Source organism: Phaethon aethereus (assembly GCF_964289735.1).
Source record: "Phaethon aethereus genome assembly, chromosome: 19".
Taxonomy (NCBI): Eukaryota; Metazoa; Chordata; class Aves; order Phaethontiformes; family Phaethontidae; genus Phaethon; species Phaethon aethereus.
Genome location: NC_138595.1, coordinates 12,277,693 through 12,399,627, shown reverse-complemented (window position 1 = coordinate 12,399,627; position 121,935 = coordinate 12,277,693). Strand labels below are relative to the sequence as shown.

At 56.8% G+C, this 121,935-nt stretch overlaps 5 protein-coding genes across 5 annotated transcripts; 2 read left to right on the top strand and 3 right to left on the bottom strand.

The window, feature by feature from the left end:
* Window positions 1–21,801: 21,801 nt before the first annotated feature.
* Window positions 21,802–30,848, bottom strand: FKBP6 (FKBP prolyl isomerase family member 6 (inactive); the record flags this gene model as incomplete). Its single annotated transcript, XM_082008764.1, has 7 exons — window positions 21,802–21,880; window positions 25,513–25,622; window positions 25,922–26,116; window positions 27,163–27,282; window positions 28,566–28,768; window positions 29,255–29,344; window positions 30,644–30,848. The coding sequence occupies 7 exons, from the start codon at window positions 30,846–30,848 to the stop codon at window positions 21,802–21,804; spliced, it is 1,002 nt and encodes a 333-aa protein (XP_081864890.1).
* Window positions 30,849–33,252: 2,404 nt separating this feature from the next.
* TRIM50 (tripartite motif containing 50) lies at window positions 33,253–37,365 on the top strand (the record flags this gene model as incomplete). Its single annotated transcript, XM_082008763.1, has 6 exons — window positions 33,253–33,657; window positions 34,574–34,669; window positions 35,557–35,787; window positions 36,130–36,152; window positions 36,373–36,497; window positions 36,761–37,365. 6 exons carry the CDS (start codon window positions 33,253–33,255, stop codon window positions 37,363–37,365), a joined length of 1,485 nt encoding a protein of 494 aa, XP_081864889.1.
* A 2,813-nt stretch (window positions 37,366–40,178) lies between these two features.
* On the top strand, window positions 40,179–43,441 carry NSUN5 (NOP2/Sun RNA methyltransferase 5; the record flags this gene model as incomplete). Its single annotated transcript, XM_082008788.1, has 10 exons — window positions 40,179–40,365; window positions 40,489–40,611; window positions 40,687–40,861; window positions 40,943–41,051; window positions 41,332–41,470; window positions 41,889–42,004; window positions 42,421–42,599; window positions 42,687–42,891; window positions 42,973–43,125; window positions 43,336–43,441. Exons 1-10 carry the CDS (start codon window positions 40,273–40,275, stop codon window positions 43,439–43,441), a joined length of 1,398 nt encoding a protein of 465 aa, XP_081864914.1. The 5' UTR covers window positions 40,179–40,272.
* Window positions 43,442–46,777: 3,336 nt separating this feature from the next.
* Window positions 46,778–57,455, bottom strand: LOC309411881 (nuclear envelope pore membrane protein POM 121-like; the record flags this gene model as incomplete). The annotated part of the gene is made up of 13 exons (XM_082008637.1): window positions 46,778–46,872; window positions 47,099–47,227; window positions 47,943–49,664; window positions 49,979–50,152; window positions 50,475–50,577; window positions 50,978–51,102; window positions 51,847–51,917; window positions 52,765–52,856; window positions 53,924–54,095; window positions 54,408–54,488; window positions 56,382–56,549; window positions 56,871–57,065; window positions 57,145–57,455. The coding sequence occupies 13 exons, from the start codon at window positions 57,453–57,455 to the stop codon at window positions 46,778–46,780; spliced, it is 3,438 nt and encodes a 1,145-aa protein (XP_081864763.1).
* A 3,874-nt stretch (window positions 57,456–61,329) lies between these two features.
* HIP1 (huntingtin interacting protein 1) lies at window positions 61,330–112,120 on the bottom strand (the record flags this gene model as incomplete). Its single annotated transcript, XM_082008497.1, has 30 exons — window positions 111,569–112,120; window positions 78,660–78,744; window positions 77,927–78,072; window positions 77,392–77,448; window positions 76,854–76,934; window positions 74,560–74,636; window positions 74,216–74,277; window positions 72,659–72,799; window positions 72,055–72,112; window positions 68,947–69,022; window positions 68,398–68,529; window positions 67,671–67,768; window positions 67,398–67,470; window positions 66,796–66,979; window positions 66,618–66,706; window positions 66,412–66,528; window positions 66,221–66,322; window positions 65,208–65,402; window positions 64,909–65,056; window positions 64,664–64,750; window positions 64,442–64,549; window positions 63,995–64,131; window positions 63,778–63,888; window positions 63,605–63,663; window positions 63,378–63,471; window positions 62,896–62,996; window positions 62,683–62,788; window positions 62,316–62,439; window positions 62,036–62,097; window positions 61,330–61,449 (listed from the first exon to the last, which is right to left on the bottom strand). Exons 1-30 carry the CDS (start codon window positions 111,683–111,685, stop codon window positions 61,330–61,332), a joined length of 3,147 nt encoding a protein of 1,048 aa, XP_081864623.1. The 5' UTR covers window positions 111,686–112,120.
* Window positions 112,121–121,935: the final 9,815 nt, after the last annotated feature.

Here is a 121,935-nt window from a genome sequence, read left to right as displayed (position 1 = left end):
GAGCCAGGCAGGACGTGGACTGAGGCTGAGCCCCGAGGCACTGGGGCTGGGAGCTCCCTCAGAGGAGGTGGGGGGGTGCCGGGATGCCCCATGGCGGCTGTGCCCCCGGGAGGTTTGTGCTCCCGGGGTCTGTGCCAGGTCCCTTGTGCCTCTCCAAGGAGACACCCTGGCCACCAAGCACCACTACCGCTACTTGGTTGGAAGAGAAACCTTCTCCCGGGCAATTCGGAAAGTGTGGGAGCGCCCTCAAGCCCCACCACCCTCAAGGCCAGCGCTGCCCATGCTCATGGCCTGGCAGAAAGCTCCTGCATCCTCAGCCTGCTCTTGTGCACGGCTCACGCGTCGCTCTGTCACCTCTGAGCGGTGCCATGGGCCAAGAACACCTGCAGCGGCTCCAGCTGGTGTGGGCTCGCAGGCTGAACCGCAGCAGGGACAGAGCCAAAGCGGGACCAGCCCAGCAGAGCCGAGCCCCAGCCCACGCCGTGCTGCCCCAGGAGCGGAGGCGGCTGCAAGGACTGGAACTTGCTGGAAATGGTTTTAACATACTATTGAATGGGCCAAGATGCCCATTTGGTTGCTAAGTCACAGCAAAGGTCTCCAGTGCAACCTCAAGGCGCTGTCACCCTGCCTTCCCCCGGTCCCCACTTGCTGGCAACACAACGGTGCTGTGGTCAAAGCCGCTGCTTTGTGCTCACTGCAAGCTTCAGCCATGGTAGCTGGATGCAGACACCTTCCTCCAAGCTGCATGGACTCATCAGGGCGGTCCAGGGAGTATTTCGGCACTCCCAGTGATTTTAGGTTGGGTTGATTTCAACTTCTTCAGCAAGGTTCGGACCAAGGGTAGTGAGAAGGCTGAAGTAGCCCAGACCGAAGCTCTCCTGTCTTTGCAACTTCTGGTTGAGTATTTGCACATACGTGAGATCTCACTGTCCTCTTCCCTGTTACTAGACAGAGTTCAGCAGTGCTGGAAAACACCATGTTCCATTTCTACTTTTCTTCCCAGGCCCCAAATCAGTCCATGTTCAGGTCACAGTCCTCTTTCTGATGGTTCCTACCCAAGATTGGGTCACTTCTTGCTCTTGACAAACGATCTGGTACCATCATCCTCCTCCCTGACCTGGTTCCTCCTTCAGTACCTCCCTCATCATCTCCTCTCCATGTCAAGCATGCTGTGAGACCATCATATCTAACCTGGCCAGAGGAGCAGCTCCAGGGGGAAGTTCTTCAACCATGTCTCAGTCTGCTTACAAGGGTGCTGCCGTTGTGCAGAAATTTCCATCGCAATCTCCACTTGGCCCTCTCTGGAGAAGAACTACTGTGGATGAGCTGCTGCAATAAGGACCCAAATTATCCCAGTGCCTTAGTTCTACAAGGGACAGATGCTGATGTCCCAGCAGAGCCAGCTCGAGGGACACTGAATTTTGATGACTTTGGGGCAACAGATTTTCTGCTCTGATCGAGATGAACCCGGAGCCCTTCTGCCCCGCTGCCTCCAGGCTTTGGACTTCACGTCCAAATGGGAGTTTCCTGATCGCGCCCAGCCGTTCAGACGGGCTCTTACACCCCTGAGTGAACAGCAGACACCCCTTGCCTGCCTGGCTCTGGGAAGTCTGCACCTGATCCCAGGGGGGACATGGGGTTCAGGCATGGGGGATCCAAAACAGTGAAGAATTAAACCCAAAATGACCCAAGTGTGTTCCAGACAAGTGAGGTGACCTCCTCACCATCCCTGCAGCCCTGCTTGGACCAGCCAAGGACCACTCCGCCCGCCATGGCCGCCTGGGCACCCTGTCCCTCTGGGGCAGCACTGGTGGGTGCAGGCAGGCAGGCCAGGGTGTGCATCCCACCAGGGAAGGACTTTGCTACTGGAGCGGCACCAGTGTGACCTCCTTCTAGCTTAAAAACATCCTAATACGCAAGCATTTATGAAAACACTCAAGAATGCAAAGTTTAACCAAAAAAAAAAGCAGCGCCATGGCGGGTAAGCTGGCTGCCTCTTTTTCTTTTCCAAAAAATATTTTCACAAGATGGGGCAGTGCCACTACAGGTCCATCATCGGCATCACAGCATCAAGAGCTCAAGACGGCAACTTGGAATGGAAACCCTCAGGTATGTCAAACAAAAATACTATTTACCGTTCACTTACTAATCCTGTTCTCCTCTGGGGGAAAAAAACACAAAGCTCCCATATTTATTTAACAGAACTCAGCACTTCTGGGTTTTGCCAGCGGTGCCTAAATATAGTTTGTGAGAAACAAATAATCTTTCAGGGATTTCTGCTCCCTCCACCTCTCCAACCACCTTTCTTTAAAGGCCAGGTGACTGTGACGAAGGCTCTCGCCCCAGCTGGCAACCCCTGCCATTCGGGCATGAGTCCTGAGCTAAGAAAAGGTGCTTTTTTGATGTGTCACCAAGTCTGTGAGGTGGGTCATGCACCCCCCGGACTGTCCCTCTCTCCCTGTCCCCAGCCCCAGCTGGTCCATCTCCTGCTCCCCCCAAATGGCACCAACCCTCCAGGCATGTGCCGGGTTGCTGGAGGACATGGGGAAGGGTGAAGGCTCGCTCGCTGTTACCGGGGAGGTCAACATCTGGAGATGACATCTCGTCCCAGACCGTGGGTCTCAGCTCCCTGGGTGCTGGTGGATGTCCCCAAGCCAGCGTGAACTGCTCGCTTCTGCCGGACACAGTGAAGGCAGGAGAGCCGCTGCCCGGCCGGGACCACAGCTCCGCGGGAGGAAGCGATGGAGATGGCTGTGGGGTCGGGACGGGAAGAAGAGGAAAGAACAGGAGGGTTAAAGACAGGGCGATCCCTTGCGCTGCTGAAAGAGTGTGGCGAGAGGCGTCCATCTACGTATTTGCAGAGGATGAAAACTGAGCTGATTCTCTTCCCCTGATGTTCAGCCTGCGTGTTCCTGCCCTCTGCTTTGTCCCAGGGTACCCCCCAGTTATCTTTGCCCCCTCTCCGCCCTTTTGCCCAGTCCAACGGGCAAAGAACCAAGGGCAGGGAGCTGGTGATGGCAGGCAGAGCCGTCAGCCCTCCACGCTTCCAAAAACCCCGACTGGAAAACAAACGTGCCTCCAGGTACACAGCGGAGACTGGCCTGAGGGAACGCCCCATCCCGTCGTGCTGCCGCGGCTGCCCGCGAGTCGCGCGGGCAGCGCCGCGGGCGGAAGCCAGCTGCCCTCTCGGGGGGGTTCGAGCCACTCTGCACCCGGGTCACGGCTCCCAGTAAAGCCGCGTTTGCTGCAAACTCCCCGGCAGCAGAAATGAGGCACCCAGGTGGGATTTTGGATGTCTGCGTGACAAGATGGAGGGCCTCGGGTGGCAAAAGGGCTGCGGCCCTGGCTTGTCCTCGCTGAGGATGCGGGGCAGGGAGCCGCAGCACGGCAGCAAACCTGGGCCCAGCCCTGTGCTCCCGGGCCTGGCGGGTCCCCCAGCACCCTCCGAGCATCCCCAGCCCGCGTGAGTCCCCCGTGGGGCTGCCAGCCCATCCCGTGGGACCCGGGAAGGCAAGGCAGTGCTCTGCCTGTGGTGCTGCCTTGCCTCCCACCAAACCCCCATCCCCAATCCACCCTGAGAGGGGACACTCCCCAAAGGCTTGGGGGTTTGGTGTGGACCGTGTCCATGTCCCCCCCACCGTCTGGCGGAGCAGGGACTCTGCCCTGGCAGGCACGTAACGTCCCAAACGCCCTGGCAAAGCAAACCCTTCCCCGCCGGCCCCCTCGCCTTCCCTCCCGCCCTCTCGCCTCTCCTGGCCGCGGCATTTTCCGCCCTCACTGCAAACTCTCCAGCGCAGGAAAATGTGAGGCCATGGAAAACAAAGCTGTCCCCCGCAGCCAGGCCACCTTCCTCTTCTTCAGCCCCTTCATCGCACAGACCACAGGTCACCCAGCTCCCAGCATTTCTGGCATCCCACCCCAGCTGGGCTGCCCGCTCCCCCCGCGCCGCAGCTCACCACCCCCCGGCAGGACCCCAAGCTCCCCGAGCGGCAGAGAGACAGTTTTGGGACTCGATGAGGTTTTCGTGAAGTGCGAGAGCACTCGGGAACAAAGGCTCGGCGCTGCCAGTGACACCCCCATGGTTTCCCGTCCACCCTTCCCTGTGTTGCTCCGAGCCTGAGTCCTACATAGGTACATCAGCTCCAGCCTTCGCCACCTCCGTGGCGAGGACCGGCCCCGCCGGCGCGCAGCATCCCTGGCACACACGAGGCCAGGGAAGCGCCAGCATCTCCCCCTCCAGCCTCGCTGCGGGGGGACTCTCCCTTTCCCCACCACGCTGGGCAACACACCCAGCACTTCGCATCCCCCAGCTGGGTCAGGGTCCCACCCTCAGCTTTCAGTCATATTTTAAAGCAAATTTGGAGTCTTCTTTTGCTCATGTGCCTCCACAACCTTCTCTATTACCTTTTTCTGATCACCCCCAGGGCTGCCAGGTGTGGTTCCTGTCTGGCTTTATGCAAGAGGATGCTCCTTACTGGGAGAGAGGCAGGAGAGTCACTGGGGTACACTGGACACAAGGTGTGTGTAGGAAGCGGGGGGAGGACAGACTAGCAAGACTCTAGAACAACAGCGCAAGTCTGATTTACCTTTTCCCAAAAGCTGGAAAAAAGAAGTCCAGAAACACCAGAGAGCCCCCACTTCCCTGCCAGTGCTGGAGAGAACGAGGGCAGTCCCGCACCGTGGTAGAGGAACAGACCCCCAGCCATTCAAGGGGGGCTGCCCACAGACTGGCGCAGGTTGATGACCAGGGTACGAGCTCCCCACCACCCAAAGTGCCCTCTCCCACCGTTGTCCCCCCGCAGCTAAGGGACCGGTGCTCGGCATCTGCTTGACTCAGAGCAGCATCTCCTGTGGCTTAAGCTCCCGCACAGCAGAGCCGTAACGGGAACTCGCCGGGGAGGAGAGGTGCCAAGGGTCTGGCGTGGCATCAGCCGGGTCCAGCTCCAGCAGCGTTCCCGTGGCCGCTCTCCAAGGCCTGACCTGAGCAAGCCACGGAGCGGGGACCTGCATCTGCGGCGAGGACAGCCACCACGCGGGAGAGGGACAAACAGGGCGGGCTGAGGGGTTGGGGATGCGCAGTCTTGCACAAGTAGGACTCGTCCCAAGAGCATCTTTATCTGAGAGCTGCATCATCCAGAGGGAGCTCCCTTGGCCGCGGTCCCTGCTCCGGATGGGGATGCTTGTGTCAGCCGTCAGACAGCGCTCAGCCCTGGGAGCCACAGCAAACAGAGGTACGACGGCTGAAACAACTGCTAATTGTTCCCAATTAGGGCCAGGCCTTGAATACTCATCAGCGCACGGCACCAGCCGTAATGCGTTTCGCAGGATGGCGAGGAACAGTGGCAGTGGAGCTGCGGAAGGCATCCCGCCGCCGGCGCCCGCCCTGCCGAGGCGGGGATTTGTATTTACGCTGCTTTCAGAGGAAAGGAAGATGTGCCCTGGGCTGCTCTGGGCTTTCATGGCAGCTCCTCGAGGAATGGAGCTGGGATCCTGCTCCTGCACCTCACAGGGCTTTTGCCAAAGCTGGAGACAAAACCTTACGGATTTTGCAAAGCCCAGAAGAGCAGCAGCACAGCGAGATGGTGACATGGGGGTCCAGCTGCACCCAATGCCCCAAAACCCACACACCAGAGCACAAGCTCCCGAAACCTTGCAGATGCTGGAAACACCCTCACCATCGAAAGCGGCGCAAGCCGAGCAGCCGGTGCAGCGCACGTGGGGCTCCCGACTCCACCGGCCGGGTTTGCATCTGGAGACACCAGCCCGGGGTGCCCGGAGCCCCCGGGGAGCCTCTGCTCTGCTGCGGGGGGAAACCCCCTTAGAGACCACGCTGCAAGGGGGGCAGGCAGCGTACCACCCCCCAACTGCCCCATAACCGACGGGCGCCGCCTCTGTCACCCACAGCCGCTCGCCCTGCGTGCTGCCGGGCTGCCGCAGCCGGCGCTGCCGGCGCGCTGGGGAAGAAAGGAATTTCTGTGTAAATCCCATTTACCATCGGGTTTCTCACTTCCCCTCCGGCAGACAATCCCGGCCCTCAGCGCAGCGCTGCATGAAGGGGCTGTTTAATATATTTTTGGAAGAAGGGGGGGAAAAAACCCCTCTCTGAAAAGCGCCTCTTTCAGCTAATAATGAAGTGAATATTATATTAAGAGTGAAAACATATTCAGGGTAACTTACAGAGGGAGACAGAAAACCTTTTCATAACACCCTGGCCACAAACACAACTGCCAATTAAACCGGCTTCGTTCACCGGCCCGTGCCAACACAAACGAGGGGGCAGGGGAGCGGGGCACGCCAGAGACGGCGCATTCGGTGCCCGGTTGGGCTCGGCCGTGGCTGGCAGCACCAAGGGGTTTCCACTCCACTGGCTTTCAGAGCCAGACGTTGAAATAAGGGCGCGAGTCCCCTGTCCCCGTCCCAGGCTGTCCCTGTGCCAGGGCACAAGGTGTCGGGCAGAGGCGAGAGGCTCCAGGGCCACAGGGGTCCTCGGTCCCTGCCCACGGTGACCGGTTCTGCCTCTCCTCTGGTCTGCCCCAGGGCACTGCCACCTGCGGAGGGGACATGGTGGGTGGCAGCAGCCCCAAGCACCCAGCCCAAGGGACCAGCAGGATTGCTCCTGGCCACGGTGGAGGGTGCTGAGCCACCCACCCAGGCTGCGCTGCTGGGACCAGCCCAGGCTCAGGTGCCCCACGCACCGCATGAAGATTTAGAGGGGTGGAAGCTGCAACTCCCACCCCAGCACCCTGTGCCAGGGGGAGGGGACCTGTGACCAGCCCCCGCAGGGCTGAGCGCAGACATAACAGGAGGTGCCAAAACCTGGAGCACCTTCCAGCATCCACATCCCCACCAAGGGGTCCCCCCATGCCCTGGACATCTCACCCCATCTTTAGCTCTCCCACACGTTTCCGTTACCTGCGGGCGATCGCAGCTAACCCTCGCCCCCGGCAGAGCGCAGCCCACAACATGGTGGCCACACCAACACCCATCAACGCTCTCCAGGGTTTCTGCATCAGCTACAGGCACCGAGCTGGGGTGCGTTGCCCTCGCCGTGTCCCTCGGGGGCTCACCAGCATAGAGCAGGACTGCAAAGGGGGTAACAAGCTGGGAGACCCGACCCACAGGTGACACACAGAGGTTGTGATTCACACTTCATATATGCTTTGTCTTCAAGCCCAGGGAGTTTAATTGATGAGTTGAGGGTATACAACACCTCAGGTTTTGGTTAAACATGAGCAAATGCTCAGAAAAGAAAAGCTCCAGAGCTGCAAGTTGACATCTGATAAACCCAAACTGGAAATACAAGATGACTTTTGGTGACCAACCTTTGAAACAGTTTCTCCAGAGAACACGCTGAAGATGTTTGTTCAAACTATTTAATGGGGGGGGGGGGGGGGGGAAGATGCATTTTGGCCAAAAGTAAAAATTCCAGTGGCAAACTTCTCAAAGGCCTGCACTTTTTGACTAACAATCAGAAAGCATGGTTCTCTGTTGAGATTTTTGTCTGTTTTACTCAAGGACTTGTATTTCTGTTTTAATGCCAAGTCAAGATCCAAACACATCTTTGATTTTGCCCAGAGGCTGAAAGTTTGTATTTCTTCCTTTAATAATAAATAAATTTAAAAAAAAAATCAGAAAAGTATTTTTTGGCCATTATTTTGTAAAGAAAAATGAAAAAATGCACTTCAGCAAAGTCTAGTTAACCATGGGACGTCTCTCATACAGCAGTAAATTGGCCATCAACCTGGAGACAGACTCTGGGTCAAACACAAGTTATTGGCCTGGGCTGGTTGACAGCTCAGGGAAGGGGGGTAGCCATTCCTGCAGTGTGCACCGCTGACGACAGTAGCAAACCTTCCAGGGACTTACAAAGCTCCTACTGTGCCACAGCGAGCCACCCCACTGACACATATTTCTACATTTCAGATTTAGCAGGCGCAACACCTTTCACAATGAGTTTTGCCCCTACAGTTCTGAGAGCAGAAGGTCCTGCCTTGGCAAGGTCATCAATGGACATGGATGCACCAAGTTTCCATTTGCAGATCCAGTCACCCGTGCTCGCTCAACCCAATCACCCAAAGGCTGTCATAGAAATGCCAGCACGTCCCACGTCAGAGCAGAGGCTGAGGAAGCTCCGTGAAAGGCTCCTGCTGGAAAACTTGGCCACGTTTATGTCTTCAGACCTATCTTATCCCAACAGTCAGGAAGCACAAAGTTCTCCACTTCTTGTAGGGAAGAGGCATCAGCTATCGATCAAAGCAAGTTATTGTAACAATTTGTACAGAAAAACACCAATATCCAGATTTAAAGCCCACCAGAAACGAACCCCTGCCACTTGCCTTTGGCAAAGCATTACGAGGGAGGCATTGCCATCTAGTGTCGACCCAGGAAAAAGGACTCGGCCAGACATCCACCCCTCCTTGCTGCCAACCCAAGGGGGACTGATGGGGGGACAGCTTTAATATCCTCCTGGAAAAGAGGAACGCCAAGCAGAGGGGACAGGGCTGCCTGTGACAGGAGGACAGCTGGGAAGCCCTGGCCGCAATGGCTGCGGGAATCCAAACCCAAGAAGCCAGCTGTCAGACAAGCAAGAGCCCAGGCTTGTGATCTTTCAATCACAGCGAGAGATTTGAGTTGCCAGCCCAGCTCAGTTAAAAGTCTCGCCGACAACCTTCCACGCAATGCTTGCTTTTCAGGTGCGTATTATCACTGCATGCTATTCATCAGAACAAAGCATCACAGTGTATGATTAAGAGAATTAGTATGATAGAACTCCATTTCTTCCATTCTGATCACCAGGAAGGCTCTTGGAGTCTTCTGGAAAAAAGCAGATCTGGGGAGAAAAAAAAAAAAAAAAAAAAAAAAATCACTGGATTCATCTTAGGCCACAGATGACAAAACCCAAACCCCAAACTGCCTTTAGGTCTCTTTTCTTCAAACTAAGCAGCACAGCAGGATTTGCCCTCCTCTCGGAGACCAAGCCATCCTTCCTCCAAAAGCACAGAGGACCAGAACAAGTAGACAAGCAGCAGAGTCCAGGAGTGTGCTTACAAGGTGCTGCCAACTCAAAGCTTTCCTAAACCTTCCACCCCTCCTTCCTCTTTGGGACATCCTACCAAGAGGGCATTTTATTTTAAGCCACCGTCAAAGTGTGGTGGTAAGGAATCCAAAAGCCATAGAGGCGCTGGCAGAACAAGACTGCTTCAGATATTTCTCTCCTGGCAAGGGGCCACCTTGGATCACACAGTGACCACAGGCAACCCTCCCTGCCTGGCGAGTCAACAAGGCACTGAATCATGTTTAGAAGACATGATCCATCCTAGTCAAACACAGGCAAGACAAATACCGTGGAAACATCGTTTCATGTTACCAGGTTCCTCCTCCATGGCTTCTTGTTAGTTTTGCATTTACCTACAAAACTTTCTCACTAAGAAGCATTTCATTTTGCATTTATTAAATCTCAGCCACACCACTACGGCTTATGTTCAGAAAGACATGGGGAGCACACAGCGGATTTTGCTCCAGAAGGAAACAGACTTGATCGAAGTTAGAGTCAGCAATATTTGTAGGGGATAAGGCTGGTGTTTCTAAGTAATTTGAAATTTAGTATCACTATTCACAGGAACATTCAGCCAAAACAAAGAGCATAACATGCTGTTGCCCAAGAAGGGAGCTAGCTATACAGCAACAAACCAGACCCTATTTCCAAATTCCAGCTCCTTACACTGAGACACATGAATCACTCTTGCACAATAAATTGGCACAAGTCCTGCCAGCATTAGTTCTCAGGTTGGTTTATTTTCTCAGAACAAAAATATCAAACATCATTTTTTAAAGAACAACCTGTATAAACAATATAAAACTTCATGGCATCCTACTCCCATTTACAGGTTCCCTAAAAGCAGCCCAAAACTTGCAACAGGAAGGATGTCAGGAAAGAGTTTTCTTCAAAGAGTGTGCAGGGAAGAAGAGGAGAAACGCCTTCCTCTCTCCTACAGCAGGACTTGATTTTTCTGGAAACAGCCTCAGAATATGGCAAACAAAACCAACTTCAGGAAAATCAGGTTGTGTATAAACACAGAAGCTCCACTTCACACTCTCAAAACAAGATAGCTCTCTTGCCCCTTTTCCCAAAACATAGACGCAACGCAGAGATCTCCGTGTGCGCAGATGTAGGTCTCGTTCCTATCCAAGAACTGCTCTTTTCATCAGCTGGCGAGGTCCTAGGGTAACAAAACACCACCGTCAGCATCCCACAGGGATCACCTGTACATTTTACTCTGTTTTAGCATTACATGGTCAATTGATCTTGATCTATACAGTGGCCCTTGAAAGAAACACCCAGAACTTTGTGGATTAGCACAAATGGAATGGGTGCAGTGAAATCCCCATAAAATACATTCAACTCCTCACACAGGACTTGGAGGAAGATGAGTATTAAGTGACAAGAACTCAATAGCAAGCCCACCCCAGAGAGACCCTGAGAACACCCTTCAGGCCACCTCCCTTCCTGTACAAGGTCATCCATGCTACCCATCACTTGTGCTTTTCCAACCCTGTTCTGGGAAACTCTGTGCCTGGATACTTACTCTTTGCCTTTGGGAGATAGCCCTGTGTCTCCTAGAAGATTCACCATTTTCCTCATCTGAGATTTCTATTGCTTCTCACCATATTTACCTGCTCCCACCCTTCCCCCTTGCCCACACCCCCTTCCTGTTCGCAGGGCACAACCACCAAGAGGCCTGTCCACACCACTGCGGCACCAGCAGCGGATCACAAAGTACTCCCAGCGTTTTGTTCTTTGCTAGCCTCCCCTGCCCCATCACTCTCACTTGCACTTGGATCCTCACCAGTCTTGGAGTCCTGGCACACACCAAAACAGTGACAGATTCCTTACCCAGCAAAGCCTTTCCCTCATCTGCAGCCCCCACCCCATCCCTCCCCCTCTTTAGGGTCACGAGAGCCTCACTAGAAGGAAACCAGTATCTAGGCATAGGGTCAGTTTTCCCTGCATATAAACCAGAACTGTTTCTAAGCAGTGACTCCCTTCCCCCTCCTCTCTATTTCAAAGGGGAACCTCTTGGGTCACTGATCAGGACTTGGATCACCTACCTCACTTGCTACATGGCTACCCTGACCTTGCTGCCAAAAGCTCGCCTGCTTTGGTGCCTCTCCCAACCATGCCTTCCCTCCGCCTCCCCACCTGCAGGCAGAACCAGTACCTTCTCCTCCCTGGAACTCATGAGTTGTTTGAGTTGGTTTTCAAGTGCTGGTCTAATGCTGCAAGATCTGCGCTGGAGTGGTGGTGCACACAAGCATAACATGAAGATCCCTCTTGTCCCCAAAGCCACTAAGCACCTGGGATAAAACACACCTCGCACGTGTATTCACGCTGCTTCCCGATGTGCCTGTTAACGTATTTCAACATCCTGCTGCTCACGATGTTGCTGCAGCTGGCACCTCCGAGATACTCATGGAGGAATACTGATACAGAGGGTATTTCTCTCGTTTGTCAGAGGGCAGATGGTACCGAAACACTGCTGAAAAGTCAGCCTCGTCCCTCCATCATCCACAGGATGAACAGCAGGGTGGGGGGGGGGGGGGGGGCACAGAGGGGGGATCAGAAAAAAAAAAAATCCTTGGAAATCTTTCCACAGGATAACCCATCATCTGTCTCCTACAGAAGTTCTGAGGATCAAAGGAGGTCCGTTCAAAAGATGCCCTGTCTTCCGTCAGCTCAAGAATACCAGGAGCCCAAACCAATTTTTGACACTCTTTTCAGCAGCTGTAGCCACTACTGCTTGCTCAGCTGGCTCAGCTGCAGTGGTGATCTCTGCAAACATAAATCAAATTACCAGTAGCAAAATGGGGAATCCTGCTCCTTAGAGGGTATCAACTTACAGCCTGCTAACCAGAAGGCAAAAAAAGCAGTAATTGCAAGGAAAACAGATGCTTTACAGACTAAAGGATGAGAAGATGAAGCATCACATGATGCTCAAAATCCACACCTCATTCATTTTATATCCTTGAAAGGCACCACAGGATCACAGGATAATTAGGGCTGCAAGGAACATCAGTAGGTCTCTAGTCCAACCTCCTGCTCAGAGCAGGGTTAGCTACGAGGTCGGCCAGATTACTCATCTTCCTCCAATGACCCTGAAGAAGCCGGGTTTTAGTTGGTCTGTATTCTCTGAGCCACACAAAACCCGTGACTCAAATGCCAACCTGCCAGACAACTGTGAGTCTGAATCAGGACAATGCAGCTCTCTCAAATGCTGCCCCCAATTTAAAGTTTGGGATAATAAAAGCACAAAACAGTAGGGCAACTTCCAAGATTGCCAGAAACACACAAGGAAAGACTTCTAGCCTAGCACAAACTAGGATTCACAGTAACAAAGTCAGTGCAGAGTCACTGTCCTGGTTTACCCAGACTCACAAAATCCCATATCACAGTCTCGTTTAACAGGCTGCCTTTTATTGCCAAACCTTCCAAAATTGGGGGTTAACAAGGATCATTGTAACACAAGATATTCACAGTCAGCTTCAGGCTGGCAGCGCTTTCTAGCATCAACCCTGACCAGGAGAAAGGGGAGAGGAAGTTCCTAAAGAAAGAAAACTATTGGACAACCCTTTGGCTGATTTCTTCGCTTTGAAAATTAATCAGAGGTAGAAACGCTTAAATCATTTCTCCAGTTCACAGCATGAATTTCTAGCAACTAGGACAAGGAAAGAAAGGTTGGGGAAAAAAATCATTATACTTGATATGCTGTAGTGTTCTGCACGTTATTAGAGAAAAGCATCTTTGCTCCTGTTAAAATGCAACTGACTTCTACTCTGCTACTTGTCAGTCTAATATTATCCCCACACAGCACTTCCTTTTATGTGTCCCTGATAGGCATACTTAAAAGATAATCACTTGATGTTTCCACTGGCTGTTAGTTGTGGTTTGGGATGTCTACCTAGGTATAAAACCCACAGCTACTGAGACTTCTTGTGTACCATAAAAACAAAGACTCAAACTGTGAGTCTTCTGGTTTCATGGCTGCTATTTGAAGTAATAAAGTCTTTTACATGAAGCTAATTAAAAAAATATTCAAACTGCAACCCTAAAGCCATTTAAGAAGTGTTTGATCAGCTCATCTCTTTCATTTCCACGTAATGGCTACACAATCCAAAGAGAAGCGGAGGGGAAACACACGGCCCTGAAGATGCAGAGAGTTGGATCGCGTTCAAAGCGTTTGCTGCTCCTGCACGTAGAAGAACAGCACGCTCCAACCAGGACTCTGCTCCAATATTTGTTTCCTTCCCTTAAGAGCAGGTTGGCAGCAACTCAGCCACGAAAACCAGCAAGGCATACGCTCGCTTTGAAGTTCAGAGAGAAGTCTGTTGGTACCAGCTATTTTAATTCATGCTTCAGAAAGACAATTGATTTGATCATCAATTTACAGTAAGCAACGTGCCAGGTCACAGGTCACTTATAATCACTGTCACCTTTACTCTGTGTTAAAGCCATAATTAACAGTTAATGTTTAACTAAGGTTTTAAAATTTGTTTAAGCTGCCTTCCTGCATAAAGAACTGTTGCTGCCTCTTCCCTGCTACCCCCCGCTGCTCCTTTCCTGCCTCCATCCCTAGCAGAGCTGCAGGGAAGCATCATGTAGGCACCAAACACAGCAGATAAAATTTTCATCAAAGCACAAGGAAACCGTGAAGTAAGAAGCACACACTTAAAACGTAGCTCCTGCCAGTTCAGCCCTCATTACACCATGCTCTGAAGCAGCAGCTCCCAACAGTGTTGCACTGAGATAGCCCTCAATGAGAAGAGCTCCTCAAGAGAAGTAACCAAGTCATCAGCTTCATGGAAGGGCAGCCTGGAAAGCTGGCCTGACTTTTACACCCCAAAGAAGTGCCTTTAAAGGACATTCAGAGAAATGTAGCCTCCACGTGTCTGTTACGGCAGACAGAATGCCTTCTTTTCAACGCTTCTGTTCAAACCTAGATAAGTTTCTCACTGACCATGGAGAACAAAGGAAGGAAAGTTTTGACTTGGTAGTCACAAGGATACGGTACATCTTACACCACAGCTCCGCATAAGCACACTGGAAAAGTAGATGTTACATGCACACATTTGGAGCATCGGTCAGCAAAGGAGCTAAAACCTTCTTGAACGGCAATTGCCTGAGAAGTGCTCTTCACTCAAACCCCAACAAGACCAAAAGGAACTGCCACTCTGGAATGACAGCCTGGAGAAAAACCACCGCTATCAGGAGGTGAAACAAGCTCCTCTGAAAAGCACCACGTGGACCCCATGAGAGGTTACTGACAGGCTGCAGCTCTCCGAAATGGCAAGAAGAAAGCCCAGCGACAGCTAGGGTGCTATCAGGAAGCCGATACCAAGATGTGTTGGGCAATTCACCCTGATATGAGGAGAAGAAACACCTATTTACAACGCCAGGCTATCATGGTTTTATCTGGACAATTATTAGAGGGAACACAACTTATCACCATTCCAGGGAGCCTGTCTCCGAGCATGCGACATGCCTTCACAAAACTACTTAATTAGGGTACCACTTATCTGCTATCTACAGAAGCGATTCTGTGGTCAGCCATACCCTCATTTAACATGTTGTTTGGGGACATCCAGCTGTTAGTGCTTCAAGTGGACTCACTTTTATAGCCAAGATGGCTGCGAAGCCTATCTTCAAAGTGCAGTAGCACACAAGCATGCAGATGCTCAGAGATTCCCCACGTCTGAAGGTTTGAGCAGGCTCTGACTATGCCATCATGGGTGCACCAGATGTCCACATTCACAGATGAAGGTGCAAGGAGCAGATAGGCTACTCCTCATTTATATAATGAAGCCATATGAACCTCCATTGCCATCAGAATATCTGCACTTACAAGCTTTTTTCTCAGGATTTTTTTTTTTTTTTTGCAAGTCAATTTGTCATGATCCTTAGCTCTGCAAAGGATCCACAGTGAGTTTCAAGCACTGCCTGTACGCTAGACAGACAGCTCAGTGGCAGGATGAATTCTCCAGAGATCTTTAACAAAGTCTCAACTCAAAAGACCCTGAATACTGATGACACGCACCACCATCCTGAACCTGAGGTGATGGAAGAAGGACCTGTCAAGTCTGTTCAGATCACTGATAGGACAAGGATACCTAAAGTAAAAAGGAAAAATCAGGAAGCAGAGCTCTTTCCCAAGCATTTCTAAAAAAAAAAGTCCCTTAAAACAGCACCCAGAAAAAGCAACAAAACAACTTGCTCAGAGAGCAGGTCTCACAAGAGGAACAGTTATGGGAAGGTGAAAGAAAGGATGAACTCTTCAACACACACTTTTGATTCAGAAAGGACTTGATCCAGCAAGTCTGGGATGAAACTGAACCTTACAACAGCTCCCAGTCCTTCAAGAGCTCAGATATCTTTCATGTCAGTAATACTCAGCATTCTGTCAAATCAACAGGTCCCCGATACAGCAGGGAGGATAGTGGGAGAGGCACGTGAAGGTCATGTCTACCCTTACTGGAGTGAACTGCAGTTCTGCAAACAGACTCACAGCAGTGCCAAGACACTCCCTGCATCTTAAGCAAAAAGCCCTTCCAAAAGCAGCATTCCCCAAATCTGAAGCCCTCATTAGTATCTCCTGCCTCTTGCTGCTGACAACCATAAACACTGTTTTTGCGAAGTGCTGTTGCCACAATGTTAGACACAGCAATCAATGCCCTGGTGCTGTTCAAGCAGTGACGTAGCCCCCCATCCCCTGTCAGCTGCTCTGTGTTGCTGCCGAAGGAAAGGACACCCTGTCAGGGACTGTTCTTGGTGAACAATGCTTGGTAGCTGACAGAAGCAGAGGAGTATTTCACAAAGCCACAACGAACACTTTTTAGGGCACTTAACACTCTTTTTGTTAACCCCAGCTGTCTCTGTATCATCACAGCTACTGCAATGCCCAGTTAGAGCACTTTAAATTCTTCCAAAGTTTGTCAGTGTTTCACAGCTCACTGCTGGAGTAGAAAGCTGGCAGGTCTCATGAGACCCTGAACAGCATCCTCTCATAATCAGGAGAGCATCTCACCTGAAGCCTAGGATATCAGGTCATCAAAAATTTGCAGTTTCATTTGAACAAAGTGGAAACTGTGGAATAAGCAAAAAAACCAACCCCGTGGAAGGCCCCCCAAAAAAATCAGCCACAAAGGCGTGGCTTGCACCACCATCATCTGAAGCTTTTTTTCTTCCCAATCGTGCGTTGAAGTTACCTTCTGCTACATGCCAGCTCCCCTCTGCTCCAAAGGCTCCCATCAGCTCTGACATGTGGTTCCAGTAGCAGAGCCCTCAGGGCAGTGCCATGCTGAAGCAGCAAGACACAGAGAGCGCCACATTTAGTGACACTGACCCCAGTGTGGGTAGGATACATGGGTACACCAGCCAGGCCACAGCTGGCCCACGTCCATGCACAGTGATTTAGATCATGAGCGTGTCTGGTCAGGATGAGATGTCTCTGAAATCAGGCAGTGAAAAGCATCCTTCACTTTTTGAAGGTGGCAGTGTCCTCCAAGCCCAAGAGGATACGTGATTCTTCATACAGGCACAGTTACAGTTCTCCACACTCAACACTCCTTTGAGAAACTGGACTAGAAGAACACGCACACAACAGTAAAGTATGGAAAAGGGTCCTTTGTTTTGCTGTGTAAAGCATAATCTTTTAAAATCCCCAGATTTAAGACTAAGAGAAATGGACAGGATAAAGACATTTCTTCCACTAGTTCAGAAAGTCTGGAGCACCCCAGATCAGCAGGACTGGTGGCCAGGCATGCCAGCTCTGCCTGGGTTGGCAAAACCCCGAGGAGAGCTGCCTACCACGATCTGCAATGTCACAAGGACTGAAGTGGCACTGGGGACTGCTATGCCTCAACTACCAGCACAACTAAGCTGTGACTGGATCCCAGGCAGAGGCACCTGCGGCAGGCTCCCATCCAAAATCCATTTGGTCACTAACTGCCTGGGTGTAGGTTTATCCAATTTGCCTTTTTACCTATCAAGGTAACAACACATTTTTACTTACACTTCATACAGCTTATCACAACTGAAACATGAAAGGTGGAGAAAGGAGACTTTAAAAGTGATACTTCAGAGAAAATCTTAAAATAACCATGTGTCTCCTTGCTGCTGGAAGTGAAGGCCAGTAACTCTGAATGTGCTGCTAAATGAAAACTTTCTTCTTAAAGAAATATACATCTTACATGTAGACCATTCTTTTTAAACTCCGCCTGCATGATAAACCAAGTATTATCATGGGAATGAAAAGAGCCCAGCATCTTTTTCACTCTCTGCTTATTTGTAACAGCAGCATATTTTATCTTCCTGCTGCTGGCAAAAGCTCTAAGAAATAAAAGCCTGCACAAGGGTATTCACTGGGGGCTCAGCCTGTCCTTTCCAGGGCAGATGTGCTGGGTGGCCTCAGGCAGGCAGACAGGAGCCCCAGGAGAAACGCAGCCAGGAACCAGCTCCTACCTGATCTGGGAGCTTCATGTTTGAGCACACAAAGGGGAACCCCAGACTTCAGGCACTTGCTAAGTCTTACAGAGGATGGCCCTGGGCTGGGGCCATCTCCTCACCTCCTCTGATGAGGCTGGAGAACCATCAGTGAAGTCACTGACGCCTTGGAGGATGGGTGCAGTAGGGCTCTGAGATATTGCATGGGTCTCTCTCCTTTCCATTTCACATCATCTTTTCACTTCTAAGCCCAGGCCAGACTCCTGGTCTGGCCAAAGCCAACCCTAGTGCATTCAAACCAGGGGCATGTGTCCCATACACCTGACCAGGAAGCATGTGTGGCAGGGTACCCCTAAGCAGAGGTGGTGCAGTCATTCCTCCACTGACAGTTTCTAGAAGAGTCTACCAATCTTACAGAGAGGTACTACCACAGGCATGAACTGTGGAACTCCTCTGAAAAAAGAAGAAAGATGCTTGAAGAAGAGAGAGCTGGAGGGAAAACAAAAAAAAAAACCCAACCCCACAACTTAAAGCTTTCTCCTTCCTCTGCTTAGCAAGGAGAATGCTTAATTAAGCCATCCTTCAAGCCTTCCCATTAGCTCCAGCAATGCTCAGCATAAAGCAGACATTTAACAATTTCCTTTGCAGCACAGGACATCTAGGTGGTACAATAATTTGCATATTCTAAAGAAGTGAAATTGCCGGTTCTCTGTTCAGCTTTAAGCAGTGGGTAGGGACAGTATCAGCAGGAGGCACATTTTAGATCTGCTCAATAATAAGGGAGAGCAGGAGGAGAAGGAGCAGGTTACTGTTTACTCGAAGTCTAGAGCCGTCCCAAAGCAGGAGTTTCGACTCTGTTATGCACATACTTCTCAGTTTATTTGCAAGTCTTTTGCAGCTTATTAGGTCAGTTTAACTGGCAACTGCTGCCGATTTTAAGCCCAATTATAGTAACTTTTACCTGGTGACACAGCCCCAGTTCTGCAGCCAATTCTCACCAATTAATGGCTTCAGAATTGCTAGTCCCTGCTATTTTGTAGCAATCTCAAGCTTCACCTCAGCCATAGTTTCCTGCCATAATTTCAGCATTGTTTGTTTGCACTGGAGCACTTCCCTGTGTGCTCTCAACTACTCAGACCACTTCTCCTGTGTATTGAGCCGAGATACACATCAGAGGAAAGCTTCCAACTTTGGCCCACCTTCAATTAAAAAAAGCTCAGAGACTCATCTTTCTGGGATGAAACTACCATCAGGGGCCCTCTACTAGAATCCAGACATTTCTAGGGAATTTGTCCCCACTCCTCACAGTTAAGTTCTCTTGGTCATGAAGGACCACAGCAACACAATGGTAAAAAACTCCCTTTTTTTTTTTTCCTGTTGGGTCTTTCAAACAAGAACGAATAAAAAAACTCTAATAAGCCAGAGGTCCTCAGCCCATCCATCCTGCATTTTAGGGGACACTGAGGAAGACTTTCAGCTATTCACACCCCAGGTAACCTGGCTCAACCCCTCTGCACCACACAAAGTGTACAGCGGCAGACAAATAACCCAAATGCAAGGAGGGGTAAGCATGAGACCCAAGCCACTGTGTTCGTAAGAAACTGCAGCAGGATGGATTTAAGAAAGTGTTCACACTTCTATCTCTCCCTTTAAGTATTTCTGAATTCCTCCAGGAAGCGTTACAAGTGGCCTTGCATTTCACCAAAGAGATTTATTCTGACCTGAACTCCATTAAAAAGGAAGAAAACTTGTTCTGAACAAGATGTTGTTTGTGGCCATTAGAGGAACTGAACTCTACAGTGAGAGGGATAGAGAAATACCAGGCACAGTAAGGTACTCAAGTGTGTCTGGGTTTGAATGTCAATATCCAAAATTTACAACAGAGCCCTGGATTATTCAGTACAGAGAAATTACGTATTTGTCCCTGTAACAGAGCAACCACTGCAGAACTCACCAAAAGGCACAGCAAACCCACCTAGGAAGGAGCTCTGAAGCAGCGGGATGGATGTAGCAGTGTGCCAGGAGTGAGAAAATGCCATGACTACAGCTCCGAGGCATTTAGTTGGTAAGTTGGACAACAGGTCTGGTCAACACTTACCAAGCACCTGCCAGCTGGTATATAGGAAAGTTTTCCATAACTGTTGTGATTCCACTGGATCATTTAAGCATGAGCTACAGGCAGTGTTCACAGGCCATCTACTCACTAAATGCCAAAGACAGAAAGGATGAAGCAGGCCTGCCAGACTGACAGAGTACAGCTTGTGCCCTAAACTGAACTTGTACAAAGTTGTCAGAAAACACCAAAGAATGTTCTGCCTCAAGTCTGACTAATTAGCAGTGCCTTTGATAGAGAGCAGGAGCTCCAGTTGGACTGCTTTGCTCCTCTCTGAATATGCAATGCAGTTTTTAAGCAAGACAGAGCAGCAAACCACCTCCAGCTAGCACAAGGCTCTGCCCTGCAAGAACCTCCTCCAGCGAGGGATTTTTCTTGCAACGAATTAACAGTAGATTCTTATGTAGGTCTTGGTGATTTGTCTGGAAGACTTAGGGGTTTTTTAATACTGTAACTAAAATAAACTTCAAGGAAGGTTTGAAATCTTTTTGGCTGACAGCTGTCCATCAGCTCTGTAAGGCAGGAAAACTCCAGGAAAGCACTGCATATTTGCACCAGTAGGAGTCAGTGAAGAAACTCTGGATGATCTTTAAATTTGCCTCAGGTGGACATTTCTCCTTTGTCCTTTCCCTTTGCAATTCTCACCCTCCACTAACTGAAGACACTATTTTACTTACAACAATAGCTACATCCCATTACACCAACTGTGGGAAACAAAAGGCCACAACAACCTCACCAGTGAAGGACCTGTCTGCTCCAGCAGGACTTTCTCTGACCCAGCAGACCACCCTGTTCATTCCATGTTCCCACCACAAAGCAGGGCCAGCTGACGTACAGACTGACACAAGAAGCTTCCCAGGTCAGGCACTGCTACGTACTACCGTCAGACATGAGACTGAAGTTCTACACGCTTCCAAACTCTAAGTCTCTGAAATTCAGCAAGTGGAGAATCACAGCCTCCTTGCCAAGTCTGGAGCCACAAACTTCCTGCACATGCTGGCAAGATCACACATCAGTCTTAAATCCCCTTTCACAGCTACTTGCCTGGGGTGAGGTACCTGCTAACAGATGTGATCAGTCTCATCTGGAACCCAGAGCAGAAGAATTTGTGCTCAGAGGCAGTTTAGCAACACACCCAGCTCAGACCTGGGCACAGGGGTGAAGACTACAGCAGGGAGGTACATCCAGACAGAAAAGGTTTGTGTTGCTTTAGGAAGCATCCATTCAATCAAACCTCTTCCTCAAATACTACCCTAGCTTCTTCACAAGCACAGACAAAAGAGCCAACCTTAAAATACCAGACCTGCATCCTGCACTGGCACTGCTGCTGATGGAAAGGCTGCCAATACTCATTTTCTACCAGTGGAAGAGGTACTGCCTATATTGCATGAGAACAGCAGCAAACTCTGACAGCCCTGAGCTGGTGATGCTTTCTGACAGAAGGCTGCTGTCATTTTCCACAACTCTTTCCCTAGGGTTTACCCTGAGGCAAGAGACCAGCAAAGATTTCCACTCCCCCCTAAAGCCCCCTGAAGGTTTTGACACAAAAAGAAAAAAAAAAAAAAAAACCCAGAATGATCAAAGAGCCTTTGTGCATTTATAAACCCGTCAATTTTGCTAGAAGATTTAAGGCTTTAAAGAGTCAAAAACATCTATTTGAAATTTTCTATACAAACAGGTTTTTTAATATTTAAAAAAACCCAGAAATAAAATATTTAGATTTTTCTGAAGTGAGACATTCCAACAGCTCCAGACAAGAGTGCTGGAGGGGAGGAGGAAATCCAATTCTTAAGTTTGACAGGAACAACTTTTTTAGTTTCTTTTAATTGGCAGAGAAACAAGACTACACAGCTATTTATCCCCCTGGCTCCGACAAGGAATATCTGGGATGAGCAGCACAGGAAACAACAAAACTAAATTTACTCAAGTGCTGCCAGTTTCAGGTTCCTGTCCCACGCCAGCTTGCCTGGCGGGAAAAATCCCCCAAGCCGACAGTGCAGCTGCGTTTCACTCACATCCTGACCCTTCCCCTCCACACGCTCCCATTACCTTACGTTTTTTGCTCCATTACCTTACGTTTTTTCCTCCTCATGAAGAAGAGGAGCAGGTTCCCCACCTGAAAACACAGTTCAGACATGACAGATGTTTTGGGAGACCTCAGCCTTTTTCATGACTCAAATACCTTTATTTCTGGTTAGCCAGATGAAGAGTTGAAAGGGGCAAACATTCGGCAGCACATTTCTTTCTCCTTTTCCATGTAGTCTTTGTAGCAGCTGCAAATTAAAGCACAGCACAGTGTCACGGGCTGTGGACTGCCTGCCCAACCATCAGTACCACAACCAGAAAATATATATTATTTTTTCTGTATAAATACATGTTGTGGTTTAACCCAAGCCGCAACTAAGCGCCATGCAGCCGCTTGCTCACTCCCCCCATGGCAGGACTGGGGAAGAGAATCAGAAGAGTAAAAGTGAGAAAACTCATGGGTTGAGATAAAGATAGTTTAATAGGCAAAGCAAAAACCACGCATGCAATCAAAACAAAACAAGGAATTCGTTTGCCACTTCCCATCGGCAGGCAGGTATTCAGCCATCTCCAGGAAAGCCCGGCTCCATCACATGTGATGGTTACTTGGGAAGACAAAGGCCATTCCCCCAAATGTCCCCCCTTCCCTCTTTCCCCAGCTTTTACTGCTGAGCACAGCGTCCTATGATGTTGTGTTGTGATGCTGATGTTGTGAACATCTTGTTGGTCAGTTGGGGTCAGCTATCCCAGCCGTGTCCCCTCCCAACTTCTTTGGGCACCCCCAGGCTCCTCGCTGGCCGGGCAGCATGAGAAGCAGCAAACGCCTTGATGCTGTGCAAGCACTGCACAGAGATAACTGAAACATTCCTGTTATCAACACTGTTTTCAGCACAAACCCAAAACATAGCCCTGTACCAGTTACTGTGAGCAAAATTAACTATCCCAGCCAAAACCAGCACGATACATTAGCCTAACGTAAGAGTATGCTGGTAGCAAAATGGCAGCTCCTCCAAGCCATGCCAGGGAAGGAAAGCTGGAAACATTGTGCCTTATCCTCAGACCTTGGGTCTCTGCTCTGCTGGTGACTATTAGCTAAGTAGATAATTTGACTTTTGGTAGCCACATGCTTTCTACACCAGTTTTGCAAGCATGTGATGATGCAGAGGGCTCCCCACCTGTACCCTGTGGTCTAGTTTGGTGTCTCCTCGTTTGTGCCAGTCCTTGCGTAAGCTTCTTCAGTGCCTAGCAGGAGACATTGTCTGAGTGCCCTACTCCAGGATATCTACCATTGACACCGAATCTGGGCAGTGGATGGGTAGGAGACAGCAGGGATGTGTGTCTGGACTAAGCGTATGACAGGGCAGATGCTTCCCCCATTCTCACTTCCCTGCCAGCATCACATTAACATGGCAAAAGCTACCCAGACTGCTCAATTTTAATCACTGCTTCTCTAAACACAGTGTCCCCTGCACCCTGTGCTCTCACCTCACCAGCAACAAGGTCTCACTGGTGAGGAATCCCCGAGCCAGAGGGTGACTCAGTCTGGGCACTGTCCCAGGGATCAATGGCTGCCCACATGGTCAGCTTTCCTGCATCTGCTACCATATAAGGTCAAAAGCAAAGGTTTTTGTTGCAACACATCAGAAACAGCACAAATGTGACATTGCTAATGCTCTCTCAGCCCCCTTCCATCAGCACCCCTGGATCCAGAACCTCACAGTGCTTCCTTCAGTGAAATCCCAGCACAGCAAGTTTCTTCTGTTAAGTTTCAGACAGATGTTGCCACAACTGTCCACACCAAGTAGATCAGGGATGTCCACCTAGACTGTGGATGGCACGCTCACACACCTACCATAGCAGGAAATCCAAAAGCCCCTCATGTGAAGGCGCAGATTCATGCCAGATGTCAGAACACCACAATTTTGTTGCAAATCCAGAGGATTTGATGCAATGCAAACCTTCCAATAGAATTGCCAAATCCAGCAGCAGAATTTACACCAAGATGACCAAAGAACAACAAGAACAACTGGGACCAGACACACGTTCCACAAAATCCTCACCCTAGATTCTGCCTGTTGTTCTCCAGTGAAGTGAATTTTGCCAAGAACCTCATTCAGCTGTTAAACAGATGCTTTGCAAAGTTTTTGTTTTAGACAGCAAAAGGTAGCTGCTGATTAACACACAACATTCCTTTTGCAAAGTATAAATGTACTTGGTAAGGAAGTGAAAAGCCTCCAAGAACAAGATTTTGATTCATATTCCATTTCTGAAGCATTTGCCTGAGCACATTAAGAGTTTTCTCAGGCAAGGCAGTTTTGCAACATTACAGGATCTAGACTGAGGTATGGCATAATTAACAGCACCCGATAATGTCTATTTTATACTAATGCCACTTTGTTAAAGCAAAAAAATCACCAATTTTAACTGGCACTTAAGAAGAAACTGAGACAACAGTGGTTTAATGTGTATTCAGCTTACTACCGCATGTATTAGCTGTATGTGCTGCTGTCTCCAGAGTCAGAGCTGACAAGCCTGTCCGCTGCTTCCCTGAAGGCCTTCTTCCTTCCTGGCAGCACCACCTCAACATTATTTGCAAGATTTCTCTTCTACCTGCCCACACATTTTGAATGAGTCTAAGGGAACATATGAGGCCTCTAGAATCAGGACTTCTAGCACTGTACCTAAGGTCTTTGACATTACCCACACACCAAGCTTTCAAGAGTAGTTAGCCAGCCATCCAGATCTATTTTATAACTGCTTACACTCACCTAACAATTTGGTAGCTACATACCCAGAGGCAGATCAGGGCGAATAGAAGTGGCTTATTTCAGAATTCCAGACCAGCAGCTAATACTGCCTTCAGGTTCTTTGTACTTTAGAAGTAACACAACAAGTTTGAAGACTTGGTGTTGTCAGAGACTATTAAAGACAACATGTATATATAGGACACTGATGTGCAAGGACAGCCCTCTACCAAAACGTTACCTGGTGAAGGCACTCAGCTCATAAGACTGGCTTTTCCAGCTGCACCCTCTACTCTAATAAGAGATGTTACTGGTCCCTACAAATCTATTTGCAAATGCCTAGCAGCGACACACAAAAGAGGGTTCGAATTCCAGGGCTGCTGTGTGATCTCTGAAGCTGGGGACTCTGAAGCCTTCTGTGCCTGTGAATAGTGCCAGAAGTACAGCACACACTTTTGGGAACCAGCTAGTGCTTTTGCCAGTTTCAAAGGGAAGAACAGAATGAGAGCAGAGACTAGTGTTAGTCATGTTTTGGTGGGGCTAGGGCATGACTAAAGCTGGCAGGATTGTGCTGTACTCAGCCTGCGGGCAAAGGGAAAGTTTGCTTTCAGGATTGCTCACTTACTACCTCCAAGACAGCAAGAAAATAACTCTTAATGAACATTAGTATTTGTAGCATTGTACACTGAAGCAGTTGCAGTGCAGAAGAGCTGCTGTAATTAACCAACACATCTTAAAGGGAATGAAAGTCATACTTATTAATTCAAAACATTATCAGCTTGATCACCAGCCTACTGCATTTCATTGGTTTTGAGATATTTCAGCATCCCTTATCTCCCTGTCATCAGCCTGACCCACCTACTCACAAGGAGCGTAACACATACATCCCCCCAGAGAAACTGTATGGGAAAAGTGGGTGCTCTAAGCTTCTTGCCTCTCACCTGTAACCACTGTGTCTGCAAAACGTTTGAATCTGCTTTCCCCACACTAAGAGAGACCTTCTGCATTTCCCCAAGTCACTAACCCAATAGTTTTGTGTCTTTCTTTTTTTTTAAAAAACATTTTAAATATTTTTGAGTGGGTGTTTCCAGCCTAAGCACTCTCTCTTCCATAGGGATGGAAAGGAGTTCTCTCACCTTGCCAACTTTTTCAGCTCATTGTTAATATCGTGGTTAAACGGCTGTATATGCTGAGCTCTGACCAGGAAATCCCGGGCTTTTTCGTATTCTGTCATGCAGAGACAAGCCTGCCATGGAAAGAAGACAGATGTGTTGCAAGATAAATATAGACTCACACATGTGCAGCCACAGACGTTTCTGAGACAGATCCAGGTAGCTCAGGAATCCCCCATGAAAAGATCTGTGTGACAGATTTACAGAGACAGATTTTCCAAAAGGTCAGATGCAGACAAACCACCTCAACTGCAGCTTAGGAGGCCTGACCCAGAATACAGTCATTCTCCTTGGTTCATCAAGGTTCTTTCCATAGCCAGTCAGACCAGGGTATTCCTTGATGTGGCTACCAGAGGAATTTATTTTTGCCCACCTGGCCACACCTGAACAGCGCTTTAACATTTCTTTGGTCAATCTCCAAGGCCTTCTCCCCATACGCCAAAGCTTGAGCAGGACGTTCCAGTTTCAGGTAAGTGAGTGAGAGATTCAGGACCACCAGCAACTTGGAAGCATCGATCTGACACTGCTCTGCTTCACTGGAAGGGCTACGACCGAGGATAGAGAGCGCCTGAGCAGACAAAGAAAAAGAGGTAACGCATAACAAATCTGTTATGGAAAGTGAGAAATTCATCTCATCAGCCAGCTACAGCCATGTTTCTGTTTACCTAAGCCAGTTAAAAACAACAACCAAAACTCTAAATATACTGCATGGCACTATCAGCATGACTAACCAGCTCAGCCATAAGATTACAGGTTGAGGAATGTATCAAGGAACTTGAAAGCAGCAGAATAAAAATATTACACCAAGATTTTAGGGCCAAAACAGAAGAGAAATCCTACAGGGAGAAAGGCAATTATTTTTGTTACAAAGAAATACCAAGAAAAAGCAACCCTAAATGGAGGGAAGAAAAATCTCACAAAACTTATTTCTGAAATAAAGGCAGATGCATTCCAGTTTGGGAACAACTCTTCCTGCCCAGAGAGGCTGTGGAGTCTCCATCCTTGGAAATGTTCAAAACCTGAATGTACACAGTCCTGGGAAGCCTCCTGCTGTGGCTAACCTTCCTTCAGCAGGGACTAGACAACATCCAGAGGTTCCTACCAACCTCAAGTGCCTGTGTGATTCCCAACTGGAAAGCTAAAAGTCAAGTGCCCATGATGCCAGCGATAGCTCTGTTTCCAGTCTGCGGGGATTCCAGGCTACTCCTCAAAGCATTAACCAGCATGCTGCTGCAGTACAAGGCCAGGCTGTATTATAACACCTCCCACCAGAAGCTGACCTGAAAGGCTCCAGTTCAGCAGTCAGCCACACAGACTACTCAGGGCTCACGCTGCCGCTGAGATGTACTCTTCCGTCTTGGCGAGAGCCCACAGGGAGCAAGCCTGAAGGAAAAGGGTTCTGCCTATTTCTGCCAACCCTTCTCCTTCATTTACCATTGCCGCTCAGACAAAAGCATGTGTTCTTAAGATATGTTCTTAAATAACAAACTATGCCTAGAAAACATAATGAAGTTATTTGATCTCTAAATTGTACTTGTTTTGGTGAGCTAGCACTTAATCACTGCTTTCACAGCTTTTCGCAAAGGCAAACACATTTTTTTTCTGGCGTCATACCCTTTTGTATCTGTCTTTGGCACCCTCGAAGTGCCGCTTACGGTAGAGGTAGTTGCCAAACTCTCTCTCCGTGTCTGCCACTTTCAACACCTTTTGTAGCGGAAATGTATTCTGCTGCTCCTGTATAAAGAAATACCTGAATTTCAGCTCAAACAGAAAACAAGCTGAGAGCTCAGACAGGAAAGTCCTGCATAGTCCCCTTCTAGTCACAGAGCCGGAACCAGGCTGCTGCCACGGCCCCTGTGGTGTCTAGCCAGGCCACCACCACGTGGCATTTCCCTTCGCCAGACAGAAACACGCCGCTGTTCTTGCGCTGAGAACTGCTGGTGAAGAGTGCTACCATCCAGGTGAAGAAGCTCACCAGGACCAAAGGGACTCCAGGGCAGTGGAAAAAAAGCAGGAATTTGCTCTTAAACCCTGCCCAACTCTCTCACCTGCCTAGCACAGAGCAGGCAGTTAACACTGCTATTGCTGGCACAAAAGGTGAAGCTGACAGAAAGGCTCCATTGCTCTAATGGCTCGGCATCACCCATGGTGGCTGCCTCAAGCCAGCTCCAGGGGACCAGCCTGACACCACACAAGACATCAACCCAGTAAAACAAAACAACCCAACAATAATAAAAAAAGATAAAAATCAAGAGACAGGTTTCCTCCTATATTTCCAAGTTTGAACCCGCTCACAGAGAGGTCTGTTAGCCAGAAAGGGTGGGCAACTGGCAAGACGGGGAGCAAGCTCTCTTGCAACAAGTGTGGTTTGCTCGCAGGGCTATATGCGGACGAAGTGGCCTGTGTAGCAGCAGGAGGGAATGAGAAGGTCCTCCCCCATCAGCGCTGCTGCCTGTGCCCCACTCACTGACCCACAACCACAGCCCAAAGCCCTTTGCATGAAAAGGGGGAATTAACAATAACACCGTAACTCACCAGGGAGGAGAGTGAACAGTGAAGGAGCACTTGGGAGAGCAGCCAAGAAGCAGAGACAAAGGGTGGAGGTTGAGGGGGCACTTGAACGCTGCAGACTGAACAGGATTTTTTACAGACAGCTCATTACTGTTCCTTCAGAGAAATTCCTGGAAGCTGGTGCCCTCTAGTGAAACCAGGAGGTTTCACTTTTAGCTTGTAAAGCTAAAAATAAATGGAATTCATTCCACTGACTCTGGCACATGGGAGCAAACAAAGGCAGCGCCCAGCTTCTGCCTCTGCACGGGGGTGTAAACAGAGCAAGGCATGCAGGGGCAGCGTTGGAGGGCACATGTTCATATCAGAGCAGAGCTAGCAGCCCAGGGTCTGGATAACTGTGCCTGCAATTAAGCTAAACACATGTAATACATGAGCAACAGCAACTGGAAAGACAACAAAGGTTTAGCCTCCAGATTTAGGTCTCAAACCTTTTTAAGGCAACTCACAGCAGTCAGCTCAAAGAATGTGTCCGATTCATCCGAGTCGAGGAAGTCCAGCACCTCCACTTCGAACATGACCATGGCATTCGGAGGAATAAGAGGAGGACAGCCCTGCCGCCCATAGGCATAATCCGGTGTGAAGACAAATCTTGCCACCTCTCCTTTCTTCATCGTCAGCAGGCCAATTTCCAGGCCCACCAGCGTAATGTCTGTTGTAACAAGAACTGGAAGGTCATGAGAATTGCAAACCTGGAAACCCTCCTCAGACACCAAACAACAATTTCTCCTGAAGCCTGGAGGGAAAAATCCTTGGTAGCTCACATCTCAGCAACTACAAAGGTCAATCACTCCCTGTTACGGATTATCCCAGCAGTCTGCTGTGGGACCAAGCACACACCAAACAGCAACATCTCCTCTCAGGTGACTTAAACACCATAACAAGCAGCTGTTTTCGGGCAGGTGGCAAGCATGCCTGCTGCCACAAACATCACAGGCACTGCTGCTCACTCCCACAGTCAAGAAGGGCATTTGATTGACCATCACCTGTGTGAAGCAGGAGGCTTTTGGACGCCATTAACAAGTTTTAAAGGTTTCAAATATCCTAAAGATGCTAAACAGCATTTAAATTGACATGTCTTAATGGGCTGGTCTTTACAACCACAAGCCCCAGGACAAACCTTTCAGCTCAAACCCACCTTTTCCAAGTTTCATCAGCCCAGGAGACTTGCTGTAGCAGTTTGTGCAGAAGGGCTCATCCCCATTTTCCAGGTACCCAGAGTACTTTACTGCACGGCTCAAAGTGAGGAGGGAGGAGAAGAGAAAAGCAAAGAGTTTGATTTCACGTCCAGTAACACTACCATTGGGAGTTGGTTTTGCAACACCACCCTTTTATCCTGCTTTTTTTTCCTTCTGCTGTAGAACAATAGAGACAGCACAAACCACTTTGTGTTTTATACCAAAAACTTGGTGACATCCAAGTAGTCAAGTGGTACTGACTGTGTTTTAAAATCATCACCAGATAAAGCAGCTGCTTTGCAGTCTTGATCCCGGTCTAATCAACAGATGTGATTCTGTGTTTTTAAGAAGTGGAAACTTCAGCTGTAGAAATTAAAATGCTCCAACTATCTGCAGATATATGTAAAGAAAGCCTTTCCTAACCAAAGCTGGAACCCTGGAAAGAGAAACAAAGGGGAAAATGCACCCTCCAAGCTCTGCCACTGTCTTGGATGCTGTACGGGTAACTCCAGTTCTCACTCAGTTAGAAAAGCTACTGTAATGGGCTTCCCTTGACACAGCACCAGGCCCTTTGCACTTTAGGAACCACTTTCAGCTTCAAACTTCTTTTCTGTACCGTGAAAACAGGTGGGACCTGGAAATCCTGCTTTTCTCAAGGTCAAGATGCCCTTTCATTTAATCCGTCAGCCACAGGAAGTTAAACAGAGTATCCCAAGTGCTAACATACTGATAAGGGAGAGCAGACAGACCCTGAAACAGAAAGACATACCACTGTATAATATAAGCACTTTTAAATTCTTGTTCTGATCTCATGCTGAAGTCCAAAGCACTCAGATTTGCCAGCTACGAGCACCTCAACATTAGAGGCTCAGGGACCTTTTAAAATGGGTTTTGTCCTCTCTATTTCCCCCAGTATACACTTCAGGCCCAGACACACAGACCAAAGCAAGGACCTTGCCATCACAGGGGAGCATGAGATCCCAACTTCAGTCTATGCTTCCAAGGATTTTAGGTTTTCTTAGCCCTGCTAACCAGAGATTAAATTTAACAATTGCCATTTATAGAAAGCTGTTTAGGAGACGGCCAGTGGAACCTGCAGGCTTGGACCCACACAGAAGGGCACAATGTTACCACAGAGTGCACCAAAACCCCCGGGGAGCTGAGCCCTGAGGTCGCAGAGCGCTCTCTGCAGGTCGCCCAGCCGGCGGCACAGAGCAGAGGACACACTGCCCAGGGAAGGTGTGAGAGCCAGGCCGGGCCCTCTGACAGGGGTTGTCCAGTTGCTGCCACACAGCCTCCTGCGGCCCACAGGCACCTCAGCCTGCCCAGCACCACAGGCCCCGCAGTACCTGCCACGGAGGCAGCCGGGGGCACGGCCTGCCCGATACCGGGGCGCAGCTCCTCCTTGCGCACCCCTCCATCGCCGCTCAGGTCCTGCAGGCCTCGGGCCTGCGCCAGCCACTGGAAAGGAGACATGGCCGGGGGCTGCCCCGCCGGGTGCGGGTTCTCGTCGGGCCCAGCCCAGGCCCCGCCAGCAGCCCCGCCACAGCCCATCGCCGCCCGCTGCGCCTGCCTCGCCCCGCCCCTCGCCCCTTCACCCATCGCCACGCGCGGCGCCCTCAGCCAATCACGCTCCGAGGAGCGGCCTCGTCCCAGCACGCTGCTTAAGAGCCACGCTCCGGCGCGCCTCGAGGAGGACACGCCTCTGCGCCGCTATCGGCCAATGGGCGAGGGAAACGTCACGGGGCTACGCAGTGCACCCTGGGGGATGTAGTCCGCGCCGCCCTCGCCTGTCGGGCACGGCGGACCCCGTGGCCTGCCCTGCCTCCTCCTCCTCCTCTTCCTCCTCGGGTGCTCCCGTGGTTGCCGGACAGGCCCCTCCAAGAGAGGGACGTCCCCGCGGCCTGTCCTCACCCACCAGCCCCCCCGAGGGGAACGGGTGCTGCACCGTCCTGGTTTACTGCAGCCCAAAGTCCCAACACCTTCAGCGTGAGGCTGAGGTGCGAGCCCTGGGCTAATCCTTTAACTTCTGTCTCCGCTTCCCCCACCACACGGCCTCCGGAGGGTTGCCCCGAGGCTGGACCCTCCTGTCTGAGAAGCTTTCCCCATCCCCAGCTTCCCCAGGTGGTGCTGAGAGGGAAGCTGCCAGGTTGGCTGTAAGCCAAACACATCTGTCAACCAAGGATAATTATATGAGAAACTGTTTTTGCACAGTCAGACAAAAACACATGCATGCCTTGCCCCGCACTGGAGGAGCGGGCAAACTTTGGGTTTCCTTCTGGTCTTTTCCAAAAGAAGGAAAAATTTTCACCAAAACCAAAAAGATACAGTTTCAACCGAAAAAGAGCTTTAGCTGATAAAGTGGTGAAAACATTTCTGCTGACCCAAGCAGTGCAGATGAGTGAAACCTCAGTGGGACTCGGGGAGACTGGCTGCTTGGGGAGGCAAACACGGCCGACTCTTATCAAGGCTCCTGCCCACAGTCATATGATGTGTGTGCCCGTGCCTGCACGGCGGGGCAGTGGGCAGCCCTTTGCGGGGGTGTGTCGCCGTCCTCAGGGCAGGAGAGGGGGACAAGAGGCTGCCTGGCCTCTCCTTGGAGAGCAGGGACATCCCCGGCACGGCTGAGGCTGCAGAAGGGGAGCGGCTCGACTCCCCATCCCACCAAGGAGCTGCTGGTCCTGCCACCTGCCTCGTCTGCCCCTCCAACGGGGTCAAAATCTTCAGCTTGATCAGGAGAAACCAAGTGACATCCGTTGGGCTCAGCGTCCTGGGACGAGTGGAGCCCGAGCGGAGCCTGAGCTGGGGCTGGGAAGAAGCGGCACAGGGCACGTGAGTGGTGTGGTGAGGGTGTGGGAGGCTGTTATTCGGGTCTCCGAGAGGTGTTTCTGTGTGCACAGAGGAAGCAGCTGAAGCTGGTTCCCCTGTACGGGCTGCTATGGTGTCTGATGGGTCATGGCCTCATGTTCAACCTTTCCTTAATTCACCAAGCTCCTGTAGCAATGTATGATAAAAGTCAAGCTCAGGTCACAGGCTCCCCTTTCTCCATGGAAATTACTGAGTCTCTGACTCAAAGTTTATTTTTTTTTTACTTCAGGTCATGTCTTTGACTTGCCCAGGATCTTGGCAGTTATATCCCACAGTGCTGGGAACAGCAGGGGAGGCAATGCTGCATGAACCTTGTAGTTCAACAGGCCGGCCATGTGCAGCCCCAGGGCCGGCGGGAGAGGCTGGCTTTTGGGCTCGTGTCTCTTGGAGATGCTGGCCCGGGGTGTGGAGCGCTGCAGGGACCAGAGACCGCAGTTGCAGCCCTGCACGCTGTGCCTCAGCTTCCCAACCCTCGTAGTGGTCGAATCCAGCCTCACAGGTGTTTGCCGCGTGGTGGTTGTCCCTGTTCCCTAGATAAATGTGCTCTTTATGATTTCGTCCTGCTTTTGCTTAGATGCATCACAAGCTAATGCAAATCCTTCTGAGGATGTCCATGACTGAGACAATCAGCCCAAAGAGATCTGTAGGAATTCATACAGGCCAGGGTCAATACTGGAATTTTTCAGCAAAAAATGCCTCTCAGCTCTGTCCCCAGCCCTGACACACAGGCAGGTCTGCTCGGAGGGGGGCTGCCATCTGACACAGCTGCCAAGCAAAGGCGCGAGGTGGGAACAGCTTAGTGGTGACTTCTGACACCTTAGGCAGATCCAGCAGGTGTGGCCAGGTGTGGTATCACGTCTCCAGAACCCAAATCCACCGCGGGTTAAAACAAGCATCTCAGACTTTGTGTGGAGCCTAATGATGAGTTTGCAACTCTGCACTGCTGCCAGTGGGGGTGGAGTGTCCCCTGGTTTTGCCTTCCCCAGGTGCTGAGCTCCATCTTCATTCATCTCTGCTTATCTTGCTCTTGGAACAGGACTGATCTCCCACCTGTGTTTCCCTGGCCAGACCTGTGCAGAAAGGTGGAAGGATGGCTCGGAGGATGAGCATTGATGAGCTGGAGGACCAGCTCCTCTGTCCCATCTGCCTGGAGGTCTTCAAGGAGCCCCTGATGCTGCAGTGTGGGCATTCATACTGCAAGTCCTGCGTGGTGTCACTCTCCAGAGAGCTGGACGGGCAGTTCCTGTGCCCTGTGTGCCGCCAGACCGTGGACTGCAGCGCCTCGCCACCCAATGTCACACTGGCCCGTGTCATTGAGGCGCTGCAGAGCCGTGGCGAGGCAGAGCCCACGCCGGAATCCTGCCCAACACACCACAACCCCCTCAGCCTCTTCTGCGAGGCCGACCAAGAGGTGATCTGCGGGCTGTGCGGCACTATCGGCAACCATCACCAGCACAAGATCACCCCCATCTCTACTGCGTACTGCCGGATGAAGGTTGGCAGGCAGAGTCGGATGGGGCTCCTGGTGTGGGGGTTAGGGCACTTGCAGCGCTTGCTGGCCAAATGTCCCCTCTCCTTCAAGGGACAGGCTGGAAATGATGCCCGTGTGGGGAACATGGTCCCATGGCACAGCCAGACATGAGGCAGGGTTCCTGGGCTGGGGGGCAGCTGTTTCTCAGGCTGAGCACGTACCTGGCTGAGAAGGCTCATGGTTTTGGTGGCTGAACCACAGTGGGGAGAGCCGGGGGTTGGGGAGCGTCGGTGGGGCCTTTCAAGATGTATTTCCAAATACCATCAAAAGAGTCTGGAGATAAGGGCTAAGACGAGGTGCCACAGGAGAGCAGGGAGGTGGGGAAACAGGAGCCCTACCCTGGCAGAGTAAACAGCTGGCGTCCCCTGCCCAGCATCACATGAAAGCCCCAGGAATGGAAAAGCACAGGGCCACTCGTCCCCTCCGCTCCTGGCACTGGGGAGATAAGAGCAGGAGGCACCAGAAACGCTCCTGCCCCAGCCAGGCTCCCGGCACTGGTGCTGGGAGGGTGCCGCCGGCCTGGTGCTGGCTTGTGGCTTGCTCGCCACCGCTTGCCACCCACTCACACGGTGTAGTGCCTCCCTGGGCTGTGAGATACAGAGGGCTGGGAACGTGAGTGGAGACATGGTGCTCCTGGCAAGAGTCCTTGGTCAACAGTGTCCAGATTGGGGACGTGCTGTGAGCGCTCTCCTGCCTCTGGCAACCCCAAATTCTCTAGATCAAGAGAGTAAAGATCAATAGGATATGCAGGGCTCCAGAAAGCTTAGAAGAACATGGCTTCTGAGGGCTCTGTGCTCCTTGGGGGGGGCTACCCAGCACAGCCTGTGATCAAGGAGGCTGCCATATAGGTCCCTCCTATAGAGAGCTGGTGTTTTTTCAGGAGGAGCTGTCTGTGCTGCTGACCGACATCCACCAGTACAAGAGGAACCTGGATGAACACTTCAGCAAGCTCATCAACAACAAAAGCCGCATCGCAGTGAGTGCCATGTGCCAAGGGCGCCTGCATCGCAGAGTCCTGTGTGTCCCACACAGGCCCTGGAGCAACCTCTGCTCCTGGGTCTCCCCACCTTGCCTCCTCTACTCCTCTTCTTCTTTTCCCCCTTCCCTGGGATAGCAGACAGGGCTTATCTTCCACACTGTTCCCTGAGGTTCGTGTTCTCCACGAAACTCAGGGGTTAAACATAGACCTGCTGTCGGGAAGGGTGAGTAGCACTCTGGTGGCACAGCCCTGTTTTCGGAAGGGGTGATGTAATTCTCACCAAGCATCCTGGCAGGAGCAGCAGTCAGAGCTGGTTTGACCGAATGTCCTTGGAGGTGGGGAGATAACAGGTGAAAAGAACCCCACTCGGATCCGGCTTCACAGTCAGAGCAACACTGCTGGTTTCACATCAGTTTATGCCTGGTTTAGCGGCATGTCCATTTCCCACACAGATCTCTTCAAGGGACCTCCTGGCATCCCGTCTGAGGCTAAAGCTTCCCAGTGAGGCTCCTCAGAAGGGCTCAACACAAATACGACTGGAGCTGCAAATTTATCCCCCTTAGCCCAGGACACAGGTTGTTCCCTGGAACCAGAGGGATCCAAGAGCTCTTTCAAGGCTCTGATGAAGCTGGTTGGGACATCAGGAGATCAAAATCTGGGGGAGGAGAGGTGTAAGGCAGGGGTGCTGTGGTGGTGAGCTGCTGAAGCCAGCAGGATGAAACAACATCAAGCCTGCTGTCCAGAGCTGCTTTTTATTTGGAAAGCCAGTGGAGAGCGGCTTGGTGGGACATGTTGACATTGCTGGTGGCATCTCTGAAACTAAAAAGCGAGTGAAGGGGATGGAGCAAGGCAGCCCTGCACAGCTGCTTGCTGTCTCCCTGCAGAATGAGGCAGATGTCTTCAAGTGGGTGATACGGAAGGAGTTCCAGGAGCTGCATAGGTACATTGATGAGGAGAAGGCCACCTTCCTGGAGAGCATCGAGGGGAAGGCCACCCAGCTCATCACCTCCATTGAGTCCCAGGTCAAGCAGACATCAGATGCCCTGCAGAGGCTTAAGGAGATGCAGAGCTCCCTGGAGGCACTCAGCAACGAAAGTCAGCTTGATTTCATCCGGGTGAGTGCGCTTGCTAGCAAAGGCAGTGATGGTCAGCCAGGCTCTCCAGCCCTCAGCCCACTGCTCATAGCACTGAGCCCTGCCCTGGGCAGTGGGTACCCTCACCAAGCATAGCTGGGACACCTCGAGAAGTGAGATGTAGGTGCCCTTTGTCCAGCCAGGACTTCCCCTGATGGGACAAACCTGCCCTCCATGAGAGGCAATGCCCATAGCTCTCCCAGAGGAAGAGAGCCCTGGCCTCTCCAGCTCAGGGCATGCATGTGCGGAGCTGTGACCATGCAGAGGAGCTGCTGTTCTGTCAGTCTCCCACCAGCAACTCTCTGTTTCTCTTCTGTTTTCCAGAAATATGGCTCCTCCCAGTTCAGGTGAGTGCTAGAACCCAGCAACAAACAGCAGTGCCGCCGCACCAGGACTGCACCGTTGCTGGGGCAGCCTGACATGGACACTGCTGTTGTGATGGATGGCCACAGCCAAAGCCATGCATTCATCCCCAGAAGAGGGCAAGAGCAGCTGGCGAGACACCAGGTGAGAACAGGTCACAGACCTTCCCCGTCACCTGTGTCAAGGCTGCCTGTGTCTTTCCAGGTCAGAGCTCCCCAGCCTCCACCCCAGTGATGGCATCTTTAGCCCCGTGTCCTTCAAGCCATGCTTCCACCAAGATGACATCAAGATGACTGTGTGGAAGCGCCTGCATCGCCGTGTCCTGCCAGGTACCAACCTGCTCTGCTGGCAGCGCGCCGGGTGCCCTGGCTCAGTGGCGCGTGGGACAGGCTGCCCAGCCAGCATTGTGCTGTCCTGGCCTCTATCTTGCTCTGTGCTGTGTCTTGTGCCGGTAGCAGCCTGCTCTGGCATAACGCCCCAGCTGCTTAAAGCTCAGCAGTGCCAGCTTGTCCGGCTGTGCCAGTCCCCGGGGTCACCTGGAGCTGGACCCCTGCCTGCTAGTGTGCCTGGAGCCTGCATGCTTTCTTTCTAGCTCCAGAGACGCTGAAGCTCGACCCGGTGACAGCACATCCCCTCCTGGAGCTCTTCAAGGGTGACACAGTGGTGCAGTGTGGGCTCTACCAGCGCCGGGACAGCAACCCCAAGCGTTTTGACTCCAGCAACTGCATCCTCACCTGCAAGGGCTTCTCCTGCGGCCAGCACTACTGGGAAGTGATTGTGGGCACCAGGAACCACTGGCGCGTGGGCATCATCAAGGGCACAGTCAGCCGCAAAGGGAAGCTCAGCAAGTCTCCCGAGAACGGTGTGTGGCTCATCGGCGTGAAGGAAGGGAAGGTCTATGAGGCCTTCAGCACCCCGCGGGCCACCCTGCCGCTGACCACCCGGCCCCAGCGCATCGGCATCTACCTGCACTACGAGAAGGGAGAGCTGACCTTCTACAATGCTGACAACCCTGATGAGCTCAGCCCCATCTACACCTTCCAGGCAGAGTTCCAAGGCCAGCTCTACCCCATCGTGGACCTGTGCTGGCCGGAGCGAGGACCCTACTCCCCCCCCATCATCCTGCCAGCGCCCGCCACAAGCCGGCACCCCCGGGCGTACAACCATCCTGCCCCAGAGGAACCCACGAAGCTGTAGCCTGGCCAGCAGGATGAGGCTGTGGCTGGAGAGAGCTGTGGATGAGCCCCAAGGGCCCGCAGCAGAGGACAGTCGGGCTGCATGCAGGGTTGTCCTCACGTGGAAGCTGTTGTACTGTGCAGTAAGCTTCCGTAGCACAGGAGGGTCCTTCCCCTCTCCTCTAAGAGCATAAAATCTCAGCCTTGACCTGTGAATCCCCATCCCCAATCTGGCAGGCTGCCCCAAAAGGCTAAAACACATCTGGCCTGCGAAGATCTCCCTATGGAAAGGAGCGCCTGCCTAAAAAAGCATGAGCCGTGAGAGTCTAGGGGCCTTTGTTCATGTCTTTCTTCTGAATATTAAATAGAGTTTGTGTTAGGTGAGCTGGTTGCTGGCTAACACTGGTACTGCCTCTGAGGAACCAAACTGCAGCCAGAGCCGAGTGGGCAGCCACAGTGCTCTGTGGGGGTGCATGGGGCTGCCGGGAAGGGAAAATGGGAGCCGAAAGAGCAGCTCAGGGAGCTGTTTGCCAGGCAGCAGAGGTCAGCTCCCGGCAGGAGGACACCTGCCTGCCTGCAGCAGTGCCTCTTCCAGCTGCTCGGGGATCTGAGCTGGCACGGGAAACAAGCACACAGCCTGCCCGGGTGGGACACTGCACCTGGGGCCATGGGCTGAGGCAGTGGGAGGGGAGCAGCGCCGGGCACCCAGACACAGCGGGGAGCATGGCCTGATGGGCTCAGCCACCCTACACACAGCCCGGGGGCAGCTCTCCAGCGGCCCTTTGGCGAGCCAGTGTTCCTGCTAACAGCAGAGTCACCTGGGACCCGTTCCCAGGGCTTATCACCAAAATTCACAATTGGCCTGTGCCAACCAAGGCGAGGCTAAGGCACACAATATACCATTACTAGGGTAAATGCTTATTCCTGCACACGAGGCGTCCTTGCCAAATTGTAGCACCCGAATGTGGTTTTACCTGGGGTTCTTGCACCGTTCGGTCATTCAGGTACAACACGATTGGACTAATCAGTGACACCCACACCACCCAGTACTAATCACTGTAAAACTTTGCAAAGCAATGGTATTGGTATTTCTGCAGTGTTCTTGCTGCTTCCTGTTGACCCAGGTGTCCCTGGAGTCAGCCTTGCTGGAGTCACTGATTGTCACTCCAAACAATGCTGGGAGGGTTTCAACGATGCGTTAGCTCTAATGGGTAATAGCATTATTCGCTGGGTAAAGAACTGGCTGGATGGCCGAGCCCAGAGAGTTGTGGTGAACGGCGTTAAATCCGGCTGGCGGCCGGTCACGAGTGGTGTTCCCCAGGGCTCGGTTCTGGGGCCAGTCTTATTCAATATCTTTATTGATGATCTGGATGAGGGTATCAAGTGCTCCCTCAGTAAGTTTGCAGATAACACCAAGCTGGGTGGGAGTGTTGATCTGCTGGAGGGTAGGAAGGCTCTGCAGAGGGCTCTGGACAGGCTGGATCGATGGGCCAAGGTCAACTGTATGAGGTTTAATAAGGCCAAGTGCCGGGTCCTGCACTTGGGTCACAACAACCCCATGCAACGCTACAGGCTTGGGCAGGAGTGGCTGGAGAGCTGCCCGGGAGAAAAGGACCTGGGGGTGCTGGTCGACAGCCGGCTGAACATGAGCCGGCAGTGTGCCCAGGTGGCCAAAGAGGCCAACAGCGTCCTGGCCTATATCAGCACTACTGTGGCCAGCAGGAGTAGGGAAGTGATCCTGCCCCTGTACTCGGCACTGGTGAGGCCGCACCTTGCATCCTGTGTTCAGTTTTGGGCCCCTCACTACAAGAAGGACGTTGAGGTGCTGGAGCGTGTCCAGAGAAGGGCAACAGAGCTGGTGAGGAGTCTGGAGCACAAGTCTGATGAGGAGCGGCTGAGGGAACTGGGGGTGTTCAGTCTGGAGAAGAGGAGGCTGAGGGGAGCCCTCATCGCTCTCTACAACTGCCTGAAACGGGGTTGTGGTGAGGTGGGTGTTGGTCTCTTCTCCTGACTGACTAGTGATAGGACGAGAGGAAATGGCCTTAAGTTGTGCCAGGGGAGGTTTAGATTGGATATTAGGAAAAATTTCTTCACTGAGAGAGTGGTCAGGCATTGGAACAGGCTGCCCAGGGAGGTGGTGGAGTTGCCATCTCTGGAAGTGTTCAAAAAACGTGTGGATGTGGCACTTCAGGACATGGTTTAGGGATCATGGTGGCGCTGGATTAATGGTTGGACTTGATGATCTTGAAGGTCCTTTCCAACCTAGTGATTCTGTGATTCTGTGATTATCTCGGCTGTCCCGGGGTATCCTTTATCCTTCGTGGAGTGCTCTAAGCTTCCCGGAAGCAAAGTCCTTATTTCCAAGGCCGGACTGTGCTTCAGCTTCTCGTACTTCGGCATAAACACTGCCAGTCTCCAGTAAAACCCCGCTACCCCCTCGCACGGCAGTGCATCTCCTGGACTAACGGGTGTTAGCGCCGCTAACACGCCTCCGCGCCAGGGACTGGCCGATCCAACGGGGATTTCCACAGCAGGCTGCGGGTGCTGCCCTCACGCCTCAGCACGCCCGGCAGCTCCTGTACGGCAGCAGCCCCTGGCGGGGGGTTACCGGGCCCGGGCCCGACCGGCCGCCCCATCTCCCCAGCCCGGGAGCCCAGCCCGCCTCGAAGCCGGCGCCCCGCCTCCGCCCCGCCTCCGCCCCGCCTCCGCCCCGCCTCCGCCCCGCCTCCGCCCCTGCGCCCCGCCTCCGCCTCCGCCCCTGCGCCCCGCCTCCGCCTCCGCCCCGCCTCCCCTGCCTGCCCCCTCCTCCGCCCCTGCCCGCCAGCAGACCAGGCCGCTGTCCCCCACCCCCTGCCCCGGCGCTCGCCCCCTGGCGGCCGGGAGGTCGCACCGCCGGAAGGGGCGGCGGCGCACGCGGCCGGGTGGGGACATGGCGCTGTACGGTGCGGCCGCCGCCGTCCTGGAGGGGCTGGAGCGCGGCGATGGCGGGATCAAGACCCTGGTGTACAACAGCCGCTTCCCGGTGCGGGAGGCACGGGGTCTGGGGGGCCGGGGAGGCGAAGGGGGGCGGCTCGAGGCGGGGAGGCCCGGGGGGTTGGCGGCGGGCTCGGGCCCTGTCCCCGGGCAGCCCCTGACCGCCCCACAGCATGTCCGGCAGCTGTACGCCCTGGTGTCCGAGACCCTCCGCTACTCTCCGGTGCTGGAGAAGCTGCTGGCCGGCGCCGCGCTGCTGCAGGCCGAGAAGAAGCTGCCCCCGCAGCTGGCGAAGGTAAGGGGGGCCGGGGGCGGCCCCTGAGCGGCAGCGCTCGGGGCGCTGGGGCCAGGCTCACCCACGTCCCCGCAGGTGCTGGTGTACGACCTGCTCTTCGGCAAGGGCCTGAAGTGCGGGGGCCGCTGGAAGGCGCTGGCCCGGCGGCACCGGGCCCGGCTGGAGGCCGAGCTGGCCCGCCTGAAGGTGCAGCAGAAGGTGAGCCGCAACGAGGACCTGCTGGCCCCGGCGCAGGCAGTGAGCCCCGGAGGTGAGTGGGCCTTGCGGTCGGGTGGTCTCCCTGAGCTGGTGGCAGTGGTGGGTCGTGTCTTGACTCGACTGGCTCCCCCAGCCTCTCGGGTACCGCGCTACGTCCGAGTCAACACCCTGAAGACTTGTGTGGACGATGTGATTGACTTCTTCAAGCGCCAGGGCTACTCCTACCTGGGCAAGGCAGCCAGGTAAGTGTTTCTTTCTGCCATCCCACCTTATCTGGGATGTCAGCAAGTGGCAAGGGCTTGGGATGAGGTCCTGTGGGCTGAAGCATTGTTAGTCTTGGTGCTCATGGTGTCCAGGTTGGGGTCTCTGTCACTCGCCACTCTATCTTTCTGCATCTCTGGGTGTTGCCTGGTGCTGAGGTCGAGAGGAGGCGTGGGGCAAAGAGGGTTCTCAGCCTGGGTGCTCGTTGTGGGCATGGTGAAGCAGAACTGTGTGTTCATCCTCCCTGTGCCTCGTGGGCAGTGTGGAGGAACTGAGGGCCCTCTCCGGGAAGAAATTCTTGTTGGACCTTCATCTCCCAGAGCTGCTAGTTTTCCCTCCGCAGACAGACTTCCACGACAACCTGCTGTACACTTCAGGACACATAATTCTGCAGGACAAGGTGGGGGAGCTGGGAAGCAGGAGGCTGCAGGGGTGGGAAAACCACTGACATGGGTGGAGGGTTGGCCCTTTCCTATGTGCTGAGGACTGGGCTTGGGTTGGCTTTGATGAAGCACTGGAAGTCTAAATGGAAATTGTGAATGCAGCCTGCAGCTCTGGGGCTCTCCTGTGGCTTTCCGTAGCCTGTAGGTACAAGATGAACTGCTCTGAATTGGGCTGTAAAACCCCACATAGGAGCTGGGGACCAGCAGCTGGGAGGAGTGTGGGACTGTGGGCCAGGCAGATGCTTCCAGTAGTGGTGGTGGACTTGGCCCCATGTTGCTGTGGCTGCCTGTGACACTGCAGCATCAGTCGTGCCCTGAGGAGGGGCCAGTGGTGCTTGCTGCCTGCACCTCTCATAGGGCTTTGCCCTTTTGCAGGCCAGCTGCCTCCCTGCCTTCCTCCTCAGCCCTGCCTCTGGCTCTCATGTCATCGATGCCTGTGCTGCCCCTGGGAACAAGACCAGCCACCTGGCTGCCATCCTGAAGAACAAGGGGTGAGGGCATGTTTGTGTGCTGGGGGGGAGGAAGGGGTGCAGGTGGCCCTAGCCCCCTGAGCCCAGAGGAGCACAGGGTGGCAGGAAGAGCTGCAGCCTGTCACCCTGCCCTGCTAATCCATGCTGATGCCTGCTTGTCCCCAGGTGGGCTGGTGGCTCCGGTAGTGCTGGGACATTGGAAGGGCCTGAGGGGACGTGTAGTCACGTAGGGGTTTAATTCCTGGTCCCTGACCCCACTCTCTGCCTGCCACCGGCCCTGCTCAGTACTCCTGCCCTGGGGAGTGGCTCCTGAGCTCTGCTGGCTCAGCATATGGCCGGTGTTTGGGGCTGCTGGGGCAGCCTGCCACTGCCAGTGCGGTTCCTGGGGTTGGGCGGGGACGTTCATGCCTCTCTTGGGTGCCGGGCTCTGCCTTCAGCCAGATCTTTGCCTTTGATGTGGACACCAAGCGCCTGGCCACCATGAACACCATGCTGATGCGGGCTGGGGTCACCAGCTTCCAGCTGGCCCAGCAGGACTTCCTGACTGTGGATCCCGCAGACCCCAAGTACAGCAAGGTGACCTACATCCTCCTCGACCCGTCCTGCAGCGGCTCAGGTAACGAATGCGTGGGGCTCCGGCCACCCCACCTGGAGCCGGGCTCTGGGTGTGGGGACCCCTGGGCGATGGCTGCTCTCCCCGCAGGGATGGTGAACCGGCTGCCAAGGGAGGAGGCTGCCCCGAGCGCCGAGCGGCTGCAGGCGCTGGCTGGCTTCCAGCGCAAGGCCTTGAGCCATGCCCTGAGCTTCCCGGCACTCCAGCGCCTGGTCTACTCCACCTGCTCGCTGCACCGGGAGGAGAACGAGGATGTGGTGCATGCCGTGCTGCAGGAGTGGGGTTCAGCCTTCGGGTGCGCTGGCTGTGGGGGGTGTGGAGGGATGTGGCACAGAGTGCTGTGGGTCTCGGCACTGACCCTTGTCCTGCGCCACAGGCTGGTGAACGCCTTCTCTTCCTGGCCCTGCCGAGGACTCGCTGCCTTCCCTGGGGCGGAGTGCTGCCTCCGCGCCTCTCCTGCAGACACGCTCACCCATGGCTTCTTTGTGGCTGTCCTGGAGCGGCACAGGGAAGGGGCTGCTGCCCCCAGGTGAGAGGAGGGCCTGGGGCGGGGCTCTGTCTGCTTTCAGCAGCTTACTGCTGGGGTACCCAGGGGTAGGGTGTTGCCTTCCTAGCATGAAGAGGAGGGAAGGTGGAGGGGTGTGGCAGTAGCAGGCATGGGAAGAGAGGGCAGGAGCTGCAGTACCGTGGTGAGTGGGGCCTTGGGTACATGGCTCAGGCTGTTCGCTCTTGTCCGCAGCTCCCTGCCTGCAGCAGCTGAGGAGAACCTGCAGCATGGAGAGGGAACGGAGCCGGGAGCAGCTCCCAAGAGGAGGAAGAGGAAAAAGCAGCGGGTGAAGGAATGAAATAATGTTTTTAGGACTGCACAGTGCCCAGCGGGGGCTGGCAGGGAATGCTCCTCCGCTGCCCAAACAACAGCAGGGCCTCTGAACACAAGTAAAGCGTTGTGCCAGCTGCAGCCGTGGTGGAATTCTTTAATGCCCTGCTCCACTCTGCCGGGGAGGGGGAACTGCTCACCCAGGGCTGGCCCCTGCAGCCAGCCCCAGCAATTTGTCCCCAGAGCCAGAGCTGGGAAGTCTGCAACCAGCACTGGTGTCCAGCACAACCCCCATTCCTGCACCCTGCAGGGGTGGCGTGCTCCGGCTGGATTAGGGGTGTTATTTTACCATGTTCCCCCCACCTACAGCTCTTTACCCCAGCCTGGTGTGGGGTTTCAGAAAAGCCTTTGACTGTAGGGATGAAACACTAGTTTCTCTCTCTTCCTTGTCTTTTCCAGCTGTCTCAATCTTGCCCTGGAATTAGCACTACTCATAGCAGAGTGGGGGGTGGGGGAAGTGAAATAATAATAATGAATAGCAATAATAATACTGTCCATGTACCTGCCTTTGAGCCGGAGGAGCAAGGACACACAAGCCCGAGGGTGTTGGCAAGCAGTTCCCTGTACTGTACCAGCAGTGCTGGCCCTGCTCAGGCCCAGGAATCAAACACGGGCAAGGCAGATATAAACACAGTCTTTTTATTTTAAACCAGGGACATAAGAAGCAAGGAAAAAAATTGCACATTCACACTAAAATCCTCATCAGCCACACCAGGAATGATCTAAGTCTTCAGTTAAAACCCAGCCTCCCCCTGGCCACGTGTGGCAGCCGAGGTACACGGGTCTCTCCCAGCAGGGTCTGTGCAGCAGGGAAGGGACAAAGCCTGGCTCCTCCCAGGGCTGGGCGCACATGAGACCTAAATGGGGCAGCACCAACAGCCAGCACTCCCTGGAGCGCCCTCACCTTGAACCCTGCTCCTCTCCCTCTCAGGTCTTGCTGGAGCTGACCCGGGCAAACCCCAGCTCCCTTGCCCTGGCACCACTGTCCTGCCCCGCGCCACCGCGAGGGCTGGGGAACGGGTGCACTCCTGGCTCCGGCCCCTGCGCGGGGCAGGGGGAGGAAGCACCAGGGTCAGCCCTCATGTGCGCTGACCCCTTTTCATCCGCTTTCTCAAACACCAGGGATATGCCAGCTCGGGCTGGCTCCCACCGCCCAGGCCTGCCCTGCTCCAATAGCCCACTGCACCCCCTCGGCCCTGCCAGCAGGGAAAGGCTAAAAATCCCCCTGCCCGCACACCCCTGCCCCGCTCGCGATGGGGCTGTGTCCCCTCTGTGCTGCCCAGAGCCTGAGCACCTGCCCCTTCCGCCTGCTGGGAGAGACGCCTTGTTCCTGGCAGACAAGAAAACCACTCGTCACCGTAACAGGCAAGAGCTCCTGCTCCTCAACCTCAGAGAAAGAACAAAAAATACAAACAAACAAACAAGGTTTAGTCACATCCACATACATCACATTTTAAAATTAAGGAGATGCTGTCACAGGCCGGGAGGAGCATGCAGCGGCAGAGCCCGCGGGACGTAGCTGCCTTTCCCCGGCACAGCTAGCTCCTGTGGGCAGAGCCGGGGCATGGGCCGGCTCCTCACCAGGCTGTAATGGCACAGCTAAACACTATCAACAGCGCTGCGGGGTCTGGCAACCTCACTGAACCAAGCTTGAAGGAATTCAAAGGCAATTTAGCTTAAATATAAAAATAAATTTTTATTTTGCTAAAAAATGTTTAAATATTTGTTTGTTTTTTTTGTTTTTTGTTTTTTTTTTTTTTAATTTAGACTTCAGCAGACACACACACTCACACGGCTTGGAGAGTAAAAAACCTGGCAGCAAAGCACTCCTGGAAGTGGTGGGGAGCCTGTGGGTGGGGTGCCCATCCCTCGCCCGGGCAGGGTGGGGGGCAGCTCTGGGGTGACCCCTGGCTCCAGCAGTCTCTTCCCATAGGAGTGTCCAGGCAGGGGAAGGGCCCTGCTCCTGGCTGGATGGGAACAGGGGAGGCAGCACCGTAGCTCCTAGGAGCTGGTAAAACCCAAAAGGATGGGGATGAGCTAAAAATAAAAAACAATTTGGATTTGGCGAGGAGATGGGGAACCCATCTGCCCTGGACTCCTTCCATTAGTGGCTCCAGAGCACCCCAAGGTGGGGAAGGGGCAGCAGGAGAGAGGGGAGGGGAGAGACTGCCAGGGCTGGAGCACCCACGCCTGCGGGTCCAGGCCCTGTCCTCCTCTCCCCGGCTGCCTTTCGGTCACGACAACAAAGGGACAACTCCCCCAGCACGAGCAGCCACGCAGTGATGCTACTGTCAACACCCAATTAGCCAGGGCGCATCCCCCGCAAAGGGGCAGGCGCCCCCCAAAAAAAGAAACTCCAAACAGCAAATCCGGCATAACCAACATGCCGCCACACACACGGTTCAGTTCTTCCTCCAAACTCGATTCAATGAGCGCATCAAAAGGGGAGCACGAATAAAGCAAAACAGAAGGGGCTTTACACGAGCAGGGTGGGGAGCAGCAAGAGCTGGGGGAGGCTGCTCAGCAGCTGGGAGAGGGGTGGAGGGACCCCCATCCTCACCCCGCGCCTCCAGCCAAGGGCCCTGGCTATGGCGCATCCTCGGCTGGAGGTCTGATGGCAGATTAAGTCACAGCAAGGGGGTCATCACCCAGCTGCAGAAGCCGAGCTGGTGACCCGTGGCACCGAGACGCCCACACCAGGCTGGCACTAACCCCCAGTTCGTGTTCTGCAGGGACAGCAACAAAGCAGGGCCCTCCAGAGGGAGCGTGTTCACCAGGCCATGGCATGAAACAGATTTTGGGAAAAGATTCTGGGGAAAGATTTTGGGACCTGGTGAAGACGGCAACCCTCAGCAGCCTGGAACCATGGCCGGCAGGAATGCAGCACATCTCCAGCCAGGCTCCGAGCGGGGACATGCAGCTCGGCCGGCTGCCGTGCCGCGGGGCAGGGAGCTGATGGTCAGGGGGCTGGGGAGGAGGACACAGGAACAGCTCGAAGAAGCAAATGGGTAAAGATTTACATGTTATGAAAGATGGCAAATTAAAGTGAGGGAGGAAACGCTGCAGATATGTACAGAGGTTCATCCAGCCTTGGCTGTGGAACTGTTCAAGTAAGAAGAGTTTGGTTTATCCCATCCCATCCCATCCGGTCACTGCCACCCAGCACAGTTCTCCGGCTGGCATCAGAGACGGGTGCCTGGCCCCATCACCACTGGTCCCGCCACAGGGGCCACTCCAGACCAGACCCACGCGTGCGCACGGGCTTCTCGCGCAGGCCGGCGGTGGGGCCCAGCAGCACCAGAGGTTACTTTTTGCGGGTGTGCTGTCTCCGCGCTTGCAGCCGCTGGCGAGCGCCCGTCTTGGATCCTGCCCCGATGGAGAAGGCGGGGGTGGACGAACCTGGAGGCAGAAAGGTCGCTCAGGTCTCTGCAGCCTCACTGGCAGCTGGTGCGGGGGGCAGCATAATCCCCATACCGGGGGAAATGGAAGGTTTTGTATCCCCCGGAGCCCAGCAGGTACCACTCGAGCTGGCTCCCAGAGCACAGCCTAGCCCTTCCACCATCCCCAGCCCAAGGGGACACGACCCATCAGCTCCCCACAGCCGAAGCACCAGCTCCTTCCTTACCGAAGGAAGCGCCAACTCCTCCGAAGCCCGAGGCAGGAGTGCTGGGTGTCCCAAAGGAAAGGCTACTGCTTCCACTCCCCACTGCACCCGGGACGGGTGTGCTTTGCCCGAAGGTGGGCGCAGGAGTTCCTGGAAAACAACACACCAGTATGAGCCAGGGTCGGCAAAGGAGGAAGAGCCTGGCCTTTGGCAGCTGGTGGCACCCGCAGGAGGCTTCAGCTCCTGATGGGAGATCTGTGGGCCACAGTCCTCGGGGACCAGCTTCTTCAGAAGCCCTTTTAATGCAGAAGTTGCACGCTCATGGTAATCCGTGGACTCTCCTGCCAGCAGGGCAGCACAGAAGGATTTGTAGGCCAGGGAGGAACAAAGGCCTCTGTCTTTCTAGATCAAGTAGTTGCTCAGCATGTGGGTTTCAGTTTTGTGGGAGGTAAGGCAGCCCAGAGAGGGTGCAAAGTAGTAGGGAAAACCTCAGAGAGCGAGTGGGAAGCGATTGCAATTGCTGGCTGGCAGTGTTTCTACCTGCCAAGAAGCTCCAGATTGCTTTTAAGCCCTGGCAAGACCTTGGCTTCTGTAGGGCACCTGGCTGGGCTCTGCACTCACACGGAGCCAGGGAGCTGGTGCATTCAAAGGGGCCAAGGAGCAGAATTTAAGGATTCTCCTCCACCACAGAGGGCTGGGGACCCAGACAACTTGTGATGGAAGCGCCTTGTCCCTGCACGGCACAAGGACCAGCCCCTCTAGGGCTGCCGAGCCCGAGGAGCTCAGCAAGGTCGGGCAGGAAAGCTGCTGCCTAAACCTTGCCCTGCCCTTCACCCCCCGCGAAGGCCCATCCACCCCAGCTCACCTCCAAACACGGGCTTGTTGTTGGGTGTGCTGGGCACAGTGAAGGCAAAGGGCGTGCTCTGATTCTGTGCACCCAATGCACTCTGCGTCAGGGAAGAGCCGAATGGCGTTGCTGCTGGGGCTGCCCCACTCTGCCCAGCCCCAAAGCTGAATGCCACGCTGGGAGAGCCACTGCTCAGGGCAGGAGTGCCAATTCCAAAGCCACTGGCAGAGGGGCCTGGCTGGGTGGTCGCCCCAAAGGAGAAAGGAGAAGGAGTGGTGCCAAAGATGGCGGTGCCGGTGCTGCTGCTTGTGGTCTGGGTGGTGGAACCAAAGCTGGCAGTGGTGGAGGTGGCTGTCCCAAAAGCGAAGACCGAAGTGGTGGTCCCAAATGCTGCCTGGGTGCTGCTGGTGCCAAAGGAGCCCTGGGCACTGGTTGTGCCAAAGGCTGGCTGAGCACCACTGCCAAATGCCGGCTGAGCAGTGGACTGGGCTGTGGGTGCTCCAAAACTGAATGGAGGGCCAAAGCTGACGGGGCCAGCAGCAGGCTTGCTGGCAGGCAGCTGGGTCTCTGCAGCACTCGTGCTGAAGGTGGGCTGGCTCGCTGCACTGGGATACGGCGGTGGTGGCTTCGTGCCTGTGCTGAAGGAACTGCCAAAAGCTGAAACGGAGGAGCCAAATGTCAGTGTCGTTTGACCTGTGGTGGCTGGGGTAGAAGAGGTCAGCGTGGTGCCCCCAAATATGCTAAAGCCCACAGTGGTGGTAGAAGCCGTCGAGTTTGAAGGTGCTTGGCCAAAGGGAGGGCCTCCTGGGACACTGGTAGTGGCAGTGACCGTGGCTGAAGGTGGCTTTCCGAACTGGAACACGGGCCCTGGGGTGGCAAAGCTGGTTTCTGTGCTGGGAACGGAGCTGGCTGGGCCCCCAAACAGGAAGGGCTGCGACGTGCTGGTGGATGTGGCAGTGGTGATGGTCAAGTTGGTGGTGGGGTTGGTGGAAGTGGGCGGGTTGAGTCCAAAGCTGAAGACGGGTTTAATGGTGGCATCTGTGGAGGAACTCTGAGTGGTGGCAGTTGTAGCTGCGGTGGTGAAGATAACATTAGGGAGACCTGTGAATCCTGCCAGGGTAGTCGTGGAGGCTGCCGGCAGATCTGTGGCCAAGGCTGGCTGTGACATTGGCTTGAAGGCGAAAGGAGAGGCCTTCGCTGGAGATGAAGCTGTGGTGATGCTGCCGAAGATAGGCTTGAACATGGTGGTGGTGGAGGATGTCGAGGAAGGGCCTGAGCTTGCAGACACGGTGACCACGGCAGAGACAACAGCCGTACAGGGTGCTGTGCTCTCACTTTTCAGCAAAGCACCAAAGATGGGTTTGAAGACAGGGGTCGTGGTGGGCACAGCAGCGGTCGTGCCGGGCACAGCAGCGGTTGTGCTGGGCACAGCAGCAGCCGCAGTCATTGCCGGCTGGCTGGCAGGAGGGGTGTTCAGCATCCCGAAAAGGATGCTTGGCTTCGGGAAGGAGGAAGGCTTGCTGGGGGTCTGGCCCAGCTCCGTGAACGCAGGAGGTGCCAGGCTGCTGGGGGCCTGCACCCCCAAGGCAGGGGCGGCAGTAGGGGCAGCCGTGCTCACAGGCACAGGTTTGGTATCAGCAGAGGTGGCAGGCAGAGAACTCAACTCCAGCGATACAGCAGGAGTGGGCAGCTGTGCAGCTGATGAAGGCGGCTGGGATGCTACTGCAGCTCCAGTTGAGTCTGGATAAGGGGGAGAGAGCTTATTTAGGGACAGAGGGTCACCTACAGACACTTTCTGCCAGGCACCCACCCCACTGCTGCAAAGGCTCCCAGAACAGCCTGTACCAGACAGACCCAGCCCTCCACGCTTACTGCAGCTGCCAACAGGACCACAAGCTCAAGCCCCCCCAAGACCTGCCTGCCAGCTCCGCTGCCAGCAGAGCATTTGAGCAGAGAGTTTTGCTACCTGCCTCCCACAAAGGCCATGCAGAGCTCCACACAGCACCTGCCTTGCTCTGTCAAAGTCCTGCTCTGATGACCTTACTCTTCCTCACCTGCTGGCACGGGCACAGCCTGGCCACCCTGCATCTTCTTCAAGCTGTCCAGCAGCGCATTGGTGCTGGCTGCGGCAGGAGCTGTCGAGGCAGACGCAGGCCCCGGGGAGGTCATGGCAAATGCCAGCGGCCTGGACACAGATGTAGTCTCTGCAGTGGTGCTGGGGACGGCATCTACTGAGAAGCAGCAAGAAATCAGGACCCACAACTCGCTGTAGGGGACTACCCCTTAGCAGAGCTTCCCCAGCAGGTAGGGAAACTGCATGAACGTCCCACAGCTCCAGCCCTGGGGAACTTCACCCACCACCCTGGGGACTCTGGGGCACAAGCTCTCCTGAGTCTGAAGCACCAAGAGCATCCCCAGACCTGAGGACCAAGCAGGACTGACCAAGGAGCTTCCCCAGCCTGCGCTAGGCAGACACTCCACTGCCCTGCCAGCCCTAGCCCTGGGTTCCTACTCCTTGCTGTCCTCTCCACATTCCCAGTCTGCCCTTACCAGCCTTATCCTCCAAGGCTTTGTTGAACCACTGCAACGCTGCCTTCTTCTCCGCGTCCAGGTCCTCCGATGTGATGGAGTAGCCCAGCTGAGGTGGCGGGGGCTGCCAAGAGAGAGCAGCGGCTTAGCTCCTTCTCAGGGAAGCTGGCAGAGCTTCTCTGAACATGTGGTGAAGGCTGGCCGTCGCAAGACCCGTGAAGCAGGTGGTTCTGCCACAGCACGCTACCGCGGAGCTCCGATCCCCATTCATTTTGGCCCCCGCCTTGGCGCTGAGGGCACGGCAGGCCTTCCCCAGGCCATTACCTGGTCCGGCAGCAGGCAGCACAATCACGCACAGCCCACCAGACACTGGGGCTGGGGATAGCGTCACTTCCCACTCGGCCAAGGACGGGGCCTCCTTCCTGAGGGCAGGCAGGTCAGTCTCCCCCCAGCCCTGCAGAAATTGCAGTGAGCACATTCTATCGCCAGAGGAGGGCAAAAGGGGCTGCGAGACAGCGACGTACCAGCGCTAGCTGGTCCCCGCGACGAGACGACAGTAACTGGATCTTCCGCTTGCGCTTCCCACTGCTCCCGGACATGGACCGTGGGCTCAGGGAATTCTGCTTCTTCCGCACGGGTGTCTCCACCACTACAGAAGGAGACAAGTCAGGACCTGCTCTGGGCAGAGGAGGCATTTGGCTTGTACCAACGGGGTTGTCCCTTCTGACTCCTCTCTGGATGACCCATCGCAGAGGCCAGAGCTAGGGGCACGGCTTTAAGCCGAGGACAAGGCTGTGATGCCCTGGAAGAGCAGCTGGCCACAACACATCCCAGGGCAGTTTGTTACAAGAGCCTGCTGGGGCTCTGCAGGGCAGTGGCCCCTCCCCACCTCCACGGATGATCCTTGCACACTGCCTGCCCAAACCACAAACCATGCAACCTGTGTGAGACACATCTAGTGCTGTTCCACAGGACCTTGTCTGCAATGGGCACAAAGGATTTCCTCTCCATTTTAGCGGAAGAAGCATTGGAATAAGCTCAGCCTGGAATCTGATCAGGGTGCTACTTGTACCACAGCAGATCTTGCCCCAAGGCTGACACCTGAACCTGTGCTGGCTTGGGGGCTGGTGTTCCCCCTTGCAAGCCAGCTCCCAAGCATAGGCTAGCACTCTCACACTGTCAGCACCCCTGGCTTATCACCTGGAAATGCCTTTAGGGCAGTCGCTGAGGCCAGCAAAAGTGCCACTCATTGCCTTGGGACCAGCTTCCTAATTTCGAGGTGACATCTCAAGCCAATCCCACCTGCAGACCTCAGCTACCTCCTGTCCTGCTCCTCGCTCGCACCGGTGGCCCATCCAACACGGGCACAGAGCTGGGGCCCACCTACGCTCACCTTTCTCTGTCTGCAGCTCCTTGTCCGATTTCACTGGAGTGGAAGTGTTGGAGCGATGCAACTCCTCTTCCCTGTGCAAGTGGGAGAGAGCCAGTTAGGATCAACTCCAGGCTTGGCCCCGTCCCCAGGGGCAAGACTGAACACGCTGAGGACTCCCACCAGCATCCCTGGTGTGTTTCGTTGTCTCCACCAATCAACAGACCTCAGGACAACTGCCTTGCCCTCACCGCATCAGCCCGAAAGAGGCTCCAGGTAGAGTAGCTGCTCCCCTCCCTAGGACCCCAGGTCGCTCAGGCCACCGAGCCTGTGCACTCTCCACAGGGCAAGTCAGCCTCAGGGCAGCAGCCAGGGGTCCCGGACAGGAGCCGTTGCCACTCACAGGTCCCTGGCTTGGACCCACTCCATCGCCAGGGCGGGCAGTTGTGTCCATTTTACTTCTGACGTAACATCAGTTCCTTCTCTAAGCCAGGAGAGAGGAGAACGAGGGCCTGTGCTCTGAGGCAAATGCTAAAAATACAACCCTACTGCAGCTCCCATGAACTGATTTTGAGGAGACGGCAAAAATCAGGGCCTGTCTCTGCCCAATGTTTCAGCAACCAGCAACCCGAGCCACAACAATGCCAAAAGGCAACATCGCTTCCGCAGCAATCTGAGCCCTTAAATCTCTAATCTGGCTGGGGAGGATGGCAGGGATGGCGCTGCCACTGCGACCACAGTGTAACAAGGAGGCAGGGACATCAATGGACACAACAAGAGGTTTGCCAAACCAGTGGGTGACCCAGCAGCCATGTCTCAGAAAGGGGCCTGGACTGTCCCAGCTCTGGTGGAGAGCAGGACTCGGGCACCAGGATGGCTCAGAAGGCAACTGGTTCTCTTCCCAGCTGGCATCGATGAGCAGGCACTCGCCGGGCTAGTTACCTGGCTTTCTTGAGAGGCCACTCTGGTGTCTGGGAGCGGGAGGACGCTGGGCTGGACAGTGGAGATATGCTCACGCCACTTCTCTTCCACAGCTGGAATGCAGAGCGTGACCAGCAGTAACTTAGTACAGGGGCCCACAAGGGAACACAGCCTCCCATCCTCCTGCTTGCCCACAGGTTAAATCCCATCTCCCAGGCTAAAAAGCCCAAAGCCTCTCTTGCTTCAACACTGCTTAACTCCTTTCCACATTCCATGGAGCGCAAAGTCTGGCCACCCCAAACTGAATCCACTCTGGCAACAAGCGGCCTCCAGGCTTGTTACAGCCTGGCTGAGAGGATGGGGAGGGACGATGCTGCTGGTCACATGCCGGCTCTTGCTTTCATGTGGCACAGGCAGAGGCTGCCTGGCTGCCTCAGGTGCCCTCACATGCGCAGGGCTGCTCTGGTATGAGCAGGCCACTTCCTCACCAGGAGCTCAGAGCGGATGGATCCCACCTCAAAAGATTTTAGACTCACCCCAGCCAGAGGAAACCTTTCCCTACCAACATATCCTGGAGGAAACCTTTCCCCACACAGACTGCAGTGCTCCATTAGTCATGGCTATATCCTACTGTCACATCTGCAAGCCTGACCCAGGATGTAAACAGTGATTTATTACAGCTCAGCAGCTGCTGAGGAGACTTGTGTCGAAGTGGGAGTGCACAGCTCCAATACTTGCTGACTTCAGCTGAAAAGGTGGCAGTGCAGCAAAGTGATTTTTTTTTTTTTTTTTTTTTTTTTGCTTTCACCTTGATCTATCCACCCTAGCAGACTGGCTAGGGAAGGGAAAAAAAACCCCCTCCTTCTTGCTTCGGTGTGAAACAAGCACTGCAGCAGGACAGCTCATCCTCCCCCAGGAGACTCCCCCAGCAGCGTGCATCGAAGGACAAGGAACATTGCTGCCTGCTGAAGCCGGCTCAGCAGCCTGCCTCACCCATGAGGACATGAAACTGCCCAGCTGAGCTGCACTGGAGACTCTGTGCAGTGCTTGCTGGCAGGCACCCAGCGACACCACTCTCCTCTTATGAGCTCAGAATTTGAGTTACATGGGGCAGTCCCGGAGGAGGGTCAAGCCACTCTGCGCTGGGCTCTGGCACTGCCTTCAGCAGGGTGTTTCCTACCTGTGAGAGGCCCCGGCTGGAGCTGTAGGAGCTGGCAATGGCGTTGCGGATGGAGCTGGGGATCCCACCAGCATACGTATTGTTGAGGGAGCTCATGGAAGAGGTGCGTGACCTCTTGTTTGAGCAGTCATCTGGGCAGTGTGAGACAAGGCCCCTCTTCAGAGACCCAGGCCTAGAAGAGGTTAAAGAAGATTTTATGAGGTCCTCACCACTCTGCACACATGTCCTTTAAATGTGGGGCAGGTGGAAGAAAGCAACCCCGCTCTTTCCACACAGTGCAGGGCTTGGACAGAGGCCTCAGCAGCAGCATAGCCCTTACGGCCACCAGCCTGTGCTCAGGATGACAGACCGAAGGCACGGCCACAACCTCTCCTGCTCTCTCCTGAAGCTGGGCTCTGCATGTGAAAGTCAAGTGCCTTTTCCAAAGCCTGCAGGCCTTTGGACCCCCCTCCCAGCAGTTGCTTTTGGCCTGATGGGCACTTACTTGGGTATGAGAGAGGCAGGGGCACCGTTGGCTACCAGTGGCTCAAACGCCGACTGCCCACTTCCACTGCTATCGTGGCGCCTGCGGGAGAGAGGGCGGAAGACTGTGGTAGTGTGGAGGCGGCTGAGACAGGGGCTGCCCTCCCAGCCTTGGGAGAAGACCCCTTCCAGGCAGGCTCGGCACTGAGAATGCACAAACCTTGCTTTTTTCTTGTCACCCAATACCCAAGGACAGAGTTTTTCCCCATCCACATCTTCCTGTGGATTTTTTCTCCACCTGGTCCCATCATCGCTGACTCTTAGCCTAAGCTGCCTCCTCCCAAGCACCAGCAGCTCCACCAGCTGCCTGCTTGGCAGAGCAGTTTTGATGTAATGAAATCTTTGCTCAAATCTGTTATTCTAAGCCAAAACATTTCAGAGAGTCTAAGCAGCTAATTTCTGGAATGGACCTGAGCTCTGAAAATCAGATCTCCTACCTCTTCCTAGCCAGTGCCCTGGACTGTTTGAGTCCGAAACCAAATCCCCCTTCCCACAACGACTCAGTGAAGATCTGAAGTCTGAAAGTCTTAAAGCAAACCCTGCTGCAAAGCAGAGCTGAAGGTGTACGATCAGCCCTGTCACTTAGCCCAAGCGCTTCCCTTGAGCTCAAGCACGCTGACCCCATCGCACAGGCGATCCAGCGCTCTCCAGCTGATGCAGGCTCCTTTCTGCCCTCAGAGGTCGCAGGATTTTCTGCCTACAAGCATTCTTTGTGCTTGCCAGGCTTTAATGCCTTCAAAATTGGCTTCTGTGGCACAGCTGGGTATTGGCATGCTAAAAAAATAGAATAAAGAAAAACACCCAAGCTGACCCTGTCTGTGCACCCATCCTGTTGTTGCCCTGCACAGCTCTTGTAGGGCTCAGATTCACCAAGCTGAGGTAAAGGTAGAGGGAAATCCAGTGACGGAGGAGAGGCCAGCACTCCCTGCCACAGCAGGAAGGCAGCCAGTGGCTCCCTGCAAACCGCTGCTCTCAGGGCCACCTCACCTGCTGCTAGCAGCCCCAGTGCAGCACGCGTGGCAAAGTGCCTTGGCACTGCCCAAACTGCTCTTCTGTGGTCTCTCAGCTCCTCTGCTCAAGCCCAGGCAGGCAGCCCCAGCACACAAGGGACAGAAGGGCATGAGGCAAATGGCCTCCGTGTACACAAGTGGAAAGGATGAAAAACAGGAGGGGAGAACGGCGAGGCAGTGCTGTGCCCAGGCAGTTAGAAAGGCTCTGGCAGACCCTGGCACCCAGGATTTATACCTTGTCCTTGCCAGAGCACTGGCAAAGGCACTGCACCTTCATTTCTTCAAGCTCAGAGCTGGAAATTGCTGACCTTGACTAACAAAAGCAGAAGACAGCGACTCTTGTTTACCCTTGTGTTTCTACCTCCTTCTGCTAACTACAGAGCACAAAGGAAGCATGCGCATCTTTTAAAGTGCAATGTTTCCACCTGGGGCTGTGAGTCTTGGGGATCCTGTCTCTCCTGGAAGCCTGGGGCTGATTAAAGGATAGAGACGATAAGCCTACAGCAGATACCAGGATTTCCCACGTTTCCCCAGTCTGCAAAGCCCCATGATGACAGAAGCCACTCCCCTGCCAGGGAGCCCTGCCTGGCTTCCTCAAACCACATCCCAGCCTCTCCCAACCCCAGCAACACAGGGGAACACGCTTGACCCACAAGCTTGCCCAGACAAAAACCTAAACCACATCCCTTTGATCTCAAGGACAAAACAAAGTCTCGGAGGACTTTCCGACACAGCCCCGAGGGCCAGGTGATGGGGTGTGCTTCCTCTCTGCGGTTCATTTCCCACACCCCTTTTCCAACCCAGACTCCTGGTCACACCGGGCCTGGCATGCTCTTGGACACATCCCATTTGTCACCATTGAAGCGCTACCCCCATTTACGACCTTCCCAATGCACTGGCGGTGACCTGGACTGCTGGCTTATTACCTTCTCTTGCTCTCCTGATCATTCCCAAACGCCTGGTCGTCCTCCTCCTCTTCCTCCTCCACAGTCCTCTTCCTGCTCTCCTTGATGGCATTCAGCACAGTCTCTTTTGCACATGGGTCCAGGCTGCTGTTGGCCGGGAAGGCCACGGGTGAGATCAGCTGCTCCAGGCTGTGAGGCAAAGCAAGGCATTAGGACAGCTGGGATCCCCAGAGCAAGACGCCCCCACCCAGCACCCCGGCTGCCTCCATGGGATTGGGAAGAGGGCTCTCCCGCAAAGCCTCTCCAGGAGGTTTGGACTGCCCAATCCTCCCCGCACCGCGGCAGCGCTCGGCATGGGGACGGAGCAGGGCTGCTCCGGGCAGCCCAGCCGGCTGAGGGCCAGGGAACTGGCTTCCCGGCCCCGCTCAGGCCCATCAGGGTGAAACGCCTTCGGCGCTGACCACGCGGGAGGCGAGGCCGCAGGGGCCCGGTCCCCGCTCCCGTACTCACACTGGGGAGCGGGCCAGGCCGGCGGCCGGACGGGCGATCCTCACGGTGACGGGGCTGCGGAGCGGAGCGGCCCGGCGAGCCCAGGGCACGCTGCGGGGCGAGCAGCCCTCCCGGCGAGCGGCGGGCAGGCCAGCCGGCACGGCGCCTCGGGCCTGCGGCAGCGGGTAGCGGCGGCGCGGGCCGAGCGGCGGGGCCCTGCGGGGACAGAGGGGTCAGCGCCGCCGGGCGCGGGGCTCCCTCCGCCGCCCTCCCGCCAGCCCGCCCCCGCGCTTACCCCAGGCGGAGTGGCGGGGCCCTCGCGGGCCGGCCCGAGCCGGCGACCGGGCCCCCGTTGGCGGCGGCTTTCCCGGGCGGGCGCGGCGCGGGCGGGCCGGGCCGCATGGCGCACCAGGCCCCCGCCGCGCCCAGCGCCGCCGCGCCCAGCAGCGCGCCCCGCAGCAGCAGGCAGGCCAGGGCCAGGGCTAGGGCCAGCGCCGCCGCCAGCGCCACCGTGCCCCGCCGTCCCCCGCGTCCCGCGCCCGGCCCGGCCCCCGCCATGGCCGCCGAGCCGCGCCGAGCCACCCGCCAGCCGCGGCCGCCCGGCATGCCCTGCGCGGCGGGGGCGGGGCCTCTCTGGGGCGGGGCGGGGCTTGCCCAGGTGGGCGAGGCCAGCCCCTCCGGGCGCGGCCGTACCCCCCGCGCCCAGCCCTCGTTCTCTGCGTGTCCCCGCCACGACCACCCTGTCTCCCTGCGCCGCGCCCCAGCTCTCACCCGTGTGTGACCCCACCCTGTCCCCCGCGTCCTCCCGCTCGACCAGTGTCCCCCATCCGCATCCCCAGTCCGGCCCACGTGCCTGTGTCCCCACCCTGACCCTCGGGTGTCCCCCACCCCGACTGCCGTGTCCTCCTGACCCCAGCCCCCCCGGCCCACCCTGGCCACCGCGTCTCCCCCACACAGATTCCCGCTTCCCCATCCCCACTCCAAAGCCAGTGTCCTCGCTGCCATCCCGACCCCTGTGGCCCCATTCCCATCGGTCCCTGACAGCCCCCCCTACTTCCAGCCTCTGTGTCCCCCCTGTCCCAGCCACTCTGGTCCCCTGCGTGTCCCCACACGCCCCCACCCTGACCCCATACCTGACCGCGTGTGACCCAGCGCTGCAGGCAGCTGCGGGCACAGAGCCCCAGTTCGGCACCTGCCTGCTCCTGCCTGTCCACGGTCGCTGCCAGTGGCCTGCGTGGCCTGCCCGTCCCCAGGCCCCAGCTGCAGGGTGCCACCGCCACTACCAGCCTGCTCTGCGGGGCAGGGCTGGGGATGAGCCACTCCGTGCACTGGCTGTGCCACTGGGTCTCCAGGGGACAGGGGTGTCCCATGTCCTGCAGAGGAGGGGACCCTGGCAGGACGGCATGCACCACGCAGACCGTGGGACCAGACCATGGGTGTGGGGACAGCCTGTCACGGGGCCTTCTGCAGCCCGGGGGGGGCTGGGTGGCCCGGGCAGGGCAGGGGAGGCTGGGTGCTGCCCAGGGAGGGGGGCACCCCAGGAGCGTGATGTCCTGCTGCAGCGTCACGCCTGCCAGAGGACATTCCCCTGAGCATCCCCCCAGTCACAGCCCCCACGGGCCACCCAGCAGCAGGACCCCTGTGCCATGGCCCCGCCAGGGTGAGCTGGGGAGGGCAGGGGAGGCAGGGCGGTCTGCACAGCCCCTCCACTGCGGTGTCACCCCCCAGGAAGTGACCGGGTGGTGGGGAGGGCAAAGCCACCGCTGCTCCTCAGGGCTCAGCAGGGACGAGGTCCTCGTCCCCTCCCAAGGAACAACAGAGGTGATGTGCAGGGTGGCCCTGGGGACAGAACTGGGAGGGGGACATGATCACCAGGACATCACCCAGGTCACCCCGACAGCATCTCCCCAAGTTATTTTTTGGGGGCATTGAGCACACCCGTCAGGGCAGAGCCCAGGACCCCCATGGTGACACAGCCCAGTTGCCAACCACCCCAGAGCCGGCAGGGCTGGGCTGAAGGCTTTATTGAAAAATCGAAAACACACAACGTAGTAATTACTATTATACAATGAAAAAAAAAATCAACCCAACCCGCAGCGGAAGGCCATCCCCGCCATCCCCGTCACCAGCCGCCAGTTCTGGGGACTGCGCCGGGGACATCCTCCCGCCAGCGCCCGGCCAAGATACAAAAAAGGAGGATAAGTGGTTTCGGCCAAGAGCAGTGCCGCCGTCCCCGAGCCCCCACCGCCACTGCGACCCCCTTGCTGCACCCCAGCCCTGACCCGGCCCGGAGGCCTGAGGTAGTTGGGGGTACCCCACACAGGCGAGACTCCCCCCTAAAAGACCGGGGAGGGTTTTGGGGCTCCCTGTGTCCTGCAAGAACGGGATGGTTGGTATTGCATCCGGAGGGGAGCCGGTGTGGGTCGGGGTATGGCCGTGCCAGGGTGTGGGGAGGCAGTGCGTGCCCTGGGGGGGAGCCCCGAGCTCCCCAAAGGGTCCCCGGCAGGCTGGGGGCACGGAGCAGCTGTACTGGCAGCAGGGCTGGCTGGGGGATGCAGGGACATCGGGTCCCTGCATGGTGGACAGTTGCACTCTCCTGTGCGTAGGGCGTGGCAGCCCTGAGGCCATGGTGATGGCCTGGCCAGGCAGGGGGATGCAGGCGGGTCCCACTGCTGCGAGTGCCAGCCAAGGGCTGAGGGACGTCACGGGGAAAGCACATGGTGACAACTCAGCCACTCTGGGTGATGCCACCACTTCCTAAAGGGAGAAAGGCCAAGTCCTGCACCCCCAGCACCTCGAGGGGTCTGGTCTAGCTGTCTCCCCCCGGGAAGTGGCAGCTGCCCGAAGGCAGGGTGCAGGCAGCGATGCTGCCAGGCCGGGAAGGACACCCTGGCCCCGCAAGGGGCACCAGCAGGACCATGCGGGCGTCCGTGGGGGACAGGGACTTTGCTGTGCAGTCTGAGGCCACCGTCCCCGCCACAGCGAGATGAGCTGCGGGGCCCAGAGCTGGCAGACACCCCCCTGCCCTCCAAGCCCCCGGCTGCAAGGCACAAAGGTTTTCTGGACGGTGCCAGCCCCATGGCCACCCCTGCCCATGGCAGTGCCGGCAGTGATCCCCCATGCACCGAAGAGGGTGGCGAGGACACAGGGGTGGCACCAGCCCAGAGCGAGCTGGCACAGGGAGCTGCTCACTCTGGCTTCAGCGTGTTCTGGTTCTGGGGCACCCCACCTGCACCCCAAGCCCTCTGTGCTGCTGCCCTAGAGCCACCCCCCATCCCCAGGAGCTGGTGGCTTGTGTGGTGGCACCACGGTTGCCCAAACCCGCGCCCAGCACCTTGCGGAGGGTTTATTGCTGGCGTGAACACAGTGATCTGTTGGGGCAGGGCAGCCCAGCTCAGGGAGGGTGAAGGGGGCATTTGGGGACCTGGGATGGCAGGGCAGGAGCTCACGGCAGCACCCCTCCTGCTGCCTGCCCCACTCCGTCCTCATTGCCGGCTGCTCGCGGTGCTGCTGCCGGCACCCCGGTCTCACCAGCTGGGTTGTCCCATGGGAACGCTCCCCTCATCCTGTGCGGCCAAAGGCACTCTGTGCCCCCGCTGGAGCAGGGAGCACACCTAGCACCAAGCCCAGCAGCACCCCAAAAGCTGGTTCCTGACCCGGCTGCACCCCCAGGGCCCTTGGCACCACAGCAGGCTCCCTGGGGGGGAGGGATGTTTGCGCCGAGCCAGGGACCGGGTTAAGGCTTGGAGAAGCAGCGAGAGGCGAAAGAAACCTGACTGCTCTCGCTCAGCCAGAGCCGGCTCAAAAGGTTCTGAAAATCTGTGCAAAAACAAAACTAAAGGGTTAAAGACCCCCCCCCGGAAGCCCCCCCCTACCCCCAAGCAGCTCTAATAAATACACGTGCGGTTTGCGGCTGGCGTCAGGCCGGCGAGCCCTCGCTCCCAGCTCCGGGGTCTCTCCAGGCAGCTTTCGGTACTCCGGTGCTGGAGGCGGCTCTTGGCAGGGCGGACGCAGAGGATGTGTGCTTCGGGGTGGCTTCTGCACCGTTTTTTTGTGGATCTTCCCAACAGGCTGCACCGAGCTGGGTCGCAGCCCACCGTGGGGGTGTCCCCTGTGGGCTGCTTCTGCTGCAGGCATTAATCCGCAGCTGGAGAGGGGAAGAGAGGGTAAGGGGGTGTGGAGCAACACGGTACCCCCCAGCATCCCCCCGCCCCATCCCCCTGGGACCCCAGGGCTTCGCAAGGTCGCAGAGCCCCAGCAGCACCCAAGCACCCTGCCCAGGGGTGATGCAAGTCCCACAAGCTCTTGCACAGGTCAGGGGCCCCGTGGCTTTGCCCATCTGTGCTGACTATCCCCAGGCTCTGCTTTTGCCAGCCAAAGTGAAACCCATGCCTGCTTGCTGCCTGGACTGCAGACAGGGCTTCCCCATCCTGCCCCACTCCTTCCCAGTGCAGCTTCCTGGCTGGAGCAGGACTGGGATCTACTCACCATCCTCGTCCCAGCCCTCCGCCACTCCTGCCAGCTCGTAGTGCTTCTTGCGCAGCTCCCCCAGCTTCTGCCGCTCCTTCTGCAGCTGGTTTTCCAGCTCTAGCACCCGCACCTGAAGGACATCATGCACGCCATGGCCACCCTGTGCCCTGGGACAGCACCTGGGTGCTCCAGCGGGCACGGAGCCGGGCTAGGCTAGGCACCCCCCTCTCACACCCGTTATCTCCCGATATCGAGCCCAAAGACCACCGAGGTACATCCCATGAGTGCTCCGATGGCAAGTGGTCCTGAGGAGGGGATCGAGCTCAGGTGGGCACTGCCTGTGCAGGCAGGTGAAAGCAGAGAGACCTGCATGGGCACCCAGGGAAGGGGAATTCCCCAGGGATGTCCTGTGCCAGGTGGGGGTGGGTGCTGTGGGGCAGCCTTGCGGGTACGCAGGAGAAGGGGGAGGTCATGGGCTGTTGCGCCATGATGGGGACAGTGTCGGGGAAGGCTCAAGGACCAACTGCATGCGGCTCCTGGGTAAACCCATCTGTTGCCTTCACACCTTGGGCTTCCCCCACGACTTGGTGCTGCCCAGGGTCAGGCAGCCGGGCAGGGGTGCCCCCCCCACCCCTCTCACTGCCTGGGCAGCCTCTCCTTAGCCTAAGCGAGGCACCAGAGGGTGTGTTTCCCAAAAACATGGGGGAATGTCCTACCTGCGAGTCCATCTCCTGACGCTTGATCTGGGTGAGTGTCATGCTGGAGAAGTCCATGCTGTCTGTGGAGGAAGACGCCGCCAGCCCCCCTCGAGCTCTGCTCCCCAGCTCAGACCCCCTGGCAGCTCCCACGCCGCTGGCAGGTTTTGCCACCACAGGATACGCAGGCAGCGAGGGGCAGCCGCAGGCAGAGACCACTGTGGCACAGCCAACTGAAGACGGCGAGCGTGAAGAGCACAGGCTTTGGGGCAGGTCTATGCTCCTGCACCCCTGCACTTACCTTTCTCCTCCACCTGAGACTTCCCAGCCTTGGTGGAGGCCACCACGCCAGCCGTGGCCTGGTTGACGCCCCGGGAGGCTTGCTGGAGCTTGCAAAGGTTGGCGCTGTCTTTATCTGCCTTCACCTGCCGGGGCAGTGAGGAGGGGTGCGCTTACACCCCGCCGGGCGAGCAGAAGACCAGCCCCACAGTTTGGGGTGTCCACGTGGTGCCCCAGGGTCACACCAAACCACGGTCAGGGGAGCAGCCTCGCTGCTGCCTGCTTGGGGATGGAGCACCTCCCAGAGCCGAGTGCAGGCAGGGAGGCAGGGGAGCTGCTGGGCGATGCAGGCAGGGCTGCGGGAGCCACCTGCGGCGCCGGGCTCCTACCTTGGAGGCTGCCACCAGCTGGGCGGTGCTGGCCGCGATCTCCCGGGAACAGACCATCAGTTCCTCGAACGTCCCCTTGCCTTGCACCACCAGGTCGGCAGCGTCGCTGCAGGAGGGCAGGGCTGGAGCATCCTCCCGCTGCTCCCGTCCCCTCCCTGTGGGGACGGCAGGACCCCGCTGCCCCATCCCTGCTCTGGTGACGGTGGCACTTACACCATGACGGTGGCACCCCAGCCCACGGCCTTGGAGGCGGAGATGAGACCCTCGGTCCAGCGGGAATTCTTGGCGTAAAACTCCTTGGGGGACGCCGCGCCCTGCCGCGGGAAAGGCACGGTCACGCACTGGGGACAGCGGGTGGCGGGGCCCGGGATCCCTAAGCCCCTGCTCTCAGGGGAAGGGAGCAAGTCAGGGCTTCATTTAGGATGGGTGTGGGAGCTGGGGAGAAACTGAACCTGGGGGGTCACGGGGTCCCCTATGTGGGGCGATCAGGGATCTCCGTGACACCCCAGGGACCACAGCCAGGGTGAGGCCCCCGGGCTGGCGCAGGGGTTCCTGGCAGCCGGTGTTGATGCCCCGACAGGCCAAGGCTCGGAGCAGCACGTCCCCAGCGAGTGCGCGGTGACTCCCGGCTGCCCAAGCACCTGCTGCCCCGTGCCCTGCCTGCACCCCTGCCCGCATCCCTGCCCCCGGCTCACCCGTCCACTCTCCACGATCTCTCTCTGGAGGTCCTTGGAGGCCAGGACCAGGATGTGGATGGCCTGCATGAGGTCTGTGCAGGAGCCCAGGATCCTGTGAGACAAACCCCGCTGAGCCCCACTTGTGGGGCAGGGAGACCCCAGAGCTGCGGGGTAACCACCCTGCCTGCGGCACAGGGCCCCATCCTGCCGGCCCGGCTCTCTCCAGTGCCCCGGCCACCGCTCACCTCTCGTTCACTTCCAGTTTGACCCCAGTGTCACCAGCCCGTGCCTTGCTCAGCATCTCCTGGTAGAGTGGGGGAAACGCTGCGCTGAGCCCCGTGCACTGTCCTGGCCTTGTGCCAGTGGTCCCAGCAGGCACGGCGCCCATGGGTGCCTTGTGGCATGCAGCAAACCTCACCTCGATGCGGGCAGCTGCTGTTTCGATGGCCACTGCTGTTGCTGCCATCTCCTTGTCCACCAGGTCACCCAGCTCCTCCTGCTTGACGTCCAGCCCTCTGGGCCGCAGCTCCTGGGGACGGGACAGGACAAAAGGGACCATCCAGGGGCGTCACAGACCCTCCGGCGGTGCCCACCACAGCCTGACTCCATCCCACCAGCCCTCCTGGGGCACCCACCTCCCCGATGGCGCTGATCCGGCCCAGGCAGGTTGTCACCAGGCTGCAGTCGGCGCCTTCCACCATCCCTGGGTCTTGCAGGGCGCTGAGGTAGCTCATGGCCTCGTTGCCGCACTGCTTGCACATCTCCAGCAGACCTGCGTGGGCAGCGCAAGAGGCTGAGGGTGCCACACGCGGGGACAGAGATGCCCGGCCCCTGCCCACCCCAGCATCCTGCCCTGCCCAGCCCCTGCCTGCTCCTGCCCACCCCAGCATCCTGCCCTGCCCAGCCCCTGCCTGGCCCCTGCCTGCTCTCGCCCACCCCAGCATCCTGTTGACCTCAGCATCCTACTTGCCCCAGCATCCTGCCCACCCGGTCCCCTGCCTGCAGTGGCCTCTGCCCACTCTGGCACCCTGCCCACCCCAGCCCCTGCCCAGCCCCTGCCCGCCCCGTCGGGCAGCACTCACGGTCGGCGGGCTCCATGGGGGCCACGTGGGAGGTAGCGCTGCCCTGCAGGAGGGTGTCACTGACGAGGTGGGCGAAGAGGGCCAGGCAGGGCAGCAGGGAGCCCACGGCTGCGGCAGGAGAGCGGGCACACGCCTCAGCCCCAGCGGGCGCTGCCCACCTGCCCCACAAGTGCCGGAGCTGCCCCCTTCCCCCAGCCCCTGCCTGGGGCTGCCGGCTCTCACCTGCACGATTGGAAAGGTATTTGCCGTGTGCGTCCCGCAGCCGCTCCACGCACTCGGAGGCAGCCAGCGTCCTGGACAGGAGGCAATCTGCAGGCAGGCAGAGGGCAGGACTCAAACGCGGGGCATCCCTGTGTGCAGCACGGCTGCTCTCTGCCGCCAGCACGGCCCAGAGGACAGCAAGGAGGGGGCTTTGCGTGGCGGCAGATTGGGATAACACCAGGTTTGGCAAGCACCAGGGAACTCACCGGCCGAGCCAGTGCAGCTGATGTGAGCGGGATCTTCCAGGCGACCGAGGGCATCCTGCACCATCCGCTCTGCCTCCCGTGCGGTGCCCTGCAGCAGGGCAAACTGCTCCTCGGCCAGGCGCTGCTGCAGCGCCCGCTCCCCACTCTCCTGCCAAGCCGGCGAGGGCGTCACGGCCGCCGCCGCACCGGCTGGGAATCACCCCCGCACCCCACCGCTACCTCCAGCTCTGCCGAAACCCCACAGCTCGGCAGGGAGGAGGATACCAGCATGCTCAGTGCCAGTGGTGCCCCTGGGGTACCTTGTCTCTCAGCTGCGTCTGCAACGACTCCAGCTCCTTCTTGCTGCTCTCCTGCTCATGGCTGAGCGTGTCCCGCAGCTGCTGCAGCTCGGCCCGCAGGGCGGCCATCTCCTCCCCATGCCGCTCTGCCGCCTGGCTCAGGCTGTCCCTCTCCTGCTCCAGGCCGGCGATCCGTGTGCTCTGCTCCACTCCCGCCTGGGTGGACACGAAACAGCGGTGGGGGCTGTACTGAAGGCGAACTCTCCAGTTCGGGGACTTGCTCATGGTCTGGGCTTGGGCCATCCTGACCATCCCTGCTCAGTGTGTCACAGCCCGTGCAGGTTAGAGCCTGTGCAGGTTGCAGCCCTGCAGCACTCTTGCAGCACTGACGGCATCGCCTGGGGTGAGCTGAGGCTCCCTGGGGAGCCCTTTCGCTTTTGTCAGTGAAAATTCACTTTTATTATGACTGCCAGCATCCTGATGGAGGAGCAGATGAAGGGTGCTGGCTGCTGGCCCCGGAGCCGGCATCCCCATCCCCATCCTGCTGCAGCATGTCTGCCCACCCCAGGGATGGGCAGCTCCATTTTCCTGCCAGCTTCTACCTTCTACAACAAGCCTGGAAACCCCTGCTGTCCTCCACAGCTTTGCAGGCATGAAATACCCTCTGACACGGCAGCGAGCCTGTGCGAAGGCTTGCGATGTGATGGCAGGCTCCCTGCCCGGGTTTTACAGCGGGCAGAGCCACCCTGCCTGAGCCTGCTCTTGCAGGGATTTTGTTCAACTGTCCCCGCTGCTGGAGGCTGCTGCTCCGCACGCTCCTGCACCTGGAATCATTAAACTCCCTGGTATGATCATTAAACCCATCTAGATGTGGGGAGGAAGAAGACAGGGAGTTGGTCATCAGGCCAGCGGTGGATAATGCCTCCTGGACGGGTAACACCGCGCCCAAGCACCGCGACAGCAGGCAGACGTCCCCTCTGCCCGGGCTGCCCGTCCCGGCGCGGGGGTGCCAGGGGCCACCCGCGGGCTCTCACCTGCGCGCTGGACTCCAGGGTGCCCTGCAGGACCTGCAGCTCCTGTCTGCTGGCTGCCAGCTCCCGCTTCAGCGTGTCCAGCACCTCTGCCTGCTCCTGAGACTGCGGGCAAGGAGAGAGGTTGCCGGCACCAGTGCCCCAGGGGGGAGCCCCCCGCCCATCCCTGGCGTGTCCACCCCCATCCTACTCACCTTCCTCTGAGCCTGCTCGCTCACCCGCTGGAAGGAGTCCTCCAGCTCCTTCTTCTCCCTCTCCACGTCCCCCTGGGCCTGCCTGGCCGCCGTCACCTGCTTGGTCACCTCTGCATTCTGGCGAGGGCAGAGAGGGAGCTCAGCCACCCCCGGTGTCGGGGGGCACGGCTGGAAACTGGATGCCGGGGGGATTTTGGGGAGCCCACCTTCCGCAGCAGGTCAGCGTGGTTCTGCACCAGCTCGCTGTACTTCTCCTTCAGCTTGCTGTAGCGCTGCTCGTTGGCCTGTGCCCGCCCTGCCACGCGCGCAGGGATGCTGAGGTGAGCACCCGAGACCCCCGCCCCAGGGCTCACCCCCGGCGGGTGCCGCCTCTTCCCAGCTCACTTTCGATCTCTGTCAGGCTCCTCTGCGCCTTCTCGGTGTCCTCCCGCTGCTTCTTCAGCTCCTCCAGCTCTGTGCGCAGGAACTCGCTCTCGTCCTGCGCCTGCTGCTTCAGGTGCCGCTGCTCGGCCAGCTCGGCCTCCAGCTCGCTGGCACGACCGCGCAGCTGCACCGCGCCCCGTGCGCTCTGCAGGACGGCAGGCGGGCAGCTCCCGGTGCCGTTCGGTGGCTGCCGGCACTGTCTGATGCCCGCCGGCACTGTCTGGTGGCCACCCCATGGGTAGCATCCCGCAGAGCCCCAAAAGCAGCAGCGTGAAGCTCTGAGGGTGCTGGGCAGTGGGGGTGAGCCCGGGCCCCCCGGCAGGGACGCAGCTTCCCCCAGCACACCTGGGGACCCCCGTATGGGCAGCGATGGTTGCGCCAGGGATGCAGAGGCCATCGGGGACAGGGCAGGACAGACAGACGGTTTCACCGCCTTGCCCACCCAGGGACACAGCCACCACCCCACCAGTCCCACTCCCAGTGTGAGCTGCCGGGTCTCATCCTGCCCCTGGACCGCCACATGGGTGCTCGCTGCGTGACGCCACCAGATGGTTGTCACCCACCTCGGCCTTGAAGTTCTCCAGCTCCTCCTTCAGGGCTGCGATCTCCCCGTAAAGCTGCTCAATTAACCGGTCCCTGGGAAGGAGAGAGACGGGGTACACCCTCAGTGCTGCCAGCTGCGCCGGAGCTGTGGGGATGCGTCCTGGGAGGGGAGGCATCCCCGGTGCCACCGCGGCTGCTGTGCCGCAGCCTGGCAGGCATCTGGGGTGCCGTGCCAGGGAGGGAGCTCCCAGTCCGATCCCGGCCGCCTCCGCAGCACCACCGGGACTGCTCACTTGTCATCCTTGTTCGTCCCGTTCTGGCTGTTGAAGTTGAAGGGGTCGCTGCTGAACGAGCTGCCGAAGATGTCGTCAAACTTATTGTCAAACAGGCTCTGTGGGGAGAGCAGCGTGGACCTGGAGTGAACCCACCACCGCCGAGAAGCCCTCATCCTCGCCACGTCCCTGGCAGCACCACTGAGCCAGCCCACGTGCCGCAGGGCTGCTGCCTGCTCGTGCTGCCTGGACACCGGGGCTGGATCCCCCCCGCAGCTCCCAGGGCGCTGAATGTGTTGAACATGGAGCATCTCTGGTGCGTCCCCACCTAACTCCTGGGGAGGGGGAAGATCCCCAAAGCCACATCACCGCACGCCCCTTCCCCTCCCAAAACACTCAGAGCCAGGGGACAACCCTTTGTGGAGAGGGGCGTGAAGACCTAATGCAAGGACGTGGAGCTGAGGCGTGATGCTGGGGAGCCAAACGTCTCCAGCCAGCCATCACTGGAGGGCACCAAACCACTGAGAGAAGCACCGTGAGATTAATTCAGCCTGGCTCAGACATAGCAGCACCCACACGCGACGCCCAGCACCCACACAGCCCCCTGCAGTGATGCTCCCCAGCACCCAAGGCCATCCCCACTGTCTCACCCCCACCACGGTTTTGAGGTAACCCCGGTCTCAGAGCCAAAGGGCACCCGCCATCCGCTCCGCAGCCCGAGGGCACGGGCAGCGCTGTGGCGGCTCACCTGCGAGGCCGTGTCCATCTCCACTAGGTCTGTGATGGGCTCACTGTCGGGTGAGGATGCCTCAGCAGGGATGACCACCACAGGGCTGATGTGCTCTGACAGCGCCGAGGCACGCAGGAAATTGGGAGGGTTCTGGGAAGGGAGGGCAGCATGGCTGGGTGGGGGAGGACTGGCACTGCCACAGGGCTTCGGGCACGGTTGGTCAAAATCCTGCCCCAGTGCTGAGCTGACTGTGCTTGGACCGGTGGGAAAGGAGCCAGGACCCGTAGGGATGGAGCCGGGACCCATCCCCGCCAAGGGCTGAGGGCTGGTGCGAGAGGGGATCCCAGCCCCCAGCCAGAGGGGCAGCTCCATCCCACAGGATCCCACCCAGGGAGGGGTGCAAGGATGAGCCTCAGGGCCCACGAGCCCCACGTTGCCACTGGCCCCAGGAAGCTGGGCAAGGTGGCAGGCGACGCTTTGTGGGTGCTCTCCCAGTGCCGCTGGCCCTGTTGCTGCTCCTGGCCATGGGGACAGCGAGCGTGGGGATCGGGGACCACAGGGTCTCACCTCCGGCAGCTGCGGGATCTGGATCAGCCGCTTGAAGTACTGCAGGTTGCTGGAGCGGTAGAAGAGGTCCTTCAGCCTGCAAGAGGCCCGGAATGGTTGGAGTGGCTCTTGCCCAGCCCAGACACCCCACCCCAGATGTGGGTAGCTCCAACCCCTTGCCGGCTCCAGGGGGGTGTCACCAGGCCACTGCGCTGTGCCAGAAGGGACGGTGGTGTGTGCTGCCACCAAATCCACAGCGGGTCCTGGGAAGAACCCACCGCTAGCCTCCCACCCCTGGCAAAAACTGACTGCTGAGGCTTTCTCCCACAAACCCAGGACCTGATGAGCAGAAAGGAGGACCTGAAACCTGATCTAGCAGAAGATGTCCCTGCCCGTGGTCCCTGGACTAGATGACCTTCAAAGGCCCCTTCCAACCCAACTCACTCTGTGAGTCTATGAAACCACGAACCGCAGCAGAATGGCTGCACTGGGTCGCACCAAGGGACAGCCACCTCTCTGTGCTGTCCTCACCACGGCCAAAGCTGGAAGGGACAGCTAAGAAACATCGCCATTGCTCCCACCACGGCCCCGGCCATCAGCGGGCTGAGGGCACCGTCACCTTCTGCTCCCCGCAGGAGCATCTCCCCAGGAGCAGGGCTACCTCCCTTCAGGATTTCCAGTTTTGGGGAGGAGTGGCAGTGCCCGGCCATGCCACTTATGGCTCCCCTCCCTCCCAGCCACCCCAGCACCCCAGTCAGTATCTCGGTGCTGTCGATAACCACCCCACGGTCTCTGCCCTGGGTGGTCAGAGCCCACAGACAACCCCGCTCTCTGCACCGTGCCTGGTGTTTTCCCAAGGGTGCTGGTTTGCAGTATGTGACCTTGAATCGAGCTGTGTCCCTCAGCACCGTGACATCCTCCCCCTGCTCTTGGTGGTCAGTTTTCACTTCAACTACCCTAAATAGTCAGGTACCAGAGGGCACGGCATTTCACTCTTTTTTGATCTCTCTTAAAATACGGTGAGAGGCCAGTTCCAGCACCGTCACTGGGGGTCACCCTGACACCCTGACTACGCTGGTACAAAACCCAACCATTTGTTTCTCTCCTTTGTGCAGTTACTTATCCAAGGGAGACCTGCCCTCATGTCTCATAGGATGATGGACTCACAGGATGGTTTGGGTTGGAAGGGACCTTCAAAGATCACCCGTTCCAACCCCCCTGCCATGGGCAGGGACATCTCCCACTACATCAGGTTGCTCAAAGCCCCGTCCAGCCTGACCTTGAACGCTTCCAGGCATGAGGCATCCACAGCTCCTCTGGGCAACCTGTGCAGAGTCTCACCACCCTCATGGTACAACATTTCTCTCTTGTGTCCAGCCTAACCCCACCCTCGCTCAGTTTAAAGTGGTTGTCTTGTGCCAGGGACCCCAGAGCTGGACGCAGTGCTCCAGGGGGGTCTCAGGAGAGCGGAGCAGAGGGGCAGAATCCCCTCCCTCGCCCTGCTGGCCACGCTGCTGGTGATGCAGCCCAGGAGACACTTGGCTTTCTGGGCTGCGAGCGCACATTGCCGGCTCAGGTCCCATTTGTCGCCCACCAGTATCCTCCAGTCCTTCCCGGCAGGGATGCTTTTGATCCCTCCCTCCCTCCCCCAGTCTGTGCTGGTCCTGGGGGTTGCCCCGACCCGGCTGCAGGACCTTGCCCTTGGCCTGGTTGATCTTCACGAGGTTCGCATGCACCCACTCCTCCAGCCTGTCCAGGTCCCTCTGGATGCCACCCCTCCCTCCAGCGTATCGACTGCACCACTCGGCTCGGTGTCATCCACATTTCTCAGGGTAGTTCCATTTTTTCCCAGAACTTTTGGAAATAAACATGTTTGCTCCCACTGCACATCACCCTGCAGCAGCTCACGGCCTCTCACAAGCCCAACGCCCACCTCGCACATGCAGCAGCATCCACCCCATCCCATGCTGCCATTTTCACGAAGACCCTCTCCCAGTCCTCATTTCCCTGCTGTGCCAGGCGCTGGGTCAGACCCTCCTCTGCCTCCCTCCCCTCTCCCTGGAGCCCTTTTTATCAGTCAGCACCACAACACTTCTCCACCCCTGGGCACTGGCAACGCTCCAGCAGCATCACAGTCACTCTCACGTCCAAGGCCTTGGGTAACTGGGTGACCATGACTTGCTTCTGGCTCTCTCCTCCTTCACCTTTTATCTGTTGCTTTTAAAAATCTCTCTTATTGATACCTTAATTTGGGACAGACATAGGTGCCACGAGCTTTATCCTCTTTTCTATCTGTGTCCCCCCAGAGATGGCCTTTCCCCACTCAAAAGCCACCTCTGCTCCACTGCACCACCCAGCAGCATCCTCTGCTCCACTGCACCTCCTCAGCTTTGCAACACCCAAAGGTTTCATCCCTTTTAACAAGCTCCCTCAGTTTTGTGCAACTGGCATTTTTTTTTAAATTCAACAGAATCAGAGGGAAAAATCTCTTTTCCCTGTCCCCCGCCCCAGCGCCATGACCATGAGTCCCCCCAGGGCTTGTGCAGACCCTCCCTCCCGCAGCAGCATCTCAAACCACCTCCCTGCGCTGTTCGCACTCTCCTGCCCCACTGCTCCTACCAATGCATCGCTCTCCCAGCAGACCCATCGCAAGCAGAAAAGTCTGCTAAGGGTGCTGAGCACCCTGCTCACCCAACACCCAGCCCGGGGCATCCCTGGGGTGTCCCCACCGGCAACCCCCCCCCCCCCGGTGCTTGGCTTCTCAGATGACGCCCAGACTTTCATCTCAGCGCGTCAACTGCAAATTGCATTTAAAAGTGCAATTAAAGGGTTTGAGGGTTTTAAATTGTTGGACGTGCGGTCAGTGGCTGAATGCCTCGTTAGAATTAATAAGGCCGTTATCTGGTAATTCAATAGCTGTGGATTAGCCAAGCGGAGCAGCTGTCCTGGAGGAAGCTCCAGGGAAAGCCAAGAGGTTGAAGCGGGCTGGATGTCAGAGCCCCAAGCAAGACTGTCTCCTGCGCTTCCCCCGTCTCCATCACGGGTGCTCCGGCGTCCCTTCACGCCGGGAGCATCCCCAGAGCATCGCCAGCAGCGGGGACAGCCAGTGCCCCGGGCCTGGGCACTTACTTTCTGAACTGCTCCAGGAAGCGATCCCGGTGGCCCTGCAGTGTATCCGCCGGCAGGCCTGGAAGAAGCAGCAAGTAGAAACATCACTGGGTGTCTCCATGTCGGGAAAGAACATGGATCAGGGGAAAACCCATCGGCACAGCCACACGGGGATGGGACTATCTATCTCAGAGATGGCCACCCTCCTCCTGGGCTCCGAATGCTCCGGGCTCAGCATCCCACTGCAGGAGGGGATCACTTTCGCCCCCCAGACACTCCCAGGACAGGGAAAGGCAGTGAGCTGGTGTTCAGGCAGCTGCCACCACAATTCGAGGTCTGGGGGAATGTGGGTTCTGCAGCCAGTGCTGGCCCAAAGCTGGGGGAGGTCCTGGTGGGCACCGTCCCCATGGCCGAGGGGCGCTCGGCAGGGCAGGCTCCTGGGACAGCTCAGTCCCCCAGCGCTTGTGCCTCCTTGTCCCCTGCCCCGGTGACTCCCTTCATCCTCCCAAAAAGGCCAGGAAGGGGATGGGGAGGTGAACAGTGCAGCCTGAGCAGGGTGGTGACCCCCAGTGTCCCCGTCCATGTCCCCCCCTCTGCCCGAGGCGGTGGCGCTGGGGAAACTCACAGGAGTGGAGCTTGAAGAGCAGCTTGACGGTGTAGTCGTAGAGGTGGCTGCAGTCCAGGATCACCTGGATGAGCGGAGCCAGGCGGCACTGCCCCGCGGCCGTCACCGACACCGAGCGTGACATATCCAGGGAACTGAACACTGCGGGGAAGGAGCAGGGATCAGGCTCTGGCAGCACGAGCAGCACCCGCGGGTGCCACGCCACGTCGGCTGCATCCGCAAACGTCACCCAGACCAAGAGACCTTCACCTGGACCAAGATACCTGCTGATCCCTGGGGACCCAGCCCACCCCCCCAGCCGTTTGCAAGCTCAGCGGGAGGGGACATTCCCCCCCGGGACTCCCAGGCAGGCCTGGGAACACTTCAGCCTGGCACCGTGGGCTGGAGGTGCCTGGTGCGGAGCCCCAGCCGGGCGCCTGGGCAGAGCCCCCGGCCCCCCGAGGACATGCAGCCCCTGTGCTCTGCCCACCACTGCCGTCCCGTCGGCGTTGGAGCGTGCCGTGCGTGCTGGCCGGGAGATGCTCCAAAACCAGCTGGGAGCAGCTGGCAGCACCTCTTGTCCACAACCCTCTGTCCACGTCCCATCAAACTGCATCTCCTGCCGGGGTTGCAGGACGTACCCCACGACACCAGGGCATGAAGGTATTTCTGCAAGGGCTGGGGCCTGGAGATGCGTCCAGCGACCGCCTTCACGGTGCGGCCTCGCGGATCTCCCACGAGCCGTGGGGCGCCGGCCTTCAAAGCGCGCTGGTGCCTCCGGCAGGCTGGCCGGGCGGCTGGGGAAGGCGGCAGCTCCACCTTCCTCCACCCAGCGACTCCCCTCCGGCGGGCAGAGCAGTGGCAGCTCCTGGGAGCGCGCCAGGGACGGGGCTGCGCCGCGCAGATGAGCCCCCGGCCCCGGCCCCGGCCCGCTGCGCCGGCGTGCGGCCGCGCGACGAGGCTGCTGCGCCAGTTCCGATGAAACGCAGCCCTGTCCCGCCAGCACCCACAGCCTGGTGCACGCAGCAGATGAAGGCTTGTCCCAGAATTGCTTTAATTTACCCCAAACCTGATCCTGCTCGAGCATGCAGAGGTGCATAACAGTCCTGAGGGTTGGTACGGGCTTGTTTCGGCCCCTGCGCTTGCCTGCGCGGGAGGGCAGGTGGGGCAGGGTGCCCCACGCCTCCCCCGGCTCCAGCAATGCCGCGAACACCCACAGCAGCTTGCGTTCACCGCTAATAAAAACCAAAACCTTTTGCAAGCCCGTGACTAAGATGAGAAGAAATTCAGCCTGGGGAGGCTGCTGGAGCGGGAGAGCCCAAAGTCGGGGCGGTGAAAGCGATGCGCGCGGCGGGGAGCGGCGCGGGTGGTGTGGCCAGCCCCATGGCACTGCCGGAGGGCTGCCACGAGGCAGCCTGGCACTCAGGGACTTCATCTAATAATAATTTGGGTGAAATGCCCAGAAAGGAGATGAGCTGCGGTGCCCTCAGACAGCATCCTTCCCAGAGCCTCCCCGCAATGCAGCTCAGCCCCCACGGGCCCCCCACTCCCACCCCACAGGGGAGCGTGGGGGCTTACCTGTCTGGAAGAGGTTCAGCTCACACTCCAGGTAGTCAAACATCTCCACTGTCAGCTGAAAACTAGGAAAAACAGATGCGGATGGTTGGGGAGCATCCCCGCAGCCACCCATGGGCCTCAACCTGTGCCAGTGCCACCCCAGAGGGAGGAGCGGGTGCTCCGGCGTGGAGGCACCGGCCTCGCCCGGGGGCTCTGCCCACTCCCAGCATCCGTGGCAGGCGTGGGGCGAAGGTGCAAGGTCCTGTTCCCGGCTCGGTCGCGCTGCCGCTGAGGTTGAGCAGCCCTGTGCCCCCCTGCCTGCATCTGCCTCCCTCCCTCGCCTCCCGCCCCTGCCCCACACTCACAAATTATTGACGTCGTTCTCCCCTGCCTCGTCAAGCTGCCGGTCGGACATCTGGAGATTGCCAGGGAAGCGGGGATTCTGCATGGGGAAACGGGAGTTGGGAAAGGGTTTCGGAGGATCTCCTGCTCCAGCCACAGCTCTGGGAGCGCCGGGGCTGCCGATGCAGCTGGCGGTCTTGGTGCGAGAGGCTGGGACAGCTCTTTGGATGTGCTCGGGGAGTGATGCGGGGGGGAAAGGGCGCGAGCACGAGGTCTGCCGAGCCGTGGGTGACCGCAGCATCCCCGACCCACAGCACCCGTATTGTCCCCAGCAAGAAAAGCCAGTTCTCCTTGGGCTTCAAAACCTGCTGAGCAGGGAGGAGATGGGGCCACCAGCTCGTGCACAGCATCGCCAAGAGCTGCAGGGGAAGGAGCTCTCGAGGGCAAAGCCTCTTCGTGCTGCCCAGGCACTTCAGGGAAGGTCACATCACAGCTCCAAACCAAATCAGGGCGATGGGTACAGCCCGGCTTCAGAAAACACCTCTTTCCAGCAGAGCTGGGAAAGGAAGGAAACACCACATGTACCAAACCTGCCGCGGCTGGCTGCTGCAAGGATGAGGGTGCTCGAAGCCACGCAGGGATATGCTTGTGTACAAAGCCCACCGTGACTTTCCATCCTGCGCTGGGCAGCACGCCGTTATTTTAACACCACAGGCGTATTTTGTTTTATTCTATCAGAATGCATCTGCCTAAATAATAAGCTCCATCGATGTGAGTGTGGCTTCCTGAGGGGCGACAGGATGTGCCGCATCCCTTACTACAAACATGCTCCCCATCACCCCTGCAGTCGGCACGGCATGCGTGGAGCAGACCTGGAGCCCGGAGCCCCCGTCCTCTCCGAAGGCCAGCCCAAAGAAGGGACCTGCCCAGCAGCGCGGCTCCAGAGGCTGGAAACAAGCTTCTAATGATAGGGAAAAGAGACATCTGGGATGGTCCCCTGGGATTCCCCCAGGATATTCCTGTGCCCAGGAGCACCCATGGCCCAAGAGCCCAGAGGGGAGAGAGAAAAAATGGATTTTGGTGCCCAGCACTGATTATTTCAAGCTGGGGACAGTGCTGGGTGGGACAGGATGGGACATCATGCTGACTCTGGCCAGGACTGATCCTGCAAGCATCCTGTTGCGTAGTGATGTTTACCGAGTGGGGCAGAAGCCCTGGGAGCACCGAGGCTGCTGGAGACCAAGAGGTTTGTTCTGTGCTACCTCGTCCTGATTTCCTGATTTTCCTGATAAATCTAAGGTGAGATTTATGGTCTGTGCTCATAAGAAACCTTAAACCTGTAACTTTTTGAAGTGCTGCTCAGAACTAAAAGTTGTGCATGCTCAGCGGTGCTCAGATTAAGTTAATATTTCTCCATCATTCTTGAATTTCTAGGCTGACTTGTTGCTCCCACTACACTTTTCCTGCCCATATAAAAACCTTATTTTAGAAAGCACAAGAGCGCCTTACATCCAAACTTCGGTCTCAAGCAAAGGGAGGTTTCTATACAAATCTATTTCATTTCTCCTTTGCTGGCTGTGGCGAACAACCCTGCGTGCTCATGCGCTGGTCGGAGCAGGCGCTGCCTCTCATCCTCCTCCATGCACCAACTGGGACACCCCACCAGCCCAAATCCCCGGCATTCCTCCCCGTATTCGTGGGGATGCAGAAAAGCCCGGCTCCACTACAGGGTTTTCCGGGGGATTTAGAGCTCAGTGCTGGCCCCTGCCCTGCCTGCGCTGCCTCCTGCCTGTCCCTGCTGCCTGGGCTTGCTTTAGCCCTTGCAGATCTTGCCAGGGCAGCGCTGGGGATGGGCAGGAGCTGCTCCTACAGTGCGGCACGGCACAGCAGAGCACGGCGTGGCACGGCACGGCTCCCACAAGCCCTCCTGACTCCAGAACCCCATGGCCTCTTCCACCTCTGCCCATCTAGGATACCTGGGAGGGGACGTGCACCCCAAAGCTGGGGGTGTCTTGCCACTTCTTGTAGCCCCTCAACTCCCAGCTCTGCCCTGATCCCCCATAAAACCGTCCATGCCCAAGGCGTTGGTCCTTGGGACACTTTTATCCAGGCCAAAGATGGACCCTGGCAGCCTGGGACATGTTTCGTGGAGGCAGCAGGATGGCCATGACAGAGAAGAGGACCCTTGGAGATGACAGCACTGGGACGGCTCTGCCAGCCCCTGTCCTGCACCGTAACATTGCCACTGCTTTTGCCCCAGCACCCCATCACCCACCCCTTGCTGTGGCCATGGGGATGGGGATGGGACGATGCTCACCTTGGTGTGAAACTCCATCTTGGTTCTCAGCAGTTTGAGGTAGATGCTGCAGAGCTGTCCGTAGCCCTCACTGAGGTGGCCCTGAGGACACCAAAAAGATGTTGAGACCTGTGGCAGGCTGTGAAACTGCCTTCTCCCCTTGCAGCACGGGTGACCCTCCCTTATCTCCCCCAAAAACACAGCCAAAACCCTCCTCGCCAACACTTGGGCTGCAGGCTGGCTTGCAGCAAACGTGCCACAAGGATTTGGTCGAGACCTGCTCATCACCTTCTCTGCAGACTTCAATGCTGCCTTTGATTGCCAGAGCCAAGTTTTACTGGGTTTTGCCATAAAATAGGAAGAAGGCATTTGCTTTTGGTGGAAGGCGGTATCAAACAAAAGCAGCAAACCCAGCCTGGGGAGGTCACGGCAGCCACGGGTGCCCAGGCGACACGACCATCCAAGCCAACACCACTCCCCAGCCCGGCCGGGGCGCCGGGTGCTGCCGAAGAACCCCAGGGTGTCCCCACCACGGTGGCTGGTGGGGTCAGTCACTTACCCACATCCTGCTCATGTCGCTCAGCTCGTTCTTGTATCTCATGGAGTCTTTCAGGACCTGGAGGAACGACGACGAAAACAAGCGGGCAGCGCGGGCGCCAGGGCGAGGCGTGCCATGCTTGGAGCCGGCACTTGGGGTAAGGAATGGGAGGTCTTAATGCGTCCCCAACCCTGCAGCCTGTGGTGGTGTCACCACCGCCAGCCCCCGGGTGCCTCAGTCTCCCCATCCGCACACGGGGCAGGAGGATTGCTGCTGGTGGCTCCTGCACCGATGCTGATGCCCCGCATCGAGCAGTTTCCTCCGGCACCGGCGCTGCGGTCGGCACCAGGGTTTGCAGCGCAGGGGGTTGCAGGCAGAGCAGCGCCAGGAAGGCTCCGGCAAAGTGAGCAGGGAGGGGTCCCTGCACCGGTTCCCCACCCGGGACTGACCCCCAGGAGGGCACCGACCCACCAGCATCTCCCACCGCCCCATGCAGCCTGTCAGGGGAAAGGATTTGGCCCTGGGGCAGCTGCTGAGCGGAGCTCACGGCACTCACGTTCGAGTGGCCATCCCGGAGGAGTTTGTGGAAGACGTGGCAGAACTTCCAGCAGAGCACGGCGTTGCCAGAAAGCGGCAGCCGGTTCACCACCGACCAGAAGGTCTGTGCCCCCTTCTCGTGGTGCGTGCCCAGGATGCATGGTGCTGGCCAGTCAAGGAAACGCCCCGCTCCCTTTCGGTGGTGCTGGAGATGGGCCCAACGAAGCCGGCTGGTACTTGCAGAGCTGAGGGGAGCTGGGCCACCACAGGGCGCTGAAAAACTGCCAAGCCTGGGCACATGCGATCCTCTCCCCTCCAGCCCCGTGCTGCCGTGCCGGGAGCACCGCAGCAGGCTTGGGGCTGGGGCTGTGCTTCCACTGAGCCTTCCCGGCTGCCCTGCTGGAATGCTGGGGATCTGCTTTTAGTGGCAGCATGCTCCCGAGCACCTTTGGGCATTAAGCATCCTCATCCCAGGGTAGACAACCGGCTGCGGGTCCCTCCCATGGGATAGCAGCGTCGGCAGCACAAGGCTGGGCATCCACCGGCAAGCAAAGGCTGCGGCAGCAGGAGCCCAGACCCCGAGCTGTGCCGGGAAACCCCAGTCATCATCTAATGCCACCCGGGGTCCCATCCAGCCCCTGCCAGCACCCTAGCAGCTGGCCTGCGGCGCTGGCACCTCTCCCCACGTGCCGCCTCGCCGTTGCCCCTTTTCCAGGCGGCCCCGGCCCCGCTCCCACGCTCACTTGTCCCACGGCCAACTTTGGGAAGGATATTTCTGGCGTGTTTCTCCTTGACAGCCACTTCCTGTGCATTAATAGCCTTATTGATGCTGACAGTCTGCAAAAGAGAAGTGGAGGGGGGGTGAGATGGGAAGGGCTCGGGCTCCCCCCGTGGTCCCCCATCACCCGCTGGGACCCCCGGCTCTGCCGGCACCTGTTGATGGCTGGGTCCCATCCAGGTCCCCGGCCCCTGCTCGTGCCAGCTGGATGCTGCCCGTTGCCGGATGCCTTTCTGGGATGCGGTTGGCATCCGCCAGGTTCATCTGCTGCCAGGATTCATTTACTCAGCATAATAACGATGCAATTAAAGCAGCGACCACAAAAGACCCTCTCCTGCCCTTGGGGTGTTGGGACGGGCAGAGGGAAGGCAAATCCTTCCCCTGCCCTTGGATCACGGGCAGCAGCCGGTGGCTTTGGGTGGAGGGGCTGAGCGGAGAGGGTGTTTCAGAGGCGCAGGGAATCCGGCAGCAGGATGGCGAGACCACGGCGTGCTGCAGAGCAGAGCAGGACCTGGGCCGTTCACACCATCGGGCAGCAAAGGACAGGCCCCAGCTTAATCAGCACGGAAGCAGAGCAGCTCTGCAATTGCTGGTGTTCTGCCCCAGCCCACCCGACATGGCCCCAGCTGCAGGATTACAGCAGCAGGAGACGGATCTGCTGCCCACGGTGCAGGCAGCTGCCCTGGCTGGCACCCGCTGCCACCTCCACACCCCACTGCCGACCGGCACGTCTCAGCTCGGCCACAGGCGCATCCGGACACGGCACAACCAGTCCCCACCGCCCAGCGCTGCCTGGCCGCTCCGATCCTGCCGGGAGCCAGCACAACCCTCCCACGGGGCAGGCAGCGCTGCAGGCAGCCTCGCCGGCACAGCCCTGCCCACAAGCTGCCCTTTCGCTCTCTGCCAGGGAAGGAAAGGCTTGCAATGCGGACGTCGGGGACATCGGGAAGCCCACGCTGAGGAGCCCGGGCAGGGCCAGCACTTGGCCTCTGGAGAGGCAGCGGTGGCTGCTGGAAGTGTCTGCTGGGCAGGATTTTTAACTCTACCCCATTTCTGCCCCTCGGAGAGCTGTGCCGGCAGAGGGGGGACACTGCGGCTGATCCAATGTGGGAGCACGGTCACGCGGGCACGGGGCCGCCCTGTCCCCAGGCTCCTGTGGCACTCGCGGCAGCGCCGAGCGCTCGCCTGGCACCTGCTCCGTGAGGATCCTGCTGCCGAGGGAAGAAACCGGCTGGCTCAGCACTGTCAGAGTAGCTAATTACTGATATAAACCAGTTAAAGCAGTGGGATTAATCCCAGAGCCTTCCTCGCTGCAGCCCTTGCATCCCCGCTCGCTTGCCCTCTCCGAGGCAGCTCTGCTACATCTTCATCGCAAGCGATGCCAATGGCTGTGCTGAGCGGTGCTGGGGGGGCCCACGGACACCAGCCACAGGCACCCCACATACAGCTGGTCACGGTCCAGCCCCCCCGGCATCGAGCCTGACCCACCTCCCTGGAAAGTCCCTCTCAGCAGAGAATCTGCCTGCCGGAGTGGGGACAATGCGCTGAAGGGCCGAGAGCTTCTGATCTCACCCGCAGCCGCCAACTGCACCCCCATCCCAGAGCCGAGCCCCTCTTTAGCTGAAACATGGGGTCTGGGTCCTGATGTCCCAGTATGAACCAGTTCTGCTGGGGCCACGTTGTCTGCTCTCGAGCTGGACTGGTCCCTACAGCCCCGTGGTGTTTGCAGCCCTACCCCTATGGCACTGGCTCTACTGGGGACCACAGCGGGTGTCCAGTCGTGCCGAGCTGCTCACCGCGCTCACCACCAGGTCCCTTCTTACTGGTGGCCATGGAGGTCATGGAAGTGACGGGTAGGACCACGGAGGTGACCGTGGTGGTCATCAGTAAGACGCAGGAGGCTCATTTCAGGGTGGCAGGGGACCCGGATCGCTGGCAGCAAGGCATGCTCAGCATCCTGGTCCAGTGATGGGATGGACATGCACCAGAACCTGCATCTTAGCTTGGTTTTAAGGACAGCTGAAAGAAACATCAGTGGTGGAGAAACCTGACCCCATCAGACGTCCCTTCCCGAGAGGCTGGATGGAGGTGAGCAGGTTCCCAACACAGGAAGGCCAAGGATAGGAGCCACCTCTGCAGCTCTGCCCAGCCCCGCAGCCGCATCCCCATGTCATTTATGAAAAACATAAAATAAAATTCAGCATTATGCTCATTTTCCTCTTTAAACATCCCAACAAAATCCTCAGGAAGGCACTTCTCTGCCAGCGGCGGCAGCTGTCAGTGACACGTCATGGATCCAGCTCCAGGTGCAGCTTGTCCACGTCCAAAATCCCAGTCCACAGCCAGGAAGGCGCAGGCAGGCAGGACGGTCACGATGGGCCAGCTGGCACAGTGAAGAGCGCCAGACGGCATTTAAACACGTGTCCTGCCTTGAATTGGGAGTCCCGGACCACAGGTAACAAGCCAAGCACAAAGCCAGACTGGAAGCTCATAGCCAGAGGCAGGATGGAGGCACCGCGCTCCCGAAGCCAGCGGCTTCACCGTGGCACGTGTCCGCTCCCTGTCCTTGAGAGACCGGATGGGGAGGTCTCCAGAGGGAAGCAGTGCTGGGGACCCTCGCATCCTGGGGAAAGCTGGAAACGGAGCTCCCAGTTTAACTGCTGCTTCCTGCCCGCTTTTCCCGGTAAGCCGAGGACACGTTTTTCCAACCGAAGAGGCTCCCTGTGGCCCCCGCTGAGTGGGGAGACATGGTGGGGAGGTGACAGGGGGCTGGCTCTGGGACTCACCTCCAGGACCCTCCATCCCTGAGCCCCCCACTCCGTTTGAAGTGTGCATGATCTCTGTGCAGACGGCGGAAAGGTTTTGCAAGGAGCTCAGGGCAGCAGTGAGGGACCGAGGCCGCAAGTGTCACCTCCAAGGGGTGAGTGGGGTTGGGGAAGGTGACAGTGGCATACGCGCCTGTCCATGAGTTCTGGTTGCACAACTGGGCCAAGAAGGAGGGAAATTTGGTGCTGCCTTGAAGGAAAGCGCAGACCTCTCTGCCACGGAGAGGGTTTTTCACCCCAACCTGGCAGGTGCTGCTTCCCAGCACCGTCTGGCACCTACAGCTGATGGTATTTTAATTTTAATTTAATTACAAGCTTCTACAGCGCGAGGGCTGTTTCCCACCCTCCAGGCCACGAGCATGTCCTCGGCAGCGCCGCTGGCCTGATGAAGGGATGTTGGCCCCCCGTCCCCATCCCCACGCAGGTGCCCAAAGGGCTCCTCTCCCGTTGCCACCCCCCAGCGCGGGGAACGGGGCAGGGGACCACAGCGGGTGCAGGGAGCCGGCGCGGGGCAGCCGGGCCCTTCCCGCAGCCCCACGCCACTCCCCGCTGCCGGGAAAGGAAACCCCCGAGTTTCCTCTTGTGCAACGCGACGAGGCAGCGGGGCTGGGGGGGGGCGAGCGCGGGGGCGGCGGGGCCCCGTTTGCACAACGAGAGCTGCAAGCGGTGGCCCGGGACGGGGCGGGGCAGCCCTCGGCGGGGCAGCGCCGGGCCGGGCCGGCTCCGCGCGGGGCGGGCGAGCAGCGCGGCCACTGCTGCGAGCACCCGTGACGCGGCCAGCAGCGTCAGCGCTGCACGCGCCTCGCGAGCAGGGCGAGGAAGCCCCACGCCCACGAGTGCCGAAAGGCTCAGGCCGTGCCGGGGGGGAGCGGGGTCGGGTAACAGGAGCAGGGACTGTCCCTGCGCCAGCGCAGCGGCACCTGCCCCAGCGCAGCGGCACCTGCCCCAGCAGCTTCTCCTCCGTCCGCAGCGCCCGGGGGGTCCCCAGAAGCCCGTGCAAGGTCTTTCGGCCGTGGCTTGATACGGTGCCGCAGCCCCGTCCCGGGGGAATTTAGCAGTTCCCACGGGACTCCGGGAATCCTGCTGACCCTCGGGGCGAGCAGGACCACGTCCCGCGGGACCCCCACAGCCCCTGACTCAGTCCAGGTCCTCTTGCAAGGAGATGCGGTGGTGTGACCCCCCGACCGTGGCTCCTGTCAACTGAAACACCTCTCCGGGCATGAGACCACCGGCTCCAGGCAGCGGCAGAGGAGCCCAAAGCGGCACAGAGGGGCCCGGGACAGAGTGACAGAGGCTTTCCGGGTGCCAAGAAACACTTCTCTTTCACATGCACATACGCACACCCTCACCCCCCTGCCAGATCTCCCCAAATTACGCTCCTAGCCTCCTCTGAACTGCAAATCTCCTGTTCAGGGGAGAGCTGAGCTCTGCTCAGGAGCTGCACGGCACCTTCCCGCTTCTCCAAAGGAAATGAATGTTGATTAAAGAATCCAGAGCTATTGCAAATTATTTGGAGAAACTGAGTAAGTCGCAGCGCAAATCCTCTTAGTAATGCTCCCTCATTTCTCCTTAATTCCTTTCTATAAATGGAGAGCTGGGACACAGCATACCTCCGGAAAACCGCTCGCAACCAAGTCCTGCAGACGCAGGGGCTCTGGGGGAAGTGAGCGAGCAGGGAGATCTGACTACAAGAAGCCTGGCAAAAAATCTGTGACCTTAATTAAAATGCAAATCCCAGTCTAGCAAAGCTTCGCTCTGGCCTCGGAGGTGTGCAGGACATGGGGGTGTGGGCAAGCTTTTCGGAGGGCACATGTCTCTCTTTAAACACTGCATGCCAACAGTGGCTAAAAGCAGATCACAGCCTCGCCGGCGCTCAGGAAAGGTTTTTCTCTGGCAAAATCCTGAAGCAAAGCCAGCTGGATAACATTGGGGGTGCTTAATGCCCCGCTGGGGACGGGCGAGAGCTCCTGGGGAGAGCCAGGCGGCTGTGGTCCCCGCTCCGCCAGCGCCCGTGCCCTTCGATGGCAGCGGCCGGAGCAGCGAACAAGCCCAGCTCTGTGCCCACTGGCAGCGGGAGGGGAAGGCAGGCAGAAAGGCAGCGCCGGCATGCCTCATACAGGCGTGGATTTATTTCCATGTATAGGGTAAGAGGATGCTTATTTTTTAAAAAATCTGAAAGAGGGCAGATTTAGACTAGATATAAGGAAGAAATTTTTCACATTGAGGGTGGTGAAACCCTGTCCCAGGTTGCCCAGAGAGGTGGTCGATGCCCCATCCCTGGGAACAGTCCAGGTCAGGTTGGACGGGGCTCTGGGCAACCTGCTCTGGTTGAAGATGTCCCTGCTTATGGAGGAGGGGTTGGACTAGATGACCTTAAAGGTCCCTTCCAACCCAAACGATTCTGTGATTTTATGATGCTCAGCACAAATGGGGTAACTTGTAGTCTTCCTGCTCAGTCCTAAATGCTCCCTTTGAATGGGGAGTGAGAGGAGACATTAAAAATACCTTCCCGTCATTTAATCTGGGCTATTTAGCTGCATCTGCTGCTGGATCCATGAGCTTAGAAAGCACTCCTCTGCCACCCAGCTACGCACCAGAGCTGCCCCAGGGATGCAGCACCTACACCAGGGGCGTGTGAGCATCTCCCCGAAGGTGCTGCCACTCTTCTCGCCTTCTGCTCCGACCAGATGAGAAATAATCCCCAAAATGGCAAAAATCTCAGATTTCCCTTTCCTTGGGTCATAAAAGCAACTACATCTTCCCCAAAACAATGTTGGCCACAGGCGTTAAGAGACCCCAAAACCTTGCCTGCATCCACCGGGGTCTGCTCCCAGTTGTGGTGGCTCGAGATGTACCTTTCTAGGAGGAGATGCCAATGTCACCAGCTTGGATGCCAGCAGGATAAGGAGGACCAAGATGCAAGAGACAGCTCTGAATCCCAAGGTACACCAGCATGGGGGCTTTAGGGGGCGGTTGGGGACACCTCACCCCACACCCTGCCCTGCTGCTCCACCAACTGTCCCACCATGGCACGTGGGACATTCCCAGCTGCAGTCACTGGCGAGACAAACCATGCTGGAAGCCGACAGCAGCACCACGAGGCTCTTCTTGGCAGAGACCTGCCCCGGTCACTATGCCCTGCAGCATTGCTGCCTCTGGGTCTGCTCTCCCGAGGTTGGGAAGACGATGACTTTAGATCAACATCACACTTGGTCTACCCACCGTCAGCGCTCTCCGGCGCATGGTGAAGCCCGACGTGAGCGTTTTGGAGGAGCTCTTCCAGCACATGCAGTGTTTCCAGGGGAGAAACCACCTGGGCCGGGCCAGGCCAGGCGTTCAGAGGTCTCCACCCCACAAGGAGACACAAGAAGATGGCAGCTGCCATCTGACAGCCACCAAGGCCTTTGCCTGGTGAGCTGTAGTACTGTTATCATGCTAAAAAAATTAAAGTAAGTTGAAGGATACACATTTTGAGTGTATCTGAACAGACCACCCCACTAGCTCCCAGCTCCTCCCAAAGGGCAGCAAGGTGGCATCAAAGCAGAGGTTGGGATCCACAGGGCAATGCACCCATGAGCTGCCCTTGCAAGGACTTAACCCACTGCTCCTCCTGGCCTTTCCAGAGCCTTCAGTGAAAATAACGAGTATAAACCCACCACAAGAGCTGGGGCAGCATGATCCAATCGCTCCTCCAGGCAAGCAAAGGCTTGTGGTGGGTTCCAAGGACTCGAGTGAGACATCCAATGCAGGAGGGGAGAGCTGGGCTGGTCACCAGCGGCTGGAAGGGTTTGGTTCCACCGACATCAGAGATGAGAGTTTGCTACATTGAACACATCACTGCCCACCATCAGGGGACCAACAGCCAAAAAGTTGGGCCATTGGATTTCTCCAATGCCATAAACAATATATGCAGATTAATTACTTGGAAGTGTGCTTTTCAAATCCTGTTTAAGGAATATGGACTTTTCCAATACAGAGATAAACTTGGGGAAAAAAAGGAGAGCGAGAAAACTGATTTTAGGGAGAAGAGCTGGGAAAAAGTGAGGCTACAGAAGAAGCCAAACCTCACCAATGATCATCAGAGAAGTTGACACCATAGAACTCGGATCCCTTTGAAGCCTCCAGCTGAAATAAACAGTCAAAAGAGAAGACAACTGAGGCTGCAGAAGAGCTTGGGGAGCGCTTTGGTCACCTCCAGGACCATGAAGGGCCAGCACAGGCCCTGGCTCACGCTGCCGGGCACTTCCGACCCGCCGCAACCGGAGACCCCACAGCACAACCAGACCCTGTCATGAGTGGCTGGATCTGAGGAGAGGCAGAAAACCAGGAGGCTCCCCAGGACCCCTGCACCCCTCCGTGGCTGCTCCCCACGAAAAGCACTCATTACTCTTCTCACTTAATTATTGATACAGACGCTCCATCACTCGTGCCCCACATTGCCCAGCCAGCTCGGCCACGGCTGGAGCCTTTCCCGTGAGCTATCCCGTTAGCCAGGCTTTTAATTTTAAGCAGGGATTTCATGCGAAGATAATCTCTTCCAGCAGCAGTGATTTCTGTCCAGGGAGGGAGGATGGCTGTGCTTTCCAGGTTTGGTGGTTCAGAAAAGTCCTCCACTGCCTTCAGATATTCCTGAAATGTTCCCAGTTGTCCTGACTGGAGTCTTCGGCTCCCCAGCAAATGCAAATATCTGGGCATTTTTTTCAAAGAGGAGAAGTAAAGGAGCAAGGCTGGAGGATGCAGGGAGCAGATGCATCTCCGGACGCGCATTTCAGTGATCAGCTGCCATCCCAGGACCAATCTTCCTTGGGAAGTTTTACCCTGGCGGCAACACCCGGCGTGCCTATCACCCTAGCAGGATGCTCCTGAATTCTGCAGAGCTGGGATGCCGCGGGGATGTGGAGCCCGGCGCTGCCAAGGTAGCTTTGGTGGAAACCCTGCCATGCAATGCCTCCCGCCGAGCGGCAGCTCTGGTGAGCAGGACGAGGAGTCCCTCACCCATTATCCCTCCAGGATATCCGGATCCCGCAACAGAGCTGACAACAGCCCGGACCGTACGGGCCCCACGCTGCACCCGAGGGACCTTCCCCATCCCCAACCCAGCTCTGCAAGCCTAAAGCCAGACCCTAAAGCCCCACTTTTCACCTCAAACTTGTCTCCATCCCTAATGCCTCGGTGAGGGGCTGCCCTCACGAGCCAAAGGGGCTGTGACAGCAGCACCGTGCGTGGGGACACGGGTACGTGGGGACAGGGGCGCTCGTGGCACCACCTGCACCCACCCGAATCCGAGACGGGGGGAAAGCAAGTTAAAATGGGTGGGTGGGAGCAAACTCCGCCCCAGGCTGCAGCAGCGCGGGGGGTGTGTGTGTGTGTGTCAGCTTTAACCGCGAGGATGAGCCCCCCGATAACCGAAGGAGGGGGCACGCAGCTCCCGCCGCCACCTCAACCCCCGGTTCCTCCCGGTTTTACAGCAGCAGCTACCGGGGGCTGGGGCTTGCAAACCCCCGAAACTTCCCTGGGAAGGAGTTTGGCGGGATGCGACCCCCTGAGTGCAGGGAGAAACGTGGGTGCCCTGCCCTGCCCTGCCCTGCCGGGGGCCCGGGGCCGCGCACTTACCACCTTGCCCAGCTCCATGGCGGGGGCTCCGGCCCCGCGGGCGCAGGGTGCGGGCTCAGCGCGGCGGCGCCCACGGCGGGGCCCCGCGAGGCGGCGGCGCTGGAAGGTTCTGCCGGGCGGCGGCGGCGGCGCGGGGGGGGGGCGCGCCCCCGCGCACGGGCGCGCTCCCGCGAGGGGCGGCACAGCCGAGCTGGGGAGGGGGAGCGGGGGGGCGGGATCCGCCGGAAAAACAAAGGAGCCCCGCGGGGGCGCGCGTGGGGGTGGGCACGCGTGGGGGTGGGCGGCGGCACGTCACCGCCCACGCTGAGCCGCCCGCCCACGCGGGAGCGCCCCGCCGCGGAGCCGCCGGGGACTTCGGGGCAGCGGCGGGCGGTTGCGGCGGGGATGCCCGGAGGTACGGCGGGCCGCGGGCTCCGCGCCCCCCGTGCGGCCTGCCCCACTGCCCCCCCGGCACCCCTCTGCTCCTTCCCCTGCCCGACCCCCTGCTCCGCCCCCGCCCCACCTGCGGGCCTGGCTGGAGACCCGCAGGGGGCTTCCCTTGCAGAGGAGCCCCCTCCGCTGCAGCGATCTCGGTTCCAGCAACCAAAGCAATTGGACCGGCTGGTGAAAGGAGTCCCCCGCCCGCGGGCAGGCACGGCTCGCCGCCCGCCCTCGGAGCGGGCACTGCCGCCCCGCCATGGGACGGGCAAACACCCAGCCAGGAGATCGTGGTTTTTCCCAGCTCCTACCCGTGCTCGAGAGGCACTTCAGCATCTTCTGACGGGAGGCACAAGAAACCCAAACAATTCTTCTGTCGCTCTGCAAATCCCCTAAAAGCAACCCCAAGGCAGGGAGGAGGAAAAGCATCGCAGCCGCCCCTCGGCTGAAGGCGGAGGAGAAGCTTCACAGCCCGAAGTAAAAAATGCTCCTGCGGTGCTGGCCCCGGCCGAACACGCTAATCCCCCAGGATTACTGCAGTCTAGTCGCAGCTCGGCCACTTACTTACTCCGGGATGGTGACTTGGCCGCTCTTAATAAGATAACGGGATCCCACGTCCCTGCGGGGGATTCCCACCGCCACCCCCGCGCCCTGCCAGCAGGCAGCTCCACACCCACCCGCGCCGCTCGCTTAATCCCGGCCCTGGAGGGGCAGCTTTCAGGGCCAAGACCCAGGTCCTGTTTTCCTCAGGTGGCTGTTCCAGCCTGCACTGTGATTCCTGGGCCGGCTGGCCATGCCGCTCAGCAGCACTGCAGGCACACACCGCTTTTTGCTGGACCAAACGTGTTTTGCTGGACCAGATGGTTTTAAGCAGCAGCCAAATTCTTCCGGGAGCAGAGCCTGGTCCCGGCTCTGAGCCTGGGGGTGAGCACGAGGCAGCGCTCCGAGGCGGGGGTGCCTGCCCCGTCACGGATGCCGCCCTGATTGCGGGTGTCTGCCCGTCACAGGTACCCGCTCCTGTCGCGAATACCTGCCCCCATCACGGATGCCTGCCCCTGTCGCAGATGCCTGCCTCTGTCACGGGCACCTGCCCCACCACGGGTACTTGCCCTGCCCCTATCACAGGTACCTGTCCCATCACATATACATGTCCCTATCGTGGGTATCTGCCCCTATCGCGCCTGGCGTGACGGGGCTCAACAGCCCCTGTCATGACAGGCATGACAGCATGTGTACAAAGCAGGAACGGTCTCTGCCGCGCCAGCCTTGTGAGGTACGGCACCAATGGCAGCATCCCCGGGACAAGGCCCTGGAAGCAGAGGGGACAAACCCAGAACCGAGCACCGTGGCTGGGAAGGGGCAATGTTGCCCTCCCCACCCGGCACGCGATTCCCAGTCGTGCTCCCAGGGATGGAGCACGCGTCCCAGAGCACCTCCTGAAGCACCAAGAAGCCACAGCCCTGCAATTAGCACAAGGCCATCAGGTTTTATGCCTCATTTGCATGAAGAGACCTTAAGGCAGGTATGCAAAGGGCACACCCTGCAAGGCACAGCACCAAAACAAAGAGCATCTTCTGGAGCAAAACCCAGTCCCTGCTCCCCCCGCAACATGCATAGGATAGATGTGAGTTTTTCTACGATGCCAAGTGCATGGGAAATATATAGCTTGTAAAATAATTTGCGGGATCCATCCCTGAGCCATATTTACTGGCGACACCCTGTGATACCACCAAAATCTGTGTGCAGCCATGCCAAGCTGCCCACCTCCCAAGTACAGGCTTTGTGCTCCCAACATCCCTCCTTAATCCCACAAATTAAGCCAGCTGATCATCATTAACCTTATTTTTCAAAATCAAGGTTTCATGCAAGCACAGGCCTGAACCAAATATCTCAGCTGGTGCTAAAGCCAGTTCAGAGAGAAGGCAGTTGCTGCCGTTACCGACGGGCTCCTACGGATGCTGCAGAGCCAGGACATGCAGGTCTCCGGCTGGTGTGGCACAGCCACAGCTGCTGCGTGGTTCCTTGTGGCTGAGCCGCTCTGGCCGGCAAAGCCTGAATTTTGGAGGCCACCAGGAAGCACTTGGGGAAAAGGCAGAGCCAGAAAAGACCCGGCTTGCCAGCAAGGGGGGTGTCTTCAGCTAGAAGGCCAAAGTAAGAGCCAAGGCAGCTCTAGGAGAAAACCTGAAAACTAATTTAAAAGCAGTTTTGGGAGGGTCCCTGGAGCAACGGGAAACCCAAATGCCCCAGAGACAAGCCAAGCTGCACTCCCCAAGCTGAAAGCACCGACCGGGGACAACAGCGCACACAACCGTGCCAGAGCTCAGGAGGGACCAGTGTGACCCGGGAGGACAAATCCTGCTGCTACAGGGGTGCATCGGGGTGAAAGGAATTTCATTCTTGCTTTACAGAGACCAGAGGAGTTCCCTGCTGTGGTTCACCACATCGCCGTGGAGAAACGCTGGTGCCGGCACATGAGAGCCGCTCCTGCCCCGCACGGTGCTCCCGGGTTATTCCCAGGGGTGCCCATAAAGATGCTGAGGCACCGACCTGCTGCTCTTTGCAGCTGCAGGAGCATCAGCTCTGCTTCCAGTTTCCTTCAACTGTTATAGATACAAAAAAATATATATATATTATACTTAATTCACTTGCACAAAATCACCGAAAGCTGTGCAGTAAGTGAACTCCCTCTAAATCTCCTTGCCGCTGCGGCAGGAGTGGGGCGAGATGTATAGAACACGGCAGTTGGGTGTCCAAGCCCACAGACTTCATCCCAGGCTCCCGCATCCCATCCCAGTGATTTGGGATGAGCTTGCAGAGGACCAGCCCTAGCAAGCCTCTCCGGAGCAGACGCGCTGCGGTTGGGATGGAGGGAATTACCTTGCGAATGAAGGCAGTGGGGGGTGCTGGGGACGCGCTGATGGGGCTGCTGAAAAACCCCAAGGCATCAAAGGCACTGCCTCCGCCAGCCCCTCTGGCTTGGGGAGTAGGAAGGGACCTTTCCCAGCAGGGAACAGGGAAGGCAAAGCAAGGGCTGCTTCCCTGGAGAACCAGGGTGGAGGCAGCCCCTCGCTTCATCCTGCCCCATGAGTGCCTTCATCATCCTCCCAGCTGATCTGGAGAGGCAGACAGCCCCCTCCTCTCCCCCCCCAGCTGTATTTAACCTCCTCTGGTGCTGAGCTCTGAGACACCACCCTGGGAACACCCTCCATCCTCCTGCAGCTCAATTATTCTCCCGCAATCTGCCAGGACAGTACGTGCGGCCCAGACTGTAATGGATGAAGAAGGAAGAGACGTTCAGCATCTTCCCCGAGCCCGCCGCAGGCTCCGCAAGCAGCTTTTAAACTCTCTTTTGGCAACCGACTCCTGTTAAAATGAAGGGAATTCTGGCTAAAACGTCTTGGCAAATGTGGCCTTTTGTCATTACGGCCAGCTTGTCGAGGTTTGTCGGGTAATGATCTAGAAGGCATTTTCTTTCATTGGTTTTACATCCCCTACTTCTGCCGGAGCAAACCTCCGCCCGAGCTGATGCTCGGGGCGGGATGGAGCGGAAAGCCCCGGCCACTCCGCTCTGTGAAGCATTTATGTCTCTCTCAAAGGTCTCCTTGCCTCTCCCCCCAGCCTCTGTTCGTTTTACCAGGTCTAAAAATACTCCAAACCCTTTTAAAACCCTCTTCCCCTGCAGCCGCCTCCCTCCTGGGTGACTAATAATATCTGTTGCTCCCTCTTGATCTCTCCGTATTTCCCAAGTCCTCCCTGAGGGAAGGGAAGCAAACAGCAGCCGTGCTCTCCAGCCTCCCCTCGGACTCACCATCTCTTAAGAGGAGAGGAATGCCATTTTCTCCCAGCTGCTCCAGTGTAGGAGCAGTTTAAACCCACCTCCCCAGAGCAGCTCTCTTAGGTCACAAAAAACTGTTCCTGCCCCATGGGTTACCCACGCAAGATGCTGCTGGACCACCTTTCCGGGACGGGATCTCCAGGATCCCCAGGTTTTCGGAGCTCTAGGTATACAGCAGAATAGCAGGTTCATTGGGCAAACCATTGAGCACTTAGAAAACTATTTATTTTCTATTTTGCAGGTTTCAGCTCTTTTCAGGATCTCTCCAGATCTGGAGCACTTGCTTGGGGCATGATGCACCTTTGAGGACTCGTGAGGCTGGGCTTAGTTTCTGGGCCATGGAGCTGGGTGAGCATCGCTGGCTGTGCAAGGAGTTTTATTTTTTAGGAGAAGGGAGCAAATGTCGGGCACTGGGGTGTATTTGTAATGGTGTGATTTAGAGGAAAAACCCACCTCGCCATCGCCGCTTGTGGCAATGGCTTTTTCTGAGCTGAGCTGGGAGGTTCCAGCAGCATAACACAGAGCAACACAGAGCTTTCCCGACTGACCCCCTGCGCGGCTCCACGTCCTTCTGCAACAGAGCCGAGACCTGCCCCGAGCACCCTGCCCATGGCCAGCATCACACCACGGGTTATCTGGGATACAGGGACAGAGCAGCCGCATCGGCAGATGGTGAAGGTGTGATGAGTTTCTCCAGACTCAGACACCGCAAAACAGCCAAAGCCCTCCGGGCTGATCCCACGCCGCTGTCATTTTCAGAAGGGATCCAGCAACAAACAACCTTCAGAAAACTCTTGCACTCATTAACGCTGGTGATGAAAATAATATCCCCGAAATCGCCACAGTCTTGGTGAACCAGCTGCTTTTCAGTAACAAATCTGTACTCACACGGGAGGCAGATTTAAAGGGTGTTTGGGTGTGCCAATACTTCTGGAAATCTCCCTGGCTGACTAATGCCCAAATACCTTTGCAAATCTTGATTTAGGAAAAATATCCGCTCCGGAGCGGTGCTTAAAAAGCTCAAGGCCGTTTTCAAATCCTTGTAATGCCGCACTTTCCTGGGCATGTGAAAGCGAGAGGAAAAAGCAGATCAGTCTGAAGCGGGCAGGGGTCCAGGGCTGGCGGCCGCACCGAAGGCTCGTGCCGGAACGGAGCAGGCGGCGTGGACAGGAGCGGGCAGCCCGGGGCTGCCGGTGAGGGGTTATTTCAGTGGGTACCGAGCTCCCCCAGCGCCTCACCATGGGGGATCGGGGAGGAGCGCTGCCCTTCCACATCGCCCCAAGCAGACGGTAAGTGAAGAGCTCCCGGGGCGCGGAACGGCGTGATCCCCACGGGACCGGCGGGCGCGGGTGAGGCCGGGGCTGCCGCCAGCCCCAGGCTGGGGCACCGGCAGGAGCCCGGCTCTGTTATCCCCCCTGCCTTTACAGGAAGCCGCTTTGTTGTGTTGTCAATATACAGATTTTCTTTAAAAAAATAATAAATAAGCCAGGGTTCGTGCTGCCATTATTGATTGATTGTTATTTTTAGCTCCTTGTTCAATCCATACCCATTGGTGTTAGAGCAACCACGTGAGCCTCGTGTAACATCGCTCAGACAGCGCCTGCGGACGGGGCTGGTCCAAGGTTAGCAGGAGCTCAGCAAGCAGCTCTGCGAAGCCAATGGGATTAAAAATGCAAGAGGGAAAGAGAGAGGCACGATAAGCAGCATCCTCCCCGCTCGCTGCTTTACCCTCCTGCCAGCATTGCAGGGAGCCCGGCAGATCCTCCCATCAGAACCTGGAGCAGAAGAAACTCCTGTTCCCCGCTTGGCGTGGAGAGCCAGGAAGCCAGAGAAGGGACGACACCGAGCTGAGTGGTGCAGTTGATACGCTGGAGGGAGGGGTGGCATCCAGAGGGACCTGGACAGGCTGGAGGAGTGGGTCCATGTGAACCTCATGAAGATCAACCAGGCCAAGGGCAAGGTCCTGCAGCTGGGTTGGGGCAACCCCCAGGACCAGCACAGACTGGGGGAGGGAGGGATCAAAAGCATCCCTGCTGGGAAGGACTGGAGGATACTGGTGGGCGACAAATGGGACCTGAGCCGGCAATGTGCGCTCGCAGCCCAGAAAGCCAAGTGTCTCCTGGGCTGCATCACCAGCAGCGTGGCCAGCAGGGCGAGGGAGGGGATTCTGCCCCTCTGCTCCGCTCTCCTGAGACCCCCCTGGAGCACTGCGTCCAGCTCTGGGGTCCCTGGCACAAGACAACCACTTTAAACTGAGCGAGGGTGGGGTTAGGCCGGACACAAGAGAGAAATGTTGTACCATGAGGGCGATGAGACACTGCACAGGTTGCCCAGAGGAGCTGTGGATGCCTCATGCCTGGAAGCGTTCAAGGTCAGGCTGAATGGGGCTTTGAGCAACCTGATGTAGTGGGAGATGTCTCTGCTCTTGCATGGATGATCTCTGCATGTCCTTTCCAACCCAAACTGTTCTGTGAGTCCATGATCCTATGATGGGCAAGGAAAGCACCAACCTTCAGCAGCCACAGTAACAACCGTGTGTAAGTGAATCGTGGCAGTGGGATGTGAACCTGCATGCTCGTCATGGGCAGATCTCTTCTGTGTCCCCCGCTGCCCCATCCCTACATGCAGGGTATCTGGCAACCCCTGTTGATTCCAGCCGAGACTCGGTCTTCCTTTACACGCGCACAACGCACCGCTGTCGTTGGTTGCTTCCTTCTTGTAAGCCTAGCACCGACACCAGCAAGATAAGCAAAACGCCCAGAGGAAGGAAACAAGGTTAGCGAAGGTCACGACCGCAGTACCGAACCGCCGGCGCTGTGCTCGCTGCTCCCACATTTGCCACCTCGCTGCTCCCTGGGCTTTCAGTGCCCAGAGCTCCTCTCTCACCCACCTCCTTGCAAGCCCCAGAGGTCTCTACAGGGATAAACTCCCCCAGCATCTACCCCCGCCAGTGGGGCCAATTTACCCCCACCAACAGCCCCCAGCTTTGTCCGCACTCCTCCACTTCGCAGCCCCTCCGTATCTGGATGTGTGCCGTCAATGATTCAGAAGATGGTTGATAAAACGTGGCTCCCACCAGTTTCCTCGTGAAGCCCCTAAGTTGTGCCCTGGAGCCTTCATGTACGGGGAGCTGGAGGCTTCACGTGGAGCGCAGCTGGTACCCGTGGGGCCAGAGACAAAACCATGCCAAAATACCTTCAGTGCCTGCCCTTGGGTGCCCTCCTCCCTCCCCCAAAGCACGGGGAGCACCCTCCCTTCGGTAGTCTCCAAACCTCTGCCTCAGGTGATCTTTGAACCGCCCCGTCAGAGGAACCATTTTAATTACGTGCTTTTGCTTGTCTCTTGAGTCGAGACCCACGGACCCACTGGCGATGCCACGTGCGTGATGCTTCAGCTCAATGCCCAGCCGAGACTTGCACACCCACCACCCAGGACCTTCTCACACCTTCTCCTGAGCTTTATTTCCACACAAACCCAAAGACGGGAGAGAAGGGGGCTGCGCGACGCTGCCGGCAGCTCTGCAATGCGTCCGCACGCCTCAGCACCTACAAGCCCCACGTTCCGCACAACGAACGAGGAACAAACTTGTCTGAAATGAAAACACCTGATGCAATAGGTTGGGAAATGCCACAGCGCATGTGCTCCCTGTGGCCGGACCCCACCCTACAGGGCCAGATGCTGCCAGACCCCTGCCAGACCCTGCCTGCAGTCTGCAAAGCAGTGCTGGAGGGACGCGGAGGGCTGCAGACACCGAGCCTGCCTCTAGCTAACGGGCAGCGGCAGAAGTATTTATAGGAAATGGGCAACATATTTACAGCCACGGGAAAGTTTCCGGCTCCGAGTATACTCACATTTAAGCGCCGCGCGGTTGCAGGGAGAGGTCGGGGCAAAGCGGGTGACGCCGGCTCGCAGCAACGCCGCCTCCTCCTCCTCGTGCTCCCGGAGGCTTTTGCACTCCCTTTGGCGTCGCAGGTCACTTCCCAGCTCTCTCACCCCCCAACCCGGCCGCCGAGGCCTCTCTGCACCTCCCCGTTGCCCAGAGAGCTGCTTCCCAGAAGTGCCAGCGTGCCGTGGGCTCCACAGGGCTGCGGTTTTGCAAAGGGGCAGCGGGCTCGTCTCCCTCCCACCAGACCCAGTGGGATCAAGGGGCCCATTTCGGTCCGGGAGGAAGACGGTAGAGCAAACACACTGATGTCCAAATGACAGATAAAAATGACTTTTTAATTCACCGCTCAGCATCCTTCTGCATACAGCAGGTGACCAGTGCCGGGACGATACCCTGTGGATGAACCTGCTCCCCTCTCCCCCAGCAAGGACAGAGCTCACTCCCAGCATCCAAATCTCTGCCATTATGAGGGCAGAAAGGCTCTGCAGAGGGATCTGGACAGGCTGGATCGATGGGCTGAGGTCAACTGTATGAGGTTTAATAAGGCCAAGTGCCGGGTCCTGCACTTTGGTCACAACAACCCCATGCAACGCTACAGGCTTGGGGAGGAGTGGCTGGAGAGCTGCCCGGCGGAAAGGGACCTGGGGGTGCTGGTTGGCAGCCATGAACATGAGCCGGCAGTGTGCCCAGGTGGCCAAGAAAGCCAACAGTGTCCTGGCCTGTATCAGCACTAGTGTGGCCAGCAGGAGCAGGGCAGGGATCGTGCCCCTGTACTCGGCACTGGTGAGGCCGCACCTCGAATCCTGTGTTCAGTTTTGGGCCCCTCACTACAAGAAGGATGTTGAGGTGCTGGAGCATGTCCAGAGAAGGGCAACGGAGCTGGTGAGGGGTCTGGAGCACAAGTCTTATGAGGAGCAGCTGAGGGAACTGGGGGTGTTCAGTCTGGAGAAGAGGAGGCTGAGGGGAGCCCTCATCGCTCTCTACAACTGCCTGAAACGGGGTTGTGGTGAGGTGGGTGCTGGTCTCTTCTCCCAAGTAACTAGTGATAGGACAAGAGGAAATGGCCTCAAATTGCGCCAGGGGAGGTTTAGATTGGATATTAGGAAAAATTTCTTCACCGAAAGAGTGGTCAAGCATTGGAACAGGCTGTCCAGGGAGGTGGTGGAGTCGCCATCTCTGGAAGTGTTCAAAAAACGTGTGGACATGGCACTTGGGGACATGGTTTAGTGGGCATGGTGGTGTTGGGTTGATGCTTGGACTTGGTGATCTTAAAGGTCTTTTCCAACCTTAATGATTCTGTGATTCTGTGATTCTGTTTGACCTTTATAATCAATAAATATTCTTTTACTGAATACATAGGACCTAAGCCTACAGACGTTTAATAAATATATGGGACCTAAGCATAAGGCAAGAGAGAGCTGTCAGCACTGGAGCAGGATGGAGCTCCGTGTGCATCCCTCTGGGATCGCCCAGGACTTTAGAAACGAGCCCCAGCTCTGTTAAGCCACCAGCGCGGTCGCCAAGCCCGGGTCCCCAGCAGCCCTCCCTGGTGTCCAGGCCACCACACGCTGCCGGCGGTAACCAGAGCTCAGCACCCAGCGATGGGGCATCTGTTCCCTGTGCGGAGGGGCAGGATGGGACAGAGGCGGAACAGGGGATGTTCTCCGATGGATGTGTAACTTGAAAATGAACCAGTCCCGTTCCGGTATGCGAGCTCAAGCTTTCCTCATGCTCTTTTAAAAAAGTACTAGCGGGCCACACTCCCCATGTTCAACACCTCTCCCGTGTCTGTGGATGCTCCCCGCGAGGGGCTCCGTGACTTTGCCGGGCTGTGAGCATCTGGCACGCTGCCGGCTTGCTGGGTGTGGAAAGCGCCGAGGGAGCACGCGGGGCTGGAGCAGGGATCTCCGCTGGGACACAGGGTGGAGCCCGAGGTGGAAAAAGCCCCAGCGTATAAAGGAAACTGTGTCTCATGCGTTATGGCTGCCTGTCTGACGGTTGCGACCAGGGGAATCGCAGCCACAGTTCCATGCAAAAGGCTGCAAAATCCCTTCATGAGATCTAAATATTAGCTTTTACTCATTTTCCTTGTTCGAAAACAAACACTGCTGGCTGGAGCGTGTGCCAGCACGCCCTTTGGCTTTCCCAGCCTAAGAAGAAAGGGATGCACTGTCCCACTCCCGCCAGTCCCAGCACTGTGGCTGGAGAGGAACCGAGAGCGTAAACGCCAGCTCCGGGTGTGGAAAACACGCCTGTGCCTCCTGGCAGGACGGGGAAAAGGGGTGGGAGGCACCTGGACTGTGCACAGACAGCGGGAAGCAGCTCCGCTGGGAGCCTCTCCGGTGCCAGGAGGTGATGCCCCTGCGCTGGGAGCCACTGGTGCCCCACGGCTCACCCACATGTGATCCCACAGGGACATGGGCTGAGCTCGGGGGACTGGGGGGCTGCACCCACCACCCTGCTCCCTGCCTCCTCCGGCCCTGCGAGCGGGATGATGCATCCTCCGCAGCAGGATGGAGGGAAGGCAGTGCTTGTCCCTATGGCTACAGGGGACAGGAGAGCCCTGGACACAGCCCTGCCTGCACACCTCTGCCCTGCCTGCACACCGCCACCCTGCCCGCACACCGCCGCCCTGCCCGCACACCTCTGTCCTGCCTGCACACCTCTGTCCTGCCTGCACACCGCCGCCCTGCCCGCACACCTCTGTCCTGCCCGCACACCGCCGCCCTGCCCGCACACCTCTGTCCTGCCTGCACACCTCTGTCCTGCCTGCACACCGCTGCCCTGCCTGCACACCGCTGCCCTGCCTGCACACTGCTGCCCTGCCCACACACCACCGCCCTGCCCGCACACCTCTGTCCTGCCTGCACACCTCTGTCCTGCCTGCACACCGCCACCCTGCCCGCACACTGCCGCCCTGCCCGCACACCGCTGCCCTGCCCGCACACCTCTGTCCTGCCTGCACACTGCCGCCCTGCCTGCACACCGCTGCCCTGCCTGCACACCGCCGCCCTGCCCGCACACCTCTGTCCTGCCTGCACACTGCTGCCCTGCCTGCACACCACTGCCCTGCCTGCACACCTCTGTCCTGCCTGCACACCGCCACCCTGCCCGCACACCGCCGCCCTGCCTGCACACTGCCGCCCTGCCCGCACACCGCCGCCCTGCCTGCACACCGCCGCCCTGCCCGCACACCGCCGCCCTGCCTGCACACCGCCGCCCTGCCCGCACACCTCTGTCCTGCCCGCATACTGCCGCCCTGCCCGCACACCGCCCCCTGCCTGCACACCTCTGTCCTGCCTGCACACCGCTGCCCTGCCTGCACACCGCCACCCTGCCCGCACACCTCTGTCCTGCCTGCACACCTCTGTCCTGCCTGCACACCGCCACCCTGCCCGCACACCTCTGTCCTGCCCGCACACCGCTGCCCTGCCCGCACACCTCTGTCCTGCCCGCACACCTCTGTCCTGCCTGCACACCTCTGTCCTGCCTGCACACCGCCACCCTGCCCGCACACCGCTGCCCTGCCCGCACACCTCTGTCCTGCCTGCACACCTCTGTCCTGCCCGCACACCTCTGTCCTGCCTGCACACCGCCACCCTGCCCGCACACCGCTGCCCTGCCCGCACACCGCCGCTGCAGAGCCCCAGCCCGGTGCAGGACAGGCAGGCAGGGCAGCTGGAGGGCTCCACAGCCCGAGGATGCCCCTGCCAAAGCTAAAGAGGGCAGAGGGAAGGGCAGTCCCCGTATCTCCATGTTGTTTCAGGAAATCAGAGGGTATAATCTGAGAGGGAAATCTCTGCTCTCGAAAGCAAATCACAGCACCCCGAGCATGCACGATGCTATCACTGCCTCCTGCCCGCGCGACACGGGGTGTGCATCGTGCCAGGGGAGCTCACAGGACACCAAAATGAGATACCGGCTCCGAGAGACAACACGTGCGCTCCTGGCTCTGTACCGACAGCTGAGCTGGAACTGAAGTGCGAGCAGGACCCCCCTCAAGCCGTCAGTCAGCCCATCTGTGATACGGCGCTCGCGCAGCAACTCAAGCCCACCCTCCCAGAGACGGCAACAAGGGGTCCTGCTGGTCCAGCAAAGCCCTGCAGTTTTCCAAGTACTTCAAATCAAACATCCTACTAAACACACCTGATTTTATTCTCCTTCGCCGTTCAGCATCGTCAGACACTGCCAGGCCAGCCCAGCACAGGGAACCATGGTCCTCACCTCCCCCAGGGCATGCTCCTGCAAGGGACGTGCTCTGCTGGAAGGTGACAGGGCTGGCCGGCGTGATGTGGGGACAGCGGCTCCCATGAAAGCCGGTGAGTGGCAGCCAGCCTCTCAGACACAGAAGCCACAGGATCAGACTTGTCTGGAAGAAGGTGGATAGATGGCTGAGCGAGGACCACAGCAGCCGCATCCAGTGCTTCTTGGGAGAAAAGCCTCCGTGTTCCCATGGCGTTCTGGGAATCGGGACTTTTTTTACATTTTTTGATAAATAAAGAAGATTGTGCTAGAAATCTACTGATTGATATTATCAGAAACAACCCGGAGAGCCCTGAACACAGCCCAGCTGCCACAGCCAGTCCCCTGTGCCGTACCCAAGTGCTCACCGGTGACGCAGAGAGAAACAGAAGTCCACATGGTGAGAACTGGTGAGAATTTGCACCATGCTGCTACATGGGAGAAGAGCACATTGCAACTAAACACCAGGACCAGGCAAAAATGCAGGTGAGAAGCAGAGATGCGTGTACAGGAGCACCCAGGCCGCTGGGACCGCCCGGGCGTCGCTGCTGCGGTGCTGCAGTCACTACGTGGGGCAGTCATGCAAAGGTGCTGAGCACCAGTCCTTCTTACCCTCTAGGGCTGGAAAAGGTGGAAATGCCTCAGATAAGAATAAAGAAGCTCTCGCCATGTCTACGCACGCTGCTCGGAAGATGTTGGTTATTTCACCAAGCAGTAAACGCACTGCTTCTCGTTGCAGGCTGGAAAGAAACTTGGAGGTGCTGGGATCAGATACCCAATATTTGCTTATCATCAGAAGGAAGGAGCTGGCAGACTTCAACCCCTCTGATAGGAATCTGTAGTTCCTACCATTTCCACAATGTGCAAAATCTCTTTTTCTTGCTGATGGGAAGAGAAGCTGGAGAACTAGAAAGCAATTGCTCCCAGAGCTAGCGAATGCAGCAGAAAGGGAGGAAAAAGGGTTAAAATCATAAAAGACGTTAACAGGGACAGTCTGGCTAATTGCTATTTCCACATGATGGCTGATTAGAAGAAAGAATAGGTTCAGATTTGACCTCAGATGAATTTTGCCCAGGTATGTCCCTGTCAGCCCGCTCCAGTGACGCAGCCCTGCTGCCTGCACGACGCTTGCACACACGGGGCTGCGGAGGCCAGCAGACAAGAGGCAGCGGGGACCGAAATGCTTCCTGTGCGATAAAACCTCTCAGCGGGGTAGACTGCAGCCATGGCACGCCCCAAAACGGTACCCAAGTATTTAGGGATTAACGGAGAAGTCTCGGGGCGATGCAGTTAATTACGTCCCTCTCCCCTGGGCGCCCGCGCAGCCTGTGCCAGCCCTCGGGCAGCCGCCGGGCAGCTCTGCCCGCACGCCCCTGCCCTGGCTTTGCGCCGCGGCCGAAGTCCCAGCTAATTTTAAGGGGCTGAAAACCACAGGTTTTGTCAAACGAATTGTCCTCTCCTTTTTGGTTTGGTTTATTCGCGTCCATGCAGCGGACGAAGCTTCACTTCCCTCCCAGTGGGCAGAAATCGCTGAACGTTCTGTCCGAGCTCTTCGCTCACCACCCAGCAGCTTCAGCAAATACCTGATCGCTCATCCGCCCCCCAGACTTTATTAATCGCTGCAGCTTTGGCCAACACTGCCGGCACACAGGGAGCTCTTTGGCCAAACCAGCCGTGCCGAGGTGTCATATCTCGGCAATTAGGGAAATTACGGAAAATACAGGCAGGGTGAGAGACCTTTCCTTGGGAAAGACATCTCAAGGAGGCTCAACGGCTGGTGTGAGGGCACTGGGAATAAGGCAAAGGAGAAAGAAGACCCAATCTGAGTGGAAAAAATGCAGGACATGGTTCCCAGCTCAGCGCTTGCGGCAGTGGGACTCTTCAAACTTGGACATCTCAACTAAAAAAATAATAAAACTGGAACGCATAAGCAGAGAGCAGCCCTATTTCTAGCTGCGACTCCTCCCTGTGTGCTTGGCCTCCCAGACAACTCGGAAACTCAAGGCACTTCTTTCAGAGCTATAAAAAGAGCTGGAGCGGGACTGCAATAGCCGGCAAGACAAACACGAGAGGAGCGTGCCCTCCCACTGAGGCCAAAAGCATCTCACCAGGAGATGAGCGAAGCCAGGCAATGGTCTTGCTCAACCCAACTCCTCAGCTAACGTCACCCTTTGAGGTGCCCACAAGGAGGGAGGGCTGTGGGGCACGGCAGAAACTCCATGCTGGATCCCACCCACCAAAATGTTGACTGTGCCGTGTCCCAAGTCATCCCACCACCTCTCACCCCTCCTGCGCGAGGAGAGAGGGTGAAGGTCCAGCTTCGTGCCATGCTGTGCGTGACTCCCCACCTGTCACCCCAACACAAGCCTGGGTCCCCGCAGCAACGAGACGCTCTGTCCTTAGGGGGAGGCACAGGTACATCCGCCAACATCTGTGACAGGTACCACGGTGAGCAGAGACAGGGCACGAAGTGTCCCCCAGGACCACAGGGAGGAACGAGCCACATCGAAATGCAGCTCCCCACTCCCCAGGCTGGCTGCCGAAGGGGTTAACAGCCTCACCTAACACTCACTCCACGCATCCCAGCAGGACAGTCCAGACCATGCAAATTCCAGGTAACAGAATGAGACCGTAAAACTCAGCAAACTCAGAAACACCTACCTTTGCCCTCTGCAGACAAGTATTTGCCTCCACGGAAGCAGCTGAACCTTGCTGACTGTGTCGGAACATTTCATTCCCATGTGAAGTGCACCACACCTTTCTGGCTAGGACAACACCAGTTCTCCCCTGGGTCACAGACTGGGAATGGCTCCATCAGAAGAGATTACTTTTTCAATGACTTCTTTGATTTATTCAATGCAGAAGTCATCTCTTCTGGTGGAGCCATTCCTAGTCTATATTGACTTCCGCAACACAGAAGACAAAGTCTTCTGCTGCCTCCACTTCAGCATTGCCTTAAGATCTTGGAAAATCTTCACACACTACTAATTGGTGGTGTGGGACTTTTGCTGTGAGCAGTTCTGAGGGTTGTAGAGCTGGAGTGGGTGGCCCACAAGGAGCGACCTGAAGACAGCATGCTTGGTGCACACAGTAACTGTGGCTCAGGAGGAAAGGGACAACCACGATGCCCACAGACCAGCAAGAGCAAGGGCCAGCACCAGTATGACCTGCTGCCAAGCCCACTGAGATGCAGAAGTGCTGATCAGTGCTTGATCCAGTGGATTGCAGAGATTGCATTTAGTCCACACCTGGATGAACAGTGACCTTTACCAGCAGCAGGCTGGGGACCTGAGGTCCACACCTTGCTTGTGCAGAAGACACACATTGCTCTTTGCAACCATACCCAGAGCCCTCCCGCGCCCAGACACCTGCTCCTGGAGGAACGCTGCCTGGTGGGAGCAGTATCTCAGGACGTGCATCACGAGGTCAGTGAGGCCTACTGTTGAGGTCTCAGCACTCATGCCATCACCTCTTTTCTGGGCTCTCAGGACACCCAATTCCTGGGTGTCCCTGATATTCTGGCACAAGCACCTTGCAAAATCCTGTATTCTTCTTCACTTCCATGTGAACACAATGACTGGAAAACACTATTTTCCAGCCAGCATCTGCTAATTAAAACAAAAAGCGATGTCATGCACTCTCTGGAGAGCACTGAGCTGCTCGCACGGAATAAAAGAGACAAATGGTAACAATAAATAGTAAGTCTCCAGCCTGGCCCCAGCGAGAGAAGCCTGTTCTCCCAAAGCGTCCCTTTGTTTGCTGCAACTTGCCTCTTTTTTGCATGGTAAATATTTAACGTGCTCTCCTCGGCGGCAGCGCCTCACCTGCCGGCTCACCTCCGGCAGCACAATCCCGTGCAGGAATTGGGTCACTTGGCAAAGCAGTGAACGTGGTGGAAAGCCGGGTGGGGAACACCAGACCCCAGGAAACCCCCAGGGAACAGAAACCCAGATGCCAACAGCCTTTGATGCAGCATTTGGGGCAGCAGGATCAAAAACGCACCCAGGAAGGGCACAGGCTGGTGGTATTAAACTGGGATTTATTGCTGGCTACCAGTCAGACTAGGTAAAAATGACATGTAAAATCGTGAAAGTCCTGGAATAAAGTAACCACATCTTCGGCAATCTGATCTGCAAGCACGCTTAGCAGTTTTGTTAGTTTGCTCAACAGCCAAGAAACAAAGATTCTTCTCCACCTCAAGACTCAAAAGATGGTAAATCTGGGCAACTCAGGTCAACCTCACAACCTGAGTTTCATGACAATGCCATAAAAAAAGCCTGGTAACCTCACTGTGAGCTGCATAAAGCTGAGCGAGCTCTAGAGCTCCCTGATTTCCCAGTGACACAGCTGTTGCAGCCAGCGCGCTGATGCTTTCTGCATTGGTGGGAACAGAGAATGCAATGGTGTCTGCTTGTCTGAGGGCCAAACCGGCACAGCCAGCTAAAGACAAGGCAAGAAGGGATCAGCAAGCATGCGCCAAGCCCCGCAGAGGGGCACAGGCTCCAAGACACAGCTGATGGACATACCCACCTCAAAGCCTGTGGTGGGGACTGGGACCATCTGGGAGCATCTTTGTGCTGGACTGAAGACGTTGGAAGCCATGGCCAGGGTCATACCCTACAGCAGCCACAAGGCTAAGCCCGTCCTCATGGTACAACACCAATCATGACCACAACCAACCTACACCACATGCTCTCCATTGGCGTGAGACTTGTCAAACTACTGAAACGTCCCACCAAAGAAGGGACTGAAACTCTGCCGTTACAAAGGAAGCTCTGTGTGCTAAGACAGTTTTCATCTGAATGAGGGTGGGGTTAGGTTGGACGTGAGAAGAAATGTTGTACTATGAGGGTGGTGAGACACTGCACAGGTTGCCCAGAGAAGCTGTGGATGCCTCATGCCTGGAAGTGTTCAAGGTCAGGCTGGACGGGGCTTTGAGCAACCTGATGCAGTGGGAGATGTCTCTGCCCACGGCAGGGGGGTTGGAATGGACAATCTTTGAAGGTCCCTTCCACCCTGCGAGTCCACGATAAAATATTAAATGTCTGCATATGCCTTTGAGCAACTAACTTCACCTTTTGCATGTAGACCAGGGATCATTTACCTTCCACTGTGATTAGCCCGGAACAGCACACAATGTTTAATTAATCCAGCCGTGGGCCGGGACTCGCACATCCGGGCTAAAACACCGGCTGTGCTGCTGGTTTCTGCTGTCACCCGGGGAACAGTCTGTCCCCAGGAAGTTTTCTTATTTGGCGACTGTGGAAACAAATCAGCCAAGCTGGTGGCAGAGATTAGGGCCAGGATCCGGCCCTTCCTCCAGCCCTCATGCTGTTGTGTGACCCCCCAGTTGCTGGCCCCACATCCCCACTGCCCCAGTGGGGGTCAGCCGTGGGGGAGAGCTGCGAGGGACCGAATCCCTTTAGGACAGAGGGGTTTTAAGTCAATTCTTTGCACCCTGCGCCAGCACCCAGCCCACCAGGGCTGAGCCACGGGGCTGCCCGCAAAGCCTCCTCTCCTGCCCGCACCGGGGTGTCCCTGGGGCAGTCCTCACCGGCCCTCCCAGCACTGCTTGCTGCGTGCCGAGTATGTTTTTTTAAACATGATTATCAATATTCTTAATAAAAAATATTTTTTTAATAAAAAAGGATTTTTTAAAAATTGAAGTATCAGGTTTGTGCAAGAACAAGCCTGTAAAGATGTGGCAACCTCTGGCTTTAACCACTGCCCTGTTCTTGCTTGCTTTGAGTTACGAATACACTCAGTTTTCCATTTCAGGAATACACGTGTGCGAGGATCCGGGCGTCTGTTGAGCTCAGGATCTCTGCAAAGGCTGGGGCAGCCATTTTAGTCCACCAGCCACAACAGCGAACGGGTTGCATGGCCGGAGGCGGGCAATGGGATGAGCACAGGCATGGCATTTGGGTGCCGCGGCTCACGCCTCGGTGCCTGCATGCCAGACGGTGCCAGAGCAGGTGATGCTCAGCCTGATCCTGTGTCACACCCATGGGACGATGCTCTGGGAGCTGCAATGGGCACCTTCTTCCCATCCTTGGCTTCTCAGTCTTCGACCAAAATTGTCCCTCCTGCAGCTTCAGCCCCTTCACTTTGGTCTCTCCAGAAGTTTTTTCCCCTGGAAGAGCAAAGCTGGGATAAGCCACCCCCACCTCGTGATAGGCACCCGCTTCCCACCTGCCCCTCCCTACCATTTTCTCTGGGCTCAAGGGTCACTGCTGGTGCCGGCAGAGGGGACCACACGCAGTCCAGAGTCCTCTGACAGGGAATTTGGTAAGAATAATCTGCCTGGCTGGCTGCTTCTCCCCAGCTTTGCAAGAGGATGGAGATAACAGGCTGAATTTCAGAGGGCAAGAGCCCCCGCGCTCCTTAGCACAGGACATGCTTGGTGGGGAGCTCTCTCCTAACTGCAGAGCCACTGAATGACAACCACCCCGGCTCACATCATTCATGCTGATTTGCATTGCAAAGATCAGATTTTAAAGAGCCTCTTGAAACCGTCAGGGCAGCACGTACTGAGCGAGGGGCAAAGGGATTTTGGGGCAGCAACGTCTCCCCGCATCTCCGCTCAGCCTCCAGCATGATTTGAGAAAAGGTCTCCCCTTATCGCTTGGTGGTCCAAAAACATCACGTTCCCACCTGGAGCAGCCCCCTGGACTTGGTGGCAGAAGTCCCCTCACTTTCAGCACCAAACCTGTTTATCCTCCTGAGGCTTGCCCGCTCCTGGAGTCCATCACCACATTAAAAAACTCAGTTATTTCTGCACATGTTTCAAAAAAACCAAACCCCTCCATCCCAGATTGCACTAAAGAGAAAAGCAGCCCCTAATCTGGTGAAAGACCAACTATTTTCTTTCCCTGAGGATTGAAATAAGTTCCTAAGAGGGACTTGCTTAAAAGAGATGAGATGACTCATTTCTTCGCCGCTGAAGCTGTATTCAATCCCAAGTACCTCTAATTCCGATTAAAAGACAGGAGACCCAAAGCATGGGGGTTCACACAGCACAAAGCACAAGAGCTCACTTTCTCGGAGATGAGAGCGCCGTGAATTAAACCCCTGTATCACCTACGCCCCCAGGATGGGCTCAGCTGCCTTCAGCCCTCGCTCCCCGCAGCCAGGAGCTATTTTTTCCTGTTCTTGCTAGTGTCAATATGTTTCTTTAAATATCTTTTCAGAGAGGCTATATATATAGCCCCATTCTGGTGCTTTGAAAGGAGCCTCATTTCCTGTGTAAGAACTGAAGTTCTTGGCAAAGCTGCCGGCGGCTGCAGCATCCGAACCACAAAAATTGTTTTTTTCAGTAGTAAAATGGTATTTCCTCTGCGACTGCGAGTCGTACCAGGCCAGGTCTGGTCCGAAACCAACAGGGTTGCTATGGATGGGAGATACGGTGCCATATTCCCGATCATATAAACGATGGGGGAAAGGGATTAATTGCATTAACGGCAGCAGTCGGGCTGCAACAGTGCCCAAAGGTGGCATAGCCCATCACAGGCACCAGGGTGTGCACAGAGCTGCTTTCAACCTGCTTTTGGCTGTGAAAAACTTTGGTTCCCACATCAAAAGGGTTTACTAACCAACACTGGGGGAGGGAAAAAAAACACCTTTCATTTGACATCACTTTGTGCCCGATACATCTTCTTCCACATAGTCTCTGCATGCCTGGTTTTTGAGAGGGATCCTCCAGCAGCAAAGCAGGAAAGAAAACGGCTTTCCAGCCCGTTCAAAATGGCAGTGGGATGGCTCATGGATCCTCGGGACCTTAGAAACCTTTCTGAGGAGACGTGGCATCGGCTGAGTTCAGCATGCTGCATCTCCCCGCCGGGAATGTGCTGCACCTCCCCACCAGTAAGCCCCAAGCTACGGTTTCACACTGCTCTGCACCACATCAGGGACCTCTTATGATAGGAGCAGTGATGCAGACAGAGCAGCAATCATCTTCTGCTGCAAATATGTCTTTCTAGGGTAACTTCTGAGTCATAAATTGCTTTTATTGCTGGTCCAGCAGCAACACACAGACCTAAGGACCCAGCATGCAAATGTGCAAGAGAAAGTGCTGGCCACGGGCAACGCAAGCGGTCCACATTTCTCTTTGCTACTTGGTGACTTTCTCAGAAAAAAACTTCAGTCAAAGAAGATAAAAGTGCAAGTTTTTTACATTTTCTGGAGGATTTTTGGGTAAGAAGTGTCTTCTCCCAACACTCACCACTATGAGGACGGATCGCCCTTGGGATTGTCCCTAGTGGACAAGTGCACAGGGACTCTGATGGGCACGTAGCCTTGGTACCAGGCGGCACCACATCTTCTGGCACAAAGCCCCAGCAGACACAAGCTCTAGGGGACAAGCATGAAACTTGTGTCCCCCTCCACAGCCCCAGGCACTGTCTCCACCAGCTCTGCATAGATGTCCTCATCACTGGGACCCAGCATCGCCTCCAGACCAGGCAGCCTGCAGTGGTGCAGGGCATGATGGCTCACGATAAAGCATGGCTGGGGCATTGGAGCAACACTCAGGACAGGGGGAAATACAGGAGAGTTATGTTGTTGTCTTTGCAGCCCAGAAGACAACATGCAATCACAACACACTGCTTTCCTTCTGCCCAGAAGCCACAGGGGCAGGAACAAGGACTGGAGCTCAGCACACATTCTGCTGGGACTCCAAGGGCACTTCCCCCATCTTTGCTTTCTGAGCACATTTGCCCCTCTCTAGCATTCGGTTTCCCAGAAGAGGGAAAGGGCCAGTGCAGGAGCAGCTGAGCAGAATCATGCTGGGTCAGGAAGGAGACCTTCCCACACCTTCAGCTCGCCAGGGGCCAGCTGGTGCTTGGGGATGCCAAGCACCACCTCTGTCAGTCTGCAATTCTGCCTGCACTGATGCGAAGCAGAACCTGGCCTCGCTGGCCACGACCCTGCTGGGAATGAAGGGAAATTCCCCATGGCAGCCCAAAACGCAAGTGAAGAAGCAGCACAGCCTGGCATATCACCCTGGCGTGCATTCTCTGTGCCCTGCAGAAGTCCTGCATCCTTCTGACTCCATTTTCACCCTCAAGACTTTGGCTCATCCAAACTCTGAACATCTGGTCTTTGCCAAACCAGCCAAGCAAGTCATCACAGAATGAAATTTGCTCCTCAGCACCATCATGGCACAAGGATGTCTGCTGTGGACAACTGCAGTGAGGAGAAGGGGAGGGAGACCCAAGGAGGGGGTACCAACCTGAAGGTACCAACCTTCAGACCTTTCCTGCAGAGCTTTGACACCAGGACATGCTCCTCAATACAACCAGGAGAACTGGCAGAGCATGCAAACATCAGACTCAGATACCATGTGAAATACAAACATTTATCTCAATCTACAGCAGAATTTTCACTTTTGGTGGTTTTTCTCCTCCCTTGGTGACCTTTCTTCTGTCCACAGATTTATTCTACTAAGGTTGAGGCAATGAGCTGTGGTGAATCACAGCAAGTGAAACACCAGAAAAGGGAGACAGTCATAACACTTGTCCCCTCCATGGCAGTGATGCACCCCTTATGACCGTGCATCTGCAGGACAGCAGAACCGCAGGGTTTGGTGTCCCGGTTGCTCAACTTCCCATGAAAACTATCAGCATTGATGGCAAAAGAAAAGGGCATGTGTCCAAACCAGATGGCTCTATCTCCATGGTTCTCACTGAGCAGCTCTCCCTCAGCAGGCGCCAAGGACACGTGCAGCAGCACAGCGGCAGGGACACCGTGTTTCAGCATGTCCTCAGGTTTCTCACATTTGCATCACCAGGAAAACTGAGACACTTGACCAACCATGGGAGAAGAAAAGAAGCCACCGGGGAATTTATTCTGATTTGTCCCCAAGCCAACAGACAGACATTCTCAAGGCAGAGTCATTGTGCAAGATGATGACGACCATGAAAGCTTCCCACCTCCATGAGAGTGTCCCACTACCAGATTGTCCCACTACCATGAGAGCATCCAACCACCAAAACGTACCACCACCAACAGCATGCCACCACCAGACCTTCCCATCATCAGAATGTCCCACACCACCAGAGCTTCGTAGGGTGTTCTTGTTTTTCCAAGCTGAGTCCCAAACCACATAAATTGGTGCAAAACTCAAGTAGGTGTTATTCAGGTGCACCAAAGGGCCATTTTGACACACCTTCTGCCTGTTCAGGTTCTTTTAACCCAGAATACTCTCCCTGGTGAGTGTGCTGCTGTCACAAGACAGGCAGGTTTGGAGGTGGGGAGGGAATGAGCCCGTACATGCAGAAACGTGCGTAAAATCTTCATTTTAAAGGCCATTTAATAGATTAAACTTTTCTTAAGAAAAGTCACTTTCAAAAAAAAAAACCTCTAAACCCACAAAGTTTCTATAAAAAAAACTTAGAAAGAAGAAGTTTGACAAATCTGTGGATGACCAATGTGTGGAAGATCTGAGGGGTGCCTGGCAAGTTCCCTAAACTTGAAAGAGACAATTATGCAAAAGAAAGGAGTAAGAAAGAAAATTGCACAGAGCTGAACACACAGAAGAATGAAAAGCCAGGCAGGGACTGAGCTCCTAAAAACACATGCTGTGTCATTTGCCTGCAAATTGGACAAGGAAGATTAAATCCAACTAGTATGGATGGGGCAGGCGGCACGAGGGCTCATGGTGGTGGGTGCCGTGCCTGCTGCTCCTGCAGCCGAGTCCTCCGCCCTCTCCTCGTCTGCCCTTCCCAGGGGAGCAGCGGCTCTCAGGGAGCACGTGGCAGCTTCGGGGATCCCATGGGGTCGTTTGCTGACACGTGGGACCAGGCAGGCAATTGCATGCACAAACTAGTCCCAGTTCCACCTCCAGTGCTATAAATAATTGATTTTTGAGGTAACTTGAGCAAGGGAAGTAAGAAGACTCCCTGTGCATAATCTCACATTCAACCTTAAATCCTGCTGTTTCACCCACATGCTGTCCCCGCTCTGGTCTCATCCAGGTCCTCCTCCCCCCTGCACCGCTCCCAGAGCGGCCGATCCCGCTGCCTGCCCCCTCTGCCCCTCTCCGGCCTCAGTTTCCCTTCCTCTCCCACGGCAGGGCAGGACGGCACTGCTGCGCCTTTATTTCCATCCCTGGACACAGGGCAGGGGCGAGCTGTGCCCCGCTCCTCCCGCTGCCATCCATCCCTTTTCATCCTCCCCGGGGCTTGCCCAGGCATCTCCCCAGCTGCCTCCAGGCATGCCCTTTCCCCAAATTGCTGGCTTTTTACCCTAAAGCACCCCTGCTGCCTGGCCAGCTCTGCCACCACCTTCCCCTCTGCGCACGACACCGAGCCATCACTTAGAACAGAGGTGAAGGGCAGAACAGCCCCATCCAGACACTCTGGGCGCTGCTGGGGAGCGAACTACAACAATTTTTCAACACGTTGGTGCCTCTTCCCAAGAGCCACCTGCAGGGGCAGGCCCTGGCCCTGGCCCATGCCAGGCGTCCCCGAGCAGCACGGGAGGTCTCTGGGGGTAGCACCCAGCGGGGTGACCGACCCTGCTCACCACGGAGCCGCACCACGTCCCCTCCGGCTGAGGAGGGTAGGGGCTCTCGTGTCCTGAGGGTGGCTCTGAGGAGAGGACGCAAGATGGAGCCCAGGGTGGAGAGGGCGCTGGCCTGGGCGCGAGGCCGAGCCCCGCCCCGGCACCCTCCACCCACCCGGAGCAGCCCCGCCCATGGGAACCAACCCAGCTCACCTGGGCCGACCCCACCCACTAATGTCAGCCCCGCCCACCAAGTCAAGCCCCGCCCACCAGTGTAAACTCCGCCCAGTTGTGCCAACACCGACCTACTGGCCACCTCGAGCTAGCTCTGCCCACGCGGGACAGCCCCGCCCCTGCGGCTCACCTGGACGGACCCCGCCCACTCGATTAAGCCCCGCCCACGTGTATAGCCCCTCCCACGCCGGCCAGCCCGCCTGACTGAACCAACTCCAGCTACCTGGCGGGCTCCGCACCTCCGGCCCTGCCTCGCCCCCTCGAGCGGCACCCCCCCTCGGTCGGCATCACCCACCGGGCCGACCCCGTCCTGCGGCCCCGCCCTGTACCTGGGCACGTTCGAAGCTCTCCCGCTCCGCCTCCAGGCCGCCGCCGCCCGCCCGCCGGCTCAGCACCTTGGGCAGCGGATTGGACACCTGCTTCATGGAGCTGCTCACGCGGTCCATGGCCTCGCCGCGCCCGCCGCTGCTCCGGCCCCGCCGCGCCGCGCCCTCGCCACCGCTCCGCTCCGGCGCCGCCGCTTGGCCGGACCACGCGCCATTGGCCCGCCTACGTGCCACTCACGCGTGAGCACGCCCGCCGGCCCCGCCTCCACACCGCCGGATCCGCCCTCTGCCCCGCCCCTTCGCTCTCATTGGTCGTCCCCACTGCCATTCGGGAGAAGCCCCCGGGAAGGCCGGCCCCGAGCCGGCTCAGGCGGCCTGCTCACGTGACGTTCGCCAAGCTCACTGGTCTGGACAAACGCCACTCAACATCTTCTCCCGCCCCTCCGCGAGAGTCCCGCCCTGTGTCCCGCCTTTAGGCACCGCCCTCTCAGCACCACCCACCTCAGGCCTGTGGTCACGCCGCCATGCCATCGCGCTGCGATGATTGGTCGCTGCGCCTGCCGCTCACACTCCACTGCCCCGCCCCTCCCCTCCTCCGTGCATGGCCTGCCGCCCCCTGGCGGGGGTGGGTGGAGGCGCTGAGGGTCGGGGCGTCAGTGGGGGCTCGGGCCGGGTTGCGAGGCCGCTCGGGCCCCGGCCCCAGCCAAGAAGTGGTGGCCGGCCCAGCCCCGGGGCTAAGCGACCCCCCCGGGGATCGGGGACCCGGGGCTGAAGGGCTCTGAGCTGTGGCGGGAGCTGGCCTGCGTGGGCGGGCCCGGGGGGTCCCACAGGCCCGGGCGTGCGGCCTGTGCCGCTCCCACTGCGCTGAGGCCCTGCCCTGGGTCCCGGCCTGGCCCAGCCCCACAGCGGGACGCGGCATCTGCCCCCTCCCACAGCTTGGCCCAGAATATAAACAGGCCTCGGGGGAGCACAGAGGTGTGCGGCCCTACTGGCTCCCTGGGGCGGTTACGGGGAGCTCTCTGTGTGCGGATCTCCTGCCCATCACCTCCGTCTCCTCCTCTCCCTCACAGGCTCAGGTCAGCCCTTCCGAGTGCTGTGTGCTGACTGGCCTGAGCACTCCTGATCCCCTGCTGAGCAGCATTTGTCAGGCTTTGCTCGGCATATGTGATGGATTCAGGGCTTCACAGTCCTGCTTGGGGCTGGGAGGAGGTCAGGAGAAGGCATCCCTGGGGTGTCAGTGTGGAGCGGGTGACCGCAGCCTACAGGAAGGTTGTGTGGGCCTTTGCCTTTTATGTCATCCAAGCTGTGGAATAGGGAGCTCTGGAGAGGTGTGTACTCGGGCAGGAGGCAGCTGCAGGCAAGGAGAATAGGTCATTTCTCTGGTAGCATTGGCAGAGGGGCAAAAAAATGGTTACAGGTGTCTGAAAAACAAGGAAAGAGAAGCAGAAAAAGGTTTTCACTTCCCCTGAACAGCTGGCAGAATGATGGCTGAGATGCTCTTTCACATAACCTGATCCGGGCTCACATCTCTGGTCCCCTCACGCATCAGAGACTTGTGTTGGGGCCAGATCTTTGCCCTCTCTCAATCCAATGAGTTGCTGGACTGTGGCTGGCTCCTGAGGCTTTGACCAGGAATCCCATCCCACTCTGGAGGTGAATTTCCCACTGAGACCTTTGCCAGAACTTGAACATTTCTACAAAATTTGGACAAATCAGCATTTTTGCAGAGAGACTGAAATTCTCTAAGGCTGCTTCCCAGTTAATCCGCAATGATGCCAAAGTGGGCTGTGCTGGGGTCATGCCAGCTGGGTTCCTCCTTAAAAGCAGGTCACACAAAATCAGTGTCTTTGCTTCAGGTGGGAAGTAGCTGTGCAAAACGATCCTGTCTGCCTCTGCCAGAGCTGATAGGGCAATCTGGGAACAACTGTTGAGGATGTGGGTTGTCAGGAGCTCTTGTGCAAGCAATTCTCCCTGCAAAAACTCACTTTTGTGGCTTCTTTTTCAGCTGAAACAATTGCTACACAAGCATTCTGCTGTAGCTGCCCAGTGGGATGTGTGAACAGGCTGTTTGCATGGTAGACCTTACTCCTCTCTGTGCCTCGGGTATCAGATTCACAGCTGATGGGAAATGGCCCTCACTGTGCTGCAAGGCCACCTCCTCTCACCCCAGCTTGTCTTGACTCCCTGTCTGCCTTCTCTCTAATGCACTTTCTGGAAACCTGCCTCCTTCCTTGGGGCTGGTCCCAGAGGAGGTTTAATGGGTTTAATTCAGCCACTATTGCAGTGAGGTGATTAATAATTGAAGAAATGAAGTCATTGCCAAATAGAAAAGAAAGAGCAGAGGTGGGTATTTGACAAAGGACAGCAAGGTCCTACCTCTCCCACCCTTCTGCCTGGGTAAAAGCATCCTGCTCCTGCGAGCTCTCCAGCATGCAGACCTGGATCCAGGACTGCTGGACCTTGACCCCAAGGCGAGGGACCACGAGGCTGGTGTTATCTGCTCCCTCTTACTGAAGAGCAGAGTCACGTCTTCTTCCATCGCCAGGGCAGAGGGCCCATTTTGGGACCCAGGCTGGCCAACTGGGAGACTCCTGACTCAGCAGGAGCAGAGGGAGGCATCTGGATGTGGGCCAGAACGGGCTGTTCCTGCTGGCTGCTCCTGCCTCCTCTAAGACTGGGGCTGTAACAGGATGGATCCAGGGTCCAGCCCATGGGCAGCTGGTCAGAACACCCTGGGCTGGCCCAATCTACCCAGTGGCTCTGCTGGATTGTGCTTTGGGGCTCTGGCCCAGGCTCGGCTGCTCTGCAGGGATTTGGGAGGCTTCCTTCTGGTGGGACCATGTGCTTTTTTTTAGGCTGCTCTGCAGGGATTTGGGGAGCTGCTTTCTGGTGGGAGCAGGTGCCTTGCTTTTAAGCAGGTTGAGAGATACTCTGGGAGTGGGGAAAGCACAGGGCTTTTCCTGAGGCGTGTCTTTCCTCTGCCTCGTGGGGAGATGGTGGGGAAGGTCTAGAAGCGAGCAGGGCAGAGGAAAGGTGGGTTTGGCACCGCTCCTCTTGCCCTGCAGGTCCTTGTCAGAGGCCATGGCTGGGTTTCATCTGCTCAGATGCTCTGTTCTCCTCTTGCTCCTGTGGAAGAGGCTGGACTGCAGCCTCGAGGCAAAAGGTGATGGGAAAGCCTGTCATGGGGGTGTCTGGCCTGTGTGGGGACAGACACTGTTTTCCCCAGTGCCACCCCCAGTGCAGCCACTTTCACATTTCTGGGGCAGGAGGCCTTGGGCTTGGGCTGTGGAGCATGATCACCTTCCTTGCTTTCAGCAGCTACCTGGGCTGTCTGCACCTGAGTGTCTTCTGCAGGGAGCAGTCCATGAGTGTTGTGTTTGCTGGGACATGGGCAGGATGGTGTGTCCCCTCTCTTCTTCCCTTCGGGCAGCCTAGTGCTCAGCAGTGTGTGACATGCGTCAAGTGCTGGCTCAGGCTGGGGAGTGGGACCAGAGCTCGTCCTTCCCCTGTTGCAGGGCCCTCTAGGGCAGCTTCCCCCTGCTGCTCACGCGCTCTGAGGCTTCTGTCCATAACAGCCCTAAAGGGGGGCTGCTCCCTCTCTGCCAGGACATTGCTTCTCAGCTTGGTCTTGACCCAGAGGACCTTCAAGCAAAGGGGAAGAAGTGGCAGGAGGGTGTCCAGAAGAGACTGCAGGGGCTGTCAGCCGTGACTGGGGCTGACGGATGCTCTGTTCCCGGGGGCTGGGAGCTAGAGGATCCCTTTCCAACCCCTTTCTCCAGCCAGAGCCGGGAAAGTCCCAGGGTGCTGCTGCAACTCTCCTCACCCTCCCATGGCCTGGCCCAGGCTCAGGGTGAGCACAGACCCCCCTTGTTTCAGCAAGAAAATAGAGGCACAGAGAGCGCCACAGTCCTTCCTCTGTTATCCAGCTGGCTGCGCCGGAGCAGGCGGGCACAGGGCTCTGTGCAAATATCCTGTGCTCCTTTCCCCCCGGAGATGAGCTCCCAGATGGACCCCCTTCATCACCCTTTTAGACACTCCAAGGCAGAATCTCCTGAGCCCACTGGTGCAGATGAGCCGTCCCTGGAGGGCACATCTGGGAAGTCATGCAGCGGGAGGACAGTGACCATGACGAGCTTTCCACAAATGCAATCCTGCAACCACAAATACAACCCTGCCTTGGTGACAGGGCTTTTTGATCAAAAACATCTTAGAAGTCAAAGTGTCCACCTGGTGCAGGGAGAGGGCAGGGTCTTGTGCGCAGGGTGGTGGCCAAACCCCAGCAGGAGGGTCCCTGGGAGAGCAAAGAGCACTTGGGGCAGCGCAGTGCACCAGGAGGAGCCTGCATGTGTGTGGGTTTTCATGTTCTGAATGCTTTGGGCAAACCAGATGCTGCTGCTGGGTCCTTGTCTGCTCATGCTGTCAAAGAGCCCCTGGGCTGCTACGTGGGACAGCAGGTGGCAAAGGGAAGAGGCAGTCCTGGTGCAGGAGGACTGGCTCCCAGCTGGGAGAGTGGCCACTTGAAAGAGGGCAGGGAGAGTGTCTGGGAGAGGGCTTCTTAGCTAAGGAGCGTGAGGGTCCCCGGGGCCCTCACCTCTGTCCTGGGTGAGGTCTCCTGCTTGCCCAGCTTTTACAAGGAGGGATGTAACCCCAAAATATCACCAGGTGTGTTCTCCGCACTAAAGCCTCAGCAACTGCCTCCGCTTGACCAAGAATTCAAGAGCAAAGCTGAGCATGGTTTCCAGCTGGATCTACAGGAGAGGACCCAAACCCAACCTTGGGCTGTGGTTCTGCAGGGGTGGCTGCCTAGGTGAGAAGCTTGCTCTGCAGCAGGGCCTGGAGGTGGGGGGTGTTTGCCATCTGCTGGAGAGCTTCCCCATTGCACGGGCAGCAGGTCCAGCTGGAGCACTGCACCGAGCCCAGCGCGCAACCCTGCGGCCAACCTCCGCACACAGGCTGCTTGTGCCAGGAGCAGGTAGTGGGAAAGGCTGGTCTCTCCCAAGATAGGACATGGCAAGCTTGCTTTGCTTCTGTGTTACGGGACAGCCCTTGATTGCCCGAATGTGATCACTGAGAAAAGGTTTTCTGTGTATGACTTGGGGTGTGCAGGGTTCTGTGTAGGACCCCTGTGCTTGCTGCGGAAGAGCGTGGCTAGTGAATGAGGCAGGGGCTGCAGGAAGGCATGGGCTGTAGGTCTGGAGTGCCAGTCTATCCCTGTTCTTCCCTTTATGATATGGGCCCAACCCGACATTCACCAGTGCTCTTGTGGAGCATTGTCTTTGTTTTCTAGATTCCTGAAATCCTGTGGTCTGACTCGCAGACGTCATGCGTACCTCCAGCTGAAGACAACAGGAGGCAGGCTTTGCAAGTACAAAGTACCGTGTAATGCCAAGTGCTCAGAGGTGTCAGGTCCTGAGTGTCTCAAAGCTAACACCCAAATGTTTTTCTCTTAGTTTCTCTGAACCTCAGCTGCTATAGCTGAAACAGTCATGCGGCGCTATAGCTGCTGGGCAAACCCTGCTCAGCTCCAGGCAGCTTGGTGCTCGGTGCTGAGCACATCTTCAGGGAAACAAAGGTACATATGCGTGGTGATAATTTGGCAAAAGGCAGCCTGCGTCTGTCCTTGGAAGTGCTACCAAATTTCTGTGAGGGCCACATCCTGACACGGCAGCTGGCCACCTCCCACTCTTCAGGCTCTTGGTCCAAAAGCGAAGCTTTTCTAAGCACCCCAGATTTGTTTTGGAAAATTGCACAAACTGCAGCAATATATTTCTGCCTTGCTGTGTGTTTAGAAACTGTCAATGTCTTTTTGCTGACGTTTACCAAAAATATTCATCTGGAGGCATACCCTGATATATATCCCCAGTCCAGGGATTTCAATTCACAAGCTACTTTATAGACCTTACAGTCCTGTAGGACCAGCTGTCCTCGGGAATCAAATGCGAACAGTCCCAGAGGATGTAGACTGAGGGTCCATCTAGTTTAGCCTTAATATCTCCAGATGTGGCCACAGCAGACCCCTTGAAGAGAAAGGCAAATATTCATGCTGCCTTCCTCGAACGCAGTCCCAGGCTCCAACCATTCTCATTTTACAAATCTTCGTGAGCTTATCGCTTTGAAATCCAAGCCCTGACTCAGACACATGGAAATTTCCTTGCGATCCTTAACAGGGAGTTTCTTGTATGAAGAGCTACTTCCTTCTGTTCATTTTGAACCTGGCTCTTGCCACCTTCATTTGATGGTCCGTGGTTCTTGCTCTGGGAGAGATAGTGAATAATCGCTATTTGTCCCTCTTTCTAGGCCACTCATCATTTTGCAGACTTCAGTTCCCATGCTGGAAAGTCTCGATCCCTCTGGAAAATATTTCTTCTGATCTGAGATCTTGCTTGTCTGTCTTGGAGCTGCACTGTCCTGTGACCTCTGATTTCCCCCAGTCATCCTCTTTCTGTTTCCCCATTAAAACCAGAGTTTCCCACATTAGTGATCTGGCACTGTGATAATGCAATCCCCCAGACATGACTCCAACCTAAGAGTTGGTGTGGTGGAGTAGGCTGCCTTCAGGGCTCAGAAAAGATTCTTCCTGCCTCCCAAATCTGTTCTGGTGATGAATCCAAAGATACCATGTGTGGTTTCTATCGAAAGCTGAAACACACCATAAGGCAGAGGTTTTTATAGACTCCATAAATAGCTACTATTTAGGATGTATGATATGGAGGAGGTTTTAGAAATCAAAATATTTAGAGATTTGCATTATTTGTCTTGGCAGGAAGGAGCAGCCAAGACTGAAATACAAAATCTTCCTTCAAGGAAGGAACAGAGTTGAGGAAAACAGTGAATAGGGGGAATAACAGAGGTGTCAAAACCTCCAAGAAATCCTTTTGCGATGAATGGAAGCAGGAAACACAGCCCGGTGTATCTGAAAGGAGAGAGAATTCTTTGAAAATGTCTAGGCATATTTATATTCCTGATAGAAAATATTGATCTTTCAGAATAAATCTTGACATTTCCATCAAACCCATGTTTGAATATTGCAAGAACATCCAGAACATTCAGCTAAAAGCAGCTCCAAGCTGGGCTGTGTTGGTGTGAGCTGCATCAGCGAGCACGTCTCCAGCTCATTCCCCAGCCTGTTCTCCTCCTCTCAGTTTTATTCTAGTCCCTGTGTGGAGATGTGTAACAGGAACGTTAAGATTGGTCTGTGTGAAGGGAGAAGCCGCTGCCCGAGCGTTCACACACCGATCGAGGAGTCGTGCACACACCACCCGAGACTTTCACTGCTGGGACCGGAGTCCCTTCGCAGCGGGTGACTCCAGTGAGCTGACGGGTGCCCCTTTCGACTCCTCGCACACACACACTCACTCGCGGGCGCTTCCTCTTCCCTCAGGCTCGACCCGAGGTTTCCCGAAGCAGAACCCCCGACATGACGTACGCCAGATGATTTTATTAGGTGGCACAGCGGTGAAGAATAGCTCGAGCTTGGGAGCTTCCGGAGAGGGACCCCGAACAAAAGAATCTCTGGGCAGTAAAACCCTCACAGTCTAAGTTGCCCTCCCCTCACCAGACGGTTCGGTCCAATGGTAGTATTTGGGTCTGGGGTCTCCTTGTTCCTCACTGGATCCTCTCACTCTCTGCAGTGGGGCTGTTCTTTTTCTTTCCTCGCGGCAGCTTCTGCTGATGGATGTGACTGTCTTGTCTCTAATTTGCACCAGTTTTGGGGCCTTCCCTCATGTAACTAAGTCAGAATTCAGTGTAAAAGTTCATCAATATCTAGGTGAAAGTTCACCGCTTGCAGCCTAAGGCTTTTTACTAACGTTGTACAATGGATTCCGTTTGAACTAGGGAAGTGGCTCCTGTAACAGACTGAACGGGGAGTGTGTGCAAATGTTGGGTCTGAAGGCACTGGTAGAAAGGCAGGAGCAGGGGAATGAAAGTGGTAGACCTTGGTGGCACCTAGGTTAGCAGGTCGTCCGTGCATCATGATCGTCTCGTCTCGTCTCCTCTCAGTCTGATCTCAAGCTCATCTCTCCGTGTGGTTTCCCAGTCTGCCACTCAGTCAGATCCATCTCCAAGGCCGTTTCTAGCACCCCCAGCCTCAATCTGCCGTCTGTTGCCTCAGGCAGGGGTGTCAGTCTTGGTCTGTTATCTTGGGCACGTCAAGCTGTCACGTCTCTTGTCTCAAGCAGCACGTCCGTCCCTCATGCATGGTCAGCCCTGTGGGGACAGGGGTGTGCACGGGGCCTGCATGGTCCAGGCAGCTCCTGCCCATACACCCTGCTCCATGCTGAGGACCCCAGTTTCACCTACACCTTCTCCAGCATCTCTGAGCAGCAGCTGGGGAAAAATGGTGCCAAGAGCCCCCGGAGGTGGGGGAAGCATGGGTGCAGGGTGAGGGGAGTCACTTATGGCTAGGCCAGAGGTGCAGCATGGCTGAATTGGGCGTTGGGATGGAGGGGAGCTGCTATGTCTCTGCCTCAGATGTTCTGGGAGCACAGATGGACACACATTGCAGGAAGAGCTGGAACAGGAAGGCAGAGGGAGTGCAGAGATGCTGTGGAGTTGGGATCATGGCTCGGCACACACCTTCCTTCCAGGCTGGTCCTGCTGCTGCCGGTGCCAACATCTCATGCAGGGTGTGCTGCAGCCTGCCTGGCCCCTTCCTGGCAGCTCCCTGGGACAGCCACTCTCCCCAGGCTCCCTGCTAGATTCAGCTAGATAGGTCAGGCAAGATGAGCAGCTCCTGACTGCTCAAGGGACGGACCAGCAGCAGACTAACCTCTTCCTAGCCCCATTCTGCGCAGTGGTCCAGCCCAGGACATGGGTGACACTGGTGGTGGGACCTCATGCCCCTGGAGGTGCAAGGCTTCATCCTAGCATCTGAAGGGACTCTGGAGCACAGGACAAGGGAGATTATAGAGCAGGCAGGATCCCAGATGAAGCCTGAGATCCTCAGCTGTTCAGAGTGGGGTACTGTGAGCCCTTCTCTGCCACCAGCGAGTAAGACCTCATCCCTGATTCAGGCTGTCTTAATTCACCGTCACGCTGGGAGTCTAATTCCCTTGGCATGATCTGGGATGGCAGCAATCCCATCAATGGTGAAAGAGAAGCACAGAGAATCAAAAGGATGTGCCAAGGCCTTTGCTACTGTGAAGGCAAAGCTGAGCACCAAGCTATGATGGCTGCAGAGTAACCATGGCTTGCGGGCTGGGTGGGGGCTGCCTTCTTGCTGTGTGATGGGAGATGCCTGTCCCTGCTAAGGAGGTGTCTTTCCAAAAGCTCCACTGGCAGCAGGTGCCCTGGGCTCCCAGGGCTCTGCGGGCAGACCCTCCCTGGCTTCCCGCTCTCCAGGCTTCTACAGGCTCGCTGCCTCCATGGCAGCAAGGCACCCACGTGTGGCCTCACCCTGGCTGAGTTCTATTCATGCTTAGTAACACAGTGTTTTAGCGAAACAAAAGGCTCTGTGTAAAACAAATCCTGCAATCCCACCTAACCCACACTTTCTAACAAGTCTGGCTCAGTTTTTCAGAGTTCAGTCTACTGAGATGTGATGATGGTGTGCATCATGCCCTGGAGCATGAGGGAGCCCCAGGCCTGGAATCAGCTCTCCTTAGCTGGTTCAGGGAATCTACTCATTTCCCTTCTAGTTCCTCCTTTGGGTTCCTACAGGGCCACCACTTTGGGCAGTGGTTTTTATTTTGTAATCATCCTCCTCTGTAGAGGAGCTAGATCCCTTTCTCCACTGGTTCATCATGAAAGGCATCCTGCCCATGCAGCTTTCCCACTGCAGCTCTGGTTGTTACAGTGCCCGGTCACATTCATTAGCACCATGAATACCTTGCTCTTCCCCTGTTCTCCTGAGGCTTTGTCCACAAGCCTTTGCCTGGAGGTCAGCAGAGCCCTTCTGTAGGGATGTAGCATTTCCAACAAGAGTTTTTCTGCCAGCACAGTTGACACCATTTCGGTCCCAAACAATATAAGCTAAAACAGCAAATCTCTTCTCTGTGTGTTTGTGGCTGCTGGGACAATGACAAAGCAATGTCAGGAGGGTGTCAATTCTACAGTGCTGGAACCAAATAAACGTCTAAGCCAACTCTGCTGTGCCAACACCATCATGAGCTTCTAAAGCTCTTTGTAAACATTAATGGTTGATTCTCATGTCCCTGGGTAACATAGTGCTATTTTAGCTGTCACTGGTATTTGTAAAACTGCAACACAGCAACAGAACCAATTTCCTAATGACTCGCTGCAAGTGATGGTCAAGAACAGAAGAGGAGCCCAGACCTCGGATGGAACCATGCACTATCCTCTGCTCTGCACATTTACATACTGATGGCTTTCTGGGTCCCCTGGAGAAAGCCCTTGTCTTCTTGGGGCAG